The sequence below is a fragment of the Xenopus laevis genome, chromosome 4L, assembly GCF_017654675.1.
Source record: "Xenopus laevis strain J_2021 chromosome 4L, Xenopus_laevis_v10.1, whole genome shotgun sequence".
In the NCBI taxonomy this organism is placed as follows: domain Eukaryota; kingdom Metazoa; phylum Chordata; class Amphibia; order Anura; family Pipidae; genus Xenopus; species Xenopus laevis.
This window is the reverse complement of record NC_054377.1, coordinates 100,903,301-101,025,349: the sequence shown is the minus strand read 5'-3', so window position 1 is coordinate 101,025,349 and position 122,049 is coordinate 100,903,301. Positions and strand designations below refer to the sequence as shown.

Genomic DNA, 122,049 nt, shown 5'->3' with positions numbered 1-122,049 from the left:
CATGAAGGACAGGTATTTCGCTGCAGGATGTCCTAAAATGCGTTCTGTATATTTGGGTAGGAAGTGTCAGGTAACAATCAGCTGTTGGGAACTCTTACTCTATGGGGAAATACTTGGCGCTGCTGCACATTAACAGTTAGGGGCTTCAGCTATTGGGTGACGGGACACTGTATTGGCAGTATGGAACGTGGAGCCACGAATGGTGGGATAAGTCTGGGCAGCAGTGGGTTTCACGTGGTTAGATTTCTGTTAAATGGGTTGTTTACCTTTCTGTTAACTTTTTTTGACGTAGAGAGTTATTTAGCATTTTATTCAGTAGCTCTCCAGTTTGTAATGTGTTTGCTAGGGTCCACATTACCCTAGCAACCATGCATTGTTATGAATAAGAGACTGGAATATGAATAGGAGAGGCCTGAATAGAAAGATGAGTAATAAAATGTAATAATACATTTTTAGCCTTACAGAGCATTTGTTTTTTTTAGATGGGGTCAGTGGAACACATCTGAATGGGGAAAACCAGAAGAAAAAGGCAAATAATTAAAAAAAACTATAAAAAATAAATAATGAAGACCAATTAAAAAGTTGCTTAGAATGGGACATTCTATAACATAGTTAACCTAAAGGTGAACCACCCCCTTAAGTACAGACATTTTTTCTCTTCAGACCTGGGCCCCAAGAACTGCAGTGACTTTAGCCATCAATGTGGTTCTTCCGCCAGTAGAAATAAATTTGTGTCAGTTAATCCCAACCCATCGCTGGATGAATGATACACTGGCACGGGACTCCCACACAACAATAGATCAGGGATGAAGGCCCAGCCGAACTACAACTCTTAACATGCTCACATGGGCCTTTACTGATGTAGCCAAACTCCTTGTTACACATATTCTTATTCATTCATTTTTACTTTATACTTGTTTCCCCTCTCGCGTTCTTTCCCTTTTATTTACCCTCCTGCTTTCTTTTCTCTTCTTGCCTTATCTCAACCTTTCTCTCCTTATTTTTCTATTACTCATTTCCATTGTTTTCCTATTTTCGTATAAGCTCTCCTTTTGTACCCTCATGTGTTCATCTGTTCTTTCCTCTGTTTCCCCTCCCACAGTCCATCCTTACACATCATTCATTCAGAGGCAGAGGATGCAAGCAGTTATAAGGACACCCTGTAATTGATGAGTGTGGAAGTCTGAGCAGCATAAGGGTGTTGAGTTGAGCATTGGCATACATAGCACTTGCCACTGGTAATTTAACTTCAGTTCTGGGTCTGCCCTGTGGTCTTCTATTCTGGTGGCACACTTCTGATGGAAGTTATCCTTATCTAATACCTGCTCCACTTTAACTGACTCTTCCCAATTTGTAGAAGCAGCAGTGAAAGCATTTTTGTTCCACATAACAACTTACCCTATCACAGAGTGTTGGCCTAGTGACCCTGCAAAGGAACTTCTCTTGCATTTCTTTAGTCTTTGACCTTGTTCCTTCATTCTATAGTCCATAAGTATAGGTGTGTGTTGTGATGTAGATCAGGAATGTCCAACTGCAAGCCTGTGGGCCTCCAAAGGATTTTTATTACCCCCACATTGCTCTACGATTCTATAGACTTCATTGTAGGACATCTTGATTTTTAACTAATCTGGCCCTCAAATAGACTGTATGATAATGAATGACTGCATGTGATAAGTTGGACAGCACCGACTGAGTATCTGGAAAACAATAACTTAGCTCTTGTTTCAATCTATTTATAGTGGCAACATAGCTTCTTTTGTCTACATGTGACTATAGACTAGACCTGTGCCTGTGGCATTGTAGGTTTGGAGCAATTTTACTGATCCATTTTTCCTGACTGGCTGCAGTGATTGCCCAAACTATGGATGGATGGAGTTATATAAGTTTTGCCCTTGCTGTCTCACTGCCCTGTCACACAATTTTTCTTTTCCTTAAACAGTTTTTTGTAAACATTAACATCGGCTTTTAAAGGACAAGAAAAGGTGAAGGAATATATAGTCTTCTAATAAAGGTGTTACATTAATAGCATCTGTTAGGCATGTTCCTGCGGTAGTACCCAGAAAGAAAACAAAACACTGACTTCTAATAGTGAATTTCCCATAATCCAGCAGTCTTTGAGAAAGGCTATCAACGAGGCGGAGCATGCGCAGAAGAGCGCTTTGAGGTGTTGTTTAATCAAGCAGACTTCACTATTGACCTCCAAAATCCCCACCCTGTGTATATCATAAGCAAATAGCAAACTTTGTGAATGGTTGCTATAGCAAGACACTGAAAATAGGCTTACAAAAAACCAAAGCAATGGATTTCAGTAAACATGAGTTAGTAGTTTCCACTAGTTTTTTGCCTTCTTTAAGGGTTCATAAAAATGTCCGTTAATGTGAGCAGTATATCAAGCTCATCTTATTGTGAGACAGAACAGCATGTGCTGTGATGATTCAGACCTAGCAAAACAAAGAACACCCTATCCAATTAATAAAACTATAGTTAAAGATGATAAAAACAATATCCTTTATGGGAGTATAGCTGTTTCCAAAAACTTTTTTCAACCATTTAACAAGTTTAAACATTTAGCCCAGCCAACTAGTACCAGCATTTCATTGATGAAGACTCAGCATCTCAGTAGTACATACAACTACAGTGTTCTCTACTGCAATAAGGGGGCCGTAGCCGGGCTGAAAAAACTGCCAGCTTGGTCCCTCCAGATCAAATTATTGGCCAGTGTATGGGGCCTCTCGAACAGGCCTGCCCAAAATCTCTTTGTATGTGGAATGTATCTGTGCTTTCACAGCAGCCTTGTCCAATGAGTCTCTGGCCACCCACTTGCTGTCCAGTGGGTCCTACAAATTGAGCCTAAAGTCACACATTCTGCCTGCGTATGGCCAGATTAACTCTGCAGTTAAATTCTGTGGTACAATAAGTTTAACAGTGTTCTGTCTTTAAGAATTAACAAATCTGACTCTGCATGAAGAGAGCCAGATGCTGAGAGAGGGATTGAACTTGATTATTTCAGAAATGGTACAGAATATTCATTATATTTAGAACATTTCTTATTTCAGTGAGATGAAGCTTATATAAAAGGGGTAGTCAACTTTGAATATGTTATAGAATGGCTTATTTTAAGAAACTTTTTAATTGGTCTTCATTGTTTATTTTTTTATAGTTCTTTAATTATTAGATGACAGCATCTAAAAATGTTCTGTAAGGCTACAAATGTATTGATATTGCTACTTTTTATCACTCATCTTTCTATTCAGGCCCTCTCCTATTCATATGGCAGTCTCTTATTCAAATCAGTGCTTGGTTGCTAGGGTAATTTGCACCCTAGCAACCAGTTAGCTGAAACCGCAAACTGGAGAGATGCTCAATAAAATTATTCAAAAACCGCAAATAATAAAACATGAAAACCAATTGCAAAGTTAACATAAAGGTAAACAACCCCTTTACAATTTGTGATAGTTCCCCTTTAAAAATGGAATGGGTAAAAGTTGTTGTTTCTTTGTTTACACCAAGTATGCTCAAGCTTTATGCAAGTAACAATATTCAACACAATTTCCCTGTTACAGACCAGTATCACAGTTATTGACATTTAGGGGCATATTTATCAAGGGTTGAATATCGAATTGAAAATACTTTGAAATTCGAATTCAAAAAGACCACCTGAAGTCGAAGGTTTTTTTGGGTCGAAGAGGTCTGTATTTGGCCGTATTCGAAACGTATGATCGAAGGAATATCGCATTCGATTCAAAGTTTTTCCCACAAAAAACTTTTATTTCTCAAAGTCCACCAATTGACTCCAGGTAGGTTCTAGAAGGTCCCCCATAGGCTAAAACAGCACTTCGGCAGGTTTTAGATGGCAAATGGTCGAATTTGAAGTTTTAAAGAGACAGTACATGATAAATTTCGATATTCGAATTTCAAAGTTTTTTTCAAATTTGAATCGAATTCGGACTATTCCCTATTCGAAGTACACAAAAAATAGCTCGAAATTCGACGTTTTTAACTTTGAAAATTCACCTCGACCTTTGATAAATCTGCCATTTACTGTGTAAAACTAAATTAACATTTAAAAATTGACAAAGTCACTCAGATGAATATTTTTCTTTAAGTAAATCAGTGGGATCAGTGCTCAAAGTACTTGATCCACTACCCACATTCTACAATAAACGTATTTATGGAAAAAAACAATAATCAGGGAAATAAAATAAAGCAAGTGTGTAGAGAGGCATGGGCTGTATTCCCCTATGGTGGAAGGCAGCAGAGAACTGTGGCAGGGGAGCACAGACTATGATGCCCATATGTAATAGCCCTAACATATGTGTGTGTAAATTCTGTGTGATGGTAAGAGATTAAAAAGTGGAAATAAGGAGGGGTGGCACGGGAGGCCAAACAGTAAAAATGATTTTGAAGTGCCTGCAGTTTGGACTGGCTCTGGGAAGGATCATCTCCACCGTCAGCTTTTCCATCTGAAATAACTTGAATGAATTATGTATATCCCAAAACTGACACATTTTAATCAGTGGGAATTGCATTCCTCATTAGTGTTGCTATTGGGCAGTAGCATGGCATCACATGTTGTATTTTTTATTACACCTTAATTTTTTGACTATTATTCAAACTGGCTCATCTTCATTACATCTGTTCATTGGCTCAATCTTGCTCATCTCAGCACATCTTTTGAAGGTGACAAACATCCCTTTTGAAGTTTAGTCTTTAGAATTTGCCTTGAAAATTTAGCTATGGCATCTTCAAAAGGGAGTGCATCTATTACTATTCCTGTCATCTTGCATAAATATTAAGCATGACATGACCATCCCATCCAAGGCGGAAAAAAAGGGACCCACTGACAGAGGATCCTGCATGTAGCTGTGTTGATGGCACTGGCCTGCAAAGCATACTTCTTTACAAAGGGCTACAGGATCTTCTTGTCAGGTAATAGTCCTCAACATGGCATTCTATCTTAATGACATTGATATGGGAAGCCTTCAGCTTGTTTTGCAGGACACTGCTGTTTAGAAACACTTTATCAAAGCTTAGGAATCCTTTAATCAAGCTATTGCTATTTTGGCTGTTCCCAAGATTGCCTTTGCTGCGCAACAAAACAATGACAGCAGTGCGGTGTAGATGAAAAGGGGTCTGAGGGATCTATTCTTATAATAAACTTATACATTCACTCCTTCATATGCATAAAATATATATGGATATTAGAAGTCACTGAGTAGATCTGGATTATTTAAGGAGGAAAAGTTACCATTTCAGTTCTTATATGCCCTGAAACTAATAGTTAACTTTTCATACCTTTGTTTTAATTCACTTTTTCAACTCAGCTGTTTCCAGATTGTTCACCAGAAATAAAGACTTTCCAAAAATGAGGTTTAAAGTTGAGTGTTCTTGTATATGGTGTTTCAGTCTGGCAGCTCAGTAATCCAGGAGCAGAGTCTGAACTGTTACAATTTATTACATTGTTGATACATTTCTCAGCAGCATCTGTGGAATATTAGCAACTATTGTATCAATTCTAAAAGCTGCCTTTAGTGGAACTCAATGGGAAACCAAACCTGTTTAGGATGAGACGGGCTGAAAGGAGCCAAAACGCCCTTCACTAGCAATTGCATGCAAAGTGAAGCCGGCTGGAATCAGAAGGTATTTACTTTTCTCATGCCACACACACAGCACTGCCCAGATACCAAAAATGACTTTTTGACTCTCCCGTAAGGCATCATGGGCAGAGACATGCAAATCACTCCTTTATTTCCCTTTGGCCAACTATGCATCCAGAACCGCTGGTTTATAGCACAGATACAGCCTAATGGTTCAGAGCCATATATCCAAATTTTCAGATAGCATGTTTCGATTTTGTTAGATCTCATCAGATATTGCAAGATATTGGAACATGGCTTCTGAGGGGTAGGACTTGGAGATTAGCGAAATGGGAAACCGAACCTGGTTAGGGTGAGAAGGGCTGAAAGGAGCCAAAAAGCCCTTTAATGGAACTCAAGGATTGTGCTCAACAGGGCCAAAGATAAGAAATGTATAATTTAGAACAGTTTTCAGAGTCGGTGACCCCCCCGCCTACTAGAGCTGCTTCAGAAAAACATAAGAAGGTAAAAAATTCAACTTAAATATTAAAAAGAAAACTATTACTAATAGAAAGTTGAAGGCAATTGAAAAAATCGTTGTCTCTGGTAAACTATCTGAAAACTGAACTGAAAAAAGTGTTGGAAGGTGAAAAACCCCTTTAATATACAGGGTGTCATTTAATATTATTCATTTAAAGGTAAATGTAATTTATTTTAAAATATACATTTCAATAACCATTTTGATACCTTGAAGAAAACAGGTTATTCTCTCTTAAACGTACTCCACAAATAACATATTTAGCCAGTAGATGGCATTGTAGCGCTGCAGAAACAAATGGTGTAGGATTTAAGGTGTTTAGTTTTCACTGGGAAAAATAAACAGAGTTTTAAAATAAAAATGTATACTCAAATATAATTTTTTTTAAATGTATACTCATCATAGACCAGGCAAAGTACTATTGCAAACATTGGCTTTTAAAGGGGACCTGTCACCCAAAAAAAATATTCAAAATCCTATTTTATCAAATTATTTGATTCTTGTTTCCTTCAGTCTGGGAATTCATAATTATAACAAGCAGGCAGGAGCCATTTTGTGGACACTGTTATTAAGACAAGCCTTGCATCATCTCAGAATCTTGTTTGTGCACCAGAATGGGGGACCCGATGTCTATCCCCATGCCCTGGCTACACAATTAAATGGTGAAGAGAACTGGGGGAATGTGTGGAGAGCAATGACATCTAGGAAGTGCTGAACGGAAAGTGAAAGTAATTGTCTGCCCTGCGTCTATGCATAGGCATAGAGGAGGGGCAGACAATATTTGATTGACAGCTGAGATTTTTAAATGAGCTAACAGCTATGAATGCTTAAATAAAAAATAAAAATAGGATTTCATGTTTAATTTGAAAAGGCATTTTATTATACAGATCTTTGTGTCTGGGTGACAGGTCCACTTTAGTTCCCAACAAAGCAGTGTTGTTGGGAATAGGTTTTGCAATGATTAGCATTGCTGCCTTGCAGTGCTGGTGTCAATGGTTTGATCAAGCAAAGTGCATTATTTGCAAGGTTTCCTCCTGCACACAAGGAAGGTTAAATATACAGGAAGGTTGATTGGCTCCTGATAAAATTGGCTTTGGTGTGTGTAATTACAATAAAGGTGTTAAAGATTATAAGCACTATTGGGGCAGGGAAAGATGTGAATGATATAAAATCTCTGCAGAAATATGTTTGTTCTATAAAATTACTTGTTAATAATAATTATAAAATTACGAGATTTTTTCTATCTTACAATACAAGCTCCACCTAGTGGCAGGAATTTCACTAGTGTATTATTACTAAAAATATCCTAAACTCAATCTGTTTTACCAAGTTTTTTATATTTAAACTACCATTGAAAATATTTAACAGTTTGTTTTTGAGTTGCTCACCCTAACATTGTTCCCAACCAACACAATGTGAATCACTGACAGATTTTACCTGCTGTCACTGGCTGATTCCAGCATTAATTATAAACTTGCAATGCACTTACTAACAATCAGCAGTTTTCAGTAGAAAAAAAGTGTTAGGTGAGGAAGCACACTCAGAAATCATTTATATCTTAAAGACTAGAACGAAATAAAAAGGGATTGACAGAATGGCGAGGTAGAGGAGGAGCGGTTGCTGAGGTATATGAGCCTCGCAGCAGTGTTCATTATGGACTGGAGAGGTGACAGTCTCTGGAGGGGAAGGCCAATTAAAAGAGAGTTACTGTAGTCTAGACGTGATATGATGAGAGAGTGAATAAGAATTTTGGCAGCGTCTTGGGTGATAAATGATCGTATTTTGGATATGTTCCTTAGGTGGAAGTGACATGATTTAATAAGTGACTGGATATGAGGAGTGAATGACAGGGCAGAATCTAGGATAACCCCAAGGCCTGGGGAGAGGGGGTGCTAGTGGAATTGTTAACTATGATGGATACTTCCGGGATGTTACTGGTGTTAGTTGGAGGAAAGAGAACCATTTCAGTTTTAGAGAGTTTTAATTTAAGGTAGCGTTGCGACATCCAGGTAGAGATAGCGGACAGGCAGGAGGAGACGCAAGTTAGGTGTTCTGGGTTGAGATCAGGAGATGAGAGATAGATCTGAGTATCGTCAGCATAGAGGTGGTAGTGGAAACCACATGAGTTGATTAATTTGCCGAGGGAGGAAGTATAGAGAGAGAATAGTAATGGTCCCAGGACAGAGCCTTGAGGAACTCCCAACAGAAAGAGGTAGGGGAGAAGATGATACTCCATTGTAGGAGACTCTGAAGGAACGATTGGTGATGTAAGAAGAGAACCAGGACAGGGCTGTGTCACGAAGGCCAAGCGAATGGAGGGACTGGAGGAGGAGAGGGTGATCTACAGCGTCAAATGCGGCTGAGAGATCAAGCAGTATTAGTAGTGAGAAATGATTGTTGGCTTTAGCGGTTAAAAGGTCATTAGTTAGTCGAGTCAGGGCAGTTTCCGTGGAGTGTTGTGGCTTAAAACCAGATTGTAGGGGGTCCAGCAGGTTATTGTCAGAGAGGAATGAGGTTAGTCGGTTGTAGACTAGGCGCTCAAGTAGTTTAGAGATGAAAGGTAGCAGAGAGATAGGTCGGAGGTTGTCAAGATTGGAGGGATCAAGAGATGGTTTTTTCAGAATGGGGATGACAAGAGCATGTTTTAGTTGAGAAGGAAACAGTCCAGTTGAGAGCGAAAGATTAAATAGGTGAGTTAAGGCTTTGATTAGACAAGGATTGGTTTTGAGGGAATTGGATCAAGCGGGCAGGTGGTAAGGTGAGAAGAGACCAAAAGCTTTGAGACGTCCTCATCAGTGACAGGGGTGAAGGAGCACAGGAGAGACTGGGGAGTGCAGAGGGAGGGTGGTGGAAGTCTAGGGGTGTTGAGTAGTGTAATGTCCCTTCTGATAGTTTAAATTTTGTTTTTGAAGTGCTCAGCAATATCTTGAGCAGAGGCAGATGTACATGAATGGGGTGGAGAAGGGGAAAGGAGAGTGTTAAAGGTGAAGAAAAGTTGTGCTGGTTTTTTAGAAAGGGAGTTAATGAGTGAAGTAAAGTATGTTTGTTTGGCTTGGAAGAGGCTGGTGTTATAGGAGCGCAGGGCAGATTTGTAGCTCCAAAAGTCTGATTCTGAACGGATTTGCGCTAGCAACGCTCAAGTGCACGTGAGTGTCTTTGGAGCGCTTTTGTATGAGCAGCATGCCAAGGTTGAAGTGGTTTGGGTCTAGAACGTTTAGTTTTTATAGGAGCAAGCTCATTTAGGGCAGTGGTGAGAGTACTATAGTAGACAGAGGTAGCCACATTAGGACATGAGATGGCTGAGATATTAGAGTGAAGAGAGTCAAAGGAAGAAGAGAGATGTGACACGTCTACAGCTTGCAAGTCACGGTAAGTAAGTGTTTGGGGATTAGCAGGGGGCGAAGAGGGAGTTAGTGAGAGTTGAAATGTAAGCATATTGTGATCAGAGAGGGGAAATGGTGAGTTAGTAAAATTGGTGGTTGAACAGAGTCTAGTAAATATGAGATCCAGAGCATTACCATTGGAGTGAGAGGGGGAGTCTGAGCACAAAGATAAGCCTAGGGAGGAGGTTAGTGAAAGAAGTTTAGAGACAGAAGAGTTGTTAATGTTGTTAACCGGTATATTAAAGTCACCTAATATGATGGATGGGATGTTAGATGAAAGAAAGTAAGGAAGCCAGGCAGCAAAGTTGTCCAGAAATTGTGCAGTTGGGCCTGGTGGTCGATATATAACAGCAATGCAGAGTGAAACAGGAGAAAAGAGCCTAATGCAGTGAGCCTCAAATGAGGAGAATGATAGAGAGGGAACAGGTGGAAGAACTTTAAAAGTACAGCGGGGAGAGAGAAGCAAACCTACCCCACCTCCAGGTCTGTTACCCGGTCTGGGAGTATGAGTAAGGTGTAGGCCCCCATAGGACAGGGCAGCAGGTGAGGCAGTGTCGGTAGGAGAAAGCCAGGTTTCAGTAAGTGCGAGTAGGTTAAAGGAATTTGCAATGAAATGGTTGTGTATAGTGGTGAGCTTGTTGCAGACAGATCTGGCATTACAGAGAGCACAGGAAAGATTAACTGGGTTTTTGGGTATAGGAGTAGTAGGGATGGTAGTATTTCCCGTTGACCCAAGTGTAGCTTGCCAGTTCTGATTTCTCAAATGAGTAAAAGAGGAGAACACATGATCAGTCTCTTGTACTTCATAGCAGGAGGTAAATTTGCCAGAGAGAGAGGTAGAGGCTGGAGAAAAGGTCAGACCGTATGTTAGCCATTACTTGAAAAAGTAAAGTTACAGGTTATAGTTCACCCCAGGGGTGTAAGATGCACAGTTATATGGAATGTATTAAATGCACCTCCCAGTAGTTCACTGGTCCAGACAGTAAAATACCAGCTAGGGCCGGATTTACAAATTTAATGGCAATGTATTTGGTGGTTAAATTTATAATACTCTATAAATCCTTCCCTTCCCTCACAACTAAAAGATTAAGCTTTATAAAGACAGGCCCGGCCATTTTCCTGCCCCTGCAGGACAATATTTTTCCATGAAAAAAGTGGCAACCTTACTCCACCTGTACTTGGCAGAAAGCCCCATAATTTGGCAGTGGTTTGCAGGGTATAGATTATCAATTTACAAAACTAAAATTATTTTTTAATAATAATAATTAATAAATCAAGTCAGATTGAAAATGATTCCTTTTTCTGTAATAATAAAACTGCACCTTGCACTTGGTTCTAACTTAGCTATAATTAATACTTATTGGAGGCAAAACAATCATACTTGGTTTAATTAATGTTTAAATTATTTTTAGGACACTTAGAGGCACATTTATCATTGCTTGAATTTCAAATTCATGTTTTTAAAAACTCCTATGAATTTGAAATTCGACCAATCGAAATTTATTTTTAAAAAATCAACCCGAAAATGCGAATCAAATTGGAGTTTTAAAAACTCAATTCGAGTTTTTTCTCCGAAAAAAACTTGAATGTCAGGAAGGCTGCAAACAACTCCATATTGATCCCAGTACATCTCCCATTGACTAAAACAGCAATTTGGCAGGGTTTAGGTGGCGAATAGCCAAATTACAGAAAGATCCCTTATCTGGAAAAAACATGTCCAGAGTGTTCCGGATAACGGGTCTCATACCTGTATTAGAAAAATAAAAGATGCTGCAAAGGTATACATAAGCAATGATTAAAGTACAATACTTAAGGGGAAAGTGCTATACCCTTTATTGTACACCCTATCTGTCCAGTATTGCAGTGCTTTTAATTTAACTGTACTACCATTCGTTTTTAAAATGACAATGCAATTTCTTAGTCTGTCAATCTGACCACGTTTTACATTATATCCACGTTTTTATAGTTAGAATTCATACAATTCCTATTATTCGGTGATAAAGTGTCAATCTATTCTCAATAATACACAAAGTAATACTAATTATTAGACAAATAGCTGTATCCAAGCACATTTCAAACCCTGCATTACTATTACATATTGTAAAGCTATTTATTTAATTTCAATATTTGTAGAACAATCTCAGTCAACCTTGATATACATTGATGACCTCCGTGAATGCAATTATTTAGCAGTCATATTTCAACTTGTTTCTGCTAAAATGTATCTTCTTGGAGTGGATTTCACCGAAACAGACTAAATATAATTAGATTTTCTTTATATGGTATTGTCATTTATATGCAACACGATTTTCAAACTTGTGAATGTATAACCTTAATATCTCTGACTCTATCAGGCATTTGGTATAGAAATATATATTTTCGAATACTCTTTCCTAAGATGAAAAGATTTCATTTATATGCAAATGAGATTACACTCTGCACCTGTTTGTTGCACCTATGGGAATTATTTGCACTTAGCAATAAAATTCCAAATTGAATTTACCACTGGTATTGTAAAATAAGTAGAAATACACAGACAGGTAAAAATGACAGATAGATTGATGATAACTAGATTGATAGACAGATGATAGAAAGATAATTTTGCCTGGCACAAGTAATTAGGGATAATGTAGTCAGCTGTACTCTTTCCCCACACTTGCTTACCCTTTTAAAATATAATGGGATACATAGGATAGGGCTCATTTCCAAGTGCAAAGTGCTAGGCTCAAAAGGCATGCAAAACAATTTTTTTATACACAATGTTGTATTTTTTCTCCACAAATTCTAGCATTACAGCAGTGCCCATAATAGCTTTCCCATAATTTACCAACATTGACACTAATTAGCTGCTGTGTAGGTAAATCGCACAAAAGCTACAGAATAGTATGTTTAGAGTTAACGTGCAATGCAGTAGGTGCAATGTCAAGGGGTTGGGAGCACACTATGGACTGATGCACGGTCCCTACTATAGTATTGACTAGTTTCAGAAATAAACATGCAAAATAGTGATATTCAGTGTGAATACTCTAGGAAACTTTTTATGAAAACACTGGAAAGTTGTGTTTAGGACTATACTGAATACATTACACAGAGAGCCACTGTATCTAGTGCCTGCAGAATTAAAGGGACACTGATACTTTACTATGAAAATCCACAGGAATATGTCAGTATGAGTTGTGGCATGAAAATCTAGATAGCAAGAAGTCCTCCCCCAGCTGAGCGGTACTTACCAGAGTGACATTCAGACAAGACAAAAGGATCCTCTACAGTTGTGTCCACAGGAACATATCAGTATTACCAAAGAGTTGCTGCAGAAAATCAGTATAGACAAAAGTCCCCCAAAGCCCAAAAGTACCTGCTGCTCACAATGGAGACAGAGAGGTAGCCATGGTTATTCTGGGTCACACTGGGCTGGAGGTGGTGCAATACTTGTCCTTCAATCTTTCCTATAGTGGGTGCCAGTCAAATAACTGCTATAGCTTTTTCATCTTATTTTTAAACACCATAAAAAGGTGTAAAGAAACAGTCTAGTAACAATGTGTAAGAACCAAAAGAACAATAAGGATGTCCCAAAATGCAAACTATCTGGGACATATACACTACATATTTACTTGTATCTCTGTAATCTAAAGCAATCTATATCCTGTTATTACTTAAATCAGTGTGTGTTCATTTTTAAGTACTTTAGAGATGTGGGTAATGGTAATGAAACTAATGAAATCATTATGATAGAACAGCGTTGGCAATGAACATTAAAACAAAGTTTACAGCTCTTAAAATCTATTGGGAATAACCCATTATTAAAAGACAGGCTAATGAAAAGTGCAATAATTACTAATCCATTTACTTTTCTCAGTAGAAATCACAAAGGGGATCTAGTATTTTACTTGCTTGCTCTCTGTCACATTGTGCTTCAAAGGGTTGCTGAATTAAAGCAGAAGGAAAGTCGTTTACCACTTGGGGGTGCCAAATGTTAGGTACCCCCAAGTGAATGTATTTACTTACCTGACCCGGCCGTTGTTCCTATCAGGAGAAAACTGCACCGTCCCGGGGGTTTTTACAATGAGCACCACAGAGTGATCTTCTTCTTTCTTCTCGTGGGTGCGCATGCGCGTTGGAGTGAAAAGCCAAACTTTAACAAAAAGCCGCTATTTCGTTCTACTGCTCATGTGTCTGCCCCAAGAAATTTGAAGAAAGAAGATGTGGGAAGGCAATCGCTCCGTGCTGCTCACTGGAAGAACCCCGGGCCAGTGCAGTTTTTCCCTGATAGGAGCACCGATCCGGGGTGTCAAGTAAGTAAACAGAATCGCTTGGGGTGCCTAACTTTTGGCACCCCCAAGTAAAAACACATTTCCTTCTCCTTTAAAGAGGGTCAGTTATCCTTATACATACTCATAGGCTTGCTTTCAAACAGTAACGTAACTGGAGGGCCCTGGTGCGGGACGTGGCGCCAGGCCCCCGCCCCCCTCCGTACCTGATTATTTTACCCGAAATCGGCCGATGCTGCTGGAAATCGGCAGTGTGCGAGCTGCCGGGGGTGCGGGCCCTGGCCCAATTGCACCCCTGCTCCCCCGGTAGTTCCGCCACTGCTTTTAAATTTGTTACCCATAAATTTGACAGAAATTGTCTTAGGCTGGTTTATACAGCTAAGCAGCTGGTCATAAAGAGATTCTTCTTTGCCATTACTTTTACTTGACTGTGGGGGATGTTTTGTGCCACCATCTTTCCTGCTAATATTTTACATATTTTCATTCATATTTGTGTGCCTGAATAGGTAGAAGGTTACGAGTTAAAGTAGGGTTTAAAATGCCATTTTCCCACTTTAGCAGATTGATTTCTTGTGGTAAGGTACTTAAAGTGGCAGAAGTAAGTCTCCAACTCTCCATACCTGTGCTGCCAATCTCTACCTATTATTTCTAGTTCATGCTTATGCATGACTCCTTAATTTGCATGTATTTGCTTATAGCTTTTAAGTATTGAATGCACTTGTGGAAAATAGTATCCTCACCCACAACCCAAAGATGCTTTGTAACAAATTTCCTTATCATGTGCAATATTTCTATACAAAATTAATATTACAGTAAATAATACACTTTAATATTTTTTTTCTCACATAGCTTTTAATAAAACCTGAACTTTGTCCAACAGGACAAACCAAAATATTTTTTTTTTTATTATTATTGTTCATCATTTCCTGCATCTTCCTATTAACATGCAGTTTACAACCAAAATAGCTTTCTATGTTAATGTTAACAATAAAAGTCATAAAAAGCATTTGAGAACTATAGAGTCTATATAACAATATTTCATAAATGAAGGCAGACATTTTCAGAATCATTTTACATCTGGAACAATAAACATAAATATGTGTGGGTATAATGGGAATTTCAAAAAGCAATTGAAAACTTATTTATGTAATAAAATCTATAGCCTATTAACAACTTGAATTTTCATTTCCTATGCACAAAATCTAGCAGATAACTGTAAAAGGTTTTAACTATAAAGTATACATGAAATAGCAAGATTCATATAAGTACCACAAAACTTTGATAGGCTTGAGTACAAAGAATACTGCTCCATTCTCTCAAAGCATTGTTCTTCTCCCTAGCACAATGGCTGTTCCAGTTCTGCGACAGTTAAAATTCCGCAATACTGCCTGCTACAGTATCATGGGGCTAGCATTTAGGGCAGATTTATGAACCTTTGAGGCTCTTTTTTGTGCAAAATGTACCCACGCTTTCTGCAGTTTTTCTGCAGATGATTGCTTTGGCTTGCTTCTGAACCAGTTTTTAACAAAACGGTGTCTTTTTTTTTACAAGGGTGTTTTTACTTCAATCAAAACACCTGTAGGATAATGTCACACCTGTGAGTGTCTCTGCTGATGAAGAAATCGCCAGTGCAGCCAAGATGTACAGATTTTGGGATTGAAAACTCTTAGGAGTGCATTTACAGGCCAAAACCCATCTGTGTGCAGCAACAAGTGCAGGGTCGGACTAGGCTAACGGAAAAAAACCCGGTGGGCCCCGGCTCTAGAGGGCCCCGCTGGCCCAGACGCGCTCCCTGCCCTTGCTGCCCCGATCTCTGTTTCCGGCCCCTTCAAAACCAGTTATGCACATGTGCTTCGGGAGGGCGGCCATGCCGAAGGTGGCTGCAGTCGGAGTCTGGAGGGGGATTTGCTGTAGGGTCGGGGCCCTAAGAAATCAGCCCTGGGCCTTACAGGCGGACCCTGGACAAGTGGATGCTATTGCCGTCACTAACTGCAGACACAGTACATGTTTGGGCTTTACTAGAATTTGTTCACCAGTGGAGTGACATAAGCCTAAGTGTAAATAAAACTTAAATATCCTAAATAAACAGGCTATTACATGAAGAGTTGGGTCATAATATATTTGCATGTACTTTTTGTAACTATTCACATGAATCTTGTTAGGGGTAATTCTCCCCCCCCCCTGCTGCCCACCTCACCTGCTCTCTGCACTAGAAGAGCTGAATTTACTGTTTGAAGTTACCTGGAGCAACCTTTTGCCACCCTGAAAATCTTATTTAAAAAGTTCCTATTTTTATGCTGCTTTCCCATGCTATTAGTATGAAAAAAAATTATTTATGGATCTTGATCTGCATTTGAGCCAAACTCTATAACTGTGTCATAGTTGTAATTTTTGGCATTAATTCAGCATATAATTAGATATTGTGCTACTATGTATAGCAAAATAGTATCCCATTTTTTAGAAGAGTGAAAAGATTGCTGAATTTTCTACATAAGCTACATAAAATGTACACAGTAATAAAGGACAGTATTAAGCTATATCCAATTGCTAGTACAGTGGTGTTAATAAAGTAAGATTTCTTCTTGTACCATGTATTTAAAGGGGCAGTATACCCCAGTATTCAATATGAGTTCAATGCATAGGACTTGTGTTGAACATACTTTTTGCATCTCAGTTTTTTATTTGTTGAGCTTAACAGGGCTAACAGGAAAAATCCATTATGCAGGGGAATTTTCTGTACATCGATAATCTAATTATCTACCTTGCAAGGAATAGCTTCAGTTTCACTGTTTAGCTCAAGAAATAACAAAACCATTTTAACCATTTATGATTAAAACAATAGGCAAAATGTATATTAAGCACAAGCTCTATGGATTCAACTAATGTTGAACAAGGCAGTATACTGCTCCTTTAAGCAGCCAAAAAACATGGCACCATATCACAACAGTCCCTTAGATGTGCACTGAAATGCCCTGTCAAGTACCTGGGAAGTTCTTTAAAAAAAAAGGTGCATTCTTTAAACACTGCTGCATTAACAACATTCTAATAATGCACTCTAATCGGTCTTCATTGATTAGATATTTTGCTGTCGTATGATGTTTTGCTGTTTCATCTTCCTGGCAATCTATGTACCAGTGCAACTGATTATACTGTTACCCATGGCATCGAAAAAAAAAAAAAAATATATATATATATATATATATATATATATATATATATACACATGTCTCACTTCATGACTTTGTGACTTTGTGGCATGGCTTCTTAGGTATTCTTTGTTGTGAAGGTTGTCCATTACTATTCACACAGGGCATATCAGATTTATAGGAAGTGTAGATTGTTGACTGAACTGCTGCAAAGGATGGTTGGCTTTAGCAGCCAAGGCCTTACCCATTCTTGTAACATTTGCACAGTGTCTCTATCAGCATATGTACTATCAAACAGTCATTCTAAAGGCTGGAAAAATTTGCAACTCCTGGACTGAGTATGCATCCCATTACACACCAAATTACACATCGATGTACCATGGTGTTTTGCTTGTCTATTTTTATTGTCAGAAAAAGTAGCAAGTGCAAAGCACTGGCTGTTGGAAAGGGTGACTTCTCATTAAAAAGATTTATCACCCATCAATGTTTTTAAGTAATAGTTGCAGGTTACTCAGTAGGAAGAGACATGCATTGATTTTATTGCTCTGAATTTGCCTAAATATCTCACAGCTATACAAGGCATATCACAACTGGAAGGTCTGGCTACACAATATCCCCTACACATAACTTATAAATGTATATTCAGATTGGTACATCTAAACTAAACTAAATATACAAAACTCTGAAAAGAACAATGCAAACAAGTGCCAAGAAAAGGGATTCTGATCTCCATCTATAATCAGTAGCATTAATGTTAACATGGAAAATGCAGGAAAGAGGTCCAGTTTAAACTATGCTTATTTTTCGAATGGCTACTAAATGCTTCCTTTTTCAGAAGGTGAGATGGACCTAGAACCACAGAACAGTTATGTCTGCAAGTGGTAATAATTAAATTTTAAGGGTTAGACAAAGAACATTACAACAAAATTAATAACAAAAATGTGCCAAATATGCCTATAGATACCACAATGTGTAAATGAGGATCATGAGGATTTAAAATATCCCATCAAATATTCCAACAAAAGCATTTGTTTCATCTTCCTGATGATAACTGGAAAACAGAAAACAGAAAGGAAAAATGTGGCAATCTTAAATGAAAATTATATTAAGCATAAACAATCAATTATATGGATTATACCATCCTTTCTCTTGTATTTTAGTCTCTGGAGTCTTGAAAAAAATGTTATTTGCCCAGCCAGCATTGAATGGAGAATCCATTTTGGAGAAAACAGGGTAGTTGGTGTCCTCTTGATAGATAAAATTATGTTTTTTTGTATTCTCCTGCAAAAGAAAACATAATTATCACAGAAATAAAGGCTCAATTGTGATATAATATTTGGAAATATACTATTAGGGCAATAAATTATATGAAGTTTTTTTTGTCTCAGATAAAAACACTGAAAAATCCACAATCACTTCCCATAACTTCAATATGATGATGACTTGCTGCAGATTTTGCCACAGTACAAGCTTTTCTCTGCCTTTTTTCTAGCATGATCACTACAGCTGAAAATGTGTGTTTTAAGTCATGATTACTTATGGGTACAGTGCATGAATATACCTATATATTCTTAGACATGTATCTGTGGGAACAAGAAAATACATTCTTCACTTACAGCATGCTGATTGAAAAACTATTCCATTGCTTTCCACGATGCAATGATGATTTGCTGACATCCATGAGATGGTGTGTGTGTCATAACCCTCCCTCTTTCCTGCACTGTAATGTGTACATTGAAGTGGCACGTTGCCATGGCAACCAGTCACAAAGGTTGCTATTGGCTGCTGGCAGACACTAGGGTGGTTACTCATTCCTTCTACTCAATCTGCTCTGTTTCCCTGGGAGACACTACTGCGCAGAATCACGGGTCTTGGTCTTGTCTGAAACTGCAGCTTCATGGGAAATTCAAAGTTATTAAGGTAAGCCTTTTCATATAAGAAGACATGGTCAGTGGGCTTTCCTTGTTCTTTAATAGTCTTCATGATGGTCAAGTTTTTTGGAGGGTTTTCCCGGAGAACTTGATCAATTCAGGCAATTCAAGTTTTTCCCTCCCGAAAACTCGATTGATTTGAAATTTTTCGGTTAACCCCGAACTTGCTGAATCAAGTTTTTCCATTCCAGTTTTTTCTTAAATTAAAAAACATTCGAGTTGTATATAAGATATATATTGTTAAGTACTTACAGAAAACATCCTTCCATGTATTTTTTGATTTGATGGAACATCTATACACTTGGTATTTTTATGAGAAGTAATTCCTGACTTTGCCTTTAAATGCCAATAGGAATCCCTATTTCGGGTAAATTACGTGTAAATAAAAGAACATTACAGCCATGTTGCCCTCAAAAATACCTACAATACATATGTAAAAATCTACATAGGCCCTTTAGATTCCTAGAACCCAATAATATGCTTTTTTTGGTAAAAGACAGAGGTATATAACATAGTATGGGATAGAATAAGAATAGTAACAAAGTAGGTAAAGAAAGGAAATACTGTTATCGAGAGTTCTTGCACAATTTCTCAAATGTAACAGAAAGCAAATTGTTTCAAAACATTATATAATTTGGTAAAAGAACGGCAAGCCTATGATAACAATGGCATAAATATACAACTAAGTTGAAATATCTATTGGACTGCATTTCTGTATGCTTCACAATAGTAATAAAGAAAAAAGAGGAATAAACATAAGAAAAAGCAAATATTGGGGCTGTAAAGAGGGATATTTCCGATATCAATATGGATGATAGGTCGCGTGTAGGTTTAGATAAATATCTATGTAAGAGACATCACTTTGTTTTAGTTCAGCCCATTACTTTATGGTATCTTATTTAAACTGACACAATCATACTGACAAAGTAGACTCCCTGGACTTTTAAGAGCAACTAGGACAAGTAATATGCTTTTGAAATATTAAGACAATCTTGCCTTGCTGGTTTAAATTAGATACCCTGGATTCAGAAACTAATGACATGAGTTAGACTAAAACATCTTTAAGGCAATATCAAAGAGTCTGCTCCTTAACAACACCCATTAGTTACTATATGCATACTATTTACATATATATTTATGATATTAAGGAACATTCCTTTGTTGGACCAAAACATTTGATAACTCTTATTACTGCATGCTGTTAATAAATGCAGAGTGCCATCATTCTTGCACCAAAGTTGTACATTTACTTATGGTGTGCGCCTATTCTATGCAGAATTATCCATGTGCATCTAAACAGCCATATGCCTTTTGTATTGCCTTGTTTTTATCTTATAACTAACAAGCACAACTGACTAAAGGTTGCATTTCATGAAAATGGGTGATGAATAAGCCTATGTTCTTTTAAATGCTTGTTCTAATTTGTTAGAGGTTACAGCCATACTGCTGATTTTTATAAAGAATGTGCAGAAAGTCAATACAAGTCAATACTCACTTGTTCATACTCAATCCACTGTATCTTGCTTCTTCGTGGTGTCCTGCTGACAGTGAGAACTTTGACACAGGTTGGTTCTTACTGAATGAAACATCTGTAGATTCTAAAGAATAGCATAATGTACACAATATTAACCAAAACACAGATGATAACTAGTGACCAAGTTTGATCTAACCAAACTAAATAGATTAGGGGAGATAGAATTATTCATATCCATAGAGGGCACTCTATTATCGGTATTGTTTTTATTCAATCTCTTGAATAGTTTTATATATATTTATCAAGCGATGAGGTAAAAAGCAGAGGTGTTGCAGGCGCTTGTATTTTATCCTAAAAGGTTTTTAGCAGCCTAATATGGTGAATAAGTCTCCTAACCTGAACAGTTACAAAGCTGGGCAGGCTCTGTCTGTCTATTCCAACTCATAGCAGTCTGCCTTTATCAAAACATCTGACATAATATTAGAAGTGGTGAATCCCTGTACTAGGGTTGTCAGTTGTTCAGGTGAAGGTAGGTTGCTATCAGCAAGAAGTAAATCATACAGTCTGCATAACGTTGCCCTGTCATTGACATAACCATTTGTAATAATTTAAACATGAATAAAATAACCTATCCTTTTAAAAATGAAAGGCTTATATTCAGTGAATTTTTTTTGAGCACTGGAGGCATGAAATAACATCTAACGCAAGGTACAAAGCAGCGCTTATGGGTCCTGTCCTTTACCGCCAGGGTTCCTTTGCATCCTCCACCTCACAAAGCACTCTAATTAGGGAATGGGTATGGAGCAGGCAGAAGGGCAATGCCTACATGCTTTCACCCACAGCCCCTCATAAATAGGTGGGGGGAAGTGCAGGTTCTTGCTCTCCAGCCTCACCCACATATACTAATGATGAGGCTTTTGATGCTAGAATTCCTCAGTGATAAAGGTGAGGTCATGCAGATATACAAAACACTTTCAGTTCAGTAACTTATCCTTTCATGATATATATCTTTTGCAGTCCTCAATATTCTCCCCTGCTTAAAGGAAAACTATACCCCAAAATAAAAACTTAGGCAACAGATAGTTTATTTCATATTAGGTGGCATATTAAAGAATCATACCAAACTGGTATATATAATTAAGAAAATCTTGCCCTTTTACATCTCTTGCCTTGAACCACCATTTCATGATGTTCTGTGTGCTGCCTCAGAGATCACCTGACCACAAATACTACAACTCTAACTGTAACAGGAAGAAGTATGAAAGCAAAAGACAGAACTCTGTCTGTTAATTGGCTCATGCTACCTAACAAGTACGGTATGTTTGTGTGCTCCATGAATCCTAGAATCAACTTATGTTTTACATTGGCAATTATCTATTTAGAATTACCCAATGTCACATACTACTAAAAAAGTTTTACATATTAGCTGTTTTATGCAATATCTTATTTATAGAGACCTACATTGTTTGAGGGGTATAGTTTTCCTTTAAACAGGGACCTAACATCTAAAAGGAAAGGGGTGGGTTAAGAAGTGTGGGGATGAGCAAGAACAAAAGTCAACACCTGCATTTAGCATTGGCACAAAGTGTATAAGGAATGAATTTTAGGCAAGATTAGGTTAAACATCTATAAAAAAAAATGTGTCTGAAGAGACAGAAGTCAGATCATTTAAGAGAAAGTCTGATAAAAAGTGGATGATAACAAAGGGTGCAGCTCTAGCAAAGTCTAATGCAATGCATCATTTTATGATCACATAATAAAAACAGAATGAATATAGCACAACCACAGCTTATAATTTGGCAGCTGTTTCCTGTGAAAAAACAACAGTACAATAGTTGATTGACTTGCATACTTTTAGTTTGGTTGTGTAACATTTACCCAAAGCATGTTGGTCTGTTGTACTAGAAATACTGCTAGCATCTAAGAGATTATCATCATCAAAGTCTTCCCATATGTTATTGCCCAAGTCAAATGTCACATATGCTGCACTGTCTGACGATGAGTTGCATTTGTCTGAATCAGTGAGATTTCTCATTTCACATGTTTTTTTAGTCTTCCCTATCGTTTGCTTTTCTCTATTGCCTTTACTTTCATATTTACAACCTGCAAATTAAAAAAATTACATACTAAGTATTAAAATGTTTGTTTAAAAAACAAAACAAAAAAACCTTTAGAATAGTTACTAATTTACAGAATCTGGACTAAAACTTGGTAGTGAGGTTACAATCATGAAAAATAATCTTGTTAATTGTACAAGTTTGATAAAGCAATCAGCAATTTATAAACCACAGCAGATGAGTCTAGAATGGAAATAATGAGTCTTTCCAAACATACAGAAATATGCATTTCAGATTTTTTTAATATTCAACATACAGTTGATACTATTTGTGTAAAATATGGGAAATTGTAAAATCATGGAAATGTGTTAAATCAACTTATTCTTCAAGTACTCAAAGGATATATGCACAGGAGTAAAATCTGAGAACACAATATAAAATCAGAGAAAAACACATATTGAAATGCATTATAAATTGATGGTGAAAAAAGTGCAAAATGCTGGAAAACTTAAAATCAGGGTATGCAAAATGGAGGTTTCACTGTATTATTGCTATTATCATATCAACCTACATGTTTCTTCTTGCAGTGCTGGTTTATACTTGTTTGACTCTGCTTGAATTAAAACATCTTCAGGAATTTTCAAACATGGTGACCTTGAATGAAAGAAAACTTTACATTTTGCAATTATTGCTGTGTAATATTGCCACATAAAATTCCAAAATTCCAGATCCCTTGGACAGACTAAAACAGTTTATTGATTTACCAACTGTTTGACTATACTGATACCTATATATGGCAACAACAAATAATGTCACCATCTTAATGATTGATCAGTGTGAGAACTAATAATAATTACATTTTGTATGTGGCCATCAACTGATCTAAAGGGACTAAGACTAGTGGCACAAGTGGCATTTTCTACATATGCATAGAAAGAAACACAGGCCGGTCTGCTGTCCATCAGGGCACACATGGATAGGATTCCAAGGCAAAAACAGTAAACCAACAAATGTATTTTCACAATGCAATTTATTCCACATGTACCCTGACAGGCTGATGCTGTCAGTGCACAAAAAACACATGGCAAAGTACAGCAAATCATGTTTTTCTCCTTCTGTGTAGAAACACAGGCAGACAAAGGTTTAAGTGTACCACTCACCTTTTGTCAACAATATATTGATATAGCCAAATGCTGCTTTGGGCAGTTCTGATAGGCCATCCTGTTGTTCTATCAGATTGCATTCAGTCTGTCCATACTGAAACATATGCATGGCCAATTTGCACAGAATCAGTCATCTTGAACCTTTTATCAGGCTAATCATGTGATAATTTTGACCTTTTGTGAGCACTAAGTGGTGTTTTATGGTTAGCATTTAAGCTGAAGCATTTCTCTTTTCCTAAATATAATACAATAATACCATGCTATTCATACTCCTTTTTATTGCATATTTGAATAAAATTCAAATGACCGCTGGCACTTGCTTTTCAATTTTCAAGTAACATTTTAATGTGAATTATACTTTCAGGTTTCCAAATTAAGACTGTGAATATTGTGGTCACAGAGGGGCCAAACTGAAGGTAAGATGTAGTTTGAAATGTGACAGTTTACCATAGTGATGGTGTTATTGAAGGTTTCGGCGCGAAGACAAATTTCTTTAAATTCACATTCCTAGTCTCAGCTTCCATCTGCATCTGTTAATATTATTGAAACAAATCTGAATTACAAGGTTTATAATACTTAAGGAGAAGGAAAGCTTGAATCGCTGAGGGGAGCCAAGTTATTAGGCACCCCCGTTTTCTTGTAATTCAGGCAACCCCAGGCACATGTGCAGTACAGATTTTTCTAACCTACAACAAACAAGGGAAAGTTGTGCTCACCACTATTTTTTTAAAACATTAGGCGGGGGTGCAATGAGGCTGTGACCACAAAATACATATAGATAAATGCAAGAGTCCTCTGCACTCAACCCATTATCAATATATTTAAGACAGAGACATTTTGTGCATACTGCTACTGAAAAATGCCTTACCCTTTAAACAAAACAGGGATTGTTTGTCCATATATTACAATATATTTAAGCTGGCCAACTACGTCAAAGTCATCCCATATCTGGCCAGTCCTACGCTTAATTTTCATCTGATTCATTAAGAATTCTATGGCTTCATTATACATTTTACAAAGGGACTAAGTTTTACCTGCAACTCACTAGCTGCTGCAAAGTAAAACTCCCAAACTTGGCTGCCCTTTCACTAGACACCAGTGGGATCACCCGACCATAGCTGGGAAGGGTGACGTAGTTGATGTCGTTGGCCAGCTTAAATATTTTGCAATATATGGACAAACAATCCCTGTTTTGTTTAAAGGGTAAGGCATTTTTCAGTAGCAGTATGCACAAAATGTCTCTGTCTTAAATATATTGATAATGGGTGCAGAGGACTCTTGCATTTATCTATATGTATTTTGTGGTCACAGCCTCATTGCAGCCCCGCCTAATGTTTTTAAAAAATAGTGGTGAGCACAACTTTCCCTTGTTTGTTGTAGTTTATACAGGAGCGGTGACCAGCTCCATGTTGTAGCTCCCACCCTTCCCAGCTATGGTCGGGTGATCCCACTGGTGTCTAGTGAAAGGGCAGCCAAGTTTGGGAGTTTTACTTTGAGAGCAGCTAGTGAGTTGCAGGTAAAAGTTAGTCCCTTTGTAAAATGTATAATGAAGCAATAGAATTCTTAATGAATCAGATGAAAATTGAGCATAGGACTGGCCAGATATGGGATGACTTTGACGTAGTTGGCCAGCTTAAATATATGGACAAACAATCCCTGTTTTGTTTAAAGGGTAAGGCATTTTTCAGTAGCAGTATGCACAAAATGTCTCTGTCTTAAATATATTGATAATTGGTTGAGTGCAGAGGACTCTTGCATTTATCTATATAGATTTTTCTAACCATTATCTGTACTGCATATACACAGGGCAGCCATCAGGGGGGGACAGGGGGGAGAGTTGTAGGGGGCCCGAGGGTAAGGGGGGCCAGCCACGCCGCACTTACTTGGTTAGCTGGGCCCCCCTGCTTTCTGAGAGCTGCTGACTTCGGGAAGGCAGGGCGGGGGCACAAGGGGAGGTATCTTCTGTCCATTACTTCCCCTTATTGGTCACTGAATTTAAGTCCCGGTTGAGCTGCTCAGGGATTGGATAGCTGAGGTTTGAACTTTTCCTCCAGCTCATCCAATCACCATGCAGCTTTACCAGGACTTGAAATTCTGTGACCAGAAAATGCTGTCACTGGAAGAAGATGCAGCCACCTGTGCTCCCCTCCTCCCTTCTGTAGTTGGCAGCTCACTAACAGCAGGTGGGCCACACTAATGAAGTAAGTGTAACATTGTAGGGCCCCCCTAAAGGTAATCCTTTGTGGTTCCTGTTATGTGGTGGGGCCCTGGGCACCAATTTTTTTTTTATACTTCTGGGGGGCAAGTTTTGTTACATGGACGTTTAAGGGGGCCCTGGCCACCAATTTTCTTATAACATGGGGGGTCCTAGCCACCAATATGTTTTAATGGGGGGCCCTGACCACAAATGTTTTTTTTAATGGGGGGGCCCTGTGTGTGGTGGAGGGTGGACCTGTAGGTGGGGCTTGTGGTGGGCTCAGCCCAGGGGGCCCAGGAAATGTTTTCATATGGGGCCCTGCGATTTCTGATGGCGGCCCTGCCTATACACCCTCTTCAATAGGTCTGAGACATGAAAAATAATGGTGATGCAGCACAAGTAAACTGCGGAGGCTAGTTAACTTTTTGAAAAACATGAGCTTCTGCCTAGGTTAGGTGGTGAGTGACTAGACTAGAATAACTGGGGGGGGGGGGTGCCTAACAACTTGGCACACTCAGTGATATCTTTAATTTCTATTTTAAGACAATTACTGTTATATAAAACATATTTAGAACTTTAAATGTATGTATGGATTAATTATGGGAGTCATTTATATAGTGGAGGGCAGGGCGCCAACTGTGCTTCAATATAGATTGCGGAGACCCGATTCCATGAATACATTGCAGCCTACGTTTGACATTGTATTCATGAGAAGCGTGAAGGGGAGGAAGGCATGTTGGAACCATATTCCCTAACTTGTGTTTCATTCAGACATGCAGGTGCCATCTGAACTGCACAAAAATATGTATATTGAAAATTACTATGGATTAATTTCTATGGATTTAAATACAATCTCTAAACTTTGAGAAGCCTTTACTTTCCCTTTAAAAACCAAGATCATTGGGAACATTTTAAATTAGGACCAACCATCAGAGGCAGCAGCACCACTGGGCAAATTGTGTAAGATGTATAGAAAAGGCAGTTTGATTTTGACTGGTCACATTGTAGGGTTCTGTTAGAATGTATATGAAGCATTAGGAGTTATATGGGAAACCTTCACTGGCGTATACAGTAGATTGCAGTGCACAATTTTTCGGTTCCATTTAGTAGTTATTATTTGTAGAATTGGTTTACTTTTCAATAACTTAACTTCTCAGTTTAAGTTCCATGTGAATTATTATTGTTTTCTGGCATTTAAGATTTTGTAATAAGCAGTTATTTTTCAAGCCCTTATAGTAACTTTGCAAAGTGATATAAATACATAAAGCAGCAAAATCAGTTGCAGGGCTGTGAATCTGTATCATTATACAGTAATGTTACATACTTGTCTCCAAAAAAAATCATTAGATGTCTGAATTGATCAGTTGTGGATGCCCCAGTAGGGGTTATTTTGCACAGTACTGTAGTCTTTCTCACTGCATGTGGTTGGTTTAACTATCCAGGTTTATAGAAGATTCATTAAATAATCCATGTGCTGATATGGCAAAGGCACTTTTATGTAATGACAATTTCTTTGACTTTGCAGGTTCTACCTGTTTTGATCATATTACCTTTAGTCTTTTCACTGGTGTAGCTGATGAAACTGAATTTCGAGTCCTTAGATCATTTAAGTAAGAACAGAAATTTGTCTTCATCTCAGCTTTCTCAGACACACCAAATTTACCTACAATTTGTGCAAAAATTAAAAAATATAAAAATTCAAACATATGAAAATGTCTTACCTGCAACTGAGATAAAGAAGATTACTAAATTTTACCCTATATTTTTATTTATTTTTTTAAACTTTTTATTTTAGTTACAATTTGGTACAATATTTTGCTACAAATACATAGATACAATAAACAATATACACGTATGGGGGAATGTAATTAAAGTCGGTAACTGAAAAAATATTCACAATGCAAAAATGTATGCCTCTATGCAAACAAATTTGCCTTTGTGCGAATTTAATATAGCTTTTGCGAACTCGGAAACTGTTTAGCGACCACTTCTGACAGTGGAAGAAGGTTTGCGAATGTTATAGTTAGCACCAATGCGCAGTGGATGTAATAAAACTTCTTACTGAAAAAGTTGTTACATTTGCTCCAAAAGATTACGACACCTTCAAGCACTTCTTAAAAGTGGGCAATGCGCAATTTAAATTCGCAATGCGCAATTAAAATTCGCAATGTAATAACAGTTTGTACGGAAGAGTATTACATTGCGAAATTAGACTTTATTTATTATTCTTGTTTGTGCTTATTGTTTTTCTCTTTGCAGCTTTTATTACATTCACCCAGTAGTGTTTAGTATGTTATTCACCTGTGAGCATGTTTCAAATGTATCCTATCCCTTTAAATTGTAACCTCTTGGGAGCAGGGCTCTCTAATTCTATTTTTACTCTATAACCCTTGTTTGTTGGATTATTTTAAAACCACTGTTCGTCATAATATTTGTAAAGCATTGAGTAACTTGCTGGAACTATATAAATACATTATGATGATGAGCATGAAAGTTTACTTACAATGTTATTTTTGTCAAAAGTTTCTTACTACCATTTGTGATTTTTTAACATTGGAAATATGAGTAAAATATTGCCTACTCAGGGGCATTGGCATGGCGTTTACAAGAGTATTTATGGCCAGTCTATGATTTGCATCCAGAAGGTGAATCTACCAGCTCTGCTCTGCCATACAATTTGTACAAGCTGAGCTAGTATTAGGATATATTAAATGTCTATGGTGCAAAAAGAGGGAGCCTGTATAAGTTTAAATATAATTTCATTATAATTAGCTGCTTTTGGTGTAATCACCATGTCCTGTGAAGCTTTCAACATGCTTGGTATTGTTTAAGTAGGGAATCTAGTTTGCCATTGTGATAGATCCATTAAGATAAGAGAGTCGGCAAGTATTTTGCATATGGTTGTGTATGCTCATGTCATGCCCCAAGAGGTAGATAGTTAAAAGTAATTTAAATCATTATCCCAATCCAGGTTCATAAGGATGCATCCCACCTTAGACAGATAACTTCTGGCTTGGTAGTAGGGAAAATGTGTGTTTTCTAACTTTCAAGAATAGGTGTCCCACTCAGTCCATTATTTCTTAAACACAACTATAAAAGATTGCACTAGCCACACCACAGAATTGTGGTTATTGTGGAGTTTTGAAGACCCATTTTAGTTCAAGATTGTCTCCAGGTTTTCCAGAAAAGGATTAGACAATTTGTCTTCTAGAAGATTGTGTGGCACCATACGGAGTAAAGCTACTAAATTAATATGCAGAATGAGTTGTTGGCCTAGTTTTGAATTGTTTATGCCTAAATGTAGCCAATCTTTGATATACCTAAGGTGTGCTACAAGATCATATAGCTTGCATCTGGGAAATGAGTGCCATGACATCATTTTTGAAGGGCAAAGGCTAATCTTTTGCCATTCCATATAAGATCTGAATTTTGCCCTAATCCATTTCTCGTTGTTAAGCTCTAGAAGCAGTGGAAAAGCATGTAGAGGGTATATCAATTTCTGAAAAAAAACAATTTTAATTAATTCAAATCTGCCGTAATATGTTTTATGTAACTGCTTCCAAACTCTTCCGAGTTCTCTTTGGATTTTTGAGAGGATAGGGGGTATGTTACGGGTATATAATTTATGTGGGTTTTTATGGAGTTGAATTCCAAGGTATGGGAATAAATGTTTTGACCCATTGATATTTTTTCCCCCGTTTAAAGGTGTGTTCTGATGTTAGCATCATAGCCATTTATTTGTTCCAATTAATGAATTAGTGGATGCTTGCCCGATTTCTAAAAAAAAAATGTCAAGATTTTTAGAAGAGTCATTTGTGCCTCTTTTATAAAGAGTAATAAATCATCTGCAAAGGTCACTAGTTTCATTTCTCCCTGAAAAACTTCTACAGTCATATGAGAACGTTTGGGAACCCCTCTCAGCCTGCATAATAATTTACTCCACTTTCAACAAAAAAGATAACAGTGGTATGTCTTTTATCTCCCAGGAACATCTGAGTACTGGGGTGTTTTCTGAACAATGATTTTAGTGAAGCAATACTCGTATGAAATTAAATCAAATGTGAAAAACTGGCTGTGCAAAAATGTGGGTAATTTGTAATTTTGCTAATTTGAATGCATGTAACTGCTCAATACTGATTACTGACAACACCACATTGGTTGGATTAGCTTGTTAAGCCTTGAACTTCATAGGCAGGTGTGTCCAATCATAAGAAAAGGCATTTAAGGTGGCCAATTGCAAGTTGTGCTTCTGTTTGACTATCCTCTGAAGAGTGACAGCAGGGGATCCTCAAAGCAACAAGAGAATGATCCTAAACACATTTCTACAAAGGCATTTATGCAGAGGGAAAAGAACAATATTCTGGAATGGCCGTCACAGAGCAAAACAGATAAATTGTAAACATTTCTTTCATTTTTGTGAACAATGTCTTGTTTTGCTCCACTTTAGTACAACATCCTATGAATTTTGAATATATAAATAACCCTGAGATTATCTTACTTTTCAGTAGAACCACAATAAAGTTAATAGAATAGAAATAATTTAAATGTTTAAAATGTAAATTTTAAGATACAATTAAACACAATAGGATGCTTCTGCCACCAAGGATAGCTTTTATTTTTAAGTTGGGGTCACATACAAGGCAATGACTCATTATTAAAGAGAAAAAGTAAATCATTTTAAAATTATTTGATTAAAATGGTGTGATGGGAGATGGCCTTCCTGAAAATCAGAGCTTTCTGGATAATGGGTTTTTGAATAAAGGATCCCATACCTGTACAGCAGTAATTATGTGAAGTAAACAGTCATTGTCTAGGATAATTTGTTTTAGGTGTCATTTTTTACAATTTGTTTTCCCTGAATTATAAAACAACTAATTTGAAATATGGGTCTACCTTTCACTACATAAGAGAATTGAACCATTGAAACTACAACATACCTAGATATGAGCATAACTTTTCATAAACAACTTATTCTATTACATTTATTGCAGAATTATTTAAGAAAACTTACAGCATTCATGTCCACAAGCATCTTTATTCTTGCAATTATGATTACATTCTCTAGTACCAAATTTTATAGTGGTCTGTCTTATAGAACAATCAGTATCTTTAAAGAAAAAACATTAAAAAAATTGTTATTTCTGGAAGGAAAAAAAGTTGAAGCTTTTTAATATTATATCATGATTTATTATCACAGTGCACAATGCTTGTGTATTTGTGTGTGTACTATGTGCTTATTTTTCTATGGAAGAACATTCATAAATGAGGCATCAATGAAAAAGGGTTTCATTTATTAATGAAATGATTAATTGCAAAAAAGAACACCTGCAAAACCAAAACAAAATATTTGTTTTACTTATATTTTACACAGCACATAAATTAACAGAATAAAAAAAAAGTAGACAAATAAGTAAATAAGGAACTCCTTATGCCCCTTAACTATGAACAGATGGTGTGGCCTAAGAATCATTTTATACAGTATACAGTTTAGATATGTATTATAGAGCAATGTAGTTTTTTTGTTCAGAGGCCCCATATTTTTTAGAATATTTCTAACCTCTGTTTCTAATAGAAATATAAGATCTTCAGATGAAAGTTCCTGTATAGGGGCAAATGTATGCCCCTTTTGGGTGAAGACACACACACCTACTAGTAGGAGCTACTTGTTGTGGCTACATAATGCCAAAAAAATACCCTGCCATAGACAATACTGAGAATTGCTTCTGTTAAAACAAAAGTAGGGGCAGATATATCAAAGGTCGAAGTGAAGGTTCGAAGTTAAAAATTTCTAATTTCGAAGTAATTTTTGGGTATTTTTCGATGCGAAGTTGAAAAACATTTCGAAATTCAAATATCGAAATTTATAATGTACTGTCTCTTTAAAACTTCGACCATTCGCCACCTAAAAGCTGCCGAATTGCTGTTTTAGCCTATGGGGGACCTCCTAGAACCTGTATGGAGGCAATTGGGGGAGTTTGGGAGATCGAAGTTAAAAAAAACTTAGAATCGAAGTAGCACTACTTCGAATCGTACGATTCGAAGTAGGCCCACTTCGACCCCAAAAAACTTCGACCGCCATTCGGTTGGTCTTTTTGAATTTGAAGTTCGAATTTTTTTTTTAAATTCGAACTTTGATAAATCTGCCCCATAGTGTCTTAACAAACCAATTATTACCATTGTATATTTTGTAGCCTTCACTAGTAGCTGCTACTAATAACTCTTGTGTGTCTTCACCCTTTAGGGGCTGTGTGAAATTAGAGCTCACCACAGAAAACCTCACCAACTTTAATCCATTGATAAATATGCTTCTAAAAATCTCAAAGGAATGAATAAAAAGTGGGCGAGTTTTTCTCAGTTTGATAAATCTGATGCTTGGAGGCCTATTTAATAATTTTTGAGGTTGGGAAAAAGCTACAAATTTCTGTGCCTTTTTTTCTTGAACACTAGATTATTTAAGAAAAAACTAAACTGGGAAACAAAGTTGATAAAAAAAAATTCTATTGACTTCTATTGGACTTTTCACTGTTTTTTTTCTTTACAGGGATTCTGTCATGAGAAAACTTTTTTTTTTTTTTTTCAAAAAACAGATGTTTTTATATTTAATTTTGAAATCTGACATGGAATTAGACATGTTGTCAGTTTCCATGTCATGAGACATTTGCTCTGACATTACTTAATTCACTCTTTACTGCTGCACTACTGCACCTCATCCCTTTCCTCCCCAGCAGCCTATCAACAGAATGGGAAGATAACAGAATAACAGCTCCCTGACACAAGATAACAGCCTCCTGGTAGATATGAGAATAGCACTTAGTAAAAATCCAACTCCCTCAAAGGATAAACAATAGCCTGTCTGAAATCAGTTCCATCATGAAATTCTGACTCTTTCTGAAAGCACATGATCAGGTAAAATGACCTGAGATGGCTGTGTACACTAAAAAATACACTTGTTTGTTCAGGAACATGTTATATAAGGGTATGGGCACACCTGGCGATTCGGGACGATTTAGTCGCCTGGCGACTAATCACCTCTTCTTTCGGGCGACTAATCTCCCCGAACTAATCTTCCCTCTGTCTTGCGCCGGCTATAATGAAAAATTGCCTGCAGCATGGCACACGCGGCGCTTCGTATTACGCCTCACGAGGAAACTTCGGGTGACTTCGGAATTCGAAACCCCGCGTGTGCCATGCCGCAGGCCACTTTTCATTAAAGCAGGCGCAAGACACAGGGAAGGCATTTGGGGAGATTAGTCTCCCCAAAGAAAGGCGATTAGTCGCCAGGCGACTGAATCTCCCCGAAATCGCCAGGTGTGCCCTTACCCTAATAGAGTAACTTATTTGCAGTGTAAAGAGTGTACTTTAGAAATAAAAACTACACCATAAAAAAACATGACAGAATCCCTTTTATAAATATAGACTATTCGAGGTTCCAAATAATATTCTCAAGTGTTTTTGTGGTTTTTCTCAAATTGGGAAAAACTCAAACTCAAATTTTGATAAATAGGCCCCATGGCATTTACATTGATAACAAGGGGCAGATTTATCAAAATGTAAAAATTTAAAAAAAAATGTGTCTACTTTTCCCTAAAATTATTCTATTCATTTTGTTTTCACTACATCAGATAACTGACTGACTGTTTTTTTTTTTAAAGGAAAAGTAACACCAAAAAGTGTTTTAAAGTAATGAAAATATCATGTAGTGTTGCGCTGCACTGGTAAAACGGATGTGTTTGCTTCAGAAACACTACTATAGTTCATATAAACAAGCTGCTGAGTAGCAATGGCGGAAATTGAAAATGGCTAAATGGCACAGGATTGATAATGGATAACAGATAGCATTATGTTCTACAGAGCTTATCTGCTATCTGCTGTGTAACTTGAGCCTTTTCTCCTTTGAATGGCTGCCCCCATGGCTACACAGCAGCTTATTTATATAAACAATAGTAGTGTTTCTGAACAAACACATCAGTTTTACTAGTGCAGAGCAACACTGCCTTATATTTTTATTACTTTAAAACAATTTAATTTTTTGATGTTACTGGTCCTTTAAGCTTGGAAGGTTTTAGTTGTCAATCTCTTTAATTTGTTTAAACTTAATTGTGCAAAAAAAAACACAAAAATCTCTGACACTTTTTCTGACACCATTTACTTCTAACTCAATTATACAACATCACGTCTTTACTGGCTCCATAGTATATTCTGCATTTAGACATTTGGTTTTATATTTAAATCAATTCTATACATTTTATGACCCTTTTCCCCCACCCTGTACCTGGGGGAAGATAAACAAACAAGATCTAGCATGGTACAACTGTCAAACATGTATATAACATATAATTACCAATATATTGGGTACCATCATACTTACCAGCATTATATTTCCTTTTTGTGGGACTTTTAGATATTTTGCTTGAAAATGTTTCAGATTTCTGCTGAGTCTTCACACCTGCATTAGAACTGTCTGATCCCAGATAGTAAATGTTGAAATTCCGTTGGATGTCAAGACCAACTTTTAAGAAATGATACACCATTAACATTTTCAACTGCTATAAATGCAAAATGTAAATTTTCACATTTTAGGGCAGATTTACTATTAATCCTTATGGAATGATAACAATCAGTGTCAATATGTTCAATTTTCCTCATATGTGACACTTTTTTAGTCATACAAAAGTACACCCAAATATATATGAAACATAGTTGACAACAAAAATATTTCTAATATGTGTGGTACTTTATAAAACACCAAATGGCTAAAGTGAATTGTGCGCATTACATTTTGTATCAATTATTCACTGAAAGTAATGCAAAAATACCTCATTCTAGGGATACAAGGACAACTGTTAGTCACTTTGCTAAAGTTTGTAAGCAGTTGTTTAACAATATCAATGGTTTAAAAATCAATTATTGCCACTAATACTGGCATATGTTACCACTGCTGGCCACAATCAACACAGCCAGGAGTAATGGCAAAGCCTACATTTTCACAGCTAATTTAGCCCATATATCCTAAAACGTATGTAGGATCTCAGGCAACATGAATGGTGGCCTCCAGTTTCTTTTTAAAGCCACTGTTTGGCTTTTAAAGGTCTTGCAGACAAGAAAACACATTTTTGGTATATAGTCTTTATCTGCCACACCAACAATTCTAGGTGTTCAGCAGCACTTATAAGGTGAAATAAAATGAATGGGGGGGGGGGGGGTAAAGGTTTAATGCTTACAAATAATCTGAATAATGCTTACAAATAATCTGAATAAAAAAATTACAAACAGAAAATTACACTGAACTCTGCGCTGGAAAAATACGGATACTTTGAAAACCTCTACAAATTTGAGTTTTTCAGATGATTCCCAGCAAAAAATATGAAAAGTCCAAATTAATCTAGAGAGGTCCAAAAAGATCAGCACAGCTCCGATTGACTTCTATAGGACCTCGACAACCTTTTACCTGGCAAAGTTATGTATTAGTGTTTTTGTGGTTTTAACGCTAAATAAATCTAGAATTTTTAGTTATTTATAAAATATTTTTTAGAGATTCATAGAAAAATTCAAATTCGATTGTTAGTAAATGACCCCCTTAGCCTGCACAGTCAAAAACTTTTCTAAGTACTTTTAAATACTTTCATTTCAGTATCTTAAAAGAGGGGCTATGTTTAGACAACAAATATATAAACATATATATAATTCATAATATGTTTATTACACCATTTATTTCTGTCCTGTACATATATATATATTTCAGAATTTGGTGTTAGTGATCCTTTAACAATTTAAAATTTGAATCATCAATTATTTACTGGCATGCTTTAATTTGCAGTGAGATTTACACAAGGATGAATTGATTAAACAACTTTAATGGCATACCATATTCTGAGCTGACGAGATTTAAGCAGACATCAGTTGATGTAGATGCTCTTTTGATTTCAATTTTTCTTGTCCAACTTCCAGTTTTTAAAAGGGAAGAGTCCCTAGGAAAAAAACATTGCTTCAGTGAATCAAATTATTGCACTTATTGCAGGAATACAGTGAAAAGACTTTGCTCCTTTTTACTCTGAAAAAGGATCCTGATAATGCTTTTTAACTCCTTGCCTGTCATATCTCTTTTGTCTTGCTGCTGTGTGTTGTCAGACATGTGGTGCAACACTGTTTAAAGAGAAATCCTTAAACAGCCAGCCTATAAGATGTATGATCTACAGCAGGAGAACATTAACAAGGCATTATTCCCTTTTTTATTTTTCTGTTAATTTTCTTTTCATTTCTTTTTTAAAAACATGCTATCTTTTAACCTCTAAACATGTATAAACATTTATATTTTTATATTCCAATATTTTGATTTGCATTTTACTAAATATAAACAGGTTACATTGGCATACAGTATGATCTATCATAAAATTGTATCTGATAGTACGACACAGCGTCTATTACAATTGCACCAAAGTTTAACTCAGTTTAGTGCATAACCTGTAAACAAGCCACTGCTACAATTACAATTTACTCATAAAAGTTTATTAATAACAATACAAATCACCTATTTACTGGCAGACAAAACCTGAGGTCTTGCATTCAATGTGTCTCATATTACATGGTAGGGTGTTCATGGGTCAAATGCTTAAAAGTGCCGTTGGGCAGTTTATACCAAATCTGTATTCAATCCAGGGGGTCCAAACCAGGAGGTAGTTTTGATGTCAAATAAAATATTGGACATCTTCTCCTGAGCCAAACATATGTTATTTTTATGGGAACTAATAGTAGATAAATTACTCACATAATTTTCTGTTTGAAGATAACTTGGTTATCATCATCTCCAATAACAAGCATTACATAATGTGAATCTGGAGCTGTCCTTTTCTTCTGCAACTGCTCGAAATTTGTTAACAGAACAGTCAAAACAACTTCTGCAGTGGAAATTCTATACTTTGACAGCTAAGACAAAAAAATTAAAAATGTTGACGTATTAAAGCTAGAGAGATACATATTTTGGCTTTACATCTTTAATTGCAGTTATTTACCTTCATATTGTTTGCAGTGACTAATGATCTTCCAAAAGCCATAATAAAAACTGAAAAAGTTCCATGTGAGTTTATACATAATTTTTACATACCTGAACACAAATTCTGATTAATTTCTCATGTCATGGTGTATTAACATAAATGTCACTTAATTTTGGTTTCAGGCTGAAATAATACACACAAATATCCAGAAGAAATCCAGCTTGTGCTTAGTGTCTATTTCTTGAGCTAAACAGGTAAACTGAAGCTGCTCCATGTGGAGTAGATAATTAAATTACCAGTAAACACCCTCTTACTCTTTATTGCAACTGCTTTGTTAGCAGGTATCCATTATCTTTGCACAGTAATATAATTATCTACCTCACAATAACCAAACATGGAGAAGCTTCAGTTGTCCTTTTGAGTCCTCTTTAACGCATGAAATTACAAAAAAAACAAAGTACAGTTAGCACAAACCTTATTCATTAAAATTCATGTAGAACAAGAGGATATACTGCCCCTTTAACAGCTTGAGAATTGAGAGGGGATAGAGGTATTTGTTGATTTTGCCATGAAAGCATATAAGACTTCTCTATATCAATTTAATGTTCAGCCTGTTGTAAGATTCCAATCTATTATTTGCTCAAAAATAAATGCTTTGTGGTAAACATCTATGTTAGGGGAAGCTAAGTCTCCATGTCACACAGTCATGTCATACAGCATTAATGGCTATAAGAGTGAGGGCATGGAGTATTATTTACACATGAGGTTAAAGCAGATAAGCACGCTGTAAAATCCAGTAGTTCAGAATGATTGCCTGTTACAATGTGTTGTTGCAAATTATTAATTTTTCAGTTTGATGGTTACATAATTTACAGCATTAATAGAAGGCATGGCAGTTTCACATTATTGATGATTTAATGGTTTACCAGGAAACCTAAGGGGTCTTTTCATTTTAAATTAGATCAAATTATGAGATAACTGAACATTCATTAACTATTAGTTTTATTTAGTTATTGCTTAAAGGAGAAGGGAAGGCTTACAATAAGTAAGCTTTATTAGAAAGCTCTATATAAATACACCAGTAAACACTCAAAGTAATGCTGCTTGGAGTCCTCTTTCAAAAGAAACGCAGCATTTCTTTCCTTCTATTGTGTATATTGTGTATACATGGGCTTCTGTATCAGACTTCCTGTTTTCAGCATGAATCTCCAAGGCTAGGGCTTGAGCATGCTCAGTTTGTTCCTCTCTCTCTCTCCCCCCCTCCCTGATGTAATCTGAGCCCAGATCTTTGAGTAAGCAGGTACTCAGGCAAGTGATGTAGCAACACGCTAATATGGCAGCTGCTATTCTAAATAAACAGAGAGCTTCTAGAGCCTTTTACTCAAGTATGACAAAGCATTCTGCAGAATAAATATAGTCTTATAGCTTGCACTATAGTGGCTAAACTATTGGCAATAAACTGCTTTGGTAGCTTTTCGTCTCCTTTGAATCACTGTGCTTATCAACTAAGATGTGTTATTCTGTGACCATACACAAGTTAATATTGTATATTATCTTAAAAAGGTGATACATTATAACAAATAAATAGTAAAATGTGAATTATTATCTCAACACACCAATATCCCAGCTCTAACAAATTCTCAGCAAATGAAAATTATTAATGCACTTGAGTGCTCTCATGAATTATCCATGCAATAGTACATTGTATTGTGTGTATGTAATGACACATGGTGGTTATTTAACAAAGGTTGAGTTTGTGAGGTTTGTGAGTTTTTTTCTACCGCAAATAAACTCACAATTCGAATCTTTGCTTATTTATGAAAAAACTCAACTGGGAAAAAAACTTTAATGAATGCAATCAAGGGGGAAACTCGAGTACTCGAATTTTTGAGCTCAAACTACCGAAACCCCCCCCTGAAAATCATAAAGGCTAAAATCATCTTCAATGGTTCAAGAGACCTCTGCCGTGATTTCTACATGACCTTGAGAGGTTTTAGCTGGAATATTTTCGTATTCAAGCTTTTTGCAGCTTGGGGGCATAGTAAATCTTGAAAAAAATGTACTTTTTTTATCCAGAGAAATTCAAGTTTTTACTGAAACTACCCTCATAAAACTCGGATTTTTCGGAAAAAACACAACTCAACCTTTGATAAATAACTCCCATAATGTTGATGCAAGCTTTTAAAAGATCATAGTGAAGACCTTTGTGTACCATAGCTCATAATGCTAGCTTATTAACAGATAAATAGTTATCCATCATCCATTTACAGCAAAGTGCTGAAAGTCTACTCCTGCATTATCTGCAAGGCTGATTAATGTGGCCGGAGACTCTTTCAAAGTAGTGTCGTATAACCTTGACTATAACCTATGGTTATAGACATTAAATAAAATCAGTTCCTATGGAACGCAGATTAATATACAGTATAGTACAGCCTGAGGCTGACTTTACGGAGCAGAACTGGGAAAATAAATTAATAAAGTTGTTATAGAATATTCCCATCTACTTCTATACAACTGTGCCAGCTTTTGTATGGAAAGTTTTTTCGGGGCTACGTTTCGCATTTTTTTCTTTAATAAATCCCAACTATTTGAGGTTTCAGGTTTTCCTACCTATCAATTAATCCTTTTCTTTGAGTCCCGTAGAGGCAGCAAAGGACACTAGTGGGTTAATACATCCTTTCCTCTGGGAGACAGGATGGAACTAAAAAGTTGGACCCTCCTCATATCTGTAGAAATAAGTCAAATCAACTGGACTTGATGTGTTTTTTTTTCTTTGAAGACGTTTCACCAGTCATCCAACTGGCTTTCTCAATTCAGAATACCTTGTACATTGGATCCTTCTCCTATTCCATGTATTAACCCCACCTTCCTCAGTTCCAACTAGCACAGCTTATGAAAGATAAGGAGACATCAGGCTGGGAAATCCCAGAGCACTATTGGTTAGTCTCAATGTTAGCAAAGAGGGTGGGAGAAGGATTCTTTTGTGTGCTTAGAAGTGGATTTATTTTTTTTGTGGTCCTCTTTGTCTTTTGGTTTTGTGGATTTTTTGGCCGGCATTGGGGTTGTATCAAAGCCCAGTAGTGTCTTAGGGTTTCCTTTTGTGTGTAGTTGGGTTTTTATTAGGGTCTGACAGTTATTAGTGTAAGGCAGTGACAATTATTAAGTCCCAAAAAGACTCCCAAAGGAGTGTTAGAATGTGCAGTAAATTAAGAAACCTGGAGCCTGGGCAGTGGAGGTCGTGAGAAAGGACCACTACTATCTGCATGAGTAGTAAGCTTCTAAGCTCTGCTCTTTTATGGCCTTCTAGATAAAAATTAATCCATCCTGTCTTATTAAGGGACAGATTTTTCTAGGGTGGATGACTGACTTTTTTTTACATTTGTTTTTTCTTTTCCCCCTAAAATTTGTGGAAAAAAACTCAAATAAACTTTATTGTTTTCTCTGTAATCCAGTCTTTTTAAAAGGGGTTCTGTAAAGGCAATATTTTTCAGAAAATGCATTAGTTAATAGCACTCCTCCAGCAGGATCCTGCATTGAAATCCATTTCAAAAGAGCAGATTTTGTTTAGTTATTTTATAGTTATAGTTATTCCCATGTATCCTCAGTCGTGCTCTGATAAACTTCAGTCTTTACTGCTGCACTGCAAGCTGGAGTGATATCACCCCCTACATTTCCCCCCCCAGCAGCCTACCAACAGAACAATAGGAAGGTAACAAAATAACAGCTCCCTGGCACCTTGTAAGGACCAGCCGGGACTTGAACTCTTGGGACTGGTGTTTCTGGACATTCGGTGCACTTACCAAGTGAGCCACTGGATGCTCTTGGGGCTGGTCTTGATCTTGTCTTATTGTTATTCTGTATTTCTGTCTCCTCCCTTCTTGTTACCCTCTTGTGTTTTGTATTTCCTAATCACCTGCACTTTATGAACCCCATTGATTGAATTGGTCTGTTCCTGGATAACCTTTGTTCCTTGTTCCTGTGATGCCTAGTTCCAGAGTTCTTGTTCCTGTGATTTTGTTTCAGCTTTCCATGCCTGCCTGGTAAAGACTTTGTTTTGACTTTGTATTTGATTTTGACCTGTTCCTGTGTTTATCTTCAGTTACCATTAAACCTGCAAAGTCTCTATGCCTGTTTCAATTGTTTCTGGCTATTTCCCTAGGCTTCCACCACACCCACTACCAAGTGTGAGACTTATTCCCTTTACAGCAGCTGCTTGCTGTGGACGTTACACACCTGCATTGCTAAAAACACTCGATCGGACAGGTTAGAAAATTTCTGTCAGCTGTCGATAATATCTCTGCATGTATTGCCGATCGTAATATTTTCAGTGGGAGACTGTCACTAGTTTTTGTCTGACTTAACTTTAGTACGATTGCTGTCAGGGGCAGAACATCGGCTCATCTGTTCTTTTACTACTTTATTTGATCTGAATGGTTAATGGCAGGTCGGGAGATGGGGAAGTCCGATCGTTCGAGGATTGGAATGATCAGATCTTTGCATCTATGGCCAACTTTACACTTGAACGCTGCATATTTAAGAAAGAGAAAGGGTGTATCACATGTTTATGTAGTTTTTCTTCTGGTATTTTATGCAACAGCACATGTCGGTTCTTGAATTATCCCATAAAGTAACGTAACAAAGGAGAGTCGGGGGCCCGGGTGCAGGCTATGCAGCCAGACCCCCCACGGGACACAGTTTTCTGTACACCTTCACATTGCTGAGAGTGTCCGAAGGGTCCCAAGGGGGTGCAGGCCTGGGTGCATTCACACCCCCTGCAGTTATGCCCCTGATCCCATAAGAGTAATATATAGCAACCAATCAATAATTTGTTTTTACATGTTAAAAAATTAATAAAATGTATTGCACCAAGGACCCCTTTTAATTTTTTTTTAAAGTACTATGATAACAAGAACTACTGTATCAAAAGTGGCACCTTTGTGCACATAGTAAATTGAGACACCATCAGTATAGTGTGATCAATCATCATAAATATATAACTGTATTATCTTGCATATATTTTACATAAGTTTATTTTTTATAAAGCATGACAAATAGACAATATACTACATACATGAATAAAATATATCCTATTTTGTGCTATATAACAGTATTTATAGATCGGTCCTAGCAACATTTTAGAAAGGAATAGGTGACTGAAAAAGACACTACAAGGCTGAAGTAGGCTGAAAGAGGTATAGCACTCATTAGGTCTTTGAAAATGAAGTAAAAAATATCTGTAGAAATAAGTCAAATCAACCGGACTTGCTGTGTTTTTTTTTTTCTTGAGGATGTTTCACCAGTCATCTGACAGGCTTTCTCAATTGAGACATACCATGACCTGGATGAATGAGAATCTTCAAACACAAAGTAAAAATATTTTTATTAAATGCCCAACATACACTGACTGACTTTTATCAAGGGAAAACATAAAGCAAAGCACTTTCTCTTTATGCTATCTATCTTTCCCTTTATATTAAATGCTATGGGTTTTTAATAAAAAACATGTTACTTAAGTTTCAAAGACCTGATAAGTGCTATACCTCTTTGCTGCTTATTATATATATGTTATTGTATATTATAACACATTATCTGGGAAAACTCTAACGTTAAATATCTGCTAGCATGCTCTATGAGCACAGGTCAACTAGCACAGGTGCAAGGTCATCCCCTGGGCGAGGGAAGTTCGCTGAAAAGGGAGTAGGAAATATTTGAGGGATCCCTCTGAAGTAAGAAGAAGGGAAATAATCATGTGCCAAGTTTGTTAGAAACTGATATATGGACTAATCCCCAAGTGGGGATAGAACTCAGTTCTGCAGAGAGCAATACTAGTGTTGTCAGTCTGCCAGTGACCAGGCTGTTACCAGTGACCAGGCTGTTACCAGGCAGTGACCAGGCAAGAACTGTAAGTTGTTGTTAAATTGTTATGCACTGTTGCAAGTTACTTCTCTCTTGAAAACCTGCATTGTGAATAAAAATAATGGATTTGCATTAAAGTTACCCTGGATGCAACTGGCTTTTACTTTGAGAAGTTATTACTCAGTCTGCCATTTAAGTGAATTCAAAAACGATATATTTCTACTTCCAACATTTTAATAATAAAAAAACTGATGCTTCAAAATAATGATTTACACTTATAGGCCCTCACCTGCTGGAATGTAATATCATATTTTGGAAGATTGGCGACTGACTCTTTTATTTGGTTTCCAAAGGGGGGGTGCCTATTGACAATCTGTAAAAAATAGTAAGATTTTTAGAATTTGTTATGCCATTTAACAGTAAATAACTAATCTGCAAGTGTGTTTGTTCAGTACTTGGTCAATTGATTGAATTCTCTATTTAAGATACTAGTACATGTCCATGTACTGCTTCTGCTTGCTTAAGATCTCTAATTTTTAATATGCAAGGAATATTATAAAATTTAAAACCAGTACTATAAGATACACGGAACAGGATCACTGTCAAGTTCAAGTATTGCACAAATGGTTGTCACAAGTAACTCTGACTGTGTAATCTGCATGTTGTACCTATGTAAAAAAAAGTCTGCCTAAAAGAAATTATAGAGTGCTACTGAAGGCTAATCAAAACAGTTAGGGGGTTATTTATTAAAGGGGTTGTTCACCTTTGAGACAACTTTTAGTATGATGTAGAGTAATATAATGAGACAATTTGCAATTGGGTTTCATTTTTTATTTGTGGTTTTTGAGTTATTTAGCTTTTTGTTCAGCAGCTCTCCAGTTTGCAATTTCTGCAAACTAATTGCTAGGGTCTACATTATCCTAGCAACCATGCATTGGTTTGAACAAGAAACTGGAATATGAATAGTAGAGAACCTGAATAGAAAGATAAGTAATAAAAAGTAGCAATAACAGTACATGTGTAGCCTTACAGAGCATTTGCTTTTTAGAAGGGGTCAGCGACGCCCATTTGAAAGCTGCAAAGAGTCAAAAGAAAAAGGGAAATAACTATAAAACTATATAAAAAAAAAATAATGAAGACCAATTGACAAGTTGGAATTGGCCATTCTATAACATACTAAAAGTTACCGTAACCTTTTAAAGTCCAAATACTATAAAAATAACTCCAAAAAAAGTACTCCAACTTGCCGAGTTCATGTAGAAGTCAATGGGAGAAGTCCCGAAGATATCCTGATCTGCTCTGGGTTTCGTGCAATAATTTAAAAATGTTGCGTTTTTCCCACACAGGTAATTTTTGGAAACATTTATTGATAAATAGGGGGGGGGGACCCATGTGGATTTGGTCAGAGTAGATTTCAGAAAATATTTTCAGATTTTGACAAATAACCCCCCTTAATATAGCTGGAATTTAAGTTTTGTCACGTACCAATTCTATTTCTCTGGCATTTGTATCTTCTATCTTTTTAAATGTTGTAAGTCCTGCATTTACCATTGCATTTGCCAGAGTGACACCTGTGGTTAATTACAAGTATGAAATGTTCAGTAAAAAAAATAGCAAAGCATACTATACGCAGTTTAAAACACACACACACACACACACACACACACACATATATATGCGCTTACATTAATTTCAGTTTCCATTATTTTATGAAAGGGGGTGTCTCATTCCCCATATATTATAATTAACCATAACTTACATCATATTGGTGTGGTTTAGGAATAGTGGCATTTGTGCTGTATTTTCAAAATTATCTATGCATTTTACATAGACTGTATTTAAAGCTAACAACATATATTCAAAACACATACCAATTTTTTCCAGTTGCTTAGAAACGTGTAATGAATTTTCCCACAGTTTGCTTTTGAAACACTTGGTCAAAAACAGTGCATTCAGAAATGCAGAGAACTTGTTTTCTTGCAATGCAAGAAACTCTGATAAACCTACAAATATATAAAATATATCAATAACATTTATGTATAAAAATATAAAATCAGAGCAATTAGTCTATGATAAAATAGACTCATTGATAAAATTAGTCTATAACTGTATGGTTATAATGTTTTTTCAGACAGCTAAGAAAACAGGTAAGCAAATCATAAAAATATACATACATTTAGCCAACCGTGTGCCATGTCTGAAAATCTTTGAAATATCTTGTGATAAAGAAAAGTCTTGAACAAGAATGCACCCAAGATGAGCTTGGATAAGGCTATAGAAAAAAAAAGTTATACAAATGTATCTATGCATTTACCAAAATTATAGAAACATTAGCGTATTTTTGCCCATTGATAAAACAATTAAGGTGCACAATATCCCTACAAGCATTCTTTGTTTCAATTGTTCTGTGGTAACTGAGGACGAACGGGTCCTCTTCTGTTGGAGATCGCTGTAGGAGTATACACATTTTAAGCCAATCCTGACCACATTTCAACTGTGCATGATTTGTGTCACTGAACAAAAGGAAGAGGACCCAAAGTGGCACAAGATGGAACATGCCAACCCCACTATATAACGCTATATTTTTTTTTAAAGGGAAGTTTTATTATTTAAACGAGCACAAAACAAACCAATCACAACAATTGACAGTTGTGATTGGTTACAATGGTGTAGATCTAGTGAATTATCACTGCCTTCTTGGTGTAGAACAGGAGGGAGCGCAGCCGAATTCTAGCCACGTTAGTGGGTATTATAACGTCAATCACTCCCAATAGGCAGACCACTGGTGCATTTTTTTTAAAAAAGATACACTAAAAGAGACACTATTGGGACTAACAGTGGTGCTGGAAGGGAGGGAGGTGTTGGTTCTCCATTAAGAATCATATGCTCTGCATTTGTGTAAAACTGAATAATGCCAAAATATTATCACAACATATTTACAGTATGTCATGCTAAATTATTTTCTGCTGTTATTTTGTTTCCTAGCAGTAACTAGCTGAATATGAACAATATAAAGATACTTCTTTGAAGAAAGTAGGTCAAAGCAAAGATCTGCTGTAGCAAAGCATTTTACAATAACTTATAGTTTATGCAGTAGTTACCAGTTAACTTTCATTTCTTTGGTTTTAATCTTCCCTTCCATTGGATATCTGCGTAAAAACAAAAGTATGTTGGAATTTCTCAAGTTTCTGAAACATTTTAGCAAGGTCTGTCGAGTTATTGGCTTACATAAAAAGGCATGCCCAGTTATCCTACTTTCTCAAGATTCAGTCTCCTGCCAGCATCATCATGCGTGTCACTAAAAACATTGTAGTCAACATTACCATGCACGGGGCAGGGTGCAAGTTACAGAGGACAGGTGCCAACCACCATGTTTTTCATACTTTGCCCCTAACCCTGCACCAGGTCCCAAAAGGTTCAGAGTACAATGACCTGCACCTTCCAGATGAATGCATTGTATTCTTCAGGGGTGGGCTGAAGCAGCATGTAGTTGACCTATATCCCACCCCCTACCTATCAACCTAACTTGCACATCATTTAGTGGGACCACTGGCAGGTGTAGGATGCAGCAGAGTCCTGTACTTACTACCTGTGCTATGGCCTGGACACATAAAAGCATGATGGCTTTAAAAGTGGAATTTAGAAAGCCTTTGGCTGGAATTATTACGTGATCATAGAGTAGGTACTACATGCATACAGTAATAGATATATATATATATATATATAAAATGGTTGCTGGTGTCCGCACTCTTTTCTTGTTAGAGCAGGGGTGCACGATCAATAATGTTGTGTATTCAATAAAACAACACTTCATTCACTAAACTAATGGGAGAGTGCTGATCCTTCACACCACTATATATATATATATATATATATATATATATATATATATATATATATATATATATATATATATATATATATATATAATATATATATATACAAAAAGCAAGAAAACCTTTTTTTTAACATACAGTTTCAAACTGGATTACAAATTTAGAAACCCATAAGCCAGCCTCTGATTGCATCCTAACTCCCATGTACAGGAACTGCTAAGGAGCTGTGTCCACTCCCTCTTCCCCTCAACCTGCACATCGATGTACTGGGGCAACCCATGATCATTAATATCTTGACCTGTGGTGCCTTGGGAAGGAAACATCAGATTACTTTTTTCTGGTGTTTTTAAGAAGAGCAACATCAGAAGAGTTTCTTCTTCTTTTGCAATTTTCTTCCAGCTCTAAGTTTGGGCAGAAGACTGCAGCCCTGTTTTTTTCAGTTTCATTACATTATGTAAATTGGAAAAGTACATAGAACAATTCACATTTCTTTTAAAACAGAATCATACACCAGATATTTCCTCTGTCTAGCAATTTTTAATTCTACCACTATTTTCCCTCTTCTGCAGTGGCAGCTAACTACAGCATAATTCAATCTAAAGGCAAAAGTAGCTGTTATAGACAGAAATGTATGACAATAGGGAGAAAGCATTAACCAAGGCAAAATAAACTGAATATCCTTACTTTTCACTTCTGAGGAAAAGCTTAACTTAGTAAATTCCATTAGTCAAATTAAATATGCATTATGAAAAACTGTGATTATAGGGCTGATTTAAAGAGATAGGAAAGTGCAAAGCATATTTTGTTCACAATGTAGCTTGCCTTTTTTACGTAAATAAGGAATCTAATGACAACATGCCTTGAGGTTAACAAAATATCTTACCTAATAGTTACTCTGTTCTTGTCTTTATTTAAAGTGTTCAAAACTCTTTTTTCATTTGCTCTTAGTTGAACATCTGAGAATTCTGCACATGATGATATCAGTGACACCTGCAATGAATAGTCCTATCGTAAGCTTCTATTTTGCCAAAATGGATTAAAATAAAACAACATTTGAAATGTAAGTTATATATTTAAAAACATATTTACCAGTTCAGCTAGTGTTTCTGTTCCTCTAATTGTATGAAACAATTTTGCAGTATTAAATGCAATGTAATACAGAGCCATTAGTTTCCCAGTTTCTGAAATAAGAAAATAAACATACATTTAAAGGAAATATAGATTAAAAACAGAAAAGCTGCATGAGTCCCCTCAAAATGTCATAAAACATTGATACATACAAATGTATTGAAATACAGAGGGAAAATTAAAAAAAAGTAGAGATTAGTATTCTTTTGAATTATCACAGTACATCTGGTCATTATAATATGTTGACCTCTGTAGAGTAATCAGAGGTCAGAACTCACAGATTTGCCCAATCAGAGTTTGAATAAAACCTGAGAAATATATGAAAGATGAAATATAGACTTAAAGGAGAAGGAAAGCCAGATTACAGCAGGGAGGTAAGGAAAGGGAGGGGGGAGAGAGGAGCAAACTGAACATGCTCAAGCCCAAGACCTGGAGGTTTAAGTCTGATTCAGAAGCCCATGTGTACATAATAGAAGAAAAGAAATGCTGTGTTTCTTTTGACAGAGGACTCAGCATTACTTTGAGGGTTTACTGGTGTATTTACATAGACCTTTCTAATAAAGCTTACTTAGTCTTCCCTTCTCCTTTAAAGAACAACTTGAGATTGTAATCTAGTTTTCTAGAAGCTGTATTATAATTTTACATATATTTCAAATGATTCATGTTACCTGTTGGTTTGAAATTAATTTCTTCATCCATTTTAATTAATCCCACAGAAGACAAATCATTCAGATTTTTCAAACACAATTCTGTCAATAAAAGTAAATCTTTAAAATATTGTACACAACAATCCAAATATAAAGGTTAAAATCAATTATATCTTTGTGACATTTATAAGCAGGATATATTTTATTATTAAGCTAAAATTACCTTATGAACTAAACCAATCTAGTAAAACCTTAAAGTGGGCCGGTCACCCAGACACAAAAAGCTGTATAAATCCTTTTCAAATTAAACTTGAAATCCCATTTCTATTTTTTATTAAACCATTCATAGCTGTTGTGAGCTCATTTAAAAATCTCAGTCGTCAATCAAATATTGTCTGCCCCTCCTCTATGCCTTACTTTCACTTTCCATTCAGCACTTCCAAGATGTCACTGCTCTCCCCACATTCCCCAGTTCTCTTCACCAATGAAGCACTGGCCAGGGATATCAGGTAAGTGATTATTATCACTGTGGGGTTCCTAACATTTGGCACCCCCAATGTATAAACTGCATGTTTGTCTTAAACTCACTTAATCTATCAAACTGGATTTATAATCCGGTCCACAATAAGCAAGGTGCAACCCTAAGATCCTTTTCCAAATACTCTTAGGACCTCCTGTCCTGGCACTAGAATCGTAGCTCCTCTCTGCTTTCTGAAAGCTCCAAATAGAGCTGAGTCTAGGGAAGAGGAGTATCTCCCTCTCACACACAGGGGACAGCACCCAAAATGTATGAGCAGCAGCTCTGAACAAAGCTGTACAATTACCTAGCCACAAGAAAATGTACCATTTTTCCACCAGGAAACCTCTGCAGTCCATATGTACCAGAAACACAAACATCTGCATATTATTACAAACCACACAGTTTTCCTTAACAGTGTCACATTAATTGTAAATAATGCAAAATTCTATACAAACATGTATTTCTATAACAAGTTATTTGTGTGGAATAAAAACTGTGTTGAATTTAAGTATGAATCCAAAATAGATTTCAGTAATATATTATAGCTTTATATCAGGGATTTTTGTTAATGAGGGGGAAAAATTGGATTGCATATTTAAAAAAACCCTGTGATAAAACACATGCACTTTTTTTTTACACAATCATGTTTTTCTCTCTCTAGCTTCTTTAAGAAAAAAAGGGACAGAATATTTTCAAGGAAAAACTCAACAAGAGAGAACCACATTACTCTATTTTTAAACAGGATTGAAATATTCTGGGAAATAAATAAAGTTGTTTGAGATACTTCCCATTGGCTTATATATAAACTCTTAACTTCTTAAAAGATTTAGTTATATAGCAAATAACCAAACCTGAATTTCACTAAAAATAGCCCACTTAGCATTCAATAGGAGAACCAACTACTGGCATTGCTTTATTAAGCTTTTTTAAAGGGGTGATTCACCTTTAATGTGTTATACAGTGTCTTATTCCTAGCAACATTATTGTTATGTTTTCATATTTACTTTTTATTGTTTTTGAATTATTACTCAGTGAGTTTACAATTTTATTGTTATTGTTACTTTGTATTTCTTGTATTTCTATTCAGTCCCTTTCCTACTCATATTCCAGAGGCTCAGCCAAACCACTGTCAGGTTCCTAAGGTAAACAAGAACCAAGCAACCAGGTAGCTGCTGAAATTTCAAACTGGGGAGCTGCTGAACAAAAAGCTAAATGACTACAAAAAAAAAAAAAAATTAAAACCAATTGCAAATTATCTCAAATATTATTGTCTGTCATATTATACAATTTTATTTACTTGATTAAATATGTGACTCCCATCTAGCTTAATTATTTGGGTGCAGCACATTTTGGGGTGTTTGAAAAATAGGGCATAGGATACTATAACTATAACATGCTGACAAGTTTCAAGTTAAAACATGGCTTTATCGTGTTTCCATGAGGCATTTCCATGATTAAAAACATTACACACCTTGCAATTTTGCTTCAATTCCCATCTTGTCTAATCCTTCAGAAAAACCTAAGAAATAAGAAAGTGTATTTTTTGATTTGCAAACACCATAGGTTTCATTTTCTTAGCATGGGGTAACATGCAAAAATAGGCAAAATACACTGGGGGTCATTTATCCCATGGGCAGTAACCCATGGCAACCAATCAAATTGCTGCATTCATTGTTCTACTTGCAGCTGGCTTCAAAAAGCTAATCACTGATTTGTTGATATAGGTAATTGCCCATGGGCAAATTTGCCCAGTGTTGATAAATGAGCCCCACTCTCTTTTTGGCCTCCCTATTGGTTGCACACAAAGCACAGTTCTTAGCACTCCTAGAATGGAGTGGAATGAGCTAGGCCTTGGTATGAACAGAGGACTACCTGTGTTCAACAGCAAACTTTGGTTTTGCAACAGGCATCACCACATCGGCAAAGAGATAGTGAAGAGTAACTTGATTATTTCAGAAACAGTAAAGCATTTTTAATATTACATTTTACATTATAGTTTGTCTTTAATGATAGTGCCCCATGTAATTGCTGATAGAGGTGGTCTGATATTACATGAAAATTGTAAATATGGCATCTGTAATTTCAGGGCATAGTCAAGCAGTACTGGAAAACAGGATTAAGTATAAAAAAAGAAAATTCTAGACAGTCAAAATAATACACATCATGTTATCGATTGTAACACCGCGTTAGTTTATTTTTCCTTACTGTTACCTTTCACTCAGTACAGCTAGGAGCAATACAATTAAATGTCACATAGGTGAAAACATACCATAATAAGCCGAGTTCTTCAGCGCTCTGATATACAAGAAGGTTGATCTTATCCACTCCAAAGCGACATTAACGTCTGTAATGGTGTGCAGTGCTATTTCTGCATTAAGATGTTCAACAAGATGCTTGTGCAAGCTGATAATAATGATATATATACAAAGCTTGTCAAATCACAAATTGTTGTACAGATACTAATGGCATTCAGAATATGCAGCTATATACAAGTAGGTATTCAGAATATTTCATTTAAATGGGGAAATATTGCTACAGGAAAAAAAATTTGCGGTTTTTTTTACTAGAAAACTAGAATATTTAGAGGAAAAAAAACAAACCTTTTCGAGATTTATTATACCCCGTTGATGCAAAAAGCCCAAATCAGAAAATCCACCATCTCAGACCTGGCGAGGTGCTGTATAAGTCAATGGGAAAGGCACCTATCTCAATTTGACATTTTTTTGTGGTCTGTGCTGGGTTTTTCGGGCAAATATTCAGCAATTAATAAAAAAGCCTGAATATTCTAGCAATTCAGGAAAAAGCCTGAAAAATTATTGCGATTTGGGAATTCACTAGATTTTATCGTGATTTATCGAGATCTGATTACATTGAGGTTTTTTTATTAACAAATAAGCTCAAATCAGGCATGTCAGTTTGGTTGTGGTTTTTTTAAATAAAATATGAGATAAATTCGGATTTTAGTAAATAATCTTAAAGTGGACCTGTCACCCAGACACAAAAATCTGTATAATAAAAGAGAATTTTCAAATTAAACATGAAATCCAACTTCTATTTTTTATTAAAACATTCATAGCTATCAATCAAATATTGTCTGCCCCTCCTCTATGCCATGGGCAGAGAATTACTTTCACTTTCCATTCAGCACTAGATGTCACTGCTCTCCACACATTCCCCCGTTCTCTTAACCATTTAATTGTGTAGCCAGGGCATGGGGATGGAAATTGGGTCCCCCATTCTGGTGCACAAACATGATTCTGAGATGATACAAGGCTTTCCTTAAAAACAGTGTCCACAAAATAGATTCAAATAATTTATACAGTTGAATTAAAGTTCATTTTGCTTGACTAATGTGATAAAATAGGATTTTGAATAATTGTTTTGGGTGACGGGTCCCCTTTAAAGTGTTGTTGCTTTATTTAATATCTGTATTTTGGGATTAAAAGTTAACAACATTGCAGGATATCTATAAAGATATATATATATATATATATATATATATATATATATATATATATATATATATATATATATATATATATATATATATATAAAGGCATAAGGAGCGCACAACCACGTGTCCATGTTCGCCCTGGGTGCCAGTCAAGGTATATATAATAAAAATTGCAGCAAGCGACGGCACTCCTAGGAATTTCACCAAAACAACAGTGGTATGAATCAAAAGTGAGGTTTAATAAATCCTTTTATTTATTAAACCTCACTTTTGATTCATACCACTGTTGTTTTGGTGAAATTCCTAGGAGTGCCGTCGCTTGCTGCAATTTTTATTATATATATATATATATATATATATATATATATATATATATATATATATATGAAATTTAAGCATAGGACTGGCCAGACATGGGATGACTTTGATGTAGTTGGCCAGCTTAAATATATAGCAATATATGGACAAACAATCCCTGTTTTGTTTAAACAGGGATTGTTTGTCCATATATTGCAATATATTTAAGATGGCCTTCGGCCACACAGCCTTGTGTTTTTATATGGTCATGAGACTCCTTGGTAACTTATAATATCCTTATATTTTACAAGAGAGGGTACTTTATTCACTATATAATATCACTGACCTGCTTTCTATTGTTTCCGCACCATCTAACATTTGTAGATACTTCTCTTTGGTGCTTAGTCTAGTCATAATGACTGCTGTAGCTGTTGAGTCAAACTGAAAACAGAAATTATGAGCAAAACTGTGGTCAGAAAGAACATCACATCTTGATCTGTAATTACACAAAAATATATATACAAAAATATATATACAAAAAAAAGCAAATTATAAAATACAAATCTAAGGGTGATGTCTCACAAGACTTTTGTTCCCTCCAGTGCTGGTGAAAAAACAGCCAATGTGAATCTATGCCAGTAAAACATTTGAATTGTTTAATTATGCAAAATAGCTTCTTTTCGCAATTCAAATGTTTTATGTGATGCCAGTGTTTTTTTCAGTTTTTTGTTGTTGCCCATGCTGGAGGAGATTTAATAAAAGAGAAAAAACATGCTGTGTGCCAGCACCCTAAAGAAGGATATCAGAAGGAAGTGCAGAACAATAAGGGTTCATATAATAATACAGGTTCTAAACCGCACAAGTGCAGTTGCCCCTAGTAACCAATCAGTAATAACTTTTGATTAGTCTACTACCTGTTAGAAAACCAATGATCAGTTTGATTGCTATGGGCAACTGAACTGATATGGGGTACTCCTGGTCTATGATTGTCAAATTGCTTAAAGATGTTGTTATTCAAAACATTTTCAGCCTAAAAACTGAAGCCCTGTTAGTTTGACATCTGTGGTAGGAAAGCTTTTGGAGGGGGTTATGAGGGATAAGATTATGAAATATATTTAAAATTACAATACTAAATATGTCTGTACCAGCATTATCTTTGTTTTATGTGCAATTGATATTGCCAGACAAATTTAATTTCCTTCTATAAGGAGGTGAGCAAAAAACTAGACATAAGAGAGGCCATGGATCTACTTAGACTTTGCTAAAGCATTTTACAGTACCACACAGAAGGTTGCTGAGAAATCTTACCTGAGGTCTTCCAGCTCTTCCAATCATTTGAAGTATATCTGTCTCACTATATTCTTGAAACATTCCAGACACATAGTGCATTGTTGATTTTATAATAACTAAATGCGCTGGAAGGTTTACTCCCATAGCTAAGGTACTTGTGGTGACTTTAAAAAACAAAAAAAAATCACTAATACATTAATTTCTTCTACCATATTTAAGATAAAAAATATATACATGATAGAGCAAGATAGCTAGATAGACAGACAGATAGGTAGTAACTTGCAATATGTCAACAATTAAATAAAATCATGCCTATTAAATATATCTTAAATAACATTTCTTACAAAGTACTGGAAGATCTCCCATTAAAAAAGTGTTTTCAATGACTTTCCGATCATGTATATCAACACCAGCATGGTGGTATCCAACGCCATATTGTACAACATCTGTAATAGAAATAATTGTTTAGAATATGTGCTACCCTATCCATGCATTTGATACCAAACTTTTTTGAAGGAAATTATTCAGAGATGCAGTACCAACCTCTTAACTTGGAATCTTTTATTGGGTTGGCACATTTCTGAAGCCTAAGACAATTAAAACAAATGTAATAATGTATAAAGCAAACATATAACCACATAATAACACTTTACATACCACAGGTATGGGACCTGTTATCCAGTATGCTGGGGACCTGGGGTTTTCCAGAAAACAGATATTTCCATAATTTGGATCTTTGTACCTTAATACTAAGGATTTCTACTAGAAATCATGTAAGCATTAAATAAACCCAATAAGCTGGTTTTGCTTCCAATAAGAATTAATTATATCTTAGTTTGGATCAAGTACAATCTATGGTTTTATTATTACAGAGAAAAATGAAATCACTTCTTGAAATTTGGATTATTTGGATAAAATGGAGTCCATGGGAGATGGCCTTTCCGTAATTCGGAGCTTCCTGAATAATGGGTTTCCGGATAACTGATCCCATACCTGTACTTGTTTATGTGAAGAATATATTAGAATATTTTGGATCATGCAAATATGGCAAACATGACAGTTTTTTGTAATTGAAAATGTTTAATTCTTTTTTTTAATTTACTCTTGTTTCACCTATCTGTACAATTACTGAATGTAACATTACTTCAGCACAGTGTATTGTAGCAGTACATTGAAAATTATGATTTTCCTACACCAGAAGAAACAAGACCATGTTAGGCTTGCAAAGCTTATCAGCATCACTGCCAGTTTCCACTCTGTAGGTCACACATTTGTGTGCAAATATAGGAGAGCAAAACCACATATACAGGCAGTCCCTGGGTTACATACGAGATAGGGTCTGTATGTTTGTTCTTAAGTTGAATTTGCATTTAAGTTGAAACATACATTTACTTATTAAATGCAATTTAGACAGATGTCTGTCTTAACATAGTATTTATTTTTACCTTTCTGTGCTCCACAGTAGACAACACACACCATAGAGAATTGGGGCAGGTGGTTTATTAAAGCTAAATGCTCATAAAAGTCAAGCAAATCATAGTATGTTACTGTAACAGCCCCCGTCTTTTAGCGTGAGTTTTATGTCAGTCGGGTGTATGTAACTCGAGGACGCCCTGTACTCTTAACAGCCGAATTCCGATAACTCAATTAGTGAACCAGGACCCTGATGGGATATGTTTATGTGCTGGCTCCAAGTTTGCATGAACATAGAAAGATATAACAGTTAATAGTGAAGCATGTCAGCTTCCAGTGTCTCAAGAGCATTCAAACATTAGCCTGGCCTTTGCCATTACTTACATATCAAAAAGATTTAGTAATTAAATGTTAATGCTATTTTTAGTTTTTCTGTCTTAGTTTTCAAGTACCATTTCAATTTTCAAATGTACTCTTTATTGAAGTTTGTCTAGTTGCTGTTTCCTGCTTGTACCTTGGCCTGTTGTTCACATGCTGTGTAACCATTTATGTGCCATTGTGTGACAGTGTCAATGATTCTTAGCTTCTTGGATCCTTATTCCCCTTGGGAAAAAGTATACAGCAACACATATGCCATTTTCAGTCACCGTGGTCCACACTCAAAGAGTTAACAACACTAGTTGCACAATTTTAGTGCATTGTTGTATCAATGTTCCACAGTGCATGACTATGTTTACATGTATGGGATCCATTATCCAAAAACGTGTCATCCAAAAAGCTTCTATACAAGATAAGACTATGGGGGTCATTTACAAAAGGCAGACTGCATAAATGACACATGAAGGGACCTCTTAAGTGCTGCCTGTGTTTGACAACGCTGCATTTAGTAGGGGCAGAGGTACTTAGGTGTCGCATATAGGCTCCAAGTTAGGGAGCAAAAAAGAACGAAGTTCCTGCCTCCCCTGAGGCAAGCACCTTAAGACACTGTGTTTTGTACCTCATGCTGGATTTTTCCATCCAGCATTAGATGTGGAATTCAACTAGACCCTATGTCTTGTGACCCTTGTGTCCCTAAGTGCCCTTACACTAGAGATTAGAGTCTACATAAGTGACTCATTATATTTGTAATTCTTTTTTTATGTGATGACAACTAAACAGAATAAATTCATATTGGTGGCAAACTAATCCTGGTTTTTATCCAGAAAACCCCAGGTTTCAAGCATTCAGGCTAATAGATCGCATACCTATACTAGTTCACTTCCTGTCTTAATAAAACAGAAACATTTTTAAAAGTGGTTGAACAGCACAGCTTTAAGAAAAAAAACCCTTAAGCAATACAAACCTCTGCTTATGTTCGATGCTCATTACAAACTTTGCATCTTTGGTTAGAATAGATGCGGCCTGTTGTACTCCTTTCCTCGTAGCACAAAACTTTAAAACAAAATATCATTTATATTGTGTACATTGGAGGAACACATATAGGTTATTATATATTCTAAATATCATATTTACCACAAGTGTTGGTTTTCTGTCTGAATAGGTTTGTATTATATTGGCTATTTTGTAATTTAGTGTTAGATCAAACTTAAACTCAGATTGCTTGTTGCTGCAAGGAAAGCCTAAAACCACTTTGCGCAGTTTCACTGGTCTGCGTGTTTCATCCATTTTCATCCATTCAGCAGCACTGTTTCCATCTGACAACCAAGCTGCTATCTAAAAATAAAAAAAATATATAGATGTTGCAGTAAAAAATGTGAAAAGAGGTTGCAATCACTTACCCCTTTGTCAGCCACAGACTGGGGAATCTACAGCACCTTTAGTCTGCAATACACCATAGATTTTACATTTTCACATTCTAATTGAATTGTGATTGCCTAGCATGCACACCTCACATTAATTATAATACCCCTGGCATGCAAGATGTTAAATTCAAGTTGGATATAGCTAGTCTAGCTTGAAATTACATGTACATACAATTTCCCTATAACTCTTACAGATGAATAGGCATCCAAATTTTGGTCAAATGGAAGGTCTGAGTAAAGAACAGCAAGAAGCATGCAACTAGGCAAGTTTGCACTTGGCCAGTTTTCAGTAAGTCCTACTAAGACTTTACTTACATTAAATGTTTGCTCAGCAGCCCATGGGTGTGGTTCATAGTAAACAACACTGCTCTCCTCATGTGATCCTATTAGGGATGCACCGAATCCAGGATTCAGTTCGGTATTCGGTCATTTTCTGCAGGATTCGGCCGAATCCTTGTGGGAACAAAATCTGAATCCTTAAAATCATGTGACTTTTCGGCACAAAACAAGGAAGCCGTGGACTTTGTGTGTGGCTCTCTTTTTCTCTCCCCCTCACTGATTTGCATATGCAAATTAGGGTTCGGATTCTATCAAAAGTATTCGGGGGTTCAGCCGAATACAAAATAGTGGAATCAGTGCATCCCTAGATCCTATCATTATCGCAGGACCAGTGTGACTTGGCTGACCACATGAGTGACACATTTGATCTCTGCAAAAAAATGGATGGTGCCTGTGTATTGCCACCCACAGATCAGATAGACACAACCTCACTTTCTTCTGAAATGCCTAGTAGTTTTTCTTTAGTAGCCTAAAGAACAATTAGCATGTGCAGATGCAAATTAATGCCATGTGAGGCTCTAGGTTACATCCACACAGGGAAGTGTGGATTCTTCTAGGCTTCTTCTGGGTCCAGGTGCATGCAGATCCAGGCATGTGTCCACCCGAGTTCTGTATGCCAGGTTGGGTTCAGTGCGCCAGTGACATTACTGGATCTATATGCATCTGGACCAGGTCCGGACTGACAATTAAAATGGGCCTTGACATTTCAGGTACACAGAGGCCCAATCAGCCCACATAGAGGCCCAAACAGCCCACTAAATACTGATTTCTATGGGACCTTATGGCAGCCCCTCTGGCATTTGCCAGAAACCACAGATTGCCAGTCCGGGCCTGATCTGGACGCATGCATTTTCCTTGCATACCTTCTTTAAGTGGCAAGTTCTGTATTATTTAAGGCTTTTCTTTTTTTCTGGGATCCCATTTTTTCCCCTCACCTAAAAAATAAAAATATCTCCACCTTAAATCTGCCAAGATTTTTACTTTTTTAAAAAAAAAGATAGTAGTAAAAAAAAACAAAAAACTTTTTTTTGTCACAATTTACGACAAACTGAGATTACAAAAAACGAATAAATCTGGCCCTACTTTTTGAATTTATACTAAAGTCTATGGAGACATGCACCGTGTGTTGATTCGCCAGATATACTGCATTATTGATATGCTTAGTTTTCCAGTGTGTATCAATGAACTCTATAGGGCAGATTTATCAAAATGTGAGATTAGAACTCACCACAGAAAAACTCACTTTCTATTAATTCCTATGGTATGTTTAGTATTGTATTTATCAATGGAGTTCACCATTTAATAAATATGCTTTTACAAATCCTATAGGGATAATTAGAAATTGAGTGAGTTTTTCTGATTTTGATAAATCTGCCCCTATGTTTTTTCAGACATTATGATTCATAATTCGTTTTTAAATGAATTAATTTGAGAAAATGGTGCTTTTGACATCATTAATTCTGCTTAAACCAGCATTTCTCCTATGCTTTAATGAATGCTTAATGAATACTATTTGTCTGTCATAGATTATAATGTATATTTTATTAGCATGTAGATTATCCATTAAACTGTGCCTACTCAATAAGATGTTCAAAGTTTGTGTTACTGCTTATTTTGTATACTTATGGAATGTTTACTTTTCTTGGGGGAGGAGGGGTCCCTTGCTTCCAGAGAGAATATTTTGAATGGTGAATTATTTTATAAGAGGGAAAAATATTCCCTCTAAGATGTGTACATGTACACAAATGTTGAGACCAGACTACACAACAAATTGTGTACTTATTTTGCCCCATCTACCTCTTTGAGCACAAAGTTTTTTAAAAGTACACACAGATTTAAAATTAACCATAAAAGAAATTAAAGGGAATGCAGCTCATTATCAGGGGCTTCTCATCAGACTGGCAATTAGCTGTATTGGCTACTTTGAATTTATGTGGGACTGGAAGTGAAAGGAAGTACTAAAGTGAAACTGGCTTCATAATCTTGTTTAGTGCCAGAAATAACAAAAAACATAGATTTCTTAATAAGCAAAATAGCAAAAAGCTTATGTTGAACAGAAGTGTATATCGTTCCTTTAATGCCAAGAGCTCGTGCTCTTTAATGGAGCTCTAAGGCACAATCAATACAACAGTAAAGAGTTCACAAAGCAAAATGTATTGCACATCTATTGACAAAATTTTATTAGTGTGCTAACCACTTGCTAAAGCAATATGCCTGTACTATTCAAAATTTTTTCCCCCCACTATTATTGTTTTCTTAGCAACTTTTATGTCCTTGTCTTCCTTGGTTGTATAAAACCACTTCTGTACCGATAGTAAATAATGTTTTATAATGCAATATAACATTTTTGCATAACTTTTCAACACTAATAAAAACATACATCTTCCACATTAGGAATGGTTGCAGAAACTGCCACAAATCTCATCGGTATAAATGATTCTCTTTTTTCAGGCAAATGAGAAAGAGAAAAGATTGTCTTCATTCTGCTGACGACCACCTCAAGTGTTGCACCTCGACTTTCTTCCTTCAGTATGTGTACCTGAATAGATATGAAGCATTTTCAAAAAGGATTCATTAAAGGGTTAAAAAGCAAAAAAGACCACTAATGGTATTACCAGAGTCGGTGATATGTTCCATAATTCTAAACTATTAACATTGGATACGTTACGGTTAAACCGCCAAATTCCGCTAAAGGAACACTATAGATTTCAACAGATCCTTCATTTTGTGTCTGGACTGATGGGACAGACCTACCCTGATGTCTCCACATTTGAGTATTTGTGCAACAACTCTTTACGCAAACACAAAATCAGTATGTTGTACTCTAGTCTAGCGGAGGCCGAATGTCCCCAGAGGAAAACAGCACGTATGCTGAAATAGGAGCAAAGATTAGGTGAACCTCTAGAGGTGGAGGACTGGGAGCGTATCCACAGTACAATGGCAAAAGCATCAATTAATACTTATGTTAAGGAAAATGCATATAAGGTGTATCACGACTGGTATTATACACCCAAGAAGTTACACAAATGGTTTCATTCTTCTGATTTGTGCCCTAGGGGATGTGGGGAGATAGCAGATGAAATGCACATGTGGTGGTCATGCCCCTTGATACAGAGATTGTGGGTGGAAGTGTTTAAGACCATAAATGAAACTCTGGCAACATCATTACCACCTGACCCATGGTTAGCTTTATTACTACGCAAACCTGAACAATTGACATCCAACGAACATAAACTATGTGTCCAATTGTGCCTGACCACGAGAGGTTTGATAGCTAAGAGATGGAAGGGCCCCCCTCCAACGATGCAGGAAATCAGAAATAGGCTTTGGTGGACTATTGAAATGGAGAAGCTTACTGCTTTATTGAATAATAGGCTAAGTAACTTTGAGGATGTGTGGAATATTTGGCTCTATAGAGAAGGATTATTACAAGGTAGAACGTAATTTCTCAACCACCGAAAGGTTACTCAATCCCTCCCCCCCACCCCTTCTCCCCTCTTTTTCCCCTTTTAAACAATACAGAAAAAATGGTTAACACACAAAAAAAGGTTTATACACGTGATACAATGAGATTGACGAGATTGTATTTCAGTAAAGACTTTTATTATTGTATGTATGAGAAAAATGCCATATTACAGTCTGTCAAACTTTTGTGTTAACTTAAATAAACAGAAAGTTGAAAAAAAAAAGCAAAAAAGACACTTATTTGTAAATGATCAGTAGTCGTATATATCATGTATATATATAACTGGAAACATTTCCAAACAGCTTCACATATAATAAAAATTCAAAAACAAGGGACAGCAACATTTCTGACAGACATAAAAACACATTCCTTAAACCAACAATCACTGTCAGACCTTAATAAATAAAAAATGATATACAGATATGGGACCTATTATGCAAATTGCTCGGGACCTGGGGCTTTACGGATAATGGGTCTTTCTGTAATTTGGATCTTCATACCTTAAGACTACTAGAAAATCATGTAAACATTAAATAAACACAATCGGCTGGTTTTGCTTCCAATAAGGATTAATTATAACTTAGTTTAGATCAAGTACAAGCTACTGTTGTATTACTATAGAGAAAAATAAATTTGTTTTTAAAAATTTGAATTCTTTTATTATAATGGAGTCTATGGGAGACAGCCTTTTCGTAATTCGGAACTTTCTGGATAACTGGTTTCCGGATAATGGATTCCATACCTGTACTTATAATATACTTGATCAAACCTATGGTTTCGTTCAGCTGAGAACAAAATGCCTAACGCAGTCTGTAAAGCTGATGTACAGGTATGGAAGCTGTTATCCAGAGTTCTCGGAGTCTGAGGTTGTCCTTTCTGTAATTTGGATTTGCATACATTTAAGCTACTAAAAATTGAGCCCAATAGGATTGTTTTTCCTCCCGTAAAGATTAGTCATATATTAGTTGGGATCAAGTACAAGGTACTGTTTTGTTATTACAGAGAAAAAGGAAATATGTTTTAAAATGGTAATTACGTGATTAAAATGGAAACTATAGGTTCCTGGGGAGGGGACTGAGAGTCATGGGCACAGAGACTGCAGGCTCAGAAAGGCGTTGGGCACTGAGCTGGGGAGAGGTTGGGGTACTAGGGGGTTCAGGCCTCACTGTGAATCGCTGTGACTGTGAGGGACAACGGGCAGAGCCAGTCCCTAGAATACTATGAGCGGCTGAGGGAGCCCAGGTCGAGGTTCCTCCCAAGCCTCCCACCTTCACTTCCTGTCAGTACAATAGGAGAGATAACCAGCTCTGCACGATGGATGGTCGCCCTTTCTGAACAGGAGCGGAAGTGGAGTTTCACTAAGTTATTTCTTAATAAAAGCTTTGCGATTTTAAAGTTTCATTTGACTTGGTGTTTATTTTTTAATGTATACTAATGAATTTTTTAAAAAATTTTTTGATGTTGCTGGTCCTTTAATAGTTTTTAAATATTTGCCTTCTTTTTACTCTTTCCAACTTGAAACCGGGGCGAAAGACCCCATCTAAAGAAGCAAATGCTCTGTAAGGCTAAACATGTATTGTTATTTCTAGTTTTTATTACTCATCTATCCTTACATGCCCTCTCCTATTCATATTCCAGTCTCTAATTCAAATCAGTGCATGTTTGCTAGGGTAATTTTGAAATTGTAAATTGGAGAGATGATAAATAAAAAGCTAAATAACTCAAAAACCACAAATAATAATAAAAAAGTTACAAATAGTCTCAGAGTATTACTCTCTACATCATACTAAAATGTATGAGTGAAGCAAGAAAAGCCTGCTGACACCTTCAGACCTTCTCTCTTCACTTACGCCCTTTATGGGGCCTGGAACTTTCTGTAGCAGGGTCAAGGAACCTTAACATTGTAGAGAGAATTCCAATAGTGTAATACAGACATGGGTTAGGCAGAGGAATAGTCAAAACAGGCAAGAGTCAGGGCAGGCAGTGAATAGCATAGTCAACGCCAACCAATTTTGATAAAGTCAGTGGAATAATTTTACAGTTCATGTTCGCATTCAGTGATAAATATTATTCCTCTCAACCAAACTCAGTGATTTATAAATCTGTAGACCTCTAGGTATTAAGTACATATTTAAATAATTGTTCAAAGACACTGTATCATACCAATTGCATGATTCCGCCAAAAACAATTGTTCTAAGTACCTTAAGATTAATATGGATTTCATATGTGTAGTGTAGGCTCTATTTTGAGGGTGCAGGTTTTTATATTGGCCACACCAAGTGAACACTGGGAACAAAATCTTGTAACTTCTTAACAATATACATAAACAGCAAACCAATCAGTTTTCCAAACCACCTCATAATAACCACCATTATTCAGATTCATGTATTTTATTTTATTCCTACTTTTAGAATATATTGGCCATAACCTAACTGGAGGAAATATAGTATTAAATAAAGTTATAGAAAAGAAAGTATTGCCAATACCTGTATTTGATTTCAACGGGGTGCTCCCACTTTTATTCAAGGTGCTTCCAGACACTTAACAATGGATCAAACGTTTCGGGACCGCATGACCCTTCCTCAGTGATGAAATCAAATACAGGTATTGGCAATACTTTCTTTTCTGAGATTTATACTGGCGTGTGGCTAGGCCAGGGCCATATATACCTGCATCCCCTGCTACGATTATTTTCTACAATTAAATAAAGTTATGCCAAAAATGATTGGATTTACAAGTTAATACACTTACTCCAAAAAGTGAACCAAAAAGAACCCTGAAGTTAACACCACAGCGCCTTGTGCACATGTGGTTGTAAATGACCCTATAATCTTAACAGGAAGCCAATATAGCCATTGCCATGATGCTCCAAGAACAATGCTTAGTTATTTGGTTTTTAATATGGCTTGTCTTGGGTATTGAGTTTTTCTCCTAATTTTTTACTGCAGGTGGTTTTATAACATATGGGGGCAGATTTATCAAGGGTCGAATTTTGAGTTTATGGGAGTTTCTAAAAAAAAAACTCCCATCAACTCCCATAAACTCGAAATTCGAAAAAAGTTACCAATTTAAATTTTTTTTTAAAAAAAAAAAACAGCTGAATAGGATCGAGCTGCAAATTCGAATTAATGCAAAAAATATTCTTGATTCTACCATGGTAAAGTTACCTCATCAATCAGAAACAATCGTACAAGCTGAACCAAAGTATTATCTTTCCATTTTCTTGTCATGCTATCCCATTTTTCCTGTCAAAGAAAAGTATAACATTACAAAAAATATATATATATATTAAGGATTCTGTACCAATTAGTAACACAGATATGGTATTCAACAAAAGTCTGAATTACATGAAGGCAATCTTCCATTACCAGTATATTGCACCCAATAAGATGTTTCTGCCGTGAATAATGATTAATTATATCTTAGTTGGGATTAAGTACAAGGTACTGTTTGGTTACTACAGAGAAAAAGGAAATATAAAGGGTCTATGGGAGACAACCTTTCTGTTATTTGGGGCTTTCTGCATAATGGATGAAAAGTGCACAGTAGAGCCAACACTCCATGCATCCAGGGCCTTAGCATTCTTACTGTAGAAGTGCTTTACTTGGTTGTATCATGACGACGTTTTTCTTTTCATAGTATTTGGGACCTATACTTATGGTGTTGAAGTGAGCAATTCTGTGTTTCAGAAACCACATGTGGCTCAGGTGCTGCATCACCCAAATATTATTATGGAAAGTGGTGATATGCAGAGAAGTGGCAGTCATTATAATGACATTTGTCATATTAGCTTTAGAGGGAACTTTAGTTCGTGAGTGACTAATCTTCTCATGTGCTACAGCCCTAATGGAGCTATTTATTTACAGTACCGTATATACTCGCGTATAAGCCGACCCGAGTATAAGCCGAGGTACCTAATTTTACCTACGAAAACTGGGAAAACTTATTGACTTGAGTATAGGCCTAGACACAACTACAGCCCTGTCTCCCAGCAGCGTACATTCCGCCAAAGCGACCCCCCCAGCGATCAACCGGACTTCTTTGCAAAGTTGATGGTGACAGAGAATTGCCAAACGATTACTGTGTGCATTGTTCCACTGTTCCACTACCATGTGCAGAGGGTGCTGTGTGATATTGCCATCATTGTTAATCTTTCGTATAACCAACAGAGGGCGCTGTGTGATATTGCCATCACTGTTAATCCTTCATATAACCAACAGAGGGAACTGTGTGATATTGCAGTCACTGTTATTCTTTAATATAACCAACAGAGGTCGCTGTGTGATATTGCAGTCACTGTTATTCTTTCATATAACCAACAGAGGGCGCTGTGTGATATTGCAGTCACTGTTAATCTTTCATATAACCAACAGATGGTGCTGTGTGATATTGCAGTCACTGTTAATCTTTCATATAACCAACAGAAGGCGCACTGTTATTCTTTCATATAACCAACAGAGGGCGCACTGTAATTCTTTCATATAACCAACAGAGGGTGCTGTGTGATATTGCAGTCACTGTTATTCTTTCATATAACCAACAGATGGCGCTGTGTGATATTGCAGTCACTGTTATTCTTTCATATAACCAACAGAGGGCGCACTGTTATTCTTTCATATAACCAACAGAGGGCGCTGTGTGATATTGCAGTCTCTCCCCAAGCAAACTGTTGGTATAGGAATGATTAAAAGTGACTGCAATCTCAGCTACTGCCTACTGACTCGAGTATAAGCCGAGGTAGACTTTTTCAGCACATTTTGGATGCTGAAAAACTCGGCTTATACTCGAGTATATACGGTATGTGCCTCCATGGGGAAGGTGTATTAATAACCATACATTTAAATTCCATGTACCATTTATACTCGAGTATAAGCTGAGTTTTTCAGCACCCAAAATGTGCTGAAAAAGTCTACCTCGGCTTATACTCAAGTCAGTTCCTGAAGGCAAGCGAGCGATAAAGTCAATGCGCAGAATCACCAAAGTACAAGCAACGGGCTAATGCTATCCTGCCTCTCACATCCATGCCCCCTCTTCTGCTGCCTTCTCTCTGCGCACACGCCCCTGGGAGACGACGAAAAGGAAGATGTGGGTGGTACAGAGTGAAACGGGGTTGTTCACCTTTGTTATGTGCTACTCATAATACTCTAAAAAACATTCCCCCCAGTTTGATTAAGCAACTTTGGGTATGATTTTAGACACAAGTAACTGACTATGCATGTGAAAACATACCTGAATCTGCAAAATTTTCAAGGAGGCACCGCTGGAAGATTTGGAGTAGGCGGAGCATCATTCCCTAGGCAGTGTGGGGAGCGTGATAACATCAGTACTGGCATTCCCTTTACTCTACTCTCATTGGATATAAGCAGACCTTTTCTATTAAGTGAATACATCCAGATTTAGGGAAACGTACCAGTAGCTGCTGCATTTCTCACCCTAGGCTTATACTCGAGTCAATAAGTTTTCCCAGTTTATATAGGTAAGATTAGGTACCTCGGCTTATATTCGGGTCGTCTTATACTCGAGTATATACGGTAGCTTCTTTGTATGTAAGCAACTGCCACACCCTTTTTTTTTTTTTTTTTAAACCTGCACTAGCCTATACACAATATTCCTCTCATCACTCTCCTACTTATTAGAACAGCAGAATCCTTATGTTGTCTAGTTTTACCATTGCATGAGCACATTGTCAGAGCAGAGAAAGTAAGTTTCATTTATTGTACATAGCGCATAATGGCGCATATTTTCACTAGTTTTAGAATTATATTACATATACTCTCACAATATTATATATATTACATATTCACTCACAACGTCTAATAATTACAGAGACAGGTGTAATCCGTCATGTACTTTCAATATATGTCCCCAGAATTCCAGAGTCACTGCACCTGCCACTTGTTCACTAGAATACAGGCACATCTGCATGATTAAATGTCTCGTGTTTGTGATTATATGCATGACAATCAAGTGGGGTGGGCCATGGGTGTTTGCTTACATGCACTTGGCTGACATGCAAATTCCCACTGAAGTAGTGTGTAAATGGAACCCTGGACTAAATGCCTACTTAATTGTACACAGGGTTCCCTTGCACCATAGGAAACTTTAGGCTACACCTTGCACCTAATTCAGATAAATAGGTGTAACAGATGTATAAGTTTTTGACAAAAAAATAGGTGCATATAGCTTTATACATATATAAAGTGTTATACTTTACATATTATAATGCACACAAGTTTGCATAATTTTTTGTGTGTAGTGCCAGGCTCACTAATGCAGTTGCCCCCTGCTTTAAAAAAGTGTGGATATTCAATGTTGTTACAGATTGATTACCATAAAATGTTGCTTCAAGATGGCAGCAAAAATAAAATGCATACATACTGGAGTTGTCATGATGATGTGTGCATGTTGAATCTCAAAAAGATCATCCATTTGAGTATCACCAGTCAACTCTTTGCAATTCAAACCAATAGGTCCAAATTTTTCTTTCCAGTCATCAAATCTCTGACCACATAAAGCTTTGATCGGTGCCACTATATAAAAAAATTAAATCGGTTGTGACGTGTTAGAATGCAAGTACCATGGATATCTACTACTAACAAATAAAAATGTATTATCTTTGCATTCAGCCAAATACTAAACCTTTCAGAAAATATAAAATGGTATAAAAGTGCTTTAGAAATGTATCTTAATGCTTATATTTTTTATATTATATTTCAATTTCTTTACCCACTGTATTGTTCTATACATGCTCCAGAAAGAATGGCTAAAAAATTAAGGCTGGGAGATATGGATACGAAAGTACTACTAAACCCTGTATGATGTTTGAGTATATAATAAAGTCCGGAGCATGTATGCAGCAATTAATTGGGTATTTAAGGAATGGGCTGTAGAATAGCCACACCTCCTCTGATGAAGCGCCCAACACAAGGTATGCAGACAGACAGATGCAGTTGTAAACTAGCATCAAACAGACCAAAACCCTCGAAAAATCATGAAGGCAAAAAACATCTTCAAATTGTAAAAGGGACATCTGTCATTGACTTTTACATGACTTCAACAGATTTTTAGCTGGAATAATTTTGGATTTGGATTTTTAGCAGCCTTGGAGCATAATTAATCTAAATTCTAGCTTTTTTTAGCTACAATTATTCTGATTTTTTTTTACTTTAAAAACTCGACTAGAAAAAAATCGCGGTTTAATAAATAGGCCCCCGAATGTCACTGCAGCCGAAAGTGGATGATGTGCTGTGCCTACCGCAATTGTGTTTAGTTCACAAAAAAATGAATGCAACTGCATGCACATTTCAAAACAGATCAAATGCAACAGTGCGGGAGTCTGCTTACAGATAGATAGATTAGATAGAGAAGTTCTGTTTATTCTTGTTATGCCAATTAAATTAAGTCTGGGATCAAACAGTGACTTCACAGTCAGTGAAGAGTGCATATAAGTTACTGTATGGTTATATAGGAATACGTTTCCGTGCAGGATTTCTTTAAATATAATTTCTATTTATTTAACTTGTGTTAGTTATTTTGTCAAGTAATTACCTTAGCTGTAATATGGCATTATTTTTAAGAAAATTAAAATCTTTAAGTAGTTTGTTAATTTGATACTTACTGTATACTATTTTAACATTTGTCCAAGGCATAGACACTTGCATTAGCAATCGAATAATTGCAAGTTCAAATATAACAGTCTTTCCAGATCCAGTTGGAGCACAAAGCACAAAATTTCTGTCTGAATAAAGAAGCTAGAGAAAGGGTTAAAATTGTATTTTTAGAAACAATTTTCTTAAATATTTCCATTTTAAAGTTAATTTGCTCCCCTTGTGCTACCCATTTAAAGGAAAAGTTTAGAATGAGTACTTAACTTATAGGTGACATCCTAATGATCAAAGAATCTTACAAAATCGGCATATACAGTACATACATATAAGTAAATATTGGCCTTTTACATCTTCTACCTTGAACCACCATTTTATGATGTTGTGTGTCACTCAATGATCACCTGCCAGGAAATAATGCAGGTTCTAACTGAAACAGGAAAATATGTAGGAAAAAAAAACACAACTCTCGCTCTGTCTATTCATTGGTTTATTTAACCTAGCATTTATGCATGCCCTTGGTTTGTATGTAAACATACAAGACAGAGGCCAGAAATTAAAATGGCAATTTTTCTACAATCCATGGACACATTCTACTAGTTAAGGAAATTTCTGATGAAAAAGGTTTACATAAAAGCGGTTATATGTGATATATTTGTATTGAGACCTGCTAGGTCTACAGGTACAGTTTGGTGAACTCTCACATTCACACTCTGATAAATATGCCCCCAAAAAATCCGATACAAGTGAATAGAGAGTGGCATAATTTCTGTGATCTGTGGCAAGCTTTTCGACCTTTTGATAAATATGCCCCAGTGTGCACAGGTTGGGGGCAGCAAGGAATTACGGGACATTATATACACATATTCCCTATGAACATATATTCCTTTAGTGTTATTAAAGGGGTTGTTCACCTTCAAACACTTTTTCCAGTTGAGTTGTTTTCAGATAAAAGAAATAAAGACTTTTTCAAATCACTTTCTATTTGTGACCATTTTTGTAATATTGTTCAAAGTTCAAAAATTTTTCACCTGTGGGGGCAGATTCACTAAATGGCAAACTGGTTAAAGCTAGCGACTTTTCGCCAGTGTTGCCACTTGCAGGGACATCGCCGATTCATCGCCAATTCACTAATAGGCGCAGGCGCCAGTTCACTAGTGAATGGACTGTCGCTAGCATTCATTCAGAAGGCAACATTTCGATACGACGAACGATCATTACTCCAAATTCACTAAATGACTTTGCCACCTCAGCCAAGGAGAATTGCTAAAAATGCATTAAAGTTCAAAAAAACAGTGGCGACTTTTCATTTTTTTTTTTTAAGCGGGATTAGTTGCAAAGGTCCTTAGACTTTTTTTGGGTAACCGGTTTTCTCCAGACATTTTACATATGGAACATTCATTTTACAGTGGGCTCATGTGTAGGTCATTATGTTAACTCTCTTGTCTTTATTAAAGGAAAACTATACCCCCAAGATGAACACTTAAGCAACAGATAGTTCATATCATATTAAGTGACATATTAAAGAATCTTACCAAACTGGAATATATATTTAAGTAAATATTGCCCTTTTACATCTCTTGCCTTGAACCACCATTTCATGACTATCTGTGCTGCCTCAGAGATCACCTGACCAGAAATACTACAACTCTAACTGTAACAGGAAGAAGTGAGAAAGCAAAAGACACAACTCTGTCTGTTAATTGGCTCATGTGACCTAACATGTATGGTTTGTTGGTATGTTTGTGACTACAGTGAATCCTACAATCCCAGGGGGCGGCACTTATTTTTTAAAATGGCAATTTTCTATTTATGATTACCCAATGGCACATACTACTAGAAAAGTATATTATTATGATAATGGTTTATTTACATGAAGCAGGATTTTACATATGAGCTGTTTTATGCAATATCTTTTTATAGAGACCTACATTGTTTGGGGGGGTATAATTTTCCTTTAAGGTTCCCTGGACATGTGCAATAAAAAGTGGTAACTTCAAGCATTTGCACCAACATTTATAATAAAGACCTCCATACAAATTTCCCTTCGTATGCAAATTGACCCAAGTGCAACTAGCGAATTTTTGGAAGGCACAAATGAAGATAGCGCATCTTCACTATGAAATGCTCGCACAGCCCCAGTAACGCTAGCGAAAAGTCTCCAGCAGTCAACGCCTGGGACGAAACTTTGCATTTTAGTGAATTAGCATATTCATAGTGCATTTTTGCCTGGCACAGTGGTGCGAGGGGTGCGATTCGGACGCTGCCGAAAATTCGCCCATAAGTGAATCTGCCCCTATGTCTTTCTAATGCAGCACTGTGGGGGGGTCACCGGCTCTGTAACTGTAATAATTGGATACATTTAGGTTTTTTTTTATCTTTGGCCCTGCTGAGCTAATCAAAACACTTTTTTAGTTGTTTTCAGGTTGTTATCCAGAAATAAATACCTTTTTTTAATTGCTTTCCATTTTAAATTTTTTACAGTTTTTTCAAAATCTAAGTTTAAAGGAATTGTTCAGTGTAAAAATAAAAACTGGGTAAATAGATAGGCTGTGCAAAATAAAAAATGTTTCTAATATAGTTAGTTAGCCAAAAATGTAATGTATAAAGGCTGGAGTGATTTGATGTATAACATGTCAGTCAGAATACTACTTCCTGCTTTTCAGCTCTCTTGGTTTACACTGACTGGTTACCCTGGTTACCAGGCAGTAACCAATCAGAGACTTGAAGGGGGGCCACACGGGTCATATCTGTTGCTTTTGAATCTGACCTGAATGCTGAGGATCAATTGCAAACTCGCTGAACAGAAATGTACCATGTGGCCCCCCTTCAAGTCGCTGACTAGCTCAGAGTTATAGAGCTGAAAAGCAGGAAGTTGGATTCTGGCTGTTTTATTAGACATCTGTTCACTCCAGCCTTTATACATTACATTTTTGGCTAACTATATTAGAAATATCTTTTATTTTGCACAGCCTATCTATTTACACAGTTTTTATTTTCACACTGAACTGTTCCTTTAAAGTTACTGTCTCTGATGTTTCAGTCTGGCAGCTCAGTAATTCAGGTGCAGATTCTGCGCTGTTACAATTTTTCAACATTCAGTTGATACATTTCTCAGCAGCATCTCTGGAGTATTAGTAACTATTTTATCAATTCTAACAGCTGCCTATAATGAAACTCAGGGATTCTGCTTAGCAGGGACAAAGATAAGAAATGTATCAACTAAATGTATCAATTTAGAACAGTTTAGAGAGTCGACGACCGCCCTCAATATTACAAAAACAGTCACATATATAAAAATAGAAAGTAATTGGAAAAAGTCTTTATTTCTGGTGATCTGAAACCATCTGAACTGAAAAGGTGTTGTTAGTTGAAAAACCCCTTTAAAGGCAGCTGTTAGATTTGATAAAATAGTTGCTAATGTTCCAAAGATACTGCTGAGGAATATAGCAACTAAATGTAGCAAATTGTAACAGATGTAGGGTTCTGATAACCCCCAGTTTGTGATCTAGTGGATGGTGGGAGTCAAACAGCAGGTACTGGTCTGTGTGGGTTGGTTTCCTGTAGGAAAAATGACACACGTTTGAAGACTGCCAAGTCCAGGTCTAGACCGGGAAAATGACTGGTTCAAAAGTGTTGAAGAAGCTATATATGTAAAAACAAGTTTAAATAGAGGCAGAAATCTATTGTCTGCCACATACAATGCTTTTTTGGCACCTCTCGATGGACACAAGATCCTTGCTGCATATTATGCTGATTGGAGCAACATTCCAGGGCATTTATTCCAGAATGATTTTTTTAAAAGTCATTCTGAATTGAGAAAGCCAGTCGAATGACTGGTGAAAAAGTCTTCAAGAAAAACACAGCCAGTTGATTTGGCTTATTTCTACAGATATTTATGAGTATGTAACCATATGCAGCTCAGTTTTGTGCCACCTCACCAAAAATTACAAGGTGAAACCTGGCTTCCAAAATGTATATGGGCCAGCTGACTTGGCTAACTAGCAAGATCACATGGTGCCGCCGAGTTAATTCAGTCATGGTGGAGTGGTGCAGACATGCATTACCAATGTCTTCCTTTATAGTTAGCCAACAGAATTAAGTTACCCTTTATACAAAAAAACTTATTTTACTATTCTCTCTATTGCTCTCTAGCTTCTTTAGAAAGATAATATATACAAATTAAAATATCCAAAGTAAGCAGAAGTGAAATTAATACACCTATTTTACCTATTTAAAGTGATAACCTATTTAGAGTGATTATTATTTAACAAAATTAAGTTATAACAAGTAAGCAATACTTACATGGTCCAAAGCTTTCGACTGTATATAATTGAAGTATGGAAATTCTTTGAAGATAATCCTGAACTGTTTAGCTTTATTTTGCTTTTAAGGAAATTACTACAAGTACACATTAGGCAGATTTATGAATGTTCGCCCACTCATGAATGCAGAATCTAGGTGGCAAGCTTTAAATTGATATAAAAAAACCCACTTGTGTTTTAAAAATGTCATTTAGCAGCAAACCAGTGCAATCCTGGGACATGCTTTTTTATCAGTTGCACAATTGTTTTTTTTATCAATTACACAAATTGCCAAACATAAACAAACGTAACTCTTGGTATAAACACAATTGCATTAATAATGTGCAATGTCACATTAAAAAAACCCTTTAAAGGAATAGTTCAGTGTGAAAAGAAAAACTGGATAAATACATAGGCTGTGCAAAATAAAAAATGTTTCTAATATAGTTAGTTAGGCAAAAATGTAATATATAAAGGCTGGAGTGACTAGATGTCTAATAAAACAGCCAGAATCCAACTTCCTGCTTTTCAGCTCTATAACTCTGAGTTAGTCAGCGACTTGAAGGGGGGCCCACATGGTACATTTCTGTTCAGTGAGTTTGTAATTGATCCTCAGCATTCAGCTCAGATTCAAAAGCAACAGATATGACCCATGTGGCACCCCCTCAAGTCTCTGATTGGTTACTGCCTGGTAACCAGGGTAACCAGTCAGTGTAAACCAAGAGAGCTGAAAAGCAGGAAGTAGTGTCTGACTGACAAGTTATACATCAAATCACTCCAGCCTTTATACATTACATTTTTGGCTAACTAACTATATTAGAAACATTTTTTATTTTGCACAGCCTATCTATTTACCCAGTTTTTATGTTTACACTGAACAATTCCTTTAATAACAATTGCCTATAATAACAATATTGCTCTTTTAGGCTACTGCCACACACCCATACACAAAGGCTGAGAAACTACCCCTCTGATCCAGTATCTTGCGTGTGTACTAGTGATGTGTGGGTCGCAATTTTCCCAGGCCGCACCCGCCCTTCCTCCACCCATGCTGTCCGAGCCCGATTTCCTTTCATAACCCACCCTGCTGATGACATCACAAAAGGGGCGGGCGCGCAGGCGCGTGTCTATAAAAGTTCAACTCGGAAGTCGGAAGCTGGCATTTGGAAGGTCGGAAAGGGTAAGTAGCAAGTAGCCTTAAAGTGAAAATTATTGTGAGGTTAGTGGGTACCGAACAATCGGTCACAAAAACAATTGTTCAGGTTAGTTACAGTGCTACGCAATATGTTGGCGCTATATAAATACATGTTAATAAATAGAAAATGTTCATAGTTCAGGCAGCTACTCACAGTTTTCTACCTTCAACTAGACAACATCGCTATAAAAAGTCAATTTAGTTGATGGGCCAATTGTGCATTAAGAAGCACATTTATCAAGGGTCGAATTTCAAATTCATATGAGCTTTTTGAAACTCCCATAAACTTCCATCTATCAAACTCGATTCAAGTTTTTTCTCCAAAAAAATTCTCAAATGTCAGGGAGGCTGCAAACATCTCCAAATTCACCCCTGGACCTCTCCCATTGACTTAACAGCAATTCGTCAGGTTTTAGGTGGTGAATAGTTGAATTTGAATTTTTAAAGGGCCAGAGTATGATAAATCTCGAAAATCGAATTCGATTTTTTTAAAAAAAAAACTCCAATTCGTATTTGGATAACTCCCTGGTCGAATTTGAAAAAATATTCTAAAATTTAAATTTTCAATTCAACCCTTAATAACTCTGCCCCTTAAAGGAGAAGGAAAGTCATTGGGGGCACCAAATGTTAGGCACCCCAAGTGGATGTATTTACTTACCTGAAACCCTGAGTTACCCTGCCTGTCTGGCTTATAGCAGGGGCATTAGTGGAGACAAACGAAGAAAGACTAGGAACATAATATGAATTTCAAAACAGAAGAATTAAAAATTCTCATTGAAGTAATGGGAATATTATTCACTTGGAAGAAAGGGATACGGATTTCTGTAACAGGTTTTAGGAGTCTATAGTGTGCATCATCTGCAACATAAAGTAAAATATATTATAAATCAGAGTTTACAGACAGGAAAACAGAGGAATATTTTTTGTAGCCCTCACAGGGGCATTTTCTTTGAAAAAAATATTGTTTACTGGGGGGGGTTGTTTGTGAGGGGGTTAGGTATTTTCCTTTGATTTTTCAAATTATTTTATATTAATAATTATATAATACAGTTTGGGATTTAGTTGCATTAGTAAAATTTAAACTTTAAAGCCTCAAGGATGTCTTGTACTTCAAAATCCAGATTAGTTTTTAAAAAATGCTGTCACTAAGCAAGATTTTTAATTATCAGACATTTATCAAACCAGATGAATGTATCAATTCAGTAGAATGTGTCCAACACTTGACTTCTCTAAATCTTGTTAGAGTTCAACTGAAGCACTTAGCTAGAGATACATCCATCTAAGCACATCTCACCCAAAAATGGTTTTCCTCACCAAAGGCAGCTTATAGAGCCTGCTCTCTGGTTCTGGCCCCCTCCCCAAGTGCTAAGCCCCCACACCAGGTGGGAGCTCCTGGTGTGAGCTGCCATATTGGGTCACTGAGAATAGTGCTGCAGCCTTGACTAGTTATGTGCATAACGAACACGCTGGGGGACACACTCATTGTACACATGCATGTCACTAAACCTAGCAGCATTTTGTTTGGAAAAATAAATGTATTAGCCCACACATCTGGTCAAATAGGAAACATTTAGGTTTTGGGGGTTTTTTTTACCAGTAAAATATACCAGACTTCAATAAATCAGATGTTTGCTTAATAGTTTTGTCTAGAGAAACAATGTCAATTTCCATTTTCAGTACATTTTATATCTGGTTGCTGCTAAATTTTAGGGATGATGTTTTATTGTATCTCACAATAAAGGCTATGAACAAATTGGTTCTTCCTGTCACTGCAATGTTTTTAATTAACGTTTATGGCCAGCATGCCCCTATAACATCAGATAAAGCCTCTAGTCTGAAAGGCCCCCCGCCCAATTCTTGCTTCTTCTTAGTATCATGTTATGTTATGTAGGGATGTTACTGAATCAACAACAAAGGATTCAGTAATGGCAAACAACATTTTCAATTATAATATTTATTCCAAAAAACACATTTCCATGGTAAAGTAAAAACAATTAGGTACTTCATCTTAATTAACTTTTAGGGGCCATTTAAGATTTCAGAGCTTTTGTGCTTAGGCAATCATAGAGAAAACCCTGCATTAGTTTACTAATCCGATGGGGTTTTCTGCAGAAAAAAAAGCTTGCCGATCTTCATAAGTTTGCCAGAATGGGCTTTTGCAAAAAAAAAAATAAAATAAAAAAGGTTTTTTTCATCACAAAACCCTTTATCATTGTATAAGCAAGAAAGATCGGGCAATCATAAATGGCCCCTGTTTATGTACAGGTATGGGATCCGTTATCCAGAAACCCGTTATCCAGAAAGCTCCTAATTACGGAATCCCATAGATTAAATTTTATCCAAATAATCCAAATGTCTAAAAATGTTTTCCTTTTTCTCTGCAAAAATAAAACTAAGATATAATTAACCCTTATTGGAAGCAAAACCAGCCTATTGGGTTTATTTAATGCTTACATGATTTTTCATGATTTATACATAACTTTTTTTTAAGCAGGTCCCCAGTTTGGAATTTCAGTAACTATCTGTTGCTAGGGTCCAATTTGCTCTAGTTAACAGGCAGGGGTTTGAATGAGAAATCGGGAGATGCATAGGAGCAGGCCTGAATATAAAGAAAGTTAAGTATGGGACCTGTTATCCAGAATGCTTGGGACCTGGGTTTTTCCCAGATAATGGATTTTTCCGTAATTTGAATCTTCATACCTTAAGTCTACTAGAAAATCATGTAAACAATAAATAAACCCAACTGGCTTGTCTTGCGTCCAATAAGGATTAATTATTTTAGTCTGGATCAAGTACAAAGTACGGTTTTATTAGTACAGAGCAAAAGGAAATCATTTTTAAAAAATTGGATTATTTGGATAAAATGGAGTCTATGGGAGACAGTGTTTCCGTAATGCAGAGCTTTCTGTATAACAGGTTTCTAGATAACTGATCCCATACCTGTGCAAAAAATAACAATAAAATTGTAGCCTTTCAGAGCAATAGCCGTTTTGGTTGCCGGAGGCCAGTGACTACCAAAAACCAAATAGCATTTTAAATTGCAACCTGGACAAACAGAAGAAAAACAAAGAAAATAATTCAACAACAGAAGAAATTGAAAAATGACTAACAGCCTATTCTATAACATTCTAAAAGTCTATTTCATCTTTAAACAAAATTAAATGAAATACGCACCTTTGTCAGAGATATTTGAAGAAGCAGAATGAGAAAATGGCTCCATATTCAGCGTGTCCTTTTGAACTACAACTTCACTGTCATCAAATAAACTGAAAGCCATTTGCTGAGGTGGGCATTTGTCAAAATCTGTCTTCACTATTTCTTTCGGAACTTTAGTTGAGGTTATAGCATTAGAACTAGAACCATTTTCCACCATAATATGTTTGTCTTTACCATTTAAAAAAGAATCATGTTTCCTAAACAAGCTGTATAAGCAGGATAAACATGGGTTTTAAAAAATAACATTGACAAAAATAAATAAATAATTAAATATGAAATGTGACTGATCAACCAATAATGAATATAAATAAATGTTTAAAATAGCACACTGTAACTGTCAAGTTTTTTTCCCTTTTTTGTAACATAAATTTTTTTTTCAAAAAATGTCCTGTGTCATAACTTAAAGGGATATAATAAAATGCTTAACAATAAAGATGTATTTTTTAAGCTGTTTATTTTCTTTTCATAAAAAGCCATTAACTCCCACAAATACTGGTATGACCAAAATATTCACACCGTTGAACTTTTTTTAAATAACTGAACTGAAATTGAGAAAACCAGGCTTCCACGATTTCTTGTTTTATCATTAAAATGACAGAACTGTTATTTAGTTCAGAACTTAACAGAGAACTAAGTACTAAAAATGAATATGGCTAAAAAATTTCATATTTTATATAATGACCTTCTTGCACCGGCCTAAAGTTTTAGCTTCACAATAGCAGCAATGATCCAGGACTTCAAACTTGTCACAGGGGGTCACCATCTTGGAAAATGCCTGCAAAACTCACAGGCTCAGTGGGCTCTGATCAGCTGTTGAAAAACCGAGCTTAGGGGTTGTTACAAATTATCAAGCAGAAAATTAGGTTGCTACATCAAACCACTGTTACCGCTGCGGAGCGCTGATCAAAGCATTCTTGGAGTCTGATAAGATTAATAACAATGTATCAGCTTTAGTTATGCGCTTTTAAACAGTTACATCTAACGCGTTTCGTGTCAGAAGACTTGACACTTGAAACTGAAATCAAACATCTGATTGGTTGCTATAAATTATTGCCCAATGCAAATTTGCCCAGTGTTTATAAATGAGGCCCCGTATCTTTAAATTCTGATGCTAGTTGCACTGGCTTCTGTGCTGCTATGTAGTAATTATCTGTATTAATTACTAATCATTCTTATATTGTGACATTTATATTATATGTGTACAGTATATTGTGAGTTGGTCCCTAAGCTCAGTAAGTGACACAGAGCATGTGCAGTGAATCAACAGAAAAGAAGCTAGTGGGGCATCTTTGGAGTCATAGATCTTTACTGCTAATGCTGTCGTTGCCTTGGGCTGGTACAGAAGCCCAAAACATAATGTACAACATTTCTAGCCTATTTCTCTAGTTAAGCTTTAGTTCTCCTTTACGCTCATGTGCTGAAAGAAATCCGCACTCACGTGTCTTATATTAGTCAACATTCTGGCTGTTTACATCACACTTTGGGTTCCATTCACGCTTTATGTCTACTTCTGTACTCCACTGCTAGGAGGCTATTATTTAATTGAAGACATAAGCTATGGTATGGCCTAACTAGGATCTTGCCTACATGCCCGTACGACCATGCTGCAAAGTAAGGTAAGCCAGAGAAAACCATTAAAATAAAGCAGGAACCTAACATTAAAAGGGAGCCAATGCAAAAGAAATCATTAAAAATAATTCAAAGTTATATTGACATTATACTGACAAGTAAAAAGGAAGATACAAATTAATACTATACCTTTTTTTGAATGCACTCGTATTTTCATCAGAATTTGTAATTGGGTTAAATGAACACCTCTGCTCATCACGTATATAATCCATACATTGGGAACCACCATTTGCAAACCAAGATAATGGTAATGTCATGCTCTCCAAGTTTGTTTTTTTTGTTTTGTTTCCACACTGGGAGGCAAATGAAACTGAATTGTTACTTTCGGTTTCATTACTTTCCTTACATGGCTGTTGAAACGTCTTTAGTGCCATTATCTTTGCTTTAACAAAAAGAAATTGTAAAAGAAGAAATGAATAGACAACAGGATTAATATAATATCACTAATCTAATATTTTCATTCAAATTGATGTGAATCCTGATCTAACCACAGAAAAAGTTCATAAAAGAAAGTGACACGTAAAGGAAAAAGCAAACACCATAGTATTTATTGTAAGGAATGTAACACTACATTTCAGTTTTATTGGCCTTCTTCTGGTTATATAAAAGAAAAAACAAAAACAAAAAACTTCTAGATGGCAGTATACTTCTCCACTTGCCAAGTTACTATGTTTAAGGTTGTGTGCTATTACAGATTGTATGGTGTTTGGTTCCTGCAGCACAGTAAACACAAATTAAAGAATTGACATTTCATTGTTGACTGCAGAATTACAACTGTAATATATAATAAATGAAAATAACTTACAGGCTATTCAGTTAGGTTTAAATGCACAGTTTAATGCATATTTGTAGTTTTGCAACTCCCAGTTAATACAGTGGCTCTAAGTTGTGTTCTAAATGAGCAAACTATTGAATAATTCATTTTTGGATACATAATGATCTGTGAGGAAATTAGGGTTTACCTGTTGATAACTCGTTTTGAAGATCTTGAGTATGTGGAATTTCAGCAATGTCTGGAGCTGATGCCTTAAGCCACATTGTAAGTTCTTCCTTTTGCAACCTATTATTAAATATTAAGAGTAATAAAAATGAATGTTTCATTTGCTTGCAATTATCATACTTTTACATTTATAACTACAGCAGATCAATCTAAAAAGGTAATTTTGAGACTTTGAACAGCGTTGTCACACAAAGACATTATTTAACTGCAAGCAAGAAAGCGGTCAACTAACTACTCATAGAATCATTCTTCATCAGTGTATGTACAGTCACTCATATTTGAAGCACATGACAGGATTAAATGATCCACATTTACCATAACATCAGGAAAATTACACATTTTTAATTTTGTTGTCGAAATCACAAAAACCCCAGAGCAGTAAAATGTCAAGAACTATTGCAACCACCCTCAATCATAGTTATTACGTATCTCTCTGCTTATAACAGATTTACACGTCATCCACATTTTTATGGATACCATGCCCATGTACCATAAGCGGTGCAATTCACTTTCACTATAATGAAAATCAATTTGTTTCTTAGTTTTGTTCCTTTTTCTCATACAAAACAATAAAAGTGAATTATTTCACATTGGAAGTAAACGGTGGCGTATACTACTTACACATTTTTATCTTTTGGACCATCGGAAAACAATCCATCCAAGGAATGTAAAGAATCGACTGACATCTCCATTCTGGAGTCTACGCTAAATAAATCACAACAGTTTAAAATGTTAGTTTGGGTTCACTATATAACAAGTTCTGTTACACCCATACTGAACAAAACTAACTTTGTTGTATAGAAGCAGCATATGTTTTGTAGTAAATATCAGATTTCTAGGTTTACTTCCTTTCATAATGGGTTGTATAAGCCTATATCATTGAATGGGTTATATGTAACTAAGATGTGAAATAATAAATATGGTCAAATAACATTTACATATTGACTTTACAATATTGTTAATTAGCTCATTTTCTTTCTGTATTTGGTACTGGACTAATTTCTTCATGCTGTATGTTTTGTTACGGATATGGCCTCACTCACTTAATTGTAGATAACAATTATACCAACCCAGTATTAACAGGCTGTGGGTGCAGCTTACACAATCAACATGGCAGCCAGAATTTCTTTTAGAACACAATAGGGGGAATGTTATTAAAAATCACAAGCATGTTTAAAATGTCATTTTTGTGAATGTTTAGCGCTGCTCGCAAGGTAAAATGATTTTCTGGCAAATATCGCATTGCTAAGCAAAGGTTAGCATTAACACCTGCTTGAGTTTCGATAAATATTTAGTTGCAAAGTACGCTTTGCATTTGCGAAATTTTATTAAATACTGTGAATGGTTGCAAAAGCCATTTGGTCGCAAACTTTGCAAAGAAGTTGTTGAGGTCTGTCAGAAAGGATGAAAACATGGTCGCTAACATTCGCAATGGTCTTTGCAAACAATTTTTGGGCTAATGAAAAATATTACATTCCCCCAATAGTATGTAGTATTTGTTTAGCAGAGAATGGCAGCAAAAAAATGGATAGAATTTAAAATACCTTACAACAACTTACACAGCAAATCAAAGTGCCTCTACATGTCTATAAATGATTTTTGTTCAAACTAGGATTGTATCATACTTCATACAGAAGTATCGCACAGGCAAGTGCTTTGACACATTAAAAAACAATACATGACAAAAAACAAAAGCTTATGTCAGTAAAATGTTAAATGGGTTAACCATGACTGTGAAAGTTTTAAAAACTAGGTCACAAATATATTTGAGACTGCAGTTTTAATGCAATCTTGATTCTTAATAACTCAGTCCCTTAAGTTATTGTTTAGCTGTGTGCCATATGTTAAGGGGGTTATTTATCAAAAGTCGTAACCTTTATTTTCCTCAATTCAAATTTTTGTGCCAAAATCATGAATTTGTTTGAATAATGGTTTAAAAACCAATTCTCACTACAAAAAACGAGTAAAACAAGAATTTGAGTTATTTCAGATTTCTTTAAACAATTTTATTTTTTTTTGTATTCAGATTTTTTAATAAAAAAAAATCAAACATTCCAGTTTTTTCAAATCGTGCATTTACTCAAGGTAGAAAATAACCCTCTGAAATGAGACGTTTGAATTCTGATAAACAGGCCACCCCAGGTCACTAAGTAATGCCAATGGGAAAATACACACAAGTATTTTCTGAAACCTTAAATAGTAGGAATTTACTAAAGTAAAAAAAGCAAAAAGTAATCAGAAAAAACCTTCCAAGCAAAAGCTGGCAAGTTTCTATAGACATCAAAGGGAATTGTCTCTAGCAACATTATATTTCAAATTTATTAAAGGAGACATTTTGTATAATACTCCTAATTCTAATATATAAAAATGACGAAAAGAAAACATTTTGAAAGCATTTTACCTAAAAATGTCATTATATCAGAGCGCAGAGAGAACCATTCAGGTCAGAGTTTAGGCTGACATGAGGGGTGGGAATGTCTCTTTATGCTCCCAAAGGAAGTGGTCACAGCACTGACTGACAGGCTGAACTAAGCATTAGCAGGAAAAACCTCTCCCAAATTCTTCCCCAGTGTCCCTCAGCTTCCAATCAGCTGATTTGTGTAATTTGTTGCTGTCAGATCTTCTGTGAATTGTGGATCTTTTACAAAATGAATACAGCATAGAACATTCTATTGTATGTGAGGTATAAATAAGTCCTAGGGGAATATTTACTATTGCTCGAATATCGAGGGTTAATTAACACTCGATATTTGACCCTCAAAGTAAAATCCTTCAAATTCGAATATCGAAGTCGAAGGATTTACCGCAAATGCTTCGATCGAAGGAAAAACAAGGATTTTCCTTCGATCAAAAAAAAGCTTAGAAAGCTTATGGGGAAGGTCCCCATAGGCTAACATTGGTGCTCGGTAGGTTTTAGGTTTGCGAAGTAGGTGGTCTAAGTTTTTTTTAAAGAGACAGTACTTCAACTATCGAATGGTCGAATAGTCAAACGATTTTTAGTTCGAATCGTTCGATTCAAAGTCATAGTCGAAGGTCGAAGTAGCCAAAAAAAAAACTTTGAAATTCAAAGTATTTTTCATTCTAATCCTTCACTCGAATTTAGTAAATGTGCCCCGTAGTGTTCCATGGAAAATGTTATATATTGTTTCTGAAATTTATTCTTTATTTGTATCCAATTAAAGAACATCAGCAACTCCCAGCAACTTGTATTAATCTGTATTTATTTATTTATTAATAAATAAATACTAATTACTAATAACTAAACAAACTGTTTAACACCAGCTACATAGTTCACATAAAAAGCAAAGCAACTTCCCCCAACCAAAAAATATTTGAAAATAATTTATATTTAGATATGCGGGAAAGTACACCACAAAAGTCGAGTCTGTAACAGGCTGAAGTTCACTTTAAAACTATATGGCAGGTGGTAAACAGCAATTTGTTATCAATAAGCCTTTACGGTGCAGGAAGTTACTGTTCTTTATTAAATAAAAAAGTTCATAAACTATATATAACATTTTATTTAACTGAAACTGTGCTGTTATGTAGCAGGTGCATTAACTGCATCCAAAAATGAATTGAAGCAAGTGGATGGTAGCACATGGGTTAATCCATTTCAAGGTCTTTCAAAGTCTTTTTTTTTATATCAATCGGGAGTGTACAATCAGTGCAGGTGGGAGGTCAGCAGGAGATGAATGCCCCAAAACTACATCATTCAGGAGCACCTCACAGGTCTGCCTGCTCCCTCCTCTCTCACTGAATATGGTCCAACAATCGAAATGGAAGGTGCCAGCAGCAGTCACAGAAGTACTGAAAAGTGTAACACTTGCAAGAAAGGAAAGGGGGTAGAACAGGAAAGCTTTTTTCATTATTTTTGAAAGAAACTTGATACGAAAGGTATCATAGATATAGACATGATACCTTTTATATTAGGATAGTTACTATACAGGGCAAAATTTTAAAAATCATAGTACATGTCCGCTTTAAAACATTAGATTTTCAGTCTCATTAAAAAATGTAATTAAAATTAGGCCTCACTGTAAGAAATAGCCACTATTTCCAACAGATCCAGTAAGAAACATTTTGTGCAGCTGTATAATCCGTTTTGTTTAAAAAATAATTCACAGTTGCAAGGCCCGAATTATGACTGAAATGTATAGAAGACAGGCGTAACAGGATTATCTTTGATGAGAAATGTTTTGATTTCCTCATCTATAATCCCTGCCTCCATTGCATTAAGAACGTTAATAAACAAAATTTATGAAATATAATTATTGCCTGAAATTGATTATTTGGGTAATTTACTAAGACCCCCCCTTGCGGCCTCTGTCTGCCTGTGAGACATGCAAGTTTTGCACTTTGCACACTGCTTGCCCAGTTCAATTTTTTTTTTTTAATGGAATCCACAGCAATGAGTATAATGTCACCCCAAGTAAAGCAGGGATTCTGTTGTTTTGATCATGTATTACTATGTTGTACAATAATTATGTTTATATTTGCTCAAGGAGAAATTTGTGAGAAAACATAATGATTTGAATTTTTAAAGTGCAAATTAGGATTTACTTAACATTTTATACTACATAAATAAATTAATCCTGTATCCTTAAAGGATAGCTATCTGGAGAGCTCTTTAAATCAGTTACCTTTATTTTCTGTATAAACAACTTTGGAGGAGAGTAACTCACATCCTCTCTGTCTTACTGTTGGTAACTTAAATCTTACAGTTTATTCAAACATTTTTATTCAATACATTTACTCTAATCATTATTAAATAATTTATGTTCCCAAACGTATTGGCAGGGGCCACTGGTTCTTTAAGGTTTTAATGCAGAGCAAGGAAGGAGCAGGAACCGGGGCCAAAAGTCTTTACCCCAGGAATCAAAAATGTATCAAAAATCAAGAGACCTATAAGTATACCTGGTGGTCAAGTGGGGCAGCCCACAGCTCTCACAGCGGGGACACCCACCACCTGCCGCTCCTGTGCACTGCCGCTTCCGAGTTTACTCTGCGCTTGGGTAGTTTCGGCTATATTTGGAGCGCTGCGTAACGTCATTGAGGTTGGCATGAAATTCAAATATTTAAAGGAACTAATGTTCAATTTTCATCGCCCAACGTGAAAGGTCTATTCCTGGGTGCTCTTCTCTTGTCCGATTCATGCTCCTGACCCATGCCTGTCCCTGACCTTGCCATTCTGCTGCCTGTATTGACTATTCCTTGGAATCCAATTGTGTACCTCGCTGCTGTTTGGATTGACCTTGGCCTGTGGCCCCAACTTTGCTTCAGATGTCTGATTTGGTACCGCGTTTCCCATCTGGTTTTGATCCTGCCTGTTCACGCTTCGCTGACTGCTCCCCCATCCTTTGAGCATAGGTTCAGTTCCCTAGCCTGCTCAGAACTCTCTCCTTGGTCCCCTCACACAAAGTCCTGGCGGCATCTGAGTAGTGGAGGGCTCCTCCCGAAGCTAAGGCGGCTGCTATAGACATTAGCGTGAGCCGTGACGGGGTCCTTGGAGTTAGTTCTGAGTTTTGGGATACCTTACGTTACAAGACCCTACCACAGGCAGAGGCAATGCACACTGGTGTTAGTGGAGCTTTTTCTTTGAAATTTGTACCATGCCATGGCATTCCTGGGGTCAAGGGTTGCACTTGGGCTAGCCCAGCCTTGCTGGTGTTCACTCTATGACGCAGGAGTCAATATGCAATATATATATATATATATATATATATATATATATATATATATATGTATGTATCTATGTATCTATGTATGTATGTATGTATGTATGTATGTATGTATGTATGTATATATATATATATATATATATATATATATATATATATATATATATATATATATATATATATATATATATAATGTAAATATAATAGAAAAAGCAAGAATAATGACTTTAGTCACAAACCATAAAATTCTCTTTAAATACATTTCTCCCTACATTAGAGGTGTAACATTACTCATTTACTTCTCATATACATAATGGAGCAGTCATTTAAACATTACTATTATTTCTTTGTAAGTCAATAATCTTAGCACAGTATTTGTTTTAATAATATACTTGTGAAATGTATTATCCAGAAACCATAAAGGGTCATTTGCACTTTGCACACTGCCTTCCTGCAAAAATGGGGGCACAGAAACTTTTGGTTGTTTTCATAAGGGCCATGGGGGAGGCATGAAAGCTTAAGGACACAGGCCTTTAAGGGATACTGTCATGGGAAACCATGTTTTTTTCAAAACGCATAAGTTAATAGTGCTGCTCCAGTAGAATTCTGAACTGAAATCCATTTTTAAAGGAGAAGGAAAGGTTAAAACTAAGTAAGCCTTATCAGAAAGGTCCAGCTAAATATACCAGTACACCCCCAAAGTAATGTTGCTCTGAGTCCCCTGTCAAAAGAAACACTGCATTTCTTTCCTTCTATTGTGTACACATGGGCTTCTGAATCAGACTTCCTGCCTTCAGCTTAAACCTCATTGCCCTGGGCAAGAGCATGCTCAGTTTGCTCCTCTCTCCCCACCCCTCCCTTCTCTACTGTAATCTGAGCCCAGAGCAGGGAGAAACTCAAGCAGGAAGTGATTTCACACCACATTAATACTGCAGCTCCTATTCTAAACAAACAGAGAGTTTCTAGAGCTGTTACTCGGGTATGGTAAAACATTCTGCAGAATAAATATAGCATTCTAGCTTGCACTATTGCAGCTAATCTATTGGCAATAAAATGCCTCCGTAGCTTTCCTTCTCCTTTAAAAGAGCAAACAGATTTTTTTATATTTCATTTTGAAATCTGACATGGGGCTAGACATGGTGTCAGTTTCCAAGGTGCCCTCAGTCATGTGACTTGTGCTCTCATAAACTTCAGTCTCTCTTTACTGCTGCACTGCAAGTTGGAGTGAAATCACCCCCTCCATTCCTCCCAGCAGCCCATCAGCAGAATGGGAAGGTAACCAGATAACAGCTCCATGCTCCCTGAAACAGGATAACAGCTCCCTGGTACGTAGAAGAACAGCACTCAGTAGTAATAATCCAAGCCCCACTGCGACTCCTTCAGTTACATTGAGTAGGAGAAACAACAGCCTGTCTGAAAGTTCCATCATGAAGTGCTGGTTGTTTCTGAAAGCACATGACCAGGCAAAATGACCTGAGATGGCTGACTACACACCAATATTAAAACTAAACAATTATATACTTGTTGGTTCAGGAATAAAATGTTATATGGTATAGTGAACTTTTTGCAGTGTAAACAATGTAATAAAAACGACACCATGAAAATCATGACAGTATATCCCTTTAAGTTCAGAATGGATTTACACCTGCTCTACATAGTGTATGCCCAGTTTGTGTGGGGAGCTTGTATGCCCCATAGTACTCTTTATGTATATCCATAAAGTATAAATCCATAACAGCAAAACTTCCTACTGGGTTGTATAATATACTTGTTGTTTATAATATAAATATTTTATTTGTTGTTTAGAATATAAATATTTTTTACTATTGTTAAGGCGTGGTGCTCAATATTATCCATAATCTGCAACACCACATGTCTCCAGCATTCCAGATAATATTTACCTTACTTGTGGGTTTAAAAATTACACAGTTGTCAATGTATGAGTTCAGAAGGCCATCTAGTGGACGTTCAACATTTTCACAATTTCTTTATTATGACAACAGAATATATTTACTCCATTTATACTGCTCCAGTTCTTCAAGATTTGGAGAATGCCTCATCTTAACTGCAGTTTTCACATTTGTACAAATATCCAAAGAGAATTACAGTAGATCTTGACTCAAGATTACAGCAACCCTTCTCTAAGTTTAACTGTATTATGTTTTTTGTGTGAGCTACTTTTATGCATACTGCCCTACCTCAGTGCAGGATGAATGGGGTTAAGTTCCTTTTAGATGCAGCACAAACTTGTAACATAATTCAGGAAGTTCTCCTGTTCCTTTTCCCCAATGCTTGCCCTCAGTTTTTTATTTGCCCTGCTCTGAGATGTACATATCCAGAATACTCCTAAAGTTAGGTCCAGCTCCATTCTGTTGTGAGCTACCCCTCATCTCAGATGAGCTCTTTCAGTGTGTGCCCCTCTTTCTGGCCTTTGCTAAGCCCAACTCCCTGGTGCAAGGTACTCCCACCAAGGTTGAGCCTTCACTACTGCCAGACAGTGTGCCACAATGGTGCACTCGATTTATTTTACAGGGCTTTAATCTGACCCTGGCATGAGTTCCTATAGAGCTGTATGCCCCTCCTCAAAGTTTCAGTCCCAAAATGTTGGCAGGACTCCGCCTATCTGCCAGCACTTCTCGTGCATCACTTCCTCCTAGAGTCACTTCTGCACCTCAAGTTCAAGTCAAGCACCAAAAAAATGCAGGTAAATCTCACAGACCCCTACTGAGTTCTCCTGATTCCTATCAGTACTGGAGTCTTGACACTGATTTACCACAAGAAAGTTTTGTGAAAAGTCATAATCAGAAAACTATGCCCCCCAGAATGAACACTTAACCAACAGGGATATATCATATTAATTCCCCAATTAAGGGCAAACTGAAACTGGATATAGGTAATCCATACATATTGCCATTTTACATCTTTTACCTTGAACCACCATTTTGTGATATTCTCTGTGCTTCCTTAGAACACCTCACCAGAAATAATGCAACAGGAAGAAGCGTAAGAGTAAAAGACAGAACTTTGTCCATTAATTGACTTATGTGACCTAACCGTATTTGAGCCTTTGGTTTGTTAGTTTGCTTGCTTGCACCATGAACCATATGCCCCCCAGGGGGCCACCCTTAGTAATTAAAAATGGCAATTTTCTATTCAGCATTACACTATGGCACATACCACTAAAAAAAAGTCTATTTTTATAAAAATAGTTTATTCAGATAAAGCAGAGCTTTACATTTCAGAGGTTTTACCCAACACACACAGCTTTTTCTACTTGCAAAAATGGATCAATGGTATCCTGTGACTCCTCCTGTCCACAAAGCCAGGTTTAAAGGAGAAACAATCCACCACACACCCTACCCCACACAGAACCCTCTCCCTCCTCAGCCTTGCTGCTACCCCGGTCAAATAACCCTAACTTTTTACTTACCACTCGGTGCAGATTCAGGGATTGGAGTTCACAGCAGCCATCTTCTGGGTCTTCATGTCTTCTTCCTGTGCTTTGGCAATTTCCGTCCATTTTAGCACATGCGCAGTAGTCGCAAACTGGGAAATTGCTCCAACTGCGCATGCGCCGCTCTCATTCCAAAGACCCGGAAGATGGTTGCTGTGAACTCCAATCCCTGAATCTGCACCGAGGGGTAAGTAAAAAGGTAGGGGCATTTGCCCTGGGTAGCAGCTAGGCTGAGGAGGCAGGGGGGGGGGCTGTGTGGGGTAGGGTTTTTTAATAAGGGGATTGTTTCTCCTTTAAGTAGGTTATTCAAGGGTGCAACAAAGGAAACATCTACCATGTGTCTACTCTAGCAACCAACAAGTTAGTTGCAAACCATTATGTCCTCCAATAGGCAATTTAATGTATTAAACACTTTGTGGAGTCATTTTATTATGTCCTGGACATAAGTGAAAGAGTACTAATGGGTGCAAAAATATGCCTGTAGTGCTGCCTCACTAAGCACTTCTGTGGTCTGTACCACACACCACCTACGTGCTTCCCCCAGCTTGTCCCTCAAGAATACAGTGTTGTCAAATGCAGGAACCAGTTTATTCATCAAGAAGGTGCATTGTGCTCAATTTTGAAGTGCAAGTACCTGTGCCCAAGGGCTATTACCACATCTTTACCAAGTCTGCAAAGACATAGTGGCTTGCGTTTTTTGCATGTTTTTTTTTCCCCTTTGCACATTTCCTCAAAACTGGTGGTTTTCTCTACTGGACTTCAAATGTCAGTCCGCTGACCATCTCCTTAAATGCTTGTGTGCGTTGATAAAAAAGGGATAAGCTCCTTAGTGCACACAACAGATTTTGAAGCAAAGATGCATATGGTTTTTGTGTCAAAAAGGGTATGTGCTGACGGGCTACCCAGTGCCAGTCAGTACACATACATTCAGAGAGCAACAGTCATCAGATCGGATTTTCTCCACAAGTGTTTATAGGCCAGCAGAGAAAACAAGCCTGTGTGCCAAATGCATTATTTGATTGCTCTGTGAAAGCTGCCTTTAATGGTGATGTCACAGAGATTGTGACATCACTGTTCAAGGCAGGCAAATGAAAGACACTTGAATCACATAATTGTGCAAAAAGTGCAAAAGGCATTTTTGCATGTTCACATGATTCCATGATGTTTTAACTGGTCAGTAAGCTTGGCAACCTCTGCTGTACCTGTATGCATCCCATGTTTTTTTTGGAAAAGGCAAGCCTTAAATAGATCTTCACTTGAGTATGAAAATGTGCCAAAGAATGTTAGGGCATGGTACAGTCTTGTCCAATGTTCCCTCTTATGCACTCAAATGCACACACATTTTGAGGCCAGCACACACATCACATTGTGGTGTGCACAAAGAATTGTGTGTGAAAACACAAAATGTTGTATAAATTCTGATTTGTTTGAGTGGTACATTTCTATTCAAGAAAGATAAGGGTTAATGTAAATATTTTAACAGATAAACAATAACATTTCTATCAGCTTCTTTAAAATCAATTATAAGACCCTATGAAGAATTTTGTAAGTGAGAGGCTAACAATCTGTTGATTTGATGACTCCTGGGTGGTGCATATTCTGTCCGATCCTGTTCTTGCAGAGTGGTTCTGAGATATTGGGATGACTCCATGATAAGAGGATGTTCTTTTAAAGTTTCTATTTTGTACCATGTTGTATGTCTGAATGCATAGACTGTGAGATGTCGGATTTGTTGTGGGAGAGATTGCATGTATGTTATTCATGTTTTCAAAAAATGTTGTTGTGTTTGGTTCTTTTCTGGTTGATGCATCTAACCAGTCCATGTGAAAAATGTGGTGTAGTATTTGTTTTACCAGCAGTATAGATGGGGGGTCAGAAGTTTATTAACTGCAATTTAAAAGTTGTGGGTCAAACTGTGTAAGAACACTTGGTACCAGAGGAGTGCACAGAGGCAGCGCACAGAGCGAGAAGATGTGGGTCCTACAATGGCAACATTTTGCTGGTTAGGGTTGGTTGCAAGTTGACATAGATCTGTGTGTTGTGTGATGTAATCTATATAACACATTTTTATAAGTTTGCAACTATGTAATGAGTCTGTTTGATTGGATAAGGTTCTGTGTGATGTAATTTATGTAACTTTCATTGGTCGACACCCCTTTAAAAAGACTGTATTGAGGGGAGACCAACAGCCTATGCGCAAGTGCCCATTTTAGCGCAAAAACCCGTTAGGCTAATGCATGACCTAATAAAGATTGTCATGCCTATTATATTTTCCAGTTATTTGCTTGTTTCTGAGGGCCAGATTTCATCTGTTCACGCCCCTAGGCCCTAGCGCATACACGCACCTCCCTATGAGTGCATGCCCTGGCCCCTAGCACCGGAACGCAAATGTGCGCACTTTCCTACAAGCGCACGTGCCGACCTCTCAGCCACCAGGTCCTAGCGCGCGAACATCCCCCCCCATGAGTGCACTCTCCCCAGTGCTCTTAGTGCTCTTCCAGATGCAGCTTTGCCTGCATGCCACCCCTCAAATTTTGCCGCCCTACGCCCAGGCCTTTGTGGCCTCGCCACAAATCTAGGCCTGCTTTGGGCTACCTCGACTGGTCCACAGATCTACATCCTTGTTGCCAAAATGTACATTTGTTATTTGCAAACCAGCTATCAAATCATGTTTTATTTGAGCCTTGACTGACCCCCAAGCATGTTATGACCACATTACACGAAACAACACTTTCAAAATAACTCATTTCATTTTTTTTTTCTTTTTGCAAGAAACATTTTCTAACAAAGAAATGAAGTCATTTATTGAAGAAAAGCATGCTTTTACCTCAGTCTGTTGAATGTGACTTTTTATAGAACCTATACTTGCGTTAACTTTCGAGGGTCACACTGCGATTTGTTTTACGTATTTATCTTTATTACCACAGACACTAGTTCTGCTTCTATGATAGTAAAGGAATTCCAGGTAAAGTTGCTGTACCGTGTTAGCCAGTAAAAATGTTACAGGGCAACCCTTTTGAAATATAAAAAATAAACGTGGTATAAAGGTGATACCTTTAAACTACTTTTGTTATTTTTTTATTTCAAAAGGGTTGCCCTGTAACATAGTAAAGGAAATGAGAGTAGTTTCAAACCTTTTATGTTTTGGACAGTACAAAGTGACTTCAAACTAAAACGTCTGAAAACCATTGACACGAAAAATAAAGTATTTTATTGAAATTCACAGGTATTTTGAAATGTCCTTACCATGAAAATGACGTCCCATCCACAGACAGCAACTTATCTACCGCGTTACACCAAATAAACACTTGCGCAGTTGTAACATCATTTTACTAGCCAATCGTTTGCAACGTCGCACCCCTTCCGCCTTGCTATTGGCAATAACTGTTACGTCTCTGTGAAGGCAACCAATGCCACGTTTAGGACAAATTGACAGCCCCGCCTCCCTCACTCGGCGCGCTCTTTCTCTGCAGCTGTGGGTTGTTACGCCTGTGAATTTTGGCGCCATTCGTTTTACGTACTTGTCGGGGCGAGAATGAGTTCGGGCGATAATTCAGGTAACTGAAACGGTACTTTAGCTACTATTTATGTTACATACAGGAACACTGTATGATCGGTGGTTTTAAACTTCCGGGTTTTTCGTGCCTCCTACTTTTGTTCGCTGAAAAGCCCCAGCGGGTAATTGGCTGGGCTGCGACTGCGTTGTATCTGGCAAACTGCGCTGAGAGTTTATTTGTCATGTCGTTTTATGGAATTTTGTTGCAGTGACTACATTAGAAGCGATTTTAAATTGAAGTAATTGCACATGTTTTCATGTAATGACTTATCATTAATAAGACGTGTGACACTCGTAGGAGGATATACATGAGACACATGATCAAAACATCAGAGTAAAGTTTAGTAGATGAGGCTGAAAAGGACATCCATCGACTTTACTCTTTTGTCCAGCTGCTTTACATCGTAAATAAAGGGATGGTTCACCTTTAGCTTCTGCTATATATATATATATATATATATATATATATATATATATATATATATATATAGTGATGTTCTAATTTGATTTGCTATTGGACTTTATTTTTTAATTAGTTAAAGGGGTGGTTCCCCTTTAAAGGAGAAGGAAAGGTGTTGAGAACTACTTACAACAGGGGTGTCCAAACTTTTTGCAACGAGGGCCAGATTTGGTGAGGTGAAAATGTCTGGGTGGCCGACCGTTCAGCTTGACATTCATCCTGACACGGATATCCCTTCCGAGGTAGCTAACTAGCGATTTAGGCCCTATCTATTTGGAGTCACATGACATTTCTACTGTATTATTATCCTTTGTTTCTAAGGCTCTGACATATTCCCCAGCGTTGCACAGAGATTATACATCATTCCCATCAGAGAAGAGTTTCTGCAGCAGTTTAGGTCAGACATTACAACTCCCAGCACCCCCTGCCTGGAGCCTAATGGCTCATGTAATAATCACCAGAGCGAAGGGGATGCTGGGAGCTCAGTGACAGAAGGAGGAGGAGCCTTGGTCCGGGTTAAAGACAGAGGGGCCCAAGTTCTGAGTAATGGGAGCTCCCCAGCAGCATCAGGCCCAATAACAGTGCAGATCTCTCGCAGGCCCAGTCCCGACCCCGTGCCCCACACTGCTTATTATTCACAATCACCGCCTCCATGAGCTCAGTGCGGAGCGGCACATCCCGGTGGTGCTCCGGGAGACTCAGCAGGAATTTGAGCTGCGCTATGTGGCGATCCAGGTTCTTGGGCAGCCCCTCCTCATCCAGGAGCAGCTCGTCATTACCTGCTGTGTGCCAATTAAAAATGGATCGCGAGCCGTAGTTTGGACACCCCTGACTTACAATAATCGTGGCTCTGTGTGTCTTCCCCTTTAGCTGTATTCAGAGATCTATGTAAAAAATGTTGCTTGGTGTATGGAATACAGAAGACATCCCTCTCGCTAACAATACCGGTGAAATTCTGCAAGCCCTGCTGCGCATGCACACATCATCGCCTTACTTTCCACATGCGAGGGATATTTAACAGGTCAGGTGCTGCAGTGCCAATAGCAATGATCACTACGGGTTGCTATAGCAACGCAATCTTCCCATAGGATATCTTGCAGCACTGAAAACAATATGCCTTAGATTGTGTGGGTGACACGCATGACGTGTGAGAAATCAATTTTGCGCATGCGCACTTTCAACAAGGAGACAAAGGTACATGGTCAACATGACGGCACAAACTCAGTAACCAGGAAAAACCTCGATGGCACGGTGTAAGTGCGGGAAAGCAAATTGGTTTGTGACTCTATAGCGGTTCAGGAGGGGTGCGATCAGGCAACAGTTTGATAGGTAATAAAAATTACCTTTTCTTCTCCTTTAAGTTAACTTTTAGTATGTAATAGAATGGCCAATTCTAAGCCACTATTTAATTGCTATTCGTTATTTATTTTCTATCTTGTTTTTTAAAAAAATGTTTGTTTTATTTGCCTTCTTCTGGCTTTTAAACAGTCCAATTCAATGAAACTGGTTTAGCAGGTTTTGGCAAAAAATATACACCCTCGTTGCAAGTACCTCCTGTGCTCCTGCCCAGGCACCTGTATCTCAGTATTGCAAAAAACGAATGGAGGACGCTGGGGTAACCGAACTCTGCTGCAAATCTTCCTTTATTCAGAGTGTATCACAACCACTACATGTTTCAGACAGACATGCCCTTTGTCAAACGTTCTAGCTTTCTAAGGGGGGGCACTGACCCATCTAAAAACAAATGATTTGAAAGGCTACAAATTTATTGTTATTTTTACTTTTTATTACTCATCATTCTATTCAGGCCTCTCCTATTCATATTCCAGTCTCTTATTCAAACTAATGCATGGTTTCTAATGTAATGTGGACCCTAGCAACCAAATTGCTAATATTTTAAACTGGAGAGCTGCCAAATAAAAATCTAAATAAAACACAAATAATATTAAATGAAAACCAATTGCAAATTGTCTCAAAATTCCAATATCTACAATATACTAAACTTTAACAGGAAGGTGAACAGCCCCTTTACCGTTTTAGTCAACCGTTCTGCAGAAAGGAATAGGTTGCTAGGGTCCTCTACCGTAGCAACCAGTTATCTGGCCATATATTTGAGGTATATTGATAGAACTAGAAGCACATTTTGAGCATTTTCTTACTGAAATCCAGCTGTCAACTAGTAACAGGCAGATTCTATTTCAGGAAATGAAATGAATGGCTGATTGGCCACAATTGGACACTTCCTGACCAGTTGGAAAAAAAATCCAGAGCTGTGGAGTCGGAAGCAATTTTGGGTATCTGGAGTTGGCAAACATTTTCCAACTCCTAATAAATTTTAAATTGTAATGAAAAAATACAATATGCTACACTGTCCTATTTCACATTTAATAGTCATAATAAAGTACTTCTCAGCTGTAAGAATGAAGCCCAGTGCCTAGTTGTTTCACTAGTGTGAAGTCCATCTGAGCTATTATAACCTTATTGTCTTTTGTTTAAACTTTAGGTTTAAAGCATGTTTGGTGTTTTTTTAATAAATAAAATAAAAAGCCACAATGACATAAGCTTAGTTATAGATTTAGACCCAAACAGTATCTTCACTTATGTTGGCAGTGATAGTCTTGATGGGCCAATAGGATAGTACGTCCATTTTCTAGTTAGTAGTTCTTTGGTTCGTTCCCAAAAGTAGACACCATCTTCATATAGCTTTACAACTGTTGAGCTTTGGCAGTGGTGATGTACCTTGTATATGTTTCTTCTATCAACATAAAAAATTCATTAGTAGATTAAAAACAAAAGTAGTCAGAGGTACCATAAACTGAGGAGTCTGAGTCAAAGGATTTTTATGTACTAACTCCAAAGCCCTGAAATTCTCCAACCTAAGGGTAATGACGGACCAGGACGAATATAAGGCACTTAAAGAACAATGTTTTTCTGCATTCCTAAATGTTACACTTGCCTGACACAAGTTTGCCTATTGCAAGCTGTTTTGGGTTCTTCAGCATCACTCAAAGAACCCGAAACCGCACCGTGTGCCAATATTCTAAAATGCGGCCTTCTTTATTAAGTGTTGTAAACCCATTCAGCTCTCGCCAAAGCCTCCACCACATATTGCGTTTTTTTATTACATGGAAATGTAGATCGTACAGCCCGAGCACAGTGTTACTTCCTGTACCACCTTGTTTCTATTATAGTTGTTCCACTAATGTACTTGCTCCTTCTTGGTGATTACTTTAGAAACCCCTGCAGTGAGAGAGGGGACCGCACAGGTTAGCTGACAATATGTTTGCTTCCTACTTCTACCATTTGGTGCTTTTAGAGAACATCTGATCGTTTATTTTTCCAGACAGTCTTGACTCTAAAAGTAACTCTGAGTACTTCAAGCCTTTCTGGTGCACACATCCACTCAGTAAGATGAGTCCCTTCACTGTGTGTCGCTTCCTTAATCAAAGCACTGCTTGGTTACTGCCTACTTGGCCACTAACTATTAAGTAAGACATGGCTAGTACAAAGCACAGAGTCTATAAAATTTGTGTATACAGGTATACACATAACCCATTATCAAGAAAGCTCAGAATTATTTAATGGTCGTCTCACATAGGCTCCATTTTAATCAAATAATTAATTTTTAATAATGACCTCCTTTTTCTCTTCTAATAAGTCAGTAGCTGCTCCTTCATCCCAACTAAGATATAAGTAATCCTTATTGGAGGCCTAGGCTTAATATAATACATGGTTGGAAGGAGAACTTAAATGTTATACAGGTATTTTGCTATATACGGTGTGTGTGTGTGTATTTCTGCTATCACTGTAAGCCAGAGGTTAATATGCCACACAGTGCTAGTATTTGATATGCTAGTATCTTTGTTATTATGGACAGAGTTCATCTTATTTTATATGATCCTTAGGTTTTATCTCCTGTCATTCATTTTTGTAAAATGAATATCTGTCCTATTAACAGTCTAAGCACATTGGGTGCCTATATGGTAAATTAAAATATGCTGGGGGGTGGAATAGAAATCTTGAAATCTAGAAAACTTGTTGACTAAATACTGATGTTTAGGGGTGAGCAGGTCCTTCTGCATATGGGTTTTCTGCAAGTAATGAGACTTGAAGGCCCTCTGCTGTGTATCTCTCACTATGAAAAGCTATTGATGGTCAGGGCCCCCTTATAAGTTTAAAAAAAAGAAAAAGATTGGCGCCAGGGGCCCCAAAAAAATGTTTTTTTTTTTAAAAAAAAAACAAAAAAAAAACATTGGCGCCAGGGCCCCCTTTACAAGTTAAAAAAAAATTGGGGCCCCAAAAATTTATTTTTAAAAACATTGGCGCCAGAGCCCCCCTTACAAGTTAAAAAAATATTGGTGGCATGGGCGAATATTAAAACAATACATTGGTGGCCAGGGGATTAAAAAACAAAAACTCAAATTGGTGTTCAGTAGAATTGAACTCATGGCTTCAGGACTTCAACTTCGCCTCCTTTTGTGACTTTGGATCTTTTCGCAGCTTCAGGACTTCAACTTCAAGGCTGTTTTCGTGGCTATGGGTCTTTTCGCCACTTCGGCTGTGTCGGAATCAAAAATGGCCACAAATCGTCGGTGCTCGGAAGTGGGGCCCGGCTCTTCAAAAGTGCAGCACTTCCGGGCCCCCCTTCATGCCCGGGACACTTGTCCCCCCCTGATGGCGGCCCTGAGTAGGGGTTGCATGACTGACCACCTAAGGGGGTTAGTAAATGGTTCTTAACAAGTTATAGAGAGACTGACATGGTTCCCTTCAAATCTGTGGAATGATGTATTTCTGTGCAGATAGTGTTTATGCATCTTTCTATATAAGCCCAACTAAACAAATTCATGTCAAAAAGGGCATTATGTGGCTTTGTTTTTTCCTTTAAGAACTTAACTCTGTCTGAACAATTTTGCATTTACCATTATTTATAGTTATTAGTGCCATATGAGCATAAGAACAATAATTATGGTGTTTTATATGTTTAATTACAGGAGTTGCAAAGGAAATTGAAAAGCTGTATGCAGCTGTACCTCAACTTCACAATATTTTCTACATTAAAAGCAAAATTGGGGAAGGTAAGAAGTTTTTTTAATGTTTATATATTTTTTCAAAATTATTTAGCCATTGAGATCAAATGCTTAAAAGGGACACGGTCGTCCAAATACTATCTTGTTTTTTTTCTTTCTGAAGAATTTGCTCTCGGAATACAGAGACATTCCAAGTCAAGTGAATTTGTGAGTGCTAATCAGACAGCGGCCACATGCATTCCCAATTAGGGATGCACTAAATCCAAGTGCTTGGCCGAACTGAATCAAAAAAATCGCATGACTTTTTATCACGCAAATAAGCAAGTCAACTTTTTTTTTTTTTTAACAGTACGCTGCGTGCATGTTTCTCTCCCCCCCCCTTTTTTTTTATCAGACTTCCTGTTTTCAGCATAAACCTCCAGAGCTAGGGCTTGAGCATGCTCAGTTTGCTCCTCTTCCATTCTCTTTCCCCCCTCCCTGCTGTAATCTAAACCTAGAGCTATGATTGACATGGCAGCTGCTATCCTTAACAAACAGCTTGTTATAGCTTGCACTATTGTGGCTAATCTATTGGCAATAAACTGCTTTGGTAGCTTTCCTTCTCCTTTAAAGGAGAAGGAAAGCTACGGAGGCATTTTATTGCCAATAGATTAGCTGCAATAGTGCAAGCTAGAATGCAATATTTATTCTGTAGAATGTTTTACCATACCTGAGTAAAAAGCTCTAGAAACTCTGTTTGTTTAGGATAGGAGCTGCAGTATTAACGTGGTGTGACATCACTTCCTGCCTGTCTCTCCCTGCTCTGGGCTCAGATTACAGCAGAGAAGGGAGGGGACGGGGGAAGAGGAGCAAACTGAGCATGCTCTTGCCCAGGGCAATGAGGTTTAAACTGAAGGCAGGAAGTCTGATACAGAAGCCCATGTGTACACAATAGAAGGAAAGAAATGCAGTGTTTCTTTTGATAGGGGACTCAGAGCAGCATTTCTTTGGGGGTTTACTGGTATATGTAGATGGACCTTTCTGATAAGGCTTACTTAGTTTTAACCTTTCCTTCTCCTTTAAGACATTTTGTGCATTAAGCTACTAAAAATGCCTTAACTTTTATACAAAACAAGGATTGTTTGTCCATATATCGAAATATATTCAACCTGGCTAACTATGTCAGTCATCCATGGTCTGACCTGTCAGGACAGCCTAAGCTTTTAAAATCTGAAGGAAACTGATTTTATTTTGTTTCCCTAATGCTCCAATACCAAACATATATAGTTTTGTAAAAAAAATAAATTCTAAAATAACACATTCTCCTGAATCCAAAATGGTTAAATATATATTTCAGACTGCAGAGCTCAGTGCCGGGCCAAGCCACCACTCAAGCAACCCGGCCAGCTTCGTTGCCTTCTTCCCTGCACATGTGTGAATGAGCTGTAATACATTGACTAGGTAAATGATGAGCGGATGGACCTAGAGTAGGGTTCGACAACAGAGGAGCTCTATGTGCTTAGGCACATGACTCTTCTGTCTACCCCTAGTTCCGACCTTGGCACAGCCCAATGTACATACGTTTATCCCTGGCATATTAAGGTCCCCAAATGAATATAATAGATACACATTTTCATGGTTACCACGTTGGCTGCTGGCAAATAAGCACCCTGCATGCATGTTATGTGACATAAGAGCCCTTAAGGTTATGTGGACCACTGAAAGCCATATATTTTTGAATATTTTCAAAATGGGTAAATGCATGCTTCTGCTCCAAGCTGCAAAGCTAGAGTTCTGAAATCTTGCATCTAGAATCATATTCCCTACTGCAGAATGCAATAATTGTTTTTTTACCCAGTGAGATTGGTTGTCAGATTTGCAGTTTTAGTTCTGCTGTGCTAGATCGTTTGTATGGGCACAAACGAGCAATCAACAGTTAAACAGAACTTAGAATACAATAAAAATGCACTAAAACATTGGGGAAAGAACTAGTTACACGTGATGGTCAGAATGCAGACAACACTAGAAGCACTAGCTACCCTGAGCAATAAAACAAATGTTTTGTTTTTAAGGTACATTTAGTTCTGTGTATTTTGCAATTGGAAGGCTGAGGTCTGGAGAAGATGCAAAGTTTGCTTTAAAACATTTAATCCCCACAAGTCACCCAACTCGAATTGCAGCAGAACTCCAGTGCCTTTCAGTAGCTGGGTAAGTATGTATAATCCCTTCAGGGAATTAATGCCTTAGCTTCTTCTGCTGAATATATCGTGGTTAATGAACTAGTTAATAATACAGCACATTTATTCTAGTGACACATTGTACTTTTCAACCTGGCATATTTCATCTGGGTGAAAATTGTCATGAACATCTCTATGGCTAAGAATCAAGTCCTATTAAAGCAGTGGCATAGGCAATTTTAAAGAGGCAATCTCTGGCATTCACTTTTCAGTCACCTAAAATACATTGGACTTATAATCTTGTGTGTTGTAAGTTTTAGACTGCTGCACTTTGGATCACACAGAATTACATTGCACAGTAATTGCTCATGGGTACAGAAATTTAGGGGCAGATTTATTAAGGGTCAAATAGTAAATTCAAATTTTTAAATAGTTTTTTTGGCCAAAACTCAAATTCGAAATGTGAATTATCCAAACTTGATTAGAATTTTAATTTTGAGATTTATCAAACCTATACCCTGGGAATAATTAGAATTCTACTATTCTCCACCTAATACCTGCTGAGTTCATGTATAAGTCAGTGGGAGAGGTCCAGTGACCCATTTGAAGATGTTGATAACCTTCTTTTTCGGAGAAAAACTCGGTTCGAGTTTAGTCAAATTTGATTAGAGTTTTCAGGTCGGTAATATTAGTTTGAGTTTTAGATATTCTTTTTTTCTTAAATAACCTCCCAATAGAATTTTGAGTATATTCAAAATTATTAGTAAAAAACAACTGACATGAATTAGAAATTCAATAAATGGTAGTATAGTAATATTTTATAAGTGTGTGTAAATTGAATTATTTGTAAATGTTTTTGGAACTGAACGCTGTATTTGCTTACTCCTTTCTGTTCCCTGGGTCTGACTTCTGTAGCAGAAGTCCGTTCTCATCTAGTTCAGTTAATTACCTGGCTCCTTCTACACTGTTTCTGGATTCAGAATCCGTAGTGCAGAGACTGAACAAACTTTTTAACCTAATAGTAATTTTTTATTGGTGAAATTTGCAAACTCTTGTTTTTCCATTAAGAAGCAAACACTGCTGCACTTTTTATCGTAGTGGTACACTGATTCCAATTTTTTTGTTGCTACATGGGAGGGGGCTAGTATTTTAAATCATTTGAATGGCAAATTTATGAAAGCATAGCTGCACTTTCTTGATATTTAGTTATAAATAATATATTTTTGAAAAACAATAATTTTTCAAAAAATGCACTTGCACTTTCAGGGAATTAGCATTCACGTGAATGGGGTGGATGATTTTTAGCATTGTTTGCTTCTGCCCACCAAGCTACATAATGCCCAGGCAACAAGTTTTGACAGCTGCTAAAATATAATTGAACACACTTGAGCTGACCACTCCCAAGGACAACTTTTTTAAATATATTTTATTGGTATGTTAATTTCAGTATGGTGCTAACCTGATTTTTAAAGTCTTTAACCACAAAGACACAGCCCAGGGCTGAATGCAGAAAAACCCTGATTTGAATTTTGCTGTAGTAGTTGCGTTGGTGTTTAATGCAGGGGTGTTTCAACTGGAAATCTGTAGTGGATATGGGGCGCTGCAAGGGATTTTTATGGCTGCTGGTTTGCTCAAAGGCTCTAGTTTTGTATGACTTCTGTATTTTAATGTAATCCAACCCTCAAGCATTTTGTAAGAAGGGGTTGGATGGCTTTTTAGCAAGTAAGGGAATACAGGGTTATGGGAAATAGCTCATAGTCCAAGTTGATCCAGGGACTAGTCCGATTGCCATTTTGGAGTCAGGAAGGAATTTTCCCCCCTCCAAGGCAAATTGGAGAGGCTTCAGATGGGTTTTTTGCCTTCCTCTGGATCAACTGGCAGATAGGTAGTTAATAAAAAAAAAAAAAAAGGTTGAACTCGATGGACGTCTTTTTTCAACCTTACTTACTATGTTACTATGTATGACAAATAACCTACTAGAAATGCTGAGCAAAAACCAAAAAAGAATTGCTGATATGTCTTTCCTCTGGAACTCCCATTCTTTAGTTGGTAACATTCACTTAGCAGATTTTATCTTCTTATATTCTTCTTACTCTTCTTAAGGTGGCCATAGAAGTTACAATTACGATCTTTCCTGGAAAGGATCTTTCCAGGAAAGCTAGTTCGTTTCACTACATAGGTGTAGCGCTGAATCATCAGATATAAGGTAGAAACAATAGAATTCTAACTGTATCTGATGATTCCGCATTAACAATGGCCGATGTTTGGGTGCCTTCAAAAGCGCCAGATCAAAATTTTCCGGCCAGCCCGATAACGGTTGGCTCATCTCCTACCTTACTCTCCCCATATATAATTTTTTACGATATTATCAGTGCATGTTTGGCCACCTTCAGTTTGCTATAACCTGACCCTCCACAATAAAGCGATACTGATACGTTCCTATAAAGATCATAGGAACCTGTCAGTATCTAGTAAATGCTGCACCATAATCGTTCCCCGCAAAGCCGCCCCTGCAAACCTGCATTCACCCGTCCCTCCGACACTGCTAAAAGATCTTCTGAGCCGTTTCAGTGACGCTGGGCTGGGGGCGTCGCAATCCTTCCGTAGGCTGATTACGAATGAAAACAGGAATTCAGCCTATGGAAGGATCGCTCTGCCCCCAGCGTCACTGAAGCAACCTGGAAGATCTGTTAGTAGTGTCAGCGGGTCGGCAGCACACAGGTTCGCGGGGCTGGGGCGGCTTTGAGGGGAATGATTACGGTTGCAGCATTTACTTTATGATACGTTCCTATGATTTTTATAGGAATGTGTCCATATTGCTTTAATGGGTTGCATGCAGGGCACCTTTGTATGTTTTCAGTCTCTAATAAGGCAATGGTTTTCCAAAACTAAAATTTCTTCTAATATGCCTTTATATTATAGGGGAAGGGGTTATTTTTTTCCTTTATCTGCTAATACAGTTGCTGTTTTGTTGTATTATCAGGAAAGTTAGAAAGCATTTTCTGAAATATTGTATGTATCTTCTTTCTTATAATGCAAGGTAAAAGCTGGAAAAAAATTGTATGGAAACTTTATTGATTTTTATGTATTTCTCTGATTTTTCACAAATTAATTAGTTTAATTTATTAACAGTGGCGAAGACAATGTAATGGGAGTAAAGTACTGCTTTAGAAACAAAGATCATGTGGTTATTGTTATGCCTTACTTGGAACATGAATGTTTTGCGGTAAGAGACTTTTTTCCCACCCCTCTATGTATTTTAGGTTATTGGTACAATTTTTTGTTTTTTAGCACTCTAAACATGGCATCTGAATTTTGATGACCTTAGACCTTTTGGTATATACAGTAAGCCCCTTAAAAGGGTTGTTCTCTTCAAAATTAACTTGAGATGTAGATGTATACTACATTTATGATTATGTTATGGCATTTTATATTGTTTATTTAATATATTATTGCATTTATAATATTCTAAGACCATTTGAAGTTGGTCTTCATTTTTATTATTTGCGGGTTTGAGAAGATGAATATGAGGGCCTGAATAGAAAAAAGTAATACAATTTAACCATAACATTAAGGGGATTATTTATCAAAGGTCGAGTGAGGCTCCAAAAACATAAAGGCTACATATGGTTGAAGGGACCTCTGCAATTGACTTCTGCTTAACCTTGACAGGTTTTAGCTGGAGTATTTTCAGATTCTAGCTATTTCCAGCTTCGGTATACAATAAATCTAGAAAAATTTGATCTTTTTTCTTTTAACCTGAAAAATGTTTTGTTTTTTTACCTGAAAATTTGAGTTTTGACTGAAGAATACCCTCAAATTTTTCAGGTAAAAAACAACTCGACCTTTAATAAGGTAGCCTCACAGTGCAATATATTTTTTGTCTGTAGTGTAGTGATCCCAATTTGAAAGCTGTAAATAGGCAGATGAAAACCGCAAATAAACTATAACAAAAAGACTAATTGAAAAGTTGCTAAGAATAGGACGTTCTATAACATAACTGGTGGCCTAAAGGTCAACAAAATGATCCAAATTACAGATACACCCTTTAATTAGAAAATCTTGGGTTCCAAGCATTCTATTAATAGCTCCCATGCATATATGTCTGTCTTGACTACTATTTATAATAACAACGCCTTTATTTGAAAACTATTTGTTTTCTATGCAGGACATTTTGCATTCACTCAGCTTTGAGGAAACTAAAGAATATATGTTTAATCTCTTGAAAGCTCTCAGACATATACATAGTTTTGGAATAGTTCATCGAGATGTTAAACCAAGCAATTTTCTGTTCAACAGGTCTCTCAAAAAGTAAGTAGTTAGAATGCACGCTAGGATTTAATTTCCTAATATAGAGTATTACATATGTTTATAAGTTGTATAATACCAGTCTGCTCAGGCTATGAGCAAGATCCTAATTTAGGATTAACATAAAATTGGACAAATACCACATAAGACAAACTGCCAATACCACTGGCTGAAATCAGATGTCAACTCTGCTCCTTAAAACTGGCATTGGTATCTCACTGGCTTCTGTATGGTCTAAACTGGGGGCATGCTCCACCAATATCTATTTTTATCTGCCAGATTAGAAAGTCTTGTCAGTTTTAGGACTGTACCTGCCTATTTGGTATGCTCCTCCCCTGTACTGCTTAATGTGCACAAGAAAGACATTGACTTCAGTTTGGGTTTTAACAGCAATGCAGATCATCTATGGTTGTGGGTCTGTAGAAATATATTACACAATACTTAAAGGAAAACTATACCCCCCAAACAATGTAGGTCTCTATTAAAAGATACTGAGTAAAACAGCTCATGTGTAAAACCCTGCTTCATGTAAATGAACCATTATCATAATAATATACTTTTTTAGTAGTATGTGCCATTGGGTAGTCATAAATAGAAAATTGCCATTTTAAAAAATAAGGGCCGCCCCCTGAGATCGTACGATTCACTGTGCACACATACAAACCACATGTAAGGTCACATGAGCCAATTAACAGACAGAGTTCTGCCTTTTGCTTCCTCACTTCTTCCTGTTACAGTTAGTGTTGTAGTATTTCTGGTCAGGTGATCTCTGAGGCAGCACAGATAGAGTCACGAAATGGTGGTTCAAGGCAAGAGATGTAAAAGGGCAATATTTATCTAAATATATATTCCAGTTTGGTAAGATTCTTTAATATGTCATTCAATTTGATATAAACTGTTGCTTAAGTATTCATTTTGGGGGTATAGTTTTCCTTTAAAAATATTCTAAATACTAAACATTGTTCTATATATCAATCTAACAAAATGTTTGTTTTGTTTATTATTTAGGTTTGCATTAGTAGACTTTGGATTGGCTCAAGGAACATCAGACACAAAAATTGATCTTTTGAAAGTTCTGCAGCCTAAAAAACAGGGAAGTTGCTCACAAAATCATCCGTATACTAAATCTTTAAACCGGGTACATCAGAACATACGATTACTTAGAGGAACAGTAACATCAAAAAAATGTGTGTTTTTAAGTAATGAAAATATAATTTCTTGAGAAACATTACTATAGTTCATATAAATAAGCTGCTGAGTAGTAATTGTGGAAATTGAAAAAAGGCTTTATGGCACAGGTTAAGTAGTGGATAACCGATAACACCATTATGTTCTACAGAGCTTATCTGCTGTTTATCTTGAGCCTTTTCTCCTTTGAATGGCTGCCCCCATTGCTACACAGCAGCTTATTTATATAAACAATAGTGGTGTTTCTGAAGCAAACAGACCAGTTTTACCAGTGCAGGGCAACACTGCATTATATTTTTATTACTTTAAAACATTTTAATTTTTTGATGTTACTGTTCCTTTAAGTAAACCATGTATCATCAAACCAATGTGTTAAGGCAGTGGTTTCTTTCAGAAACTCCAGGAGACCATGGAAACGTTCTCAGTTGTTTTGTTTTAAGAGGGAAGGGCACACAGCATGCAATTTGTACATGCACCCCTATTATACAATACTCTTCTATTAAAAAAAAAAAAAGACCTCCACATGCTTTTTATGTTTAACATACTTCAGTTATGTATATTTTCAGCTGGTCATATTTCGCTTCATTTTTTCTTAGTATGAAGACTGTGTCAGTGCATATTTGTTAAGACCCTGTTCATTATATTGTTTATAGCTCTGTCTAGACTGTTCTTTTACACATGGAAAAAATTTGTGTGCCTCAAAACATGCCTGCAGCTGTTTTCATTTTACTTATGTACTATTACCTTCATTTTCAGTGTGTTAGATATAATTCTTATTGTACTTGATTTGGATTGGGTTTTGTAGGATGGACTGGTTGGCAGCTCTACTCAGCGGTCTGTATTTGGAGAGAGGAATTTTAATGTGCACAGTGCTGTCACCATTGACAATACGACTTTAAAAGTAAGTCAAAATGTGTTGCCTATTAAAAGATGGCAGTGTTTTAGTTAATACTGTAAATATGAATCTACACTCCTTCAACTTGCAGAGACAGCGTTCTTTATGTAAGCATTCTTTAAGGAACAATAACACCAAAAAAAATTTGTGTTTTAAGGGAATGACAATATCATTTAGTGTTGCCCTGTACTGGTAACACTGGTGTGTTTGCTTCAGAAAAACAACAGTTTTTTTTATATAAACAGGCTGCTGCGTAGCCATGGGGGCAGCCATTCCAATATAGGATACACAGTAGTTAACAGATAAGTTCTGAAGAATCACATTGTATACTACAGAAATAGTGTTGTGCAGGTTGGTCCGAAACCCACACGTTTGCCCGCTGGTCTGGCGGGTTTGAGTCGACTCATGCACAAAATCATCGGGTCATGCTTCTCCGGCTCTCACCCGCGACCTAGCAGTTCCGGCTTCCAGCGCCGGAATTTATAGACTTCCGCCCCTTTTGTAATGTCACTGCGGGTGGGTCTATTAATAGAGGGCAACAGCAGGCACAGGCCGGGTGTGGTTTGGTAGGGAACGGGTCGAGAAATTCTCGACACTCACATCACTACTACAGAGCTTATCTGTTATCTCCTGTGTATCCTGTGCCTTTTCTCCTTTTTCAACTTGAATGGCTGCCCCCATGGCTACATAGCAGCTTGTTTATATAAACTATAGTTGTGTTTCTGAAGCAAGCACATTAGTTTTACCAGTGCAACATAACAGTACATTATATTTTCATTACTTTAAGACACTTGAATTTTTTGGTGTTTAGTTTTAGATTTAACTATTTATGTGCCGGCATAACATTTTATTCTCCTTCTCTTTATGGCTATTAGTTGGGGCAGTAACTTGTCTGGAAACTCAACAGCAGATAAACATTTTAGCATTAAGACCTTAAGGGGGCCTTCCACCCAAAAATTGCTTGTGCACAATGAATGATTCTAAGCAACTTTTTATTATACATGTATGAGACCTGTTATCTGCCTAGGGTTTTCCAGATGAAGAGTCTTCACATAATTTGGACCTCCATACCTTAAATCAACTAAAACAAACTTGAACAATAAACCCAAAAGAATTGTTTAATTTGGAACACGTAAAAGGTACTGTTATATTATTACAGGTATGGGAACTATTATCCAGAATGCTCAGGGCCTAGGGTTTTCCGGATAAAGGATCTTTCCATAATTTGGATCTTCATACCTTAAGTCTATTACAAAGTCATTTAAACATTAAATAAACCCAATAGGCTCGTTTTGCATCCAATAAGGATTCATTATATCTTAGTTTGGATTAATTATAAGGTACTGTTTTATTATTACAGAGTAAAATAAAAAATATTTTTAAAAATCTTGTTTATTTGGATAAAATGGAGTCTATGGGAGACGGCCTTTCCATAATTCGGAGCTTTCTAGATAACTGGTCTCCAGATAACAGATCCCATACCTGTACTGAGAAAAAAAAGCACTTTTTTAAAAATTGGAATTATTTGATTGTATAATGGTATAAATAGTCCTTAATTTTCAAGGTCCGTTACCAGCAAAGGGGGGCCAGAAATTGCCATCTTGTAGGCCGAAATAGGAAATGGCTTTATTTAGGGTTTTGATTTGGTTCAGCCAGGCTCTTTGGCAGAATCCTGCCTAAAAAAAAGGTTGGATACGGCTGAATCCCAAATTTGGTGCATCCCTATTATTTACATATTGCTAAAAAAATAAATATGTGCTCTAAAATTAATATTCATATGTGTGAATCTGTGATATTTTCATATGCTTTTATAAGAAAAAGTTTATTTCAATGACATTGCTTTCCTAAGAGCCCATACACATAGGCATTTATGATTGTTACTGCACAGTGGCTTTATTTATGCATTCCACGTCGTGGGAAGACACGAGTTTCAGGAAGGAATTTTTCCCCCTCTGAGGCAAATAGGAGAAGCTTCAAATGGGTTTTTTTTTTTCTTCCTCTGTATCAACTAGCGGTTAGGCAGATTAAAATACATAGTAACATAGTAAGTTAGGTGGAAAAAGACACACGTCCATCAAGTTCAAACTTTTAACCTGCCTAACTGCTAGTTGATCCAGAGGAAGGTAAAATAAAAACATTTGAAGCCTCTCCAATTTGCCTCAGAGTGGGAAAAAATTCCTTCCTGATTCCAAGGTGGCAAGCAGACTAGTCCCTGGATCAACTTGTACTATGAACTATCTTCCATAACCCTGTATTCCCTCACTTGCTAAAAAGCCACCCAACCCTTTCTTAAAGCTATCTAATGTATCAGCCTGACTGATTCAGGGAGAGAATTCCACATCTTCACAGCTCTCATTGTTAAAAAAAAAAAAACCCTTCTAAATATTTAGCCGGAGTTAAAAGGTTGAACTTGATGGACGTGTGTCTTTTTTTTAACCTAACTTATTATGTTACTATTAGTTAACAGACCCCAGTCTTCTCTATGGGGACTGTATTTACATGAGTGCACTGAAAATCTGAACAAGATAAAACTACATGTTCAGTGCACTCATTTGTACAGTCAGAATACTGTGATCACTTCATTTTCTACATTCCCGTATTATGGAATGCACATAAACTACTGTACAGGGAGGTCATTAGAAACACCCATGTGTAAGGACCTTAATATGTTATATAATTCCAGAACACCAGCTTCATTTATTCCCTTTCAACTCCCTGTACCTGATCATAACTTGTTTCAGAACAGCTGCATTTATTCCCTTGCAACTCCCTGCAACTAAACATAAATTGTCCCATAACAGCTGCATTTTTACCTCGCAACTCCCTGCACTTGATTATAAATTGTTCCAGAACAGCTGCATTTATTTCCTTGACAATAAACTGTTCCTCAACAGCTGCATTTACCTTGCAATGCCCTGCACCTGATCATAAATTGTTCCAGAACTGCTGCATTTATTCCGTTGCACCTGATCATTTATCAATATGCAGGAAAACAAACCTACAGCTGCTGTTCTGGAATATCCTTACAGTAAATACTAATGTACACTGTATAACTTTTATAATGTAACAGGCAGTGAGTTGCACAGTGTATAACAATGTATTATGGACTATAGATTACGTCCAGTTTTGCATGTACATTTGCGAATAATACCTTTTGCTGTGGAGCACATACTGTTGTACTTTAAATAAAATAAATATTACTATTACATTACTATAACAGTTTGTGTTAAACTTCATATCTTTTGCTTTATATTGAGCATTTAAGGTATGTTGTTATAAGTGAATGATCAGGCAGAAGTATAAGACCGCTATGTGCAGGCTTGGAACACACAGGACAGAGGGTGGGAGGGTTTTCCCTGCAGAGTTCAGCCTGTCAGTCAGTGGTGACCACTTCCTTTGGGAAATTGAAGAGACACGCATACTCCTCATTTCAGCCTACCTTCTGACCTGTAAACATCTCTCTGTAGCTCTGATATAATGACCATTTTAGGACGTAAAATGCTTTCAAAAGGTTTGTCTTTCTGTGTCATTGCATGTATTGAGGAAGGATGAGTAATATATCTGAATATGAAGGTTAAATGAAATGTCTCCTTTAAGGAGTGCTACAAGAAATCTGTCGCATCTATTTAAGTATATACTTCACCTCCTAAAGTTTGTTTCTCCTTATTAGAATTTCTGTGGCATGCTTAATAGACTTCTATTGTATTTTAGGCAGCTAAACCATCCAAAACGATAGATGTAACAACAAGAAAGCTGGCAACAAGAAAGACTGTTTCTACGAAAAGCACCAGTAGTGCTGTCCCCAAAAAAGCTGCCAGTACATGCCAGACAAGCTTGACCTGTGACTGTTACGCAAAAGATCAAGTGTGTAATATTTGCCTTGCAAGGTAAACTTTTGATTTTGCTATAATGATACAGTGACAAGGATAATAAGATTTTCAAGTGATATGAAAAGTATTTGCCCATTCCTGATTTTCCCTATTATTGTATATTTTCTGAACAAAATGTACTATTAGACAAAGGGAACCTGAGAAAGCGCATGCATAATTACACACACATCACATTAATATTGCAGAGTATACTTGAAATTAGGTTCTATATAATGTTAACTCGTTTTTCTTTTAAGGCCTTAACTAACCATATGTTAAAGCCATCTGAATGGAGAACTCTCCTTTGCTCCAAGCAGTCGTGTCATGTTGCATGGTAAATCTTTCATGTAGTTTGCAGATCCAATATTAATATCAGTTATATTATTTCTGGACTTGTGCAGCCACATAGATCTGCCAATCGGAGAACTTTCAAGAAAGGCAAGCCTTATTTAATGCATATGGTTGGAGAAAGTTAAAGGGGAACTGTTGTGTAAGTGTATTTTACGTAGAAACAGAACACACCGGCACAACATGGGTACTGCTAGCAGTACTGCTCGTTTATTGCGGATGTATTTTACCCCATAAGACATAAGCATGCTTGAAATAACAAATGTAAATTCCTGTCTAGGAATCCACCACAACATGCAAAAGAAAAACCATAGCAGTGATCCCCAACCAGAGGCTTGTGAGCAACATGTTGCTCACCAACCCCTTGGATGTTGCTCCCAATGGCCTCAAAGCAGGAGCCTTTTGTTTTTTTGTTTTTTTTTGCAGGAGCCTTTTTGTTGAATTCCTGTCTTGGAGGCAAAGTTTGGCTGCATAAACACCAAGTGTACTGCCAGACAAAGCCTCCTGTAGGCATCCAGTCCACATAGGGACTACCAAATCACAGCACTTCTTAGAAACATTTTTATGCTTGTATTGCTTCCCAACGCTTTTTACGTCTGAATGTGGCTCACTGGTTAAAAAGGTTAAGCACCCCTGTTACAGGGTATCTGTTCCTCCGCATAGCATTGTATACCAACTGCAATGGGGTTACATTTCAGTCAGTATCCATTATGTTGGCAGTGCCCTGCCAATCACAATGGTAATTGTAACTTTTCAGAGAGGTGACATCTGAAACACACAGTGGTTGTGATAGCTTTGTAGTTACTATGATAGGATTACCAAGTATCGTGCAACTCCTAGAAAGAGATGTTATTTGTGTGTTTAATAACTGACCAAAGGGTTAAGTGGTCCATCCTTCTGATCCCATCATTTCCCAAGTACATGTACAAGATTAGGCCATGTATTTTTAGTGCCTGTTGGGGCACTTAAACATAGGCCTATGAGTAAGTGCCCCAAAAGGCACGAAACCTGTTAGGCCTCCATGTCCTAATAAATTACTTTAATTTTTGGTTTTGATTTTTTTGGGGAGATCTAACTATATATTTTTTGTCTTCACTAATTCTGAGCCTTCTTTGGTTATGCTAGCTATTTATTGTAGGTTGGTGTAAGAATCTGTGGAAACTATTAATCAATGGGATGCTGCAAGCAAACATATAAAAATTATTTGATGATACCATCATATTGCCATTGATTTGATACCTTGCCTATTTATTCCCTTGTTGAGAAAGATTTTATTTAGAAGATGTTACGAAAGTTTTGCTAGTTGTTGTTTTATTATTATTTTGTTAAGAGATAATCCAATAAAAATGTTAAAATGTGGATTGTATGGAGCTTATGCAATATGTTCATATTTGTATACTTTATACTCAAAAGGACTCGGCAAGTTGCTCCAAGAGCTGGTACTCCTGGTTTTCGTGCTCCTGAGGTCCTCACAAAATGTCCCCATCAAACTACAGGTTAGTAAGTTGCTTTTTATTATACCAGTTAAACCTTTTCTAAATCAGCTTCTATTTTATGTGCTTTTCTGTGCAAGTAGATAGCAATTATGCAACCAGGTCACTTAATTACTGTTGATTAGTTAATATAGAAGAAAGCCAAACAAATATATCTATAAAACAAGCTATAACACATCAGAGATCTAAAGTGCAAAAATATATATTACCTGTATAAAAATCCAGACTTGTATTAAATAAACTCCTAAATATCCATAACTGTCAATTAAAAAAGTGTTTTAGGCCACGTTTTTTGGAGTACACTAGAGTTACACCATGAAGGCAAAGCCAAACATTAGCATTAGAAAACGCATCTACAGAAAAAGTATACTAATAAACTGTGTCAATATGATGGTCAGAAATGCTATAGTGCTAGAACAAGCTACTTAATTATAAAAAATGTTGATATGTAATATTGCAAGTTTTATATCCATAGATAATCAGATTAAAGTATTCTAATGAATGTCAAAAGTATTCATTATAATCATGAGTCTATCAAGCTGTTGGCTTGAAGATCTGCTAAGAGCTTATTCATGAATGCAAGTGTAAAGCACAAGTTTGAGCACATTTAAAGCCTACTCCAAAAGCTCAGGGATTCTTAAGTTTTGGGTCCTGTCATGGCTCCCTGTGCTTTTTATGGTTCCCTTGAATACAACTAAATTGGCTCCTACTGTACAAAATAATTAGGACAAGGGGCAAACATGTTTCTATATGAAGATTTACATCACAAAGCTGATTCTCCCAATGATTTTGGGTTCCTTGAGGGGGTGTAGAGTATACACAGGCTACCTGCACAGTATGCTATTTCAGCCTATTTTCATCAGATGTGTGGAAGTGCAAAGTACGGTCACAAAGACACAAGGGAGCCCTGTAATTTAGGGCACTCTAACACATTTTCCTAAGCTAACATCGTGTGTGGTACTGCCCTCACACATGCCTTTAAGGAGGCGTTATTTTCAGGGCATATTGTGGCTATACAGTACTGGTAACTGTCTTCCATCTAATGAATCACTATTAATGCAGTTTCTGGCAATCATGTATTAAAAATAATTGTTCCAAAAAATTAGGTGTTGTTACAACACGGCCAAAATAAGTAAGCTCACATGCCCCTCATTATACACCCTACACTGTCTATAGTGCATTTTAAATTGTCCTCCTGCAAACAGTGTAGTAAGACCCATGTTGCACTTACCCTTAATTCAGGAGCTCTAGTGAGAAAGCAGGGAGATTTTAAGCCCCAGCCAATTAACCTACACCTATAAATAGTTATTTGTTCTGAAGGCTGAATGGCAGCTAGAAGCAATATTTGATTACGGTTTCTACATGAAACACTGAAAGAAGTTGTGAGACTCAGTCTAACCCAGGGGACTTTTACCTTTTTTACCCGTGAGCAACTCACTAATGTCCAAACTACTGGGGAGCCACACAAGCATGAAAAAATTCCTTAAAGGGGAAGGAAACCTAGTTGGAGCAAAAACCCCCCCTCCCGTGTGTTGCCTACCCGTCCCGCTGGGCAAATGCCCCTAACTTGTTACTTACCCTTCTGCGCAGGTCCAGTCCTGGGAGTTCACAGATGACATCTTCTTCCACACGATCTTCTTCCTGCTTTGAACGGCGTTTTAGCGCATGCGCAGTAGGAGCATTTCACCACTACGGATCTACTGCGCATGCGCCAAAAGTCACAAAGTACTTTTGGCGCATACGCAGTAGATCGTACCGGCGAAATGCTCCTACTGCGCATGCGCCGGTCAAAGCAGGAAGAAGATCGCGTGGAAGAAGATGTCGTCTGTGAACTCCCTGGACTGGACCTGCGCAGAAGGGTAAGTAACAAGTTAGGGGCAATTGCCCAGCGGGACGGGTAGGCCAGGGAGGTGGAGGGAGGGTGAGATACCCGGGAGGGGGTAGGGTTTCCTTCCCCTTTAAGGATGCCACAGTGCTGCGATAGGCTAATTGCTAGCCTCACTTGGACTGCCAGCCTGCAAGAATCTCTGTTGGAGTAAACCTGTATTCTTGTGCCTCCAAAACTTTTCAAACCATGAATTTAAAAACTGCCACTTACTTTGAGGCCACCGGTTGGGGTTTACTGGTCTAACCTATGCTTTGTTGTTGACCAGCTGCTAGAAGCACCCTTGCAAGCTGGCAATCGTTCTCTCTCTCTCTTCTTGTGTACAGCTAATGAATTATTTCTAGCAGCTGGACAACTCCAGAATATGGGTCAGACAGAGTGCAGGTAATTTCTTTGTGTAAAATCGTGAAACAATTTTACGAGTATTACAAAATCCTTTTTTTATTTATTTATTTGAGTATGTACTGTATAGAACTTATATAACTGGTGTTAGGGCCAGGTCTTGATCAGCTACTGGTAAGCATCCTATTGATAAGCAATCATTAATTGCCATTATATTATACTAATTCAAACTGCATCTGTGATTAAAATGATTATTATTGTCAGCAAATCAAGTCTTTGATAAGCACATGATAATGAAAAGACAACTTTAATATGAGAAAATGAATAACAATAGAAAAGTGAAGTTGGCTTAAACTAAAAACTGATTTCCAAGAACTCTTTAACTGTGTGGGTGATTCCTAGCATCTACACTTGTCTTATAATAACTCATTCAGCAATGAGAACATGCGGTGAAGCAGTTTAGAAACAGGCATCATATCACATCATTCTAATGTTACTGAAATTAGGTAATTGTTGAGAAGTGTGCAGTAAGCAGATGAAGGAGTTTTTGTAGTTAATGGGTTGATTATGGGATCAGAGAGAGACAATTTGTATCAGTGGATTACTAGCGAGAGAAACTCCAGCACTTCCTCAGCCTACAGCTTTATAAGCAAAGCAGACTGTTCCTGCTGTTAGTGTTATGGCCAACAAATCACAGTTTGTGTAACCAAGCGACCGAAGAGCAATATAAAACGGCACTAGCAGTTGACAGGTTTGTGAGCAAAACATGCAGAATATATGGTTACTCAACTGGTTGTATAAGCAATGTGAAGAAATTCGGGTAAAAGTGACGTGGTTTCTTCTCTCTTTGGGCTTACAGTATTTTACTCACATTGGCTAACTAAGCAGATATGCAGCACTTTAAAAGGATTGTTCACCTTCCAAAACTTCAGTTCAGTTGTTTTCAGATTGTTCCCCAGATAGACTTTTTTCAATTACTTTCCATTATTTATTTTTTACTGTTTTCCAAATCTAAATCAATTGTCCAATTACTTTTGAGCCCCTGAAATGAAGTGATTGCGTTAAAAAAAAAAGGCTTTAGTTCCTTGCATTTTTATGCAATCTTTTTGTTCAACCCACTGAATTAAAGCTGAAAGTCTGTAGTTCAACTGCATCTGAGTTGTTTCATTTAAAGTTTATTGTGGTAATGTACAGAACCAAAATTAGAAAAAAGTTGTCTCTTTCCAAAGATTTATGGGCCTTACTGTATATAGCAAGAGACAGGCAGAGGGCAGCTTTGTAAGAAACTAGAACTGAAGATAAAAGCAATTGTTAAATACAGTTCCGCCTCCGATAGGTGGCAACCCTATGCCAACGTGAGGTTTCGGTCTGCTCTGGGACCTTTCTCAAGGCCTAGGACTTTTTTTTTTTTTTTTTTTTTTAGCTGGAAAGCAATTGGATTATTAAAGAAAAATGGGATTACAGTTGTGTTTTCTGTGTTGAGAAATCGCATATGAGAGAGAGAGAAGTTTAAACTTTTCTTATAAAAAAGTAAATGTCTAAAAAAAAAAAATAATAGGAGTTACCACATGAAATTTGTTTTTGGAAGATAATGAATTAATTAATTTTGAAGTATTTTGAATCATTTCAGCATGGTCTCTAGGGAAAACATTCTTCAAACATCTGCTTTTACGGCTTTTAACCATTTATTTGCCAGTCACAATCATTCCCAATGAATGAAGAAAATGTACTTTTCTGCAAGTGAGTGGCTGGCTGAGCATTAATAAACGCAGTTCCTTTATTTCCGTACCTGGCATTACATTACCATTACATATTTCTACATTTTCACTACATGTACTATATCATTTGCATGTTTCTAAATGCATTTCTAATTAAGCCACATATAACACTGATTTAGCTGGCTTTATCTGGAAGTACGTGATTTGCACTGGAGTCATGGGCATTTGGTTGCTATCTGGCAGTATCATAGCGTTACTAGTAAACGGTAACGCTACTAGTAAACGGTAACGCTACTGATATATGTATGTCAGTATTGGGGTTCCCTAAATAGACGCTAACCTGCTAGGAGTTCTCAAACTATCAGAACATTTTTATGTATTTTTCTTTAAACTACAATAATGAATTAATTTTTTTACAGCAATTGACATGTGGTCTGCAGGCATCATCTTTCTTTCTTTACTGAGCGGAAGATATCATTTTTTTAATGCTGCTGATGATATGAATGCTTTGGCACAGATTATGACAATCCGTGGATCTAAGGAGACAATCCAAGCTTCTAAATGTTTTGGTATGTAAAATATGCCATATAATTATGGCAAAAGTAAAGTTCTCTAATACAAATGTTATCCTTTTGCTTACTTGTTTGTAATCTAACCTCACACAAGATAATACTGTTAGAGAGAAAATGAAAGCACACCCAGGAGCCTGATTCTTCTCAAAAAAATGTATTGGCCTGTGGAATTTCTAGAGAAGTGTCACAACACTATTTTACCTGTAGTTGCCAGGAATCCTGCACTAGACTTAGACACATACATGCACATTATACATTTTCTATGTTACACTGTGCATGTACAGCCCTAGGCATGCAAGAGAGCTACAGGTACGACCCTGGTGACACGGCATCTTGAAACACTTTTTATTCTGAATTCATTTTCTCATGTTTTGCTTCAAAATAATTAGTTTCCCTTGACTGACTTACCAACTAGGGTGAAGGACACATAAAATACAATCTTCAGTTCTTACTGCTTTACTTTACCCTCACACTCATCCTTTTTGTTTCAAAAATCTATTTTATAAGAGGGCCTGCTTTTTGACCTCAAGAGAGGTCATGTATCTTTGAAAATTCTTTAAAGGGATACTGTCATGGGAAAATTTTTTTTTTTCAAAATGAATCAGTTAGTATTTAGCATGATACGCAGAGTAAAATCAGTATAAAATACCATATCTTCCCCCTTGTTCTGTCATGCCTGATGAGCATGTATTCCTACTTTCCTCTATCATATCCTCAGAACAATGGCACAACCAGGAAAATATTTCTCTGTAGGAAACTACAATCTACTAGTCTACCTTGCAGATCCTACGGAATCATTAGCTGCCCCTCTCCACCTTGTAGACCTCAACCATCCATTAGGTTTATCTTCTAATACCCCCTCATCTAGGTGAACCAGATTAACTCTGATCCGGCAAATATATTTCTTAATGACCCAATTTTCTCCTCCTTCTTACATAATTGAATTAATACTTAAAAACTTTTTTTTAAAAAAAAGGCAACCAAATTTTAATCAGCTTTATATTAAACATAGACCCTTCCAAAATAGCCAGGAGATAATTGTGTTTCCTTATCTCCTGTAAATGCTTTCCCACCTGCTATAAAGTGAATTGCTGGTGGTAAAACCTATTTGTTTTTTCAGTCTTCTCAGGTTTTCTCAATGGGAAGGCATTTACTGGAGATTAGTCGCCCGCAGAAGAGGAGATTTATTGCTGCTGATAAATCTTTTTGTAGACCATTGCCCTTAGTATCTATGTACTGGAAAACAGTACATTCGACTGCAGTAAAAATGAGACCACTTCAACTTCCATTTTTTTTAAAAAAAAATTCTGTAGGCCAGGCACTCCTTGATCTACTTGTACCTAGTCACCAAATCTTTCATCGCATACAGCAATAGTTAGTAGTTGTATTGCTTCAGATTCTGATGTATGTTTTCTGACCTGAGCTATTGTGATTTAAGCATTTCTATTAATTGCCTTATTTTTCAGCTTGGACTGTTTTTCCCTGTATTTGTTATATAACCATTTACAATTCATATAATGAATTTTAGGGATGCACCGAATCCACTTTTTTGGATTCGGCCGAACCCTTTGCGAAAGATTCGGCTGAATACCGAACCAAATCCGAACCCTAATTTGCATATGTAAATTAAGGGTGGGAAGGGGAAAACATTTTTTACTTCCTTGTTTTGTGAAAAAAAGTCACGTGATTTCCCTCCCCACCCTCATTTACATATGCAATTTAGGATTCAGTTCGCCCAGGTAAAAGGATTTGTCCGAATCCTGCTGAAAAAGGCCGAATCCTGGATTCGGTGCATCCCTAATGAATTTTATATTTTGCATATAATCTACCAAGGAAGCTCCTAAACAACATTATTTAACAGAAAAGTCCCTACTTTACATGTTATTTACACAGGGGCTGTAAAACCTTTAATGTAAGCTTTGCTGTTCAAAGGTCCTATACAGGCCGTCAGGATGAGGATCATCTTAATGGACCCAATGTGGTCCTGTTTGAATCTTTACCTGATTCTTTGTGCGATAAGTATTCAGAAGTTTATAATCTGTCAACCCTTCTGATGTTTGAAGTATTTGCCTTTGTTTTCCAAGTGAAATATTAAATAACGGTATTGTCTGCCAGCCAGGCCACCTTTGACTCAGGCAGCAGCTAAGACTGTATAGAGCCAAAACAAGTTTTCCAAACCGCTGGTTTGATATTAGTTTGTTCAGCTTGATTAATAAGGCCCAATTAACCCATATCTAAATGCTTAATTCATTTTAGTTGATTTTATTTCTTGTTGTTTATTTGACAGTCTGATTTTGTTTTCATGTGATCCATTTAAAATTTACTAGCATCCTTCCAACAAATGCCTTGCACCATTGTACTTATGAAAAACATCTTTTATAATGATTTTTGCGATTTTAGGTAAAAGTGTGCTTTGTAGTAAAGAACTTCCTTCAAAGGACTTAAGAACTCTATGTGAAGGGTTGAGAAGTGCTATCGTTCTTCCAAATGGCAATCAACATGATATACAAAAACAAAGGGCTGCATTACAAATGCGAATAATGGAAAATCAGGATGGATGGTTTTTGCCAGAATCACCTGATATAACTCCTGATTCCCCTGCGGTTGTTCGCTCCAGTTGTGTATCAACACCTGATAATATGGAACAATCCAATCACAATGGGTGGGATAGAGTCCCAAATGAAGCTTATCATCTTTTAGATAGACTTCTTGATATGAATCCAGCAACAAGAATAACAGCAGAAGAAGCTTTAATACATCCTCTGTTTAAAAACATGCGGTAGTGTATGTGCTGTCACCTCTTCTGCTTGTAATTTTTTTTCATATTGTAATTTTATTTTTAAATTATTTAAATAAATGTTTTTTTTTTTTTGTAACTGCTTGGCCTTTTTTATGATTGTTTACATTGGGCTTATGAATGATGTAATTCCTATATCCACCTGTTAGTTTATTTTTCTCTTTCTTAATTCATAATGTGAAGGATGTTTCTATGTGTAATGTTTCTGGTGTCAGCTACAATAAAACTGGTGCACAGGACAGCTTTAAGATACCAGTAGGCAGATACCAATCTCATTGGTTGGCCTTCACAACTATTGGGGCGGACAGATGATGTCCGAGGGTGGGGTGGGCGCAGAACATGGAGTTGTTTGTGAGGTTCAAGGGTGCTGTTTGGCTGATCACGCAACATTCATTTTAAATCCCTGTCTGGATTTCCTAATTTGGAAATCCGGACAGGCAGTTTTCACCTGGACAGCCCTCCCAAAAACGGCAATCTCTGGGTGGAAACCGGACAGGCGGCAACCCTGTTGCTGAAGTAGAAAGTAAGTAACTAAATAGTAAGTTAAAAAACAGTGTAATTTATCAACACTGGGCAAATTTGCCCATGGGCAGTAACTCATGGCAACCAAATTGCTGTATTCATTGTTCTTCTTGCAGCTGGCTTTAAGAAGCTAATCACGGATCGGTTGCTATAGGTAACTGCCCAAGGGCAAATTTGGCCAGTGTTGATAAATTAGCCCCACGGAATTGTTATATTGAGCTATTTCAGCTGATTGAGGGGTGATGCTTCATTCAATAAATGAAAAATGGGCTTCCAGATGAAAGGTCTTACTGCATTAATGTGGTCCTCATTGGGCGTGCATAAATTCCAATTATTATACGATCCACCAAATGGACAAATCGGTTTGATTTGGCTCACAGCGTGTGAACAAATTCAGTTAAGCTTAATTTTTATGCATGAATCTCTGGTACAATGAAATTTATAAGTATATAGTGGAATTTGAATCTTTAAATGTTATAGTTCACATTTGGTAAAGATTGACTACTGGCCAGATACAGCCTTGCCCAAAAAGATAACCATTCCGAACACACCTCTATTCACTCTCCCTGCAAAATATGTCTAGCTTTTAGAAAATATGTGTTTAAATACAATATTCTAAGCTACCAGACCGATAGTATTGCAATTTAAATATTAAGCTGAGAATTTTCTTCCTCATGAATATAAAATTGACAGGTCTCGCTTATGAGTACAAGTTGAAGAACTAAAAGGACTTAAAACTAATAATGCATTGATGCTATGCAAGAATTGTGGCCATGTCCTTTACATTGTGCTCGTATTCATAAATTAGCCTTAAAGGAGAACTAAACCCTAAAAATTAATATGGCTAGAAATGCCATATTTTGTTTAAAGAACCAGCCAAACAGTTAATCATCTTTACTAATGATTCAGACCTTCAATATTGTCACAGGAGCTTTCCTTCTTTCGATTTTGTCTGCGACACGCACATGCTCAGTGTATTTTGAGTGGCTGTTGAGGTGCATAGTTTGCATGTCAAAAAAGCTTATTAATAAATTCTAATTCTAATTATGCTGGTTTCTGAGCTGCCATGTACCAATAATCTGAATGATTTCACAATCAGCCATATGTTGTGACATTTATGTTGTATACCGTATATACTCGAGTATAAGCTGAGTTTTTCAGCCCCCAAAATATGCTGAAAAACTGTACCTCGGGTCAAGCACAAAAGCGGTCGCCGGCGTCCAAGAATAGTCGCCGGCGCCCAAGAATAGTCGCCGGCGTCCAAGAATAGTCTCCAAGAATATTCGCCGGCGTCCAAAAACGAGACGCCAGCACCTCCAATGGGAGCAGAAACCCTCAATTTTTTGATTGAAACTTACCAGAAGCTGCTGCATTTCTCACCCTAGGCTTATACTCGAGTCAATAAGCTTTCCCAGTTTTTGGAGGTAAGATTAGGTACCTCGGCTTATACTCGGGACAGCTTATACTCGAGTATATACGGTATATTCAGTATATTGTGCATCAATCCCTAAACTCAGTAACTGACAGCCAGAGCCGTGCCAGGAACCCTAGGCTGGAAGTGCGCATGCGTGCAAATTTACTTTATATATTATAATTATATATGATTTTATACTTTATAAAATGCATAGCTACCAACTTTGCATTTACTTGCTTTAAATTAAAGGGGTTGTTAACCCAACCGCAACACCGTCCCACAACGCCCCTTGATTTTCTATAAAGGTTGCTGAAATACATAATTATAGATACATGAAACTAATGAAAATTCTACTGATCAAAAGCTTCAATGTAAATGTAAAATAATTTCATACCAATGAGACTGTTAATTCCCAATAATATGTCATGCATCTTGCCGTTACCTTACATATAGTGATAATTGGGATTTTTTTTTTATATATTTATTATATTACACTAGAAGCAAGCATGGAGGTAACGAACAGACTTGTTTAGTGCTACGGAACTGTGTTTAAAGCTTCCAACTCCAGTTGCAGAAACAAAAACAGCGAGCCAGATTTATTCAGATCAATTAGGATTCTCATTGGAGGATTTGTTGTATTTTA

The 122,049-nt window shown here is 36.9% G+C and overlaps 2 protein-coding genes across 5 annotated transcripts; one reads left to right on the top strand and one right to left on the bottom strand.

Annotated features, from left to right (window-relative positions):
• Nucleotides 1-17,702: 17,702 nt before the first annotated feature.
• hfm1.L (HFM1, ATP-dependent DNA helicase homolog L homeolog) lies at nucleotides 17,703-92,237 on the bottom strand. 2 transcript variants are annotated; one of them, XM_041590541.1, is made up of 39 exons: nucleotides 92,103-92,237; nucleotides 80,343-80,426; nucleotides 79,684-79,781; nucleotides 78,851-79,103; nucleotides 77,051-77,298; nucleotides 74,693-74,734; nucleotides 72,683-72,753; nucleotides 68,392-68,524; nucleotides 67,152-67,303; nucleotides 63,941-64,018; nucleotides 59,687-59,845; nucleotides 56,678-56,878; nucleotides 56,508-56,596; nucleotides 54,296-54,339; nucleotides 54,097-54,198; nucleotides 53,771-53,916; nucleotides 52,809-52,903; nucleotides 50,981-51,114; nucleotides 50,183-50,230; nucleotides 48,213-48,293; nucleotides 47,506-47,597; nucleotides 47,300-47,406; nucleotides 45,682-45,729; nucleotides 44,755-44,852; nucleotides 44,452-44,583; nucleotides 44,066-44,151; nucleotides 42,870-42,953; nucleotides 36,499-36,656; nucleotides 35,598-35,701; nucleotides 34,102-34,242; nucleotides 30,745-30,840; nucleotides 27,284-27,396; nucleotides 23,984-24,066; nucleotides 22,945-23,027; nucleotides 22,195-22,419; nucleotides 20,338-20,440; nucleotides 19,095-19,200; nucleotides 18,050-18,192; nucleotides 17,703-17,962 (listed from the first exon to the last, which is right to left on the bottom strand). In XM_041590541.1, the coding sequence occupies exons 2-39, from the start codon at nucleotides 80,411-80,413 to the stop codon at nucleotides 17,905-17,907; spliced, it is 4,305 nt and encodes a 1,434-aa protein (XP_041446475.1). In that variant the 5' UTR covers nucleotides 80,414-80,426; nucleotides 92,103-92,237; the 3' UTR covers nucleotides 17,703-17,904. The 2 variants fall into 2 exon arrangements, with proteins under 2 accessions (XP_041446475.1, XP_041446476.1); XM_041590542.1 differs by lacking the exon at nucleotides 19,095-19,200.
• Nucleotides 92,238-92,325: 88 nt separating this feature from the next.
• Nucleotides 92,326-119,549, top strand: cdc7.L (cell division cycle 7 L homeolog). Of its 3 annotated transcripts, XM_041589187.1 has the most exons (12): nucleotides 92,355-92,413; nucleotides 97,864-97,947; nucleotides 99,236-99,339; nucleotides 99,951-100,086; nucleotides 103,188-103,281; nucleotides 104,224-104,366; nucleotides 105,372-105,456; nucleotides 106,357-106,452; nucleotides 110,158-110,333; nucleotides 112,077-112,159; nucleotides 116,521-116,670; nucleotides 119,074-119,545. In XM_041589187.1, the coding sequence occupies exons 5-12, from the start codon at nucleotides 103,204-103,206 to the stop codon at nucleotides 119,454-119,456; spliced, it is 1,194 nt and encodes a 397-aa protein (XP_041445121.1). In that variant the 5' UTR covers nucleotides 92,355-92,413; nucleotides 97,864-97,947; nucleotides 99,236-99,339; nucleotides 99,951-100,086; nucleotides 103,188-103,203; the 3' UTR covers nucleotides 119,457-119,545.
• Nucleotides 119,550-122,049: the final 2,500 nt, after the last annotated feature.

Coding starts and splice junctions, on each gene's coding strand:
- cdc7.L (XM_041589187.1), top strand. CDS start 103,204: ATGGGAGTAAAGTACTGCTTTAGAAACAAAGATCATGTGGTTATTGTT. Junction 103,282..104,223: donor TGGAACATGAATGTTTTGCG/GTAAGAGACTTT, acceptor TTTTCTATGCAG/GACATTTTGCATTCACTCAG. Junction 106,453..110,157: donor TTGACAATACGACTTTAAAA/GTAAGTCAAAAT, acceptor ATTGTATTTTAG/GCAGCTAAACCATCCAAAAC.
- hfm1.L (XM_041590541.1), bottom strand. CDS start 80,413: ATGGAGATGTCAGTCGATTCTTTACATTCCTTGGATGGATTGTTTTCC. Junction 54,199..54,295: donor AAAAGATTCCAAGTTAAGAG/GTTGGTACTGCA, acceptor TTTCTATTACAG/ATGTTGTACAATATGGCGTT. Junction 48,294..50,182: donor AATTGAAGCAAAATTGCAAG/GTGTGTAATGTT, acceptor TTTTATTGACAG/AATTGTGTTTGAAAAATCTG.